Source organism: Gopherus flavomarginatus, chromosome 22 (assembly GCF_025201925.1).
Source record: "Gopherus flavomarginatus isolate rGopFla2 chromosome 22, rGopFla2.mat.asm, whole genome shotgun sequence".
NCBI classification, from domain to species: Eukaryota; Metazoa; Chordata; order Testudines; family Testudinidae; genus Gopherus; species Gopherus flavomarginatus.
In genome coordinates, this window is record NC_066638.1 from 10,848,238 (window position 1) to 10,974,644 (window position 126,407).

At 56.7% G+C, this 126,407-nt stretch overlaps 6 protein-coding genes across 6 annotated transcripts in view; 3 read left to right on the forward strand and 3 right to left on the reverse strand.

The window, feature by feature from the left end:
• Positions 1 to 1,718, forward strand: part of LOC127038979 (trophoblast glycoprotein-like) — a 13,070-nt gene extending 11,352 nt beyond the window's left edge. The window contains exon 2 of the mRNA XM_050932055.1: positions 302 to 1,718. Within this exon, the coding sequence (XP_050788012.1) occupies positions 302 to 1,139 (838 nt within the window). The 3' untranslated portion in view covers positions 1,140 to 1,718. The remainder of the gene's footprint in view (positions 1 to 301) is intronic.
• Positions 1,719 to 7,049: 5,331 nt separating this feature from the next.
• Positions 7,050 to 26,274, forward strand: SYTL1 (synaptotagmin like 1). Its single transcript, XM_050932024.1, has 15 exons — positions 7,050 to 7,203; positions 12,751 to 13,215; positions 15,345 to 15,493; positions 16,138 to 16,243; positions 16,880 to 16,928; positions 18,354 to 18,399; positions 19,140 to 19,225; positions 20,946 to 21,065; positions 21,566 to 21,732; positions 22,884 to 22,986; positions 23,438 to 23,599; positions 23,924 to 24,002; positions 24,586 to 24,685; positions 25,077 to 25,282; positions 25,947 to 26,274. Exons 2-15 carry the CDS (start codon positions 13,088 to 13,090, stop codon positions 26,084 to 26,086), a joined length of 1,641 nt encoding a protein of 546 aa, XP_050787981.1. The 5' UTR covers positions 7,050 to 7,203; positions 12,751 to 13,087; the 3' UTR covers positions 26,087 to 26,274.
• Positions 26,275 to 27,068: 794 nt separating this feature from the next.
• On the reverse strand, positions 27,069 to 53,096 carry MAP3K6 (mitogen-activated protein kinase kinase kinase 6). The gene is made up of 29 exons (XM_050932000.1): positions 52,744 to 53,096; positions 49,266 to 49,405; positions 46,846 to 46,869; positions 45,390 to 45,577; positions 41,402 to 41,570; positions 40,656 to 40,762; positions 40,039 to 40,209; positions 39,421 to 39,533; positions 38,710 to 38,869; positions 38,210 to 38,360; positions 37,453 to 37,560; positions 37,284 to 37,333; positions 36,454 to 36,549; positions 35,900 to 35,984; positions 35,601 to 35,734; positions 34,542 to 34,669; positions 33,990 to 34,126; positions 33,420 to 33,525; positions 33,001 to 33,158; positions 32,431 to 32,635; positions 32,103 to 32,250; positions 30,783 to 30,951; positions 30,235 to 30,420; positions 29,794 to 29,899; positions 28,996 to 29,248; positions 28,542 to 28,651; positions 28,149 to 28,249; positions 27,545 to 27,621; positions 27,069 to 27,153 (listed from the first exon to the last, which is right to left on the reverse strand). Exons 1-29 carry the CDS (start codon positions 53,018 to 53,020, stop codon positions 27,069 to 27,071), a joined length of 3,942 nt encoding a protein of 1,313 aa, XP_050787957.1. The 5' UTR covers positions 53,021 to 53,096.
• A 5,206-nt stretch (positions 53,097 to 58,302) lies between these two features.
• On the reverse strand, positions 58,303 to 68,257 carry FCN3 (ficolin 3). Its single transcript, XM_050932066.1, has 8 exons — positions 68,132 to 68,257; positions 67,067 to 67,189; positions 66,138 to 66,182; positions 65,189 to 65,224; positions 63,997 to 64,124; positions 61,941 to 62,070; positions 61,372 to 61,506; positions 58,303 to 59,179 (listed from the first exon to the last, which is right to left on the reverse strand). The coding sequence occupies exons 1-8, from the start codon at positions 68,205 to 68,207 to the stop codon at positions 58,938 to 58,940; spliced, it is 915 nt and encodes a 304-aa protein (XP_050788023.1). The 5' UTR covers positions 68,208 to 68,257; the 3' UTR covers positions 58,303 to 58,937.
• Positions 68,258 to 72,687: 4,430 nt separating this feature from the next.
• CD164L2 (CD164 molecule like 2) lies at positions 72,688 to 88,720 on the reverse strand. Its single transcript, XM_050932080.1, has 6 exons — positions 88,522 to 88,720; positions 84,345 to 84,449; positions 79,252 to 79,329; positions 78,287 to 78,352; positions 75,883 to 76,045; positions 72,688 to 74,517 (listed from the first exon to the last, which is right to left on the reverse strand). Exons 1-6 carry the CDS (start codon positions 88,709 to 88,711, stop codon positions 74,502 to 74,504), a joined length of 618 nt encoding a protein of 205 aa, XP_050788037.1. The 5' UTR covers positions 88,712 to 88,720; the 3' UTR covers positions 72,688 to 74,501.
• A 24,648-nt stretch (positions 88,721 to 113,368) lies between these two features.
• Positions 113,369 to 116,441, forward strand: GPR3 (G protein-coupled receptor 3). The gene is made up of 2 exons (XM_050932061.1): positions 113,369 to 113,424; positions 114,532 to 116,441. The coding sequence occupies exon 2, from the start codon at positions 114,548 to 114,550 to the stop codon at positions 115,532 to 115,534; it is 987 nt and encodes a 328-aa protein (XP_050788018.1). The 5' UTR covers positions 113,369 to 113,424; positions 114,532 to 114,547; the 3' UTR covers positions 115,535 to 116,441.
• The last annotated feature ends 9,966 nt before the right edge of the window (positions 116,442 to 126,407 follow it).

Genomic DNA, 126,407 nt, shown 5'->3' on the forward strand with positions numbered 1-126,407 from the left:
TGGCAACGTATCTTCAGCTTGATGCAGAGGGGAACACTTAGAGGTGCAGAGGGAGTTCTTTCTCCAGGGCCCATTCACACCTGCCCCCGGGGAAATGGACTGAGACCCAGCAAACTCATTGCATACAGGCATTGACTAGTCATGGGGTGGAAAAAGCTTTAAAGCTGGATGGGAAGGGCGACCAAGAGGTGAAAGGCCCCAGTTCCGAGGTGCTGGGCCGTTGCCAAGGGATGGAATCAGAACCGTTGAGTCGCCTGGGATATTTTGACATGAGCATGACCATTTCTCTCTCCCACCCCAGGATCAGCGCTGTGGAGTCACACGCCTTCTCTGCCCTCCCCAGCCTACGTTTCCTGGACTTGAGCAATAACCGCTTGGTTACCATCCACCCCGACGCTTTCAACTCCAGGAACAACTCCATCCGGGAGCTGAACCTGAGCCGCTCATTCTACAACTCCTCCACCATCCGGCCCGTGGCAGCTGCCATAATCCAGGGCGGCTTCCGGAGCCTCTCCAAGCTGGAGCTGACCAACAATGAGATAGTCTACCTTCCGCTGGCCATGTTCTCCAGCCTCCGGAGCCTCCGGCACCTGGACTTGAGGAACAACTCCCTGGTGGACATCAAGAACTCCACCTTTGCTGGCCTCGACCTCGAGCACCTCGACTTAACCTTGAACGCCCTCAAGACCCTGCGGATTGAGGCACTGGCTGAGCTGGGGAGGCAGCTGCGCCTTCGCCTCTTCCTGAGGGAGAATCCTTTCGTGTGCAACTGTGACATTGAGGACCTGGTGAGCTGGCTGAATCAGAGCCAGCAGGTGGCCGACGTGGAGAAACTGGCCTGCGTCTTCCCCCGGCACCTCCAAAACACATCCCTGATGGACCTGGCCGGGGCAGAGCTGGGCTGTCACTCCAGCCAGCACAGCAAGAACACTCTGCAGACCTCCTACGTCTTCCTGGGCGTTGTTTTGGGCATCATTGGTGTGGTCTTCCTCTTCGTGCTCTACCTGAACCGCAGGGGCATCAAGACGTGGGTGAACAGCACGCGGGACGCCTGCCGCAACTTCATGGAGGAGTATCGCTATCGTTACGAGATCGACTCCGACCCCCACGTCACCCAGGTCTCCACCTTGGACATATGACCACATTCGTCTCGGGAGCCCATGGTGGGGCTCTTTGGATGGCTTTGTGAGCTTTCAGGGGTGGCCTGGTGCTACCCATCTCCAGAACCAATTCATCTGCCTGGTGATGAGCTGTGACGTTCCTTGTGACGGAGTTAGAACTTTTTTCTTCTCCTGTTTGAGGGACCTTGCTGGGGGGGAGGCACATTCTCCCCCTGCATGGTCTGTCTCTTGCATTGTATTCCCGGCCCTCGGGGAACCCCTCTGGCAGTGGGACTCAGCCTTGGGCAGATCTCTTTGTGGGCATTAGAAAGCGGACACGAGACAGGGATTTCTGCCTCCCTTTGGCTTCAAGCTTCCATTCAGGTATTTTTGGGGTGGGAGGCTCTATCCAATGCAGGGAGTTGCTGCAGTGGGAACACAGGAACTGCCCCACGGGACCAACCCACCGGCTCGGTTAGCTCAGCATCCCAACTCTTCTACAGCATCAATGCAAACCTTGGAGCTAACGCAATAATAAACCTCGGGGTTATGTGGGAGATTCCTTCCTAACCCCGGCTGCTGATCAGCCCACCCCCTAGAGCAGGTGGATTGAGAGCCGTGGGGTGGAGCAGGTGGACTGAGAGCTGTGGGGATGGTTCGTTTAGCTTTGAAGCCACTGTTGCCAGTGGAGGGAATGAGCTGTGAAAACCCAGGGCAGTGTCTGTAATGCCCACTAGGGGGCCCCATGCCCACAGTGGCAGGACAGCTGGGATTTCACAAGTATCCTGGAGAGAAAGGGCTTGTGCGGCGCACTATCCTCCTGCTTTCGGAGATGCTGGCTGAATCCTGGGGACACCAGCAAGTCCCTCCTCGCGCAGGCGTCCCACAGGAACTGGGCCGGGAGGGAGGGGAAGTTTTACATGGGGGGGAGGATTCTTTTAGGGGTTTTATTACTGTACATATTGTAAACCAGGGGAATGGGGGAGGGGGGATTTTGTTTTTCTCAATGCACTGAGCACACGGAATAACCATCCCAGCTGCTGGCAAATTCCTGTTATGAACTAAGGCCCAGATTGTTAATGCTATGGCGGCGGTGCTGCACGCAGTGTCACGGCGCCCAACTGACTTAGGAACCCAATTGCACTTTACAAAGGGATTTAGGCACTTAGGAGTCCCCATCGGTCAACCGCCAATGGACTTAGGCTCCAGGGCCTAACTGCCTATGGGGATTAGGCTCCCCAGGCAGCCTGGCATTGGGCATTGAGTGCAGCAACGCAATAGCATCACCTGGCTGGGATCTTCCAGGAAAATCTTCCTCCGGTGTCAGATCGGGGGTTGCTGCACGGGCTGACCGGTGCGCTCCAAGCGGGGCGGCGGCTGCCTTCCCCCCGAGGTGGGGGGAACATGCTCCTATTGGTTTTGTCACCCAATTTGGACCAATAAATCATTTCTCAAACTGTGTCTTGATGTCGGTGTGAAATGAAGTGTCCCCGAGGCCTGGGGGAGCTGGGGACCAGAGAGGGTCCCTTAGCGTGGGCTCTGGGCAAAAATCAGAGCAGGAGCTGTCTGGTTGGACTGTGCCCCTGATTCTGGGGTGGTGCTGACCCTCCTTGTGGCCGCTTGGCATGAGCCTCTACAAGCCAGTCAGGGGCTCTTGGCAGCTGAGCTGGCTGAACTCCTGCAGTAAGAGACACTGATCTGCCTTTTGGGACAGCTTGCCCAGCAGCCACAGGCTGTGAGGGTGGAGGTGGGCTATGGCATACAGTAACACACTGACAACACGACCTCTTAGCTTTTGGGGGGCTGATTCTTTGAGGGGGCACGCAGTGTAGTGCAGTATTCCATCCTGTTGGACGCCTAGGGAAACCGAGGCACTGATAGCCCGATTCACCACTGCCGTGCACTGAGTGCTCACCGCCAGCAGGGCAACGGGGACGTGAAAGGCTGCCATGTTGCTCTGCTATCCTGTGCCCACAACAGGGGGATGATGGACTGGAGCCGGAGCGGTTAAGGCCCATTGAGAGAGAAGGGTAAGGTGCTTCAGCTCCTGGTGGCCAGCTTGAGGCAGCTAGGTGCTGCAGGAACCCTGCCAGGAACCCAGCCCCTCTGAGCACCAGGCCCCAGGTGTCCTGGGATGGAGACATCCCTGGGCCAGGCCCCTCTTGAAAGTGCTGCTCTAAGACTTGTTACAAGGGCTCTTGGCTGCAGAAGGGAACCCAGGAGTCCTGCGTGACATTCCCATGTTCCAAGCTGCCCCTTTGAGTTGGCAGCTGCTCGATGTTAAGGAGCAAGTGGTCAGTACATAGCCACGTCCTTTGGGCAGAATTGCTTCATCCTCTTCCTCAGCCTCTGGCCAAGTGTCTCAGGCTCTCCAGCGCAGCAAGGTCCAGAGGGTGGTGGAGGCAGAAGCCCCAGTGATCCCCAACACACTCAGTCCTACTGTGGCACTCCCTGGTTTCAGAGCCTCCCTCCAGCCCATGGCCAAATGATGCATGTTCTGGTGCCCTTGGAACTCCAGAATCCCAGCTCCGGGGCTCCCTCCTGTCCTCTCATTCACCGCGTCTGCAGTGGAGGGTGGATACACCCCTCTGCGTGTTTGTGGCATCTCTTTCCGCCCTCTGGTTCTTGGGGTGTGTGTAACCTAGGGGGAAGAAGTGTGTTTTCACCACCGGGGAGCTAACACAGGGTGACGTCCTAGTGTGGACAGGGCCTGGTAGTTGCCACACCTGTTGGCTTCCCCCTTGTCATAACAATAACAGGTGTGAAAACGACGTCTATCCTGTCTACACTAGGATGTTCCCATGGCTTCACCTTGCTTCTTAGCTAAGACAGGGCTTTAGATTGTAATTTGCCTGGGCTGTGCTGGACGTTAGGTGGTGTCAGGGGCTGGGAGATGGGGCAGGGGGAGATGTTGCTACAATTTAAAAACTCCCCTTTTCGAGGCCTGACTTAGACGCTGCTGGTATAAAAGATGGGTGTGTGGAGTGGGGGAGAATGGTTCTTAAGGGGCTTCTCGTAGTGCCGCTAGGGGAAAGTTCTGGAGGAAAGCGGCAGCCCTTTCCTGGTGACAGAGAGCGAGCAATGGAGACTGTGTGGGGCACTAGGCTCTAGATGTCGTCCAGGGGGTGGGGAGCACCTGGGCCTCCATGGCCTAGCTCTCTGCCTTGCTGTAGGGCAGCAGTGCCCCCCTGGCACCAGCTTTTGCAGTGACTCCCTCACCCCAAGCCCCGAGGCGTTTTCCAGCTGTGCTGGGTGTCTGGATACCATTAGTCACTAGGAGCAGACTGCCCGGCTCCAAGACGAAGCTGCTGGGAGGGACCGTCAGTTGCTTCCTTCTTCCCCAGTGATCTCCGCGTAAATAGAACGACTCGCCCAGGTCAGGTGAGTGTCTCTGCTTTGGGGGAACCACCTGCTCTCACCTGCATGCCAGCACTGCCTCCACCTCTGCTGCCAGCGCGGAGGGGGCACTGCCAGGAGAATTCTGCACAGCTCCCAGATGGCTCTGACACAGCCGGATCCCCTTGGCCTTTCTTTTAAAGGCCGGGAGCGGGGAGGGATGTGGTTCCCGTGACCCCCCTTGTGGCCTCAGATGACTGGAGCCCAATGCGAGTGGCGAGGCCTTTCCTAGGTGGGGTTGGGTGGGTTTGTGCCCACTGCTTTGTGCCCCCGCAGCCTGGCCTAGTGGCAGAAAGTGACCTGGGGCCGGGGAGAGGCAGGTACCCAGGGGGAGGATGCAGGATCTGAGCAGGCCCTAGTCCACGTCCCGCAGTCCTGTGTGGAGCAGGGAGCTGTCTGGGAGGTGGGTCCTTGTCCCTCACGTCTGGTGGAAGCCAGCAGGAGGTGATTAATGGCTCCCTTAGAGAGGCAGGGCCAGATTAACGCAGGGGCTGTAGGGGCTGCCGCCCAGAGCCTCAGGCTAAGGAGGACCCCACAAGAGGACCACCAACAGGGGGAGCAAAGGGGACAATTGCCCAGGGGCCCTGGCCACTGCCGGCAGCGCAGCAGGGCTAAGGCAGGCTTCCTGCCTGCCCTTGCTCCGCGCCACTCTGGGAAGTGGCCTGAACGTCCTTGGGGGCAGGGGTGTGTGTCTTCACACGCTGTCCCCGCCCTGAGGGCCGACTCCGCAGCTCCCATTGGCCGGGAATTGCCGCCAATGGGTGCTGCGGGGGCAGAGCCTGTGGGCAGCGGCACACCGCAGAGACCTCCTCTGACCCCCCTCCTAGGAGTCGCTGCCAGAGGGTGTGGCAGTCGGTTTTGGGAGCTGCCCAAGGTACCGACTGATCCCCCGACCCCCTTCTGCACCTCATCCCCTTGCCGCAGCCTAGAGTCTCCACCCACTCCCGCACCCAAACTCCCTCCCAGAGCCCGCACCCCTCCCACACCCAAACTCCCTCGCAGCGCCCGCACCCCCTCGCACACCCAAACTCTCTCCCAGCGCCTGCACCCCCTCATGCACCCAAATTCCCTTCCAGGGCTTGCACTCCCTCCCACACCCAAACTTCCTCCCAGATCCTGCACCCCTTCCTGCACCCAAACTCACTCCCAGCGCCCGCACCCCCTCATGCACCCAAATTCCCTTCCAGGGCTTGCACTCTCTCCCACACCCAAACTCTCTCCCAGGGCTTGCAATCCCTCCTGCACCCAAACTTCCTCCCTGCACCCGCACCCCCTCCCGCACCCAAACTCCTTCCCAAAGCCTGCACCCCCTCCTGCACCCAAATTCCTTACCAGCACCTGTAGCCCCTCCCGCACCCAAACTCCCTCCCAGAGCCTGCACCCCTCTTGCACCCAAACTTCCTCCCAGCACCCGCACCCCCTCTCGCACCCAAACTCCCTCCCAAGGCTTGCACTCCCTTCCGCACCCAAACTTCCTCCCAGAGCCTGCACCCCTCCCGCACCCAAACTCACTCCCAGCGCCCCCACCCCCTCACACACTCAAACTTCCTCCCAGAGCCCGCACCCCCTTGGACAGGGGCCCCACAAAATCTAGTAGCCCAGAGCCCACAGGAGAGTTAATCCGGCCCTGGAGAGAGGTGCTGACCGCTGGGGTCAGGGGATTCTGGAGCCTGACCCCTGCCATGGGACCAGGGTACTTGCCTTCCGAACAGTGAGACAGGAGCCACTGTCTTCAGTTTTGCGGCTCTCGAAGGGCCTCGAAGCCACTTGCCGAGGGTGGGCAGAACACCCCTCCTGAACCCCTCGACCACGGTCAGCCCCGGTGCCCTGGGGTGTGCCGAGGGGATGAAGGACCTGGCTGCAGACACCTGTGGGGCTGCATCCCCCTATAGCCGGAGGGGGAGAGAGCGGCGGGCCAGGGGCACCGTGGCCACCTGCGTGTCGAGGGGATTCCTGCGAGCGATGCTTCGGCGGGCACAGCTCATGGAACGAAGCTGAGGCTGGCTCATAGATACCCCCCGCAAACACCCACCCACACCGGGATGGCAAAGGCCTCCCTGGGGGAGTGGTGTGCTGTGCCCTGTCCGGGGGGCAGCAGAGCAGCGAGGATGCAGGCTCAGCTCGGTTTATCCCTGCCAGCCCTGGGGCTGCTGGGTTACTCCCCCCTGGCTTCAGGCCCAGCCAGCTATCGGGTGCGCCCCGAGGGGCCTGGCCTGGAGGGGAACGTGGGCAGCGATTCAGAAGGGAATGGATGGGGTGGGGTCTCTGTATGGTGCTGGCACCCAGGGCCCCCTGTCAGGATCAGGCCTCCTTGTGCTGGCTGCTGTGCAGAGGCAGCCATGACCCTGCTCTGATGAGCTCCTGGTTCAACCTGGTCTCTCTGGGTCGCAGAGACTCCGCCGGGTGCACGGCTTGGCTCTTAGGCTGTGCCACCCCCGTGTCCCCAGTCCGGTCCGGCGGGCGGCTCTCGCTCCAGGCCCTAGTTTCCTCTCGCTCTGTGGGTAGGTGTTTCCTCCCCTCTGCGGTTGACTCAGCCTTAGGTCTCCTGCTGAGGCTGCTGCTGAGTAGCTTTGCAAACACAGCAGAGGTGGGGGTGACGGAAGAGCGCAAACTTCTGCTCTGCTCCTCCACAGGAGGCTCAGGGCCTCTGGAGAGGTGTCTGCAAGGACCTCGCTCACCTGGCCAGCGTAGGCGCCCACCTGGACAGGTACCGCCGCCTCCTGCGCTCTCCACCCGTGGCCAAGCTTGGAGGGGTTTGGGGTGGCGTAAGGAGCCTGATCCTCCAGGGGTACGATGCAGCCACCCCTGCAGGCCTTGTACCTCCCCCCTTCCCTGCAGAGGGGGACCCCCTGGTCCCTGTGGGGTGGCTGGTCGGGATGGGGAGGCAGTGCTTTGAGCTGACCTCCCGGTGCCAGCTGGTTCCTCTCCTGGGTCCTGTTCAGACACGAATGGCTGGCTGGTCTCTTGGCAAATCTGTGGTGTGTGTGTGTACAGGGGAGCTGGCTCCATGGGTGGCCCCGCTGCTCTGCAACATGGCAGGGGTTCCCACCCCATCTTCCTCCTTCCTGCCTGGAGCACTTGCCGTACCACGGCCGGGGAGCCCCAGCCTCTGGTCTCATCAGCAGGAGATGTGACGCTCAGGCGAAGGGGCTGGGGTATAGCTGGGGGCGGGGTGTGGATCCATAGTCACTAGGGGTTGGGAGCGCTCGGCTTACTGGGCCCAAAGGCTCCACTTCTAGGGGGACTGGATTTGTGTGGGAGTCGGTGTAGCTGCCATCTGTTGATGCTGTCCGCTGGCTGGGATCGGAAACCATGGTCCCACTCCTGCTATGGCGAGTGCTCAGGGTGGAGCCCGGCTTGCAGCCCACGGAGGCAGAGAGCAGCGTGGAATTAACACAACACGGGAACCTCCTCCAGAAGGTGCTCCTGGTGCCCTGGGCCTCCCCAACTCTGGCCCCAACTGCTTCGTTCACTGCTGAAATGCAGCCACCTCTGGGGTGGGAGAGCAGGGCTCAGCCAAGCACGCTGGCCCACACCTCCCCATCCTCTTGATATGTGCCATGAAATCCCGGAGAGCCAGAGAGTGCAGGCAAGGCCTTGGTTCATTCAGTCTCTTCCCAGAGACCCCAACTTCTCTGTCTGGGCCGGGCTGAGCCATCCCCGTGGGCATCATGTCCAGCAGTGGGCTGGGCCAGGAGTCAGCCTCTCTTCTCCTCTGCAGTCGCTTGCATTCACCTGTCCCAACATGTCTGACGTGCCAGGATCCTTATGCAGAGGGGACCCACCCTCTCCCCTGACTTCTGTCTCAGCACCAGTGGGGTGGCAGCTCCCTGGGGCACCACATAACCCAGAATCCTTCAGGCCCGGGGCATCCGCCGGCGGGGAGGAGAGGCGGGGCGAGGGGTAGCGGAAGGGGATGGGCAGTCGGTGCTTGTGCGTCTGGGGCTATGGGGTGTGCGAGGGGAGGCCAGGGGCTGCGTGCTGTGAGCAGGGCCTGTGTGTGTCGAGGGGCTGACGGGCCCCTGTTCTGTGCGGGGCTCCATGGACCATTCCCCGGGGGATCAGCCTAGCCCCGAGGCCTGGGGTGGGGGGGACCTGTGTAGAGCTGAGGGAAGACTCCCCACTGGGGGAAGCCCATGGAGCCCGGAGCCCCAGCCCTCCCGGGGGCAGCACGGGCATGAGGCCCCTACGCTGTGTTCGGAGACAGGGCAGTGACAGATTGTGGCTTGAGGTCTCCAAACTCTGGTGCTTCAAAGCTGCGGCTCTGGTGAGAGCAAGGCAGAAATACCCCCCGGCCCCCCGCAGGGCTGGCAGGGACTCCCGAGGGGCAGCTCCTGGCTAGCCCCAGAGGGCAGGGCCGCATAGCAGGGGAATCAAAGCCAGGTCTCGCTGGGGGGACATGACCCTCTGAGAGGGAGGCCTCAGGTCCGGCCATGGGGGACCCCTGGCCTGGCAGCGGGGCTGGAGGGGGTGTTGGGCCTCTCCCCTGCCCCACCGCTGGAGGGATGGTGGAGCTGGCACGCCCGCTTCCAGGTGCCATCCAGCCTGGGCCTGCAGGGGGTGGGGGTGGCAGGCTGGGACCTGCTGCTGGCTTCCTGCTCTCCTTGTCCACCCCCACCCCCACCCCCCAAGTAGTGTGGGGTACATGGGGGCAGGGAGAGCGCTGGCCGTGGGCTGCATGGACCCACTGGCATCACTGGGGCTGCCCAGTGGTCCCTGCTCCCCACCCCCATGTGGGCCACACACAGCTCCTGGGGGAAATGCCAGCTCCCCAGTCCTCCCCCTCCAGGTGAACCAACCTAGGCTGCACCTCCCTGCCTGGCACTGGGCCCTATGCTGCTCTCCCGGGACAGTGGAAGGCAAATCCCGCACTGGATTCCTGGTCTGGACTGGATTCCAGCCCTGCTCCTCCCCAGCTATGGACTCAGTGCCCAGCCCCCATAGGCTAGAGGAGGGGGAGCAGCCCTTGCCCAGAGGAAGTTGTCGGGGACTCGCTGTGGCACTGGCGCATTTCAGTGCCCTGGCGGTGCCACGGGCCACCCATCCCTGGCGCGCTCTGCGTGACAGAAGTTGCTCTTTTGACTCTGCAAATGTTTTCCTTCTGGGAGGGGTGCTGCATTGGTCCCAATCTCCCTCCCCCAGCTGGCTGGCTTGTTAAATCCTGGCCTGCTCGGGACCGGGGATGGCACAGAGCCCAGTCTGACTGGTGCAACCGTCCAGTGTGGGCATTGCCAGCCTGCCATGGGCCTCACGCTGACTGCCCACAACGGGCCTCCCCCTCCACTCTGGGTTCCAGCCTTACACTGCCTGTGCCAGTGCAGCCAGCTGGGGCTCGCTGCCCCCAACCCTAGGCACCAGGGGCGCTGATTGGCAGCTCTGGGCAGCATCTCATCAGCCAGCTGGAGTCCTCGAAGCAAACGAGCCCTCTGATTGGCCCCCGGGCCGGCTCCCCTAAGCTCTGCTTAGCTCTGCCCCACTTGCTGCCAGGGGCCATTCTCTGTGCCTCTTGATTAGCTGGTTTTCTCTGGGGACTGCAGCGCCAAGCTGCTCCCAGCACAGCTAATCCATCCTCATGGCGATCCCCGTGGGCCCAGAGAGGGGAAGGGTCACGCAGCAAGTGGGGAATGGAGCTGGGCAAAGAACCTGGGGGTGTCTGGCTCCTAGCTCCATGCTCAGTCCACTAGGCCATGTGAGGTGAGCAGAGGACAGGCCACTGGCAAGGGCAAACTCGGAGCCTGGTTCTCTTGCAGCCCTTTTCCTGCCCCAGTGTGATGTGCAATCTCGTTTCTTCATCGCTCCGCTCCATGGCACCCAGCACACTAGGCGATGCCCCTTCTCCCCCACAGGCTGCTTCTGTTGCAACCGTCCTCTGTCCTGTCACGTCAGGCTCTTTCTCAATGCAAATTGCGGGGACAGGTCTGTGCCGCTCGCAGGCTGTGTGCCAAGAGCCAAGCACATCTGCAGCCCAGGAGATAGCGTCTCTCTGCCTGCTAGACCAGAATAAGGGCTTGGCTCTTGGCACTGTGTGTCAGATGAGTTTGGAGGGGGTCTCAGTCAGTCCCTGCTGGCTAGTTGGCCACACCCCAGAAACCACCATTGCACCTGGCACTGACTAGCTCCTATGTGGGTGGTCTTGGCAGAGGGCCATGGGCACTGAATGCCCCTCTGGCCCCCCAAGGGGGAAGCCCCAGCCCTATCGTGCGCCCTTGAAAAGTCTCTCTCCCTGGTGTAATGCCGCTGCGCTGCATTGCAACTGGGGAATGTACCAGCCCTTAAAGATACAGCGAGACACTTTAATGCTCCAGGAAAGGTTCCCCTTCCTGCTACCCCCCTGGACAAACCTGAGGATGACTGGCACTCTCTGGGCCATCACCCCACAGGGTGCAGCTCTGACATGGGCAGAGCTGGCTCTGAGCAAACACCCTGGGCAAACACTGTCAGCTGGCTGCGAGGGGGACTGGCTCCTGGCTGGTGAGTCAGCTGGCCTAGAGGCAGGGATGGGGGCTCCTTTGCGGCATCTGGCTTTTGGATTTAGTGGGGACCCAGGAGCTTGGATCTCTCACCTATGTGGCTGGCCAGGGCTCCAGGATGCCACTCTTAGGTGCCCAGCTTGGGCTGATTCTTGGTTTTACTGTTTGGGCCACATAAAAACCAATGGACAAGCTGGAGCGACTCCTACTGACAAGGGTGGGAGTTGCAGCCCCTCCCTCCAGGCCTGAAGCCCACCCAGTGTGTGTCAGTGCCATGTTGAATCCTCTCTATTGCAAATGTCCGGAGAGAGCTGTGTGAGACCAGCGCTGCGGGGACCCAGTGAGTGACCCAGGAGATCTAGGTTCTGTTCTTGGCTCTGCCACTGCTGCTCTGGGGCAAACTGTTGCCCCGTTCTGTGCCTGAGTTTTCCCCCTCTGCAATAAGACCCACCACCGGCGAGGCTCTGCCAACCGATGCTGTGGTGCATTGAGATCTTAGCCTGGAAGGGGGCGGAGAAATTCCAAATGTTTTTTATTATTCCTCCCTTCAGATCTGACTTTGTGGCTACCCTTGTCCTAGTCTGCTTTGCCAGACTCCTGAAATAGCTGGGAGCCAGCCCCTCAATCCCATTCCCAACAGCGCCTCCTGCTGGAAGTGGCAGGGGCTGGAATGGTGGTGCTTTCCGCCTTGCGGCCAATTCACCTGCCCCATTGCCTCCGGCTGGGCGCCAGAGGAGCTGGACGGTTACGCCAATCCCGGATGTCTCACTGGGGCGTTTGCTGCAGGCAGTTGAAGCCAGGCAGTTGAAGTTGCTGGTTTGCTGAAGCAAGCCCTGTGTGGGTGGGTGGGTGGGGTGGAGGCGGGGGAGGCATTGCATCAGGCAGGAAGGACTCTGTTTGCTTCTGTGAGATCTGCCCTGGCGGTGACGGTAAAGAAGTTAACAGAGGCTCTTTCATCCCCCGGAGGGGGTCATCTGCCTGTAGGGGGTCAGAGGCCAGGCCGGAACTGCCCTGCATGTGCAGGGTGAGCCTGGCAAAGGCCAGGGCATGCCTGGCTTCAACTGACCACACCATGCCCGGCAAGCTCTTGCAAGGGGAGTCCCTAACGTCTGTGGGCTGAGCCCAGCTAGGGGGACCAGACAGCAAGTGTGAAAAATCGGGACGGGGCTGGGGGGTAATAGGAGCCTATATAAGAAAAAGTCCCGATTTTTGGGCCTGTCCCTATGAAACTGGGCCATCTGGTCACCCTAATCGCAGCGCTGGTGCTGCCTGGGCACCTCGTGCCTCGCTTTCCCAGCTAGCGGGGAGTTCTGTGGGGGGTACTGATTGGCATAGCCTGGCATGCTGCCACAAGACCATCAAGGGCTGCTATGTTGTTATTGACCTGTCGCCAGCGGTGGGTCCTGGAGACTCATTTAGTGGGCAGGAGATGGGGGCTGTGTGCTGGGGCAGGGGCCAGGGAGAAGCTGCAGTTGAGCAGTGGCTGGGAGCAGGGACACCAGGGTCTGTGCCTGAGCTGCAGGACGCAGCTACACCCTGCAGCTCCGGCCCAGCGAAAGGAGGATGGTGTTAGGTGGCTGTGGGAGTTAGCATGCACACCCCAGCCACGGGTGCATGGGAGACGAGACGCGGACTGAGCGTGTCTGACAGCTGGGTTTGCCTGCTTCTGCCCCCAGGGACCCTCAGAAGCCGAGCCCGGGCCCCAGGCCCTTTCATTCACCGCACGCTCCTGCATCAAGAGGGGATCTGGGCTTGTCCTCAGCTCCTCTGGCTTGTCTCTGCAGGCAGTCGAGATGGAGCGTGACCTGCTGGCGGGCCCACGGAGCGGGTCGGACCGGAGCTGAGGGCTGCTGCCTGCTTTCCCGCCCCTGCACTGGGCGCCCCGTGCTACCTTTGGGCCCTGGCAGAGTGGCAGAATGGCTCTAGTGGACAGCTGCCCGTCATCGCCCTGGTTCTGCGGCGGGCAGTGACGGGGTGAAGGCACCTGGGACAGAGGGACCTCAGGGCTCGTTCCTGGACTCGCTGTGTCGGGAAGAGAGCCCTGCCGCCGGAGAAGCGCTGCCCTGCCCTGCCCTGCCCTGGGCAGTACCAGTCTGCTCCCTGGGCACAGCCGGCCTCACCATGGCCCAGGACATAGACGCAGACGCGCTGCTGGACCTGAGCTTCTTGACGGAGGAAGAGCAGGAGGCAATCGTGGAGGTGCTGAGCAGGGACTCGCGGCTCAGGGTGCTGGAGGAGGGACGCATCAGGTGAGCCCAGGAGATGTTGCTGGGTGCACGCCTGGTCCGCGCATGCAACTGCAGTGGGTTAGTTCAGCTGTGGCAGGCCCCCACTGGGAGGCTTTCATTCTGCTTCGAGCAGCTTATTTTTTTGTAGCTTAAACTGGTCCCCGGTTGACCTAAGCTCGAGCCAAGCCAGCGGGAAGCTGAGCAGCCACCCAGCCGTTGAGCCGGGTGGGTTAGCGCTAGGTCCTCACGGCGGAAAGATGGGTTTGTACAGAGACATAAGCCTGCTTGTGTCCCCGGGGCCCCAACGCACCAGGGGTCTTTACCTTCAAATAATAATACCTGGCGCTGTCAGCAGCAGAGCTGAAAGCCATTTACAAAGGACATCAGCATCGTTATCCCCTTTTGTAGAGATGGGGAAACTGAGGCACAGAGAGGGGCAGTGACTTGCCCACGTCCACCCAGCAGCGGATCCCGGAATAGCACCCGGGTCTGCTAAATCCAGTCTGGTGCTCTATCCATTAGGCAATACTGCCTCCCAAGTCAAGGGCAATGCTGGACCCCCACCTGGGATTAACCTCAGATAGCTCCATGGAGGTCAAATCTACAGCCCCCGGTGCCGCTTGGATTTTGCACTGAGCTGGCGCAGTGGCTGTAAGGACCCACCTCTCTGCAGTGAGGAAGGGCAGCTGTGCCGGTTTCCTCACTGGGAGAAGGAGCCATTTATCACGGTGTGTTCACTAGCATCTTCTCGGCCCCTCCACTTGGCACCTTGGCTGCTTCCTCATGAGGCTTAAAGGTTCATTTTTAGGATTCACCTGGACCAGCAAACACCCGCTGAAACTGCAACTGTCTGATCCACGCTGGGCTCAGGGAACACGTCTTTCAAAAGACACCTTGTTCCCATCGATGGACGCAGCCCTAGTGTAGACAGGATTTGGCTATCTTGAGGTTTTATCCTGCTGCCCATCACCTTCGTGTCTGAGCATGTAAAATCAATGGCATAGAAGTCCCTAGTGGATTTCATGGCGACTCTGGCTCTCCTCTCTCTAGAGGGTAAAAATTCCGCTTGCGGGAGGATTGTTAGTTTGTTTTTTTAAGATTAATTTTCTGGGAGGGCTTTGTTTTGCTGTTTGGTGGTAGGGTTTTAGGGTGCAGGGGGGTGTCAGCCATGGGGTGCAGAGCAACTAGTGTCATGGAGGGTCAGCACTGATGTTTGGGATACAGGGGCATCAGCACTGGGGTGCAGGGGATCTGCATTGGTGTTTGGAGCCCAGGGGTTGCCAGTGTTGGGGTACAGAGAGATCCGCATTGGGGTTTGGGGTACAGGGGGATAAACATTGGAGTATAGGGGGATTAGCTTTGAGTTGGAGGGGGTGTCAGTGTCAGGGTTTAGGACAGAGAGGGGATCAGTGTTTGGGTGTTGGAGGATCTGTGTTGGGGTGCAGGAGATCAGCATTGGGGTTTGGGGTACAAGAGGTGCCAGCATTGGGGTGCAGGGGGATCAGCTTTGGGCTGCAGGGGTGTCAGTGTCAAGGTTTGGGGTACAGGAGGTGCCTGCATTGGGTGCAGGGGGATCAGCTTTGGGCTGCGAGGGTGTCAGTGTCAGGGTTTAGATCAGAGAGGGGGTCAGCATTGAGGTGCAGATGGAGGTGTACAGGGGGATCAGCACTGGGATACAGGGGATCAGCACTGGGGTTTGGGGCACAGAGGTGACTGCAGTGGGGTGCAGGGGATAAGCTTTGGGGTACAGGGTTTAGAAGCGGGTGCCAGTGCTGGGCGTCATTCTTACCTTGGAAAGGCTTTTGCAAAGCAGAAAGTTTTCCTTTGCTGTGTTTCTTAAAGCTGCTCAGACTCTGTTGCCTGATCCCCTGTGGAAGTTTGCTCCATTCACCTACGGGGCATGGCCAGGTTGGACCCTGGGGAAGAGCCGTGGGCAGCTCATGTGTTTGTAGAGGGGTTCAGCCCTCGCTGAGACTGAGCATGTCTCCTGGCCAACGGGTGGGTAGAACAGACAGAGGAGAGGGAAATGGAAGCCCAGCTGTTGATCTGAAGTGGGCGGGACACCAGCAGTGGACTGTGGTTGCTCGTTCCTCCCTGGTGCTGTGATGGTCTGGAAGTGGCTCCAACATTCCCCCTCTCCTCGCCCCCAGCAAATTGCGCGAGTCCGTTTCTGATCCCAACCAGCTGAAGATCCTGACCGGGGACTGGTTCTGCGATGTCCGCTCCAAGCGGCACCGGCACAATCACTTTGGTTCTGATCTCGTCCGGGCCTCCATCCGCAGGAAGAAGAAACCCAAAGGTAAGAGCTGGGACAGGGTCTGGCTTCTGGGACCGATGATCTAGCTGGGATCTCAGGGGCGTTTCTACTGGGTGACCGATGGAGGAGAGGGACCCAGCACTAAACGCTGCCTAAGCTGGTGCATGCTGGACAAATCCTCAGGGAGCCTTGCTGCAGTCTAGGGTGACCAGACAGCAAGTGTGAAAAATCAGGATGGGGGTGGAGGGTAATAGGAGCCTATATAAGAAAAAGACCCCAAAATCAGGACTGTCCCTATAAAGTTGGGACATCTGCAATCCCATCACGTGTTGCGCTGCCTTGCTGCAATTCTGAAAACGGGGGAGGCCCTGCCCTCCCAGATCAAAGAAAGGCTTCTGCATCTGACCTATGGTGAGTTGCCCGGCCCGAAATCCCAGGGTCAGTCGCCCTGATGTGTGTCCTGACTCACAGCTGCATCCTGGTGGGTGCCCGCCTGCTGTAGTGTGGTGCTGTCACCATCTAGTGGCTGCAGCTTGCGGAGGGGCTGGCGTAGGACCCAGCTTTGTCGCATGGGGGCGTCATGCCCTAGACGCCCCGATTTCAGCAGGGAAGCCGATGCCGGGACGGGTCAGGGAGCGGGAGAGTTTGCTTCAGTCCGTTTAGATTTCCATGATCCCGGTGAGCAGGTGAGCGGGATCCGAAGCGCAGTGCCAGCGTGGGGAGCCTGGAGGTGATCAGCGAGCCAGCATTCGAGGAGGAGGCCACGTCTGAGATGCCGGATGGTGAGGGCAGGTGAGAAGCTTTTTGGCTTAGAGGCCCGAAGTGGAAAGGAGGAGCTGTGTGTGTGTGGGGGGGGGGGGCGGTGCGTTCTTGTGGGTGGGTGTGTGCGTGTGCATGCCTCTTTCCAGTCCTGCGAAGGGAAGGAGAGTGCATTTGTGGGTGTCAGTTTCCTGGTGCCACACACCCTTTAGCTGTGCGCGTGATGAGAGCAGCGAGCAGGAACGGCTGCAGGCGGTGACTCAGGCTCCGGGAGAGGCGTGTGGAAGGGGCTCATTAGTGGGACGTAGGGAGGGTTTTGTGGGTGAAGGAGAATCTCCATTGGCCGGCTGGGAGCAGGGTTAAGGGGGGGCCTGCTGCTGCTTGCATTCTCCCTGGCTGTAAAGCTGGCTCTTTCCTTCCATGGGGGACGGGAGAAATGGATGGGGCCGGCAGCTGGGCTGTTGCAGGAAAGAAGCCGAAACGGAGGGGGAGATAAATGAGAGGGAAGCCAGCTAATGGGGGCGGGGAGAGATAGACGGACAGCCCCAGCCAGAGGGGCCCCCCCTTTGGAAGAAGGGTCTGTGAAGAGCAGGGTGGTGCACATGCTCCTTGGGGCAGGAAGCCAGACATCTTCGTAGCCTGGAGGCTAATGGTTTTCTCCTCTCGCAGGCTTCCCGGAGAGGCTGCTCATCAGCTGTCCCAGCCCATAGAGACTCAGGTCAGTTAGGCGACAGGGGATGGGTCACTTGATGACTCCCTGTTCATTCCCTCTGGGGCACCTGGCATTGGCCACTGTCGGAAGATAGGACACTGGGCTAGATGGACCTTTGGTCTGACCCAGTAGGGCCGTTCTTATGGGTCTGGTGACATGGACGAGTTAGAGGCGTCCTCTCAGGAATTCCTGCCCTATCCTGGTTCAGACCCGGCCTTGTCCAATAGGCGCTCGCCAGCAGGGTGGCTGCCCGGGGCCGCGTCTGGGCCTTCGGTCTGTGTTAAATGCCTAAGTGCTGACGTTGGGGCTGCCTGGTTATAGTCACAAGAGGTTGGGAAATGCAGAGGCCGGGCTGCCTGCGTGCCTGGCGGCGAGGAAGTAACATACGAAGCTGCACACTGAACTGGACAAGCAGGCTCAGAAACGGCTACAGGCGTCCAGCCCGCTGGAGTTGGATTTCCTTGGTTCCTCTCCCACCGCCCCCAAAGGCAGTGAGTGGGGAAAGACATTGAGCTGATCCAGTGTAGGCATTCCAGTGGCCTTCGTAGTTCATCAGCTAGACCTCAGTCCCAGGGCGCACCATTAATTCTTCCAGTTGGGGTGACCCCAAAGGGTTAATAGTAGAGGTGGGCTCAGATGCGGATCCAGATCGGAGCTTTCCCATGGTCTGGGAACCCCAGGTTGGGTTCCTCTGTGGCCAGTGCAATGGTTCAGTGTATTTACTGTGATGAAACTCGCAACATTTGGAATAGCACTAAAATTCCAACTAACATCCTTTAAAGCAGCGGTCCCCAAGCTGAGGGGTGTGGAGGAATGTGTGAGGGTGCGTTGGGGGGCCCAGGCCAACCCCCAAGGGGGGTGGGGATGTAGCGCTACCAAACCACACTCCAGACCCTGGCTGGGCCACGGCTGTGTTCCTGGCCCCAGACCCAACCGCAGCTGCGGCCTCAGCCTCAGCCCCCTTACCACTGTCCGTGCCCCCTCCCCACAAGCTACAGCCCCACTCCTGGCCCTGGCTCTCGGATGTGTGTGTATGTGGACAAGGATAAGGAGGGGTAGGCGCAACCGTGAAAAGTTTTGGGACCACTGCTTTGAAGAGTGTAAACTCCACCTCCAGAACAAACCTTCCTCAGTCTGCAGATTTCAATTTACAAAGCAGCTGTTTTAAATATACAGATTATATTGAAAGTGCCGTGTGTGTGTGTGTGTGTGTGTGTGTGTGTGTGTGTGTGTGTGTGTGTGTGTTGCTTTTTTGCTACTGTCGTTGTTACTTGGTGACTTTCCTAGTTCTGCAACATCACAGTCTGAAGATCTCGGATAGTAATGAGTGTGATTTGCATATGCAGATCAGCCCAGTTAGAATGTATTTCCCCAAAAAGCCTGTACAAGGGGAGTTGGCCTGTCTCTTTACCAGCTCTCTTGTCTCTGTAGGAGAACACAAGCCAGGCTAGCAAGCAGGAGCCCAAGGACAAGGCAGGTAAATGTCCCTGCGGCCTGTGTGACTGGGTGGGGAAATGGATGCTGTAGGGTCCCCATGCAGTGTGGACTGTGGGGAGAAGGTCAGAGGACCCTGTACCTGCTTAACTAGGGCTCGGCCTCTCTTCTGGATCCCATCGCCCCCCGCCAACCCCACTCACGCGTCTGTTCCTCTCGCTGACTTCACCATTCTAAGCCCAACATTGGGGTTTGAGTCTCTGGAAGGAAACCTCACATGCAGGCTGTGTGCCCTGGGATATCCTGACCTTGTGCCCCGCCCCCCCGCGTGCGGGCTGTGTGCCTCGGGGTATCCCGGCCCAGCTCCCCTCCCACGTGCAGGCTGCATGCCCCAGAGTATCCTGGCCCAGCTCCCTCCCCCCCACTCCACATGCAGGCTGTGTGCCCCAGGGTATCCCGGCCTGGTGCCCCCACCCCCCCATGTGGGCTGCGTGCCCTGGGGTATCTCAGCTTTCTCCCCCCCCCGGCATACGGGCTGCCTGCCCCGGGGTATCCCGCCCTGGTGTTCCCACCCCCCATGTGGGCTGCATGCCCCTGGGGTATCTCGGCTTTCTCCCCCCCCCAGCATACGGGCTGCCTGCCCCGGGGTATCCCGGCCTGGTGCCCCCACCCCCCATGTGGGCTGCGTGCCCCTGGTTATGCCAGCCCCAGGCTGCGTGCCCTGGGGTATTCTGACCTCGTGTCCCACAGACCAGCCCGAATGCTTCCTCTTTGTTACCGCAGAGACCACCAACCCGTTCTACCCGCTGAACGCAGAGGAAGAAGAGGCGGATACTGCTCCGTCCCCAGACAGCCTGGTCACAGGACAGGTAGGAAGGTGCTCAGGGCTGGCCCTGGGCCTTTTATGTTCTAGACAAAGCCCAGTACATAAGTCCTTACGCCCAATCCCTGCTCCCCACCCCCACCCGCGTCACTGACTAGCTGGGTCCCTCATGGCTGGGGTCCCCTCGCAATATTCTCCCCATCACATAACTGTGGCAGTGAAAAAATCCAGGTGTCCTACAACTACCGTACTTGGGGGCAGGATGCTGCATCAGTCTCTGTGCAGGGGTGTGTGTGCCACTTTTCAGGGCTACCTGAGATGTCGGAGGTGTATCTCCACCAGCTGCTTATAGCCAGAGGGAGCCCTGGCTGTGCCCGCTGGTGCTCCATTCTGGGCTCGCCCCGTGCTGTGCGGGCTGGCAATTTATCCCTCTTGTCTTCTGCACAGCCATGGTGTACCCCGATCCGCAGCCTCCGGGGAATTCGTGCACCCCAGTTCACAGCTTTCACTTCATTCCGCGCTCTCCTTCACACAAGGCATTTAGCCGTGTCTAGAGCCACAGGCTCCAACTTTCGTTGGCACTGGTGGGTGCTCGTGCCCCCCCCCAACTCCGCTCCCTCCCTGCCCCATTGGGTGCCGGTGAGTGCTCGTGTCTCGGCCCCACCCTTGACTGCCCCTATTGGTCCCCTCCCCAAATCCCTGCCCTGGACCTGCCTCCTCCCCCAAGCATGCTGCGTTCCCCCTCCTCCCCACTTGCTCCCAGGTTTGCCGCGTGAATCAGCTGTTTAGCGGTGGCAAGCAATGGGAGGGTGGGGGGAGAAGTAGGACCTGGCCGTGTGCTCAGGGGAGGAGGTGGAGGTGAGCTGGGGCAGGGGGATGGGGCAGGGAGCTGCCGGTGGGTGCTAAGCACCCACCAATTTTTCCCCATGGGTGCTCCAGCCGCGGAGCACCACGGAGTTGGCGCCTGTGTCTGACGTTTCTGAGAGCGTCAGCGACACGCGGTGCTCGGGGTTGAGAAGCACAAGGTTACAGGTAAAAGGAAACCATAACATACGGGCTAGAGCTTGGACTTCATAGCCAGGTCCTGGCGTGGCCGATAAAGTGTTTCCGTGCAGTGCTCGGCGAGGCCTAAATGCTGGGAACCACCTTTCCTGAGTATCGAATGGCTCTTTCTTCGTCTCGTGTCAGTTACAGCCCCTTGTCTCTTACCCTCGGGGTCCCCTAGTCAGAGACTGTTTTTGGGGGGATTCTTTTGTCTCTGTAACGCCAGCACCTGGGCCAGACAGTCCAACACCGGCCGTTGTCAGGGCTGTCCATTGTTCTTGGTGTTGAGTGAGTTACGCTGGAGACCTCCCCCTCACTCAGGTGACAAGTTTCACTTCAGCCACGGGGCCATCTGACCTCCCCCATGTGCCCCATCTCTCAGACCGGTTCCCCTACAAACACTGCGCACTAATCAGACCAGCCCGCTGGGCTTAGTCTGTGGCCGAGCCCCCGCCATGGGCCTCTTGGTAAACCAGGGAGAAGCTGGTGGGATACAGGGGTCATACAGCTGCCTGGGGCTGTGCGCGCCCAGTCGGCCCCTACTCGGCATGCACATGGGCTGCTGAAACGTCCAGCACGGAGCAGCGTGGGCATCGGGAGGCTGGACTGGCTGGGGCATTGCTGTGTCTTGGCCCTGGTCCCACGAGGGTTGGGGCTGGTGGGGGCGAGGGGCGTGTCTGGCTCACGTCTCACTAGGGGCCGGTTTGCTCTGTGTTCCCCAGAGTAATGGGGCCTTTCAGAACGGTCAGGAAGTTGGCGCCGGGTCACCCCCAAAGAGCAACAGGACGGACCCCGTGAAAAAACTGATGAGCTCCTCTGTATCCAGCCTCAGCTCGTCCACGGTATGGGCCAGGGGTGAGGATGAGGGCCGGGGGGTAGGCTGGGGTGGAAGGTTGTTGGCAACTGGGGAAGAGGGTTGGCTGGAGAGCTGTTGTGGACCAGTCATTGGTTGGAGCGGGACGGCTGAGTACTGGGCCACTGTGTACTCTGAAGCCTACTGAGGTGTATGCCAGGGCCTCTGCTGGGCCTTTTGATAGTCCCTTGGCCATGCAAGGGTCACTGCAGCTGGTGGGTCAGGAGTGGGCTCAGCTCTTGGCCCTTTGGGCTCTGTGGCAGGGGGGTTTTAAGGCAGCGTCCCCATCAGGTGATTCAGGATTTTGCCATGTGTTTCAAGGGGCCGTTAACGTAGTCCCAGCTTGGGTGCCCCTCTGCGTCTCTCCTGTCTCCACGCGCATTCCTCCTTCTCTGCCTGTGGGGGGGGTCCTCCTCCTTCTCTGCCTGTGGGGGGGGCCCTCCTCCTTCTCTGCCTGCTCTGACCGCCCGCCCCCGTCCCTGGCTGCAGCTGAGCAGCAGCATGATGAGCCTGTACAGTGACAGCGACGTGGGGAACGTGGAGGTGCGCGGCTGCATCCAGTTCGCCCTGCAGTACGAGGCCAAGAGGAAAGAGCTGCACATCCGGGTCATTCAGTGCCAGGACCTGGCCGAGGCCAAGAAGCAGAGATCAGACCCGTGAGTGCCGTGGTAGGGAAGGGGGGCCCCCCCGGGCTTGACCCGCCTGTCCCAATGTTCCTGGGCTCAGATGGCCCTGCTAATGCCCAAACTGAGAACACGGTCACAGGGGCTTTCCACCCTCCCCCCCACCCCACTGCACCATGGCTCTGGGCAGCCAAACAGGGTGCTCTGTCCAGACAGCCCTGCCCCTGGGGGACCTCCCCCCATGCCCCCAACAGAGGAGCCACAGCTGGGGCCCACCCAGCTGGCCTTAGTCTGTGATCTCCCCACGGGAGCATGACTCCTGCCCCAGCCGCCCCTGCAGGCCTGGGGCCCTTGTCCCTCTTTGTTGCCTGCAGCCCCCCTAGGCACCGATCTGGGCTAGCTGACCACCCTGCCCCCAGAGCCCTTAACCTTCTCCTCATTCTGGCGCTTCCCCAGCCTGCTTCAGGCCTGAGCAGCCCAGCTGTGGGTGGGGCTCCGCCCATCTGCCCCACATGGCTTAGGGGCGTTGAGGCTACGGGAGCCCTGGGATCTGACAAGGTGCTGGCAGGCCAGTGACTCAAGGAGGGGGCAGCGGGCCCTGGGCTGCCTGTGGAGTAAGAGGTAACATACCCCCCACCCCTGCACTTTCAGGTGTTCACAGGGATTCCCCTCCGCCTCCTGGCCTAGCAGCATGCGCTGGGCGCTGTTAAACAGCTGCCTGGCTGCCGCCGAGAGGTGGCTGCATGTCAGTGCTGGGTGAAATGAGACCTGTAGCAAGCCATCAGCCCAGACAGCTGCTAGCCAGCAGCTGACGCCAAGGCACCCCACTTGCTGTGCTGGGCCAGAGAGAGCGGGCCAGGCCCTAGTCTGGACACAGTTACACCGGTGTAGCGACCCCGCAGAGCAGTGCAGCTGGCGCTGGCAAGAGGAGGGGTACGCAGCCCTGCTGTAGGGACCCGTTACACGCCTATACCTGCGTCCACATGAGGGGCTGCCCCAGGGTAGCTGTATTGGGGGCAAGGAGCCAGCCCCTAACTGGCAGAGCTACACTGGGATGGAACCGGCACTCACCGCCCTGGGTCAGCGTCCACCCCACCCCACCCCCCGAGCGCCCTGGGTCACCATCTGCCCCCCCCCAGGTGCCCTGGGTCAGCATCTGCCCCACCTTACCCCCCCCCCGCCAGGTATGTCAAGAGCTACCTCCTGCCGGACAAATCCAACCACAGCAAGCGCAAAACAGCTGTCAAAAAGCGGAGCTTGAATCCCATCTTCAACGAGACCCTCAAGGTACGCGGGGCAGGCGGGTGGGGACTGGGGCAGGGCGTGGGCCCTGCCCCCAGGGGAAACCAGAGCGGCTTGGCCAGAAGCCGCTGGCCTCACCGTTCTTAGTGATGCTGGCTCTCTGGCTAAGGGATGCTGGGGGTGGGGACAGTGTAGGGGGCAGTTGGGGCTCCGGGGAGGCTGGGGAAGGGGGAGGTTGCTCTTAGGAAGGGGTCGGGGTTTGGCGCCCAGTAGCTGTTGGAGGCTTGGTCCTTTGGGCAGTGACGCATCCATGGGCTGCATGGGGCTGAGCGCTGGCCTGGGAAGCAGGGGTGGGGGTACATTTCCCCACCCCCACCCCAGGGAAATCCACTCAGCACTGGGGGGGCAGTGGGTTGCATAGGGCTGGGTTGCAGCTGAGCACTGCCCACTAGGCCCCGCTGTTCCCAGCATCTTCTCTCTTGCCGTCGCTCTGCAGTACAAGATCGAGCAGGCGGAGCTGCAGGGCCGGATCCTGAACCTGTCTGTCTGGCACCATGACGCCCTGGGGCGAAACCTCTTCATGGGGGAGGTCGAGGTCGAGCTCAGCGCCTGGGACTGGAGCAATACGGGCCCAGCGTGGTTCAACCTGCAGCCCAGGGTGAGGGACGGCCGGCAGGCACCGGCTTCTCCTTTATCTCCACTGCCCTCCCACAGCCACGGCCGGCTCCAGCCGCGGGCGGTGCCTTCGCTCAGGCCCAGGAATTCGCCTGTGACCTGCCGAGCGCCCAGCAGCTGCCAGCCGCCTGCAACCGTGCTGGGGCCCAAGCCGGATGAGCTTTAATTAAGACACACACCCGCCCCCGGGACCAGAGAACTGGCACCACCCAATGTCTTTCCCCGTTGCACGTCGTACCGTCCCGCGTCTTGCAGCTCTCAGCCCAGGCCTCTCCTGCTAATGTTGCATCTGCTCCTTCCCCCTCAGATGCGGGTCTTGCCCGACGTTCTCAGCAGCAGGGGGAGGCTGTTCTTCGCGATAAAGTTTATCCCTGCGGGCACTGAAGGTGAGCCCGGGCCTGCCCCAGCTGTAGGGGCTCAGGGGTGGGCGCTGAGAACCCAGGGACGACTGGGGCCCTCGCTCCTATTTACTGGGCCTAGCCCTGTGTGGGAACTGTGCTCACCCCTGCGCGCTGGGGAGTCACAGCTCTGCACTGGTAGGCAGGCAGTGGCCCTGGCTGGAAAGTGACCGGCCCTGGGGCAGGGGAGATGCAACGCCCAGGTGCCCCCCACCTTCCGGGGGCGTGCACAGGAATAAAAATGTGATCACTTTTGGAGGGGCACTTTCTGTGCCACCCCAAGACAGGAGGCACTGACCCACCCTGCAAAGGTTCTGCCCTCCCCCTGCCCCAGCCAGGGAGCTGCCTTCCCCCACCCTGGATGGAGGAGCTGGTTCTCTCCCCACAGCCCCAGGGCCAGAGTAGCTGGCTCTCCCCCCATGACCCCCTCGCTGGAGGAGCTCACTGTACCTGCCCTGACCCCAGAGGAGTGCTGTCCCCCCTGTTATTGGAAGGGGCATGCGCCTGCTTCCCCCCTCCTTTTGCACACATCCTTGCCCCCTCCCTCACTGTGCCATCACCTCTCTTCCAGGGGCTGGGCTCCCTCCCACAGGGGAGCTGCACATCTGGGTGAAGGCAGCTCAGAGCCTCATTCCCGTGCGGAGTGGCACCGTGGACTCCTTCGTTCAGTGGTAAGGGCGGGGGGGGCCTGCAGGCAGCAGCTCTGGACCCAGCGTGAGGGGCAGGGCTGGAGCTGAGGGAGACAGGCTGGAGGGGTGGGGTGCCCGGTAACCATGCTGTGCTGCGGTTGGGCTCAGGGTGGCAGAGCCCAGGCTCCCTGCTGCAGAGACTGTGGGACAGGAGTATGGGTCCTCCCCCCACCCCTTCTCCTCTGGCCTCAGTAGTTCACAGGCCGGAGCGGAGCTGCTACCTTCCCACCAACTCCAAGGCCCCTGGTGCGTTCTTCCTGCACCCCCACACCCTGGGCACTTGTGCAGGGGAACAACCCAGCAGCCCCCTCCTGCCCGGTCCTGGCCCCGTGCACTGGGCTCCCCCCTCAGGCTGCGCTCTCCCCCCCCCCAGCTTTGTCCTGCCCGACGACAGCAAGACGAGCTGCCAGAAGACACGTGTGGTGAAGCGGAGCCTGAGCCCCATCTTCAACCACACCATGGTGTACGACGGCTTCCAGGCCAAGGACCTGAGCGAGGCCTGCGCTGAGTTCACCCTCTGGGAGCACGAGACCTTCTCCAAGCAGCAGCTGGGTGGCATCCGGCTGAGCCTGGGCACAGGTGAGCGGGCACCCAGTGGGTGATGCCACGAGGCACAGTCCTGGGCATGGAGCGCCTGTGGGGCTGGTAGGTTCTGCATGCCCGGGGGGGGTGGTGGTGGCTGGTGGGTCCTGCGTGCCAGGGGAGGGAGGCACCGGGGGGGGGCTGGTGGGTCCTGCGTGCCAGGGGAGGGAGGCACCGGGGGGGGGCTGGTGGGTCCTGAGTGCCAGGGGAGGGAGGCAGCTGCAGGGGGCCCGGGGAGGGGCAGGTTAGGCTGTAGTGGCATAGGCGCCTCTGCCCCATGGTGCATGTGTTACTGCTGGGGCGAGTGGCACCCCTCCACCTGAGGCTATCCCCGAGCGACAGCCACTGCTGCTTCCCTAACCCCCTTGCAGCACTTCCAGCACCTCGGGGATGTGCCTAGGCTGTGCCCACGCTCCCTGTTTGACTTGATTCCTCTGCTGGCAGCTGCTGTGGGCACACAAGGCCAGGCATGGTGCCGGGGTGGATGCTTGGGGCTGTACCTCACCCATGGAAGGGGGGTGGGGGCTGATACAGGGAGGCTGTAGGGAGGCTATGACCTGGTGCCCTAGGGCAGGGACGGCTGTAGGGGGGCTGTGTGGGAGAGACCCCCGCCCCCTCATAGGGGCTCAGCCACTGGGAGTGCCGCTTTGTCATCACGCAGGAAGCAGCTACGGGCTCCCGGTGGCTTGGATGGACTCCACGGAGGAGGAGCGACAGGTCTGGGAGAGCCTGATAGCAGAGCCCCGCCAGTGGGTAGAAGCGCTACTGCCCCTGCGGACAAACCTCACCCCCCGGACTTAGGCGCTCACACCAGTGCTGGCTCTGAACGCCTGGCCCAGCCCCTGCTTCAGGGGGCCTGGGAGCCCAGCTGCCCCACGGCTGGGCCTGGACATACTGGCTGGAGTGGAACTGAGCTGCCAGGGCTTTCCTTGTGTGACTGTACAGAAAATAAACCCCGCTGCAGGCCAACGGGCCTGGGCGAGCCGCCAGGCTGGGGGAGATCTGTGCTCACCTGGCTTGTGTGAGTGTGCCAGGAGGGGCTCACTGCCACCTTCTTCCCTCCCGCCCCCAATACAGGGCAAGAGGGGGGTAGGGGACTGCTGGATGGTGGAGAGCAGGATTCAGACAGCCCGGGGTGGGGGGAGGTGCTGCCTCCTTGGAGATGGAGAGGGATGCCAGCCTAGGCTGAGGTGGGACAGGGCTCCAAGCAGCTGCTGGGCCCCCAGTCTACCCCACCACCACCCAGGGTGGGAGGAACCTGGCTTCATTTTCCCTTTGCAGACAGGTGCTGCCCCCTCCCCCCATTCTGCCCAAATGAGGAGAGAGCTGGAGGCACAGCTGGGAGGCTGTTTATTGTAGGGTTGGGCACTTCCCAGCTTGCTGCAGGTTACAGTCATTGGGGGGGGGGGCTAAGGCCCCCATGGTCCTGTTAGTTTCACCAGCAAAGCCCCACTGTCCTGCTGCAGCAGCAGCCTCCTCTCTCTCCTGCCAAGGCAGCAGCATGGGCACCTCCTTCTCCAGCCAGCGCTAGGGGGGCACGTGGGAGCAATGGGCAAGGCGGCAGCCGTCCCTCAGCACACAGCCCCGCTCGCTATGAGACGCGGGCCCAGGGTCAAGCAAAGCAGTGGGCGTGAGGCTGCTCTGGGCCATGTCACGCAGCAGAGGGACCTGCCAGCTCGAGGGAGTGAAGGCGGCAACGCGGTGATCAGCTCTGGCTGAGTGTGGGTGCTTGTTATGGCACGGCGAGGCCAATGCCGCAGGGAGGCTGTGGCTGGCTCGTCTCTCACTCGGCTTCTCGCTGCACCTGCTTGGCGAGGGATTTCCGGTGCTCCTGGATGGCTCTCCATAGCCTGCACACCAGCCCCCCTCTGGCAGGGAGAGACGGAGACGAGTGAGACGCCCCTGCCCCCCCTTCGCACCGGCTGCAAACAGCCTCAATAATGCCTCGTCCTCTGTCTGGCGCCCAGGGGACGGGACGAGGGCCACGCAGAGGGGATGGTCTCCGTGGGCCTCAGGCCCCACTCAGCGCAGTCTCTTTCTGGGACAGAGCTGCAGTGAAACGCTCCCAGGGCAGAGTCTGCTCAGGCTCCTAGGACGGATTCGTGGTTCACCAAAGCAAATCACGCCATGGACCCCACAGCTATCGTGGCTGGGCTGGGCGGGACAAGCCCTAGGTGTGGCCTCTTGGCCCAGCCAGCAGTGCCCCTCCAGGGAAGAGGGCTGGGGCACCAGCCCTGGCTCCCCCTCCTGCCCCCCTACCTGATGCCGGTGTAGAGCAGGTCGTCGTGGGTGGCGCAGGTCAGCAGGTCGGGCAGGGTGAAGCCGTGCTGCAGGAACTGGGGGAGAAAGCAGGCAGCAGAGCTGGTCAGCGAGGGGCGCAGTAGCCAGAGCTAGGATGGGGCCGCCCCGCTGGAGTGCGGGGGGGGGAGGGGCGTGTGGGAGGGACACCCCAGACCCAGCTGCCTTATGCACCCGGCCCCCACCCCAGCAGGGCCTGGGGGAAAGGGGGAGGTGTTGCCCCGCTGGAGTGCGGGGGGGGGAAGGGGCGTGTGGGAGGGACACCCCAGACCCAGCTGCCTTATGCACCCGGCCCCCACCCCACCAGGGCCTGGGGGAAAGGGGGAGGTGTCGCCCCGCTGGAGTGCGGGGGGGGAGGGGCATGTGGGAGGGACACCCCAGACCCAGCTGCCTTATGCACCCGGCCCCCACCCCACCAGGGCCTGGGGGAAAGGGGGAGGTGTCGTCCCGCTGGAGCCTGCCTCTCCCTCTCCCAACAGGGCTAAGGCCGGGGTCGTGGCGGGGCCCAGGGCTGTCCCCAAGCCGCTTGCCCCTTGGCCTGGCTCGCACAGCGCAGGCCACGTACCGTCTCGGTCGCATGCTCATCTGCTCCGTGGCTCTGTAACCAGTCAACGAGGAGGGCGTCCACCGCCCCCTGCTGGGGCCCCCGGGGGTGCGCGGCCAAGGCTGTGCGGACAGAAGGGTTCGGACCTGGGTCAGCCTCCCGCAGGACTCTGCGACTCAGCCTCCCCCATGTCTTTGGGCTCCAGATGTGTGGCCCGAGGGAGACAAAGCCAGGCCCTTGCTGCCCCAGAGACATGGGCCCCAACGTGGGGCTCAGAGGGAGACCCAGGCCCTGCCCAGATGTGTCAGCTGGAGGGAGACCAAGGTGTGTTCCATCCTCCCAGGCCCATCTCCCCACCCCTGCAGCCCCACAGAGCTCCCCCGCCCTGCTCCGGCGAGTCCTGGCATCGCTCACCTAGGGGCTTGAATCCCTGCAGAGCCCTGGCCTCCTGCTCCGCGGCCTGAAGCGCCCTCCACAGCTGCCTCTGCCACTGCCGCTCCTTCTCCAGCCATGCCTCCAGCAGCCTGCCACGCGCGCCGGGGGGACAAGGCAGAGGGGCTGGGAACCGAGGGCCATGCTGGGTGGGAGGTGGGGGGGTAGGGAGGGTGATTGCTACTGCATACCCTCCCCCCCGCCCAGCCTGGGCATGTCAGAACCACAGCTGGGAGCCCAGCCCAAGTGTGGATCCTAATGCCCTTGGGCTGGGAGAGTGGCAGCGCCCTGGTGTGTGAATCCAGGCCAGGAGGGTGGCTGTGGGGTGCTGCCCCCTCCCGCAGGCAGAGGCTGGCACAGAACACGCCTCCCGGCCCCAACAGCCAGCTAAAGGCCAGGCTCTCCTCCATGCGGGAGAGCAGCCGGGCGCTCTTACCTGCTCGTCTCCGCGCGGAGGCGGCTGAGCTGCACCAGGAGTGGCAGGGAGTCCGCCGGGGCGGTACGGAAGCCCAGCTCGGTGCTGGTGCTGCTGCCAACACCAGAACTTGGGGTCTCCATGCTGCCCCTCCCCACGCTGGGCTGGCTCGGTGGAGGAGGTGCTCCCTGCACCTCTGGATCTTCCTCTACCTCCTCTTCGATGCCACCTTCATGGGCTTTGCCCAGGAGACGCTGCGGCTTCACCCGGAGTTCTGGAAGCGTGGGAGAAACAAAGTGAGCAGGGAGGTGGCTGGCCTGGCGTAGGGATGGTGGGCAGAGGGCAGTGTGCCCTAGGGGTCAGTGCAGCCCCACAGCTCCATGGGCATCAGGCAGGGGTGGGACGAGCGGTAGCATCTGGCTGCCTCTGTTCTCCCAGGGCTCTCTGCCCGGGCAGGCGCCCCGTGCTTCCTGGTGGGAAATCTCCCTGCTGGAGCCGGGGAGGGCCATGCCCTGCGGCCTCGGGCACAGAACTCCGTGGGCAGGGGCCCAGGGTTTCTGCCAGCTGATGGGGTGGAGAGAGCTGGGTCTTATGGCCCTAGGGGGGAGCCTCCTTCTCCTGCTCCCTCGTACAGTCCGAATACGGAGAGTTACCTTAGCAGCACCCCAATGGGACCCCCACCCCAGCCACAAACCCACTGCCGCTCCGCTACGGAGACAGCTGCTGCTCGGCCAGGCCCCGATTCCCCATGGGGCTGGATCCAAACGGAACAGGAGCGAGGGCCACCAAACAGCTCCCCACACCCACCCGCCAATGCACCTGTCATGAGGATGGTGAAAGCTGCCTGCACAGCCTGGCCCATGAGGTTATCCAGGGCGAACATCCAGTGCGGCTTGATCTGGTGCTGCCGTAGGAGCTGCTTCACCTGCAGGGATGGGAGAGGATGGGCCGCGCCGGCACTGGAGCCAGCCAGAGACCTTGCCATGCCGACCCCACCGCTGGCCTCGAGGGGCGACCCCCCCGCTCCCTCTGGGGTCCCCACAGGGCCTGGGATTACAGAAGCCCCGCCCCCTTTGTTCATTGGCCACACCCTCCATGCTCCTGGGACTGCCCAGGAGAGGCCAGCAATGAAGGAGTTAAAGGCAGTGGGTGCTCAGTACTTGGGGCAATTGAGTTTTAAAGGTCCAAGGCTAAGGGGGAGGGAGAAGTGGCCAGGCCTGGCCCAGCCCAGCGGCCTCCTGGGAAGGGCTGAGTACTCACCGTGTCCTGGAAGCAGAAGAGTGGCACCTGCACATGGTGAAGGCTCAGGCCCTCCGCCCGCAGCGGGGCCTGGAGTCCCAGCAGGTCCTGGCTGAGCTGCCGGTGGCTGGGGGTGCGGATGTAGCTCCTGAGGCAGGACACCAGCTGGGCGATGTGCTCCGAGGACAGCCTCCCCCCGTCCCAGCTCTGAACGGGGAAGGGAAAGGCTCAGCCCGGGGGCGCGAGAGCAGATGGGCTCCCACGCCCGGAAAACCTCTAAAGGGCACCCGGGCAAGGCTGGGCTGGCAGAGGGAGGGGTCTCAGACACACCCCAAGCCAGAGCGAGTGAGTGGAGGGAAGTCGAACGTGACGGGCTCTGGGAAAAGGACAAAGACCAGAAAGCTACTGCAGACCCCCCCTCTGGAGTCAGGCTGAATGAACAGCCCCCAGCCCAGTGCAGGGAGTTTAGCCCCTGACCTGCTGCAGAGGGGTCGGAGCCGTGTGCTGTCTGCCCTGTGCAGGGGAGGGGTTGGGCCTGGCTGCCGAGTGTTCGAGGGGCCGGCACTGACCTGGCTCTGGGCCTCCTCCAAGGCGGCCACAATGCTGGGCTGCTCCTCCGTCAGGATCTGGTGCAGGGTGGCCCTGCGCTCGCCGTCTTTCTTCAGCAGGAACATGCCGCCGCTCTCCTCAGGGACAGGGGAGCTGCTGCAATCCACACCAGCTGGCTCCTCAGCAGTCCTGGGGAGACAGGAGTTGTGGTGGGGGGGGGAAGCCTGGCCACTGCAGGGGGGCAGCCCTGTGCTAAACAGCGGATCCAGGACTGCAGCTGACCCACTGTGGAGCCTGGGATGGGAAGGACGCCTGGGGCACCCAGCTCTGCTGCCTGTGCAGCCCTCTGGGATATGCACCTCTGGACACTCAGAGTGCTGTGGCTCGCACCGCAAGGGGAGAGTTGGAAGAGAGGAAACACAAGCAGCCCAATCAGTCCCCACACACCCGTCCCGGGCAGCCAAGCTGTTCTGAGGGGCAGCAGGAATTCATATGCACCAGGGGGAGCCACCCCACAGCACTGCAGGCCCTTCGGGCTGGTGGGACAGGGAGACTCAGGGGCACCCTGAGGGACACCCAGACCAGTGTGGGGGACACTGAATCATGGGGGACAGCTGTGGGGTTTGTCATTCGATCCGAATCTCCCTGGACCAAGAATAACAGGACAAAAAGACCTCCAAACAACCTCTCTCCCCAGGCCCCTGCCATCGGCTACAGCAGCAGCTTCCGGCTGCCAGCTGGTAAACCGGGCTCTGGGAACACCAGGAACAAGGCCTGCTGCGCCCACGGAGCAGCCGCTCATCAGATACCTGCATCACGGGGAGCAGGGTGCTCTGGAGAGCAGAGTCTGCGTTCCCCACTCGCCTGCCCCATCCGCCCAGCGGGTGCTGGAGCTGGAGGTGAAATCCCATAAAACTCAGCTGCAGCGACAGCTGCTGACCACCAGGTGTCGCCCAATCCCTGCCCTACAAACCCAGCCTGCTGCCCCCCCACCGGTCTGGTCTGGCCCTACATGTAGGAGGGGCTGGGGGAGGCCTTGGGGGGCAGCCTGGGCACATCTGGCTGCTTGATCCCCTAAGGCAGGGGGCTCCCCTTCGACAGCCACCGCCCCGAGACCGTGCGCCCTGCGGGAGGGGTCAGGAAACCCTACCAGGGATAAATGGTTGGGCATGGGGTTGTCCCACATCCAGGGTGTGGCTACGGGGCGCTAGTGGGGAATGTACCCACCAGGCTGGAGGCGAGGTGTCCAGATGTGCTGCTGGGTGCAGTGGGTGGCCCTATGCCCCCTCCCCCCACCCCCCGGCTCCTCCCAAGCCTGCCCCCCCGAAGGGAGGCCATACCCCAGGTAGCTGCCTCTCTGGGCCACCTCGCTGGAGACGTGGGCAGGCGAGCTGCTGTCTGACTTGGTAGCTGTTCTGGGGGCCTGGAAGGGCAAGGAGGGGTTCCTGGCCTCGCTGGCCCCGTCTGCTGCAGAGGCAGGAGAGCTGGCTGCAGAGAGACAGGGCTGGTTACTTCAGCTCCCCCCGGGAACGCAGCCCACCTGCAAGATACCATGTCCTGCCCCCCTCCCACCCAGGGCTCCCCTGGGCTCCCCCCATCTCCTGCTCCTGCCCCCTGCACCCAGGGCTCCCCCCGTCCCCAATATCCTTCTCCTGCCTCCTAGCTCACCTGCCCCTGGTGCGCCTCCCTCTGCAGCTGGCACAGCCTGGCTCCTGGCTTTCCTCCTGCTGGGTGCGGTCAGGAAGGGCTCCTGGAGCAGGGCTGCGGCAGGCGCCCGCTTATCCGGATCCACCTCGAAGCACCGGAGAATGAAGGCCTTGGCTGCCCCCGACATGGAGTCGGGCACCTCGGGGTGCATCTTGAACATGCCCACCTGGAGAGGGAGATGAGGGAGGGGCCATCACAGAGCCCTGGCCCCCGTCCCCACCTAGCAGGGAGTGGGCCCAGAGGGGCACTGCCCCTTGGCTCACCCCCCATCCCACAGCACCAGTTTTCCCCACGTCACCCAATGGGCCTTAGCCCATGGCCCAGTCAGGCCTTGGTCTCTCTGCTGAGGCGGCCAATGAGGGGCCGGTCAGTGCTTATGGTGCCTGGACTGGGCCACCGGGAGCCGCAGTGAGACTCACTCCCCCCTTTTGTAGTGGAGGAAGCCATAACCCTCTCCCGCCAGCCCCCACGCTCCGAGAGGAGCCCGGTCAGTCCCCCTCCTCCGACGGTACCAGCGAGCCGCATCCTCACCTTGAACATGGCAGCCTGTGGGCTGCCCAGCTCATAGAACGGGGGGTTGCCTGTGGCCATCTCGATGATGGTGCAGCCCAGGGACCAGATATCGGCCGGCTTCCCGTAGCCTCGGGGGCCCTGGTCGATGATCTCCGGGGCCATGTACTGCAGGGTGCCTGGAAAGAGACCAGAGCAATTGAGGGAAGCCAGCCCCCAACCTCCCCGCGTGCCCCAGATCAGCCAGTGAGCCCCTCCCAAACCCAAATGGGTCGGGGACCCCTTCCCTCCCCTCCTGCCAGGTCCTGAGGATGCCCCTGTGCCTGGCACTGGGCCTCAGTGTCCCCCATTGGGGGGGGGGGGGGAGATGGCGAATGGCCCCTTCCCACAGCCCAGCATGCCGTAACCCAATGCGGGAGGCTTGCAGCAGAGCCCCTCACCTGTGAAGGTCTCGGCGCAGGGACTCATCCCAGCCAGCCTCTTGGAGGTCCCGAAGTCAGAGATCTTCAGCACCCCGCTGTAGGTGTTGATAAGGACGTTGTCTCCCTGTCAACCGTCGCCCCCCAATCAGAACAGGTCACAGCTGTGGGGCGAGTGCTCAGAGACAGGGTGTGCCCCCCCTGAGATCCGCTAATGCCTCTCGCGCCCGCTCTGTCCTGCTCTGGGAGTCAAGGGTGGATCCACCCGATCTGTGCGGCCAGGAGAGGTGGAGGGGGTGGTGAGACCAGATGCCCTAGAACTCCCAGAGCAGGGGGCAGGCCGGGGCCCTGCTTGGGACAGCGGTGGCTTTGCGGAGACCCAGAGCAGCCCGCTGAGGTGTTGGAAACCATCCTGGGACTCAGCACAGAGCCCAGTCCCCGGCTAGCAGCCTTGAGGGTGGCGGAGTCCCTGAATTAGCCCAACATTCCCCTCCAGTCCGGGGAAGGCCCCGAGCCCCGTAAGCTGGGTGGTCCCTAGTCAGCTTCTGTTTCTCCCATCCCGCAATAGCATGGGCCAGCCAATGCCCTCACCTTGATGTCCCGGTGGACGATCTGGTTGTCGTGCAGGTAGCGCAGACCCTCCAGGATCTGCTTGGTGTAGAACACGATGGTGGGCTCATTGTCCTTCAGGGGCCCCCACTTCGAGCGCAGGAGGGACGAGAGGCTCCCTGGGGACGGGGCAGGAGATGGGAACCCCACTGAGCCTGTGTGCCCACCCCAAGCCCCCACGCCCCAGCACAGAGGCCACCCGGCCCCGCCTTGCTGAGCCCCAGTGTCACACCCCAGGCCCAGGGCTGGCCCAGACTGGGGAATCCTGGGCAGGGCAGGAGCCGTAATGGGCTACGGGGAAGCAATGCAAGGCCGTTATGAACCTCCGAGAAGACCCCAGGCCACATTAGAGCCAAGGGCCACCAAGGGAAGGAGGCAACTGGCCTGGGACGTGGGATCTGCGACAGCCCAGACAGGCCAGCTGGATGGCAGCACGTCCCCAGGCTGGGGCACCCTGCTCTGTGCAGGAGGCCCCAGGTTCAGCCACCTCTCTCCTCAGCATCCCCAGCCTGGGGCGGGCGCTTGCTCGCCTACCTCCTGGCACCTCCTCCATGAAGATCTTGATGAAGCCGTCCTGGCTGATGGAGCCCAGGTACCGGACAATGTTCCGGTGCCTCAGGCGCTTGTGCAGGGCGATCTCCTCGTGCAGGGGCTGCGAGTACCTGCATGGCGGGAAACGGGGCAGTGAGGGTCAAGGGCCACGCCTGCCTGCTCCCAGGGTGCTGGACAATGGGGCCACAGTGCCCCACACTCAGCAAGGCCACCCACTCCCAGCGGGGCGGGAACCACGCCAAGGACAAGGCAGGGGCCCATCCACCCCAACTAGTGTGCTCACACTGGGACTCTTGCACACCACGTCACACTCATCTATCTCCCGTGCCCCCACCCCCAGGGCCCCAGATCACCATGCTGCTGGTACCCTGACTCTCCCAGCAGGCGTGGAAGGGGAGGGCAGGACCCACTGCCTGAGGGTCACTGGTATTGGGCAGGGAGTTTCGGCCATACCACAGTTCACTAATGTCAGAACAGTACCTAATGCGGGGCGGGGGGCGGGTCGCGTGAGGGGCCATCAGCAAACTGGTAACACCCTGATCTCTGATATTTTTGCGTGGGGCATGTACGGTAACCCCCCAAAGGCAGGAAACACGGAACTAAAACATGTTCGAAGCGGACACGGCTGGGGAGTGGGGAAGCAGGCTGCTTCTCGATGTCTCCATCCAGCTGCAATCACAGGCAATTGGCCACGCGCTGGCACAGAGAAGGCTGCAGGGGCAGACCCGCGTGCATCGCAGAAAGCACCAGCGGGGGAAGAGACCAGCATGGAGACTCCCTGGCACCTTTCCGCACAATGGGAGCTCCGGTCTCGGAGGAGGCGACACTGCCAAAGTCCTTGGTCTAGAAAAGAACCCCAGGGATCTCGCTCTGGATTCAATACCCTGGTTGGACTTTACACACCGACACACAGGGCATGCTCGTCTGCTGGCTGGGAGCTACGGGGCACTCAGGGCAACCCAGCCTCTGACTAGTCTGAATCCCAAAACATGACAGAGGGGTCCATAGGAAGCACCGCCTCCCACCCCCAGCGGCTCCTACCTGCTATCCCGCTCCGGGATCTCCTTGATGGCGATGCGCACCTGGTTGCTGAGGTCCCGTCCGGCGTAGACGACCCCATAGGTCCCCTTGCCCAGGATCACCCTGTTGCCCGTCTCTGTGTATTCGTAGTCGTACTGCGCAGGCCAGAGCAGGGTCAGAGCACCTGGGGCTAGCTAGCCCTGCCAAGCCCCTCATGCACCCCCAGCTCGGCAAGCTGCACCATGCCCTGGGGCTGCTCCCCAGCATCCACCAGAGACGCCTGCGCCGAGTGCGAGACCACGCCCGCCCCCGGCACTCACCTCCAGGTCCTCATCCAGGCCGTCGCCTGCCTCCTCACCCACCACCGCCAGCTCAGCCACGAAGGAGTGAATCAACTTGCAGAACCTGCCGGCAGAGAAGGGAGAGCGTGCCTAGGTGTGGCCCCACTGCCCGGCCCTTTCAAGGGGCTCCTAAGCTGGGCAATGGGCCTGGAGAACCACCCCATCACCACACACCGGCTCAGCGACCCACTCTGACAGAGCTCCGACCTTGCTGGCTGGCAGATCCACGGGACCCTTGGGCAGACGCAGCTATGCCATGTGTGAGGCAGGGCCTAGGGCAGCCCCACAGATGTCTCTTCCGGCTCCCTCCCCTGCCTGGCCCTCCACCCCTCAAACAGCCCAGAGCAGCTGCTCCCCCAGCCCCAGCAGGGGCTCTGGGTCAGGGAACAAATCCTTTATCCCCTCCCCACAACTCACCAGTGCCATGGTGCTAGGGGGTCCCCGCTGCCTCCCCACCCTGCCCCATCACCAGGACCCCCGACCACCAGCAGTAGCAGCGTGGGGGTCCCTGCCCCTCCCCCCACCCCACTCACCATTGGCAGTGGTGCTGGGTGGGGAAGTACAGCTGGAAGTCCTCGACCGTGTGCAGCACATACAGGAAGCAGCAACGCTCGTCACACTTGGAGATGCTGGACAGAAAGAGAGAGGCCGGCCCCACACCCCACAGTGAGTGTGGCAGGGGGCCTGCTCCCACCCAAGCCTCACCCCAGACACCCCCCCGCCGGCTCCAGTGTGCTCATGGGCTGGTCTGCTCCTGCAGCTTGGCACAGGCCCCCTCACCAGGCCGGCAGCACCAGCAGCAGGAGCCATGGGGCTGCAGGCCCTGGGGGTGGGCTGGGGAGGGGTGCGAGCACATCCAGAGCTCTGGGGCTGGCACTCCAGCTAACAAGGCTCCTCCGCCTACCGGGGAAGCCTCCTCCCTGCCACGCCAGTCCCCTTGTGACAACACACACACAGCGTTCAGGGCCAGCCATGCTCCGTGCCCCCCACTCCACCCCTGCAGGGCTGGGGAGCCTCTCAGAGAAAGCTGGGGGGCTGGTCACTGAACGAACCTGCTATGCCATGGCCCTTGGAATCTGCTCTGCCAGGCAGCACAGGACCTCCCCAGCTGCCCACCTCCTGCCTACAGGCAGGTCCCTCTCTGGCTCCTTGTGCCATATGCAGCTGGGGAAGCCAACACCTACTATGGGACCCCCCACGCTCCCAACTAGCCCCGGGCATGGGAAGCAAGACGGTTACTTCCACAGTGCAAGGAGGGTGCTGGGGGAGGAGAGGATTTCCGGATGGATGCAGGCTAACCAGGGAGCACCTAGGCTGATGGACAGGTTACCCCAAGGGCCAACCAAAGAGTTAAACTCCTCACCTGATTCCACGGATGGAGGAAGCCGGAAAGGTCCAGCTGGAGATCCCTCTCTAGGGGGAAAATAAACCCCCAAAAAAACACGCAGTGTGAACAACAGGAGCCCAGAAAGTCATCTCCTTCGGGGGTGGCAAAGGGGTGTTCTCACTCCCTGGCCTCCAAGCCGCCCTACCTCCTCCGTGGGGCAGATGTGGTACAGCGTCATCGACTTTTCAGCCTCACAATTGCGCACCGTCAGCTGGGCTGGCTGCAGGATTTTGGTCAGCTCCAGAATCAGCACCTGGAAGGGAGGCAGAGAGAGAGGCTGGTGTGGGGGGTCTTTGCCCCCTTCCACTGCATCCCCAGGGGGCTGGAGGAAGGGGACCTTATGACGGGGCTGGGGGTGAGGACCCCAATCAATGCTGATGTTTTTCTCCTTTCACTCAAGGATCCTGCTTCCTCTCCTGGAGCCCCCAGTGTCCCTCTTTGATACACCCTGCAACCCGGGGCACATTTTAACCTGCAAAGGGCCAGCTCCAGGCTCTGCTCTCCCCCTGCTGCCAGGAGCCTGCTCCAGACCCCCACACAGCAGCACTGGTGACTGAAACCCACAAGCCAGCTGGCCACCATCACCCCCCGCTCCTGCACACCTGTCTGATTTGTTACCAGGGCAACGGGGCGAAGATAGCCGCCGGGTCTGTTTTCACCACACATCTGGCCAGGCTTTTCCTTGGGTGTGGTCCCTAGTCCCCTCCCCTACCCACCCACAAACCCCTCCCATCCCATACGCCGACTTGGACACCGATCACCTGGGCTAACTCTGCCCCCACCCTCCCTTATTGTCGGCAGGCGCCAGGCCGGAGGCAGCTCTAGCGGCACGACGGGACTCAACGCACGGAGTCGACTCGCCGCACAGAGCCAGCCGCGCCGAGCACCAGCGGGCTCCTCACCGGGCAGCACTCCGTGGAGACGAAGGGCTGGCAGGACGCCAGCAGGAAGCCCATCCAGAAGTCAGCCTGCTCCTGCTTGGGCGTCTTGATCTCCGGGCAGGTCTTGAAGTGTTTGTACAAGAGGAAGGTCTCCATGACGGAGGCCAGGTACCTGCAGGGACAGCCAGGGCAGAGCGTGAGATGGAAGGGAGGGACACCCCACCGCGGAAACAGCTTCTGGGTGCTGACAGGCCTCCCGTGCCGTCCCCCATGGGCCCAGGATGGACAAGTTCTCCCACGGGTCACTGGGAAAGCCCAAAGGCCCACGTGAAACCTCCCACACATGGGGCCCCTAGAGAAGACTCTTACTCCAGAAGCTGGCCAAGCTGAACCCAGCCTGGAGAGTCAAACGCCGCTCAGCCCTCCCCTTGCAGAGCTCCCCTCCTGAAGGCACAGGCAGGGTGCTGCTGTTTGGGGGGCCCTGATAGGCTCTGAGGGGGGCTGGCATTTCTGCCACCTACCAGACAGGAGCATTGAGCTTGTAGAGTTTCTCTGAGGCCCGGATGACTTTGCTGAGGTCATTGGCCAGTATCCAGGAGCCCAGGTAGAAGCCCACGTCCCAGTAATGCTGCATCTTCTCCACGCTGCCCTTATTGCTCAGCAGGCAGCTCAGCTTGACGCCTGTGGGGGGGGAGCGAGAAGGTTCCTCTTCACCGCTGAGGGCAGGGCGGAGACACACCCAGGCATGGCAGGCCCACCCAGCCACCGCCCTGCCCCATCCCCTTGGCTCACCCCCACGCTTCCCCCGCTCCCACGTCAGCCCCTTCGGCCCAGCCCCGCCCAGTCATAGCCCCACTCCACGCTCTCTCCCCCACCCCCATGGCTCAGCACCCCCACCTGTACCCTCTGCTCTCGCTCCCCCCCCCCCAAACCAAAGAACGTCTCCCCATCTCTAGCAGATAAAGTTTCCCCTTCCCTTGCCACTTGACCTGCACAGGACATGGGAGAGAAGCCAGGACGGACAGGGCCCACCTGAATTCCAAGGGACTCCCTCAGTGACTCATCTGGCCACAGAGTGCAAAAGAGACAAACCCATAAACTCCACACACCTCTCAACCCTTCCTTGGGCCATCGTCCAGGGCGTGCCAGGACTACGGGAGAGACCGTTATAATCCCCGGAGGCCCATGGTGCTTTACCCACGGACAACAGGGGGAGAGGAAGAGCCACTCACCTATTTGCCGGAGCCGCACGGAGGTTTCGAACTGATGCCCGGCTGCTATGAGCAGGACGGCAGAGTTAATCCCAGAGTGGAGGCTCGGCTCCGTGTCAAAGGCTTTGCTGTACCTGGGGAATTCAAACATGCAGAGATGCCAGTGACAAAACAGTCACCTAGTTGGAGCTCAGGCAGCACCACTGAAATGCAGCCACCTCTGGGGTGGTGGGCAGCAAACAATCGATATGTGGCAGTGCAGGGAAGGGGCTTTAATCCCAATGCCAGGGGACCTAGGACTCTCAAGGTGCCAAGAGGGGGGTGTCTCTGATATCCACTTGCTCCAGATAGGTTGCAAAGTCTCATCTGGAAGATTCCATAAACTCAGCTTATCTGCCTCTACATTGTCCCTTCCAGGAACTGAACCTGGGACCCCAGGCTTGCAGAACCCAGCAAAGCCCACAGACCCTTGCACACGCTCAGGAGTGGCTGCACACTCAGTCCTTTGCACACCCAGCCAAGTGCACGTGCTCCACGTCTGTGCTCAAAACCTCGCTGGCCCAAGGAGCCCACCCCAGTCTCCTCGGCACGGACCTCCCACCCTATTCCAGCCGGAAAGCCCCCCACCCCAGCTCTCACCAGTAATAGGCCTGGTCCCTTTTCTCCGTGTCTGTGAAGCTGGAGCCAATGAACATGTCCTTGTAAATGCGGCCGCACATGCAGTACAGGTCAGGCGCCGCCCCTTCTGGCCTCTCCACCACCGGCAGGAGCACAGAGAGGGCCTTCTCCCGGTCCCCGGGCTGGTTCCGCCTGCCCAGATAACATGTGTGCTCAGCTGTGCCGCATGCACTGCCAGGCACAACGAGCAAACGCCCCAAAGAGGCGCATCAGAGAGAGAGCTGGGGGCCAAGCTCCGCTCCCCGGGCCAGTGGCTCTCAGCACAGCAGGATAGAACATCCATTTTGTGCTCTGTCGCTGCCGAGGCCGAGGGCTGAATGGACCCTGGCGACTGACCTCCCCTCCTATCCTGACAGGGCAGGGGCAGCCTGGCGGAAGCTTGCTTGGATGCTGCCCAACGGAGGGAGGATTTCAGGCTTCGATCCTGGCAGCATCCACACATAGGACACCCCGCCCTTCCCCTGCCAAGCACCCGGCCCAGTGCGACAGGTGCCCACCGGCTCCACTGGCACCAGAGGGCGCTCAGCACCCCGGAGGGCTGGGAACGGGCTCTGCACCTGCCCAAGGAAGCATCTCACCTTTCGAGGGCGAAGGTGTAGTGGAAGCGGATGTTGTGCTGCTCGGCCACGTCGCAGGTGGGTAGGGCCTGCAGCATCTCCACCAGCCTGATGATGGCGTCGTAGTCCTGCCGAGGAAGCCGGGGGTCAGGCAGAGCAGGCTGCCATCCGCATTCTGCGGGAAGTTCCGGGGGGGACAGGCTGGGCCTGATGCAGCACAGGGGGCTCGGCAGTGGGGTGGGCAAACCACGCCACTCAGGATCGCAGCTCCTTCTGCGCCATGCATCCGGAGGTCGTGGTGCACTCGAGGAAATGGCCCTTGTGCCAGGGTGGCATAGGAGCCTGCAGAACCCCGGTGTCCTGCAGGAGACCTTTCTTCCAGCATGGCCACCCACCACCTCAGTGACAGCCAGGCCTGCTGGGCAGCCGGCTGCAGCGACACACCTGCCACACGCTCTGATTCTGCTGGCCAAGGATGGAGGCTCTGCATCCAGGGACCCTGGTGATCCCCACCAGCTCCCCCTTGGAGAGCCATGTGCCCGCGCTGCGCATGCTCGTGTCTGTGACCCAGGGCCAGCAGCCTCCTGTGAAAGCCACAAGCCAGGGCCTACCCCATGGCATCCCAGGCACCGACCCCACCTCTGTAGCCATCTCCGGTGAGCTTGGGCTGGTGCTCCCAAGGCCACGCCTCCTTTCGAGGACCCAGCCACCGCCCACCTCCCCCATCGTCCCACCTGCCCTACTGGCGCAGGCCGGGGGCGGCTCACCTGCACATCCCGATAGGACAGGAGAAGGTTCATGACGATGTCCAAGCTGAGGAGCTCCACGCTGTCCAGGCGCTGCTGGATGTTGGCCAGCTCCCGGCTCAGCTGCTCCCCGCTGTACATCTCCCGGGCCTTGCGGATGTCCCGGCGGATTGTCTCCCGGAAATAGCCGCTGGAAAACCACCATGCTTAGAGCTGAGTGCAGCCCACTCCTGGATCATAGGCCTGATGGGGAGGGACAATTGCCCAGTCTCCCCTGGGGGCACTCGGTGGTAGTGGAAGGGGCCGGCTTGACAGCCCTGGGTTCTGAGGACTCTGGATATCTGCAGGACAAGGTCTCACCTATCCCACGTGAGAGGCGAGCTCCCATGGCCCACTCAACCCTCAGCCCCTCCACCAAGATAGAGGACAAAGGAGACCACATATCTGAAGGGCGCTACCTCTCATCAAGAGGAAGGGCACATCTGGGGTGGTCCCAGGGGGCGGAACGAGCAGCAGATGGAGCTGAGCTGGGCTGTGGAGAACATAGACTAGGAAGATCTCCCCCTGGCAGTGAAGTCTCCTGGAAGGTGGAGTTGGAAAAGGGTGGAAGCCCCATTGCCTGGTGCAGTCCTGGGGCAGGGAAGTGGCTCGGCCCTGGGAGTGCCTAAAAGGGGTCAGAAAGGGGACCTCAGACTAGGGTGGGGCCAAGCCGGGAGGGATGACACAAAGTCCTTCCCCTCACCCTCAGTTTCACTTCCTTCAAGTCCCTCTCTAGTGGCAATGGGGACCCATGTGCTCGGACAGCTGCAGACTCCACAGCTCAGCGCTGGGGCTCCCCAGGCCTTCACAGCGAACCGTGACTGCAGGGTTCCCCCCACCTCCTGGTTCCCCAGCCTGGGCCCTCTCCCATAGCCATTATCGTCCCCCAGAGCCCTGCGCTGGCTTCCCTGGGAGTGCCTTCCACACCTCCAGCCTCAGCAGACATCTCAGGGAGCAGACCTCTGGGCTAGCAGAGCCTGCAGGCTCCGGAAGGCAGATTGCACCCACCTGGAAGCACCCCACCCCCCCAGCCCATGACATCTCACAGCCTTCGGCCTTTCCTACTACACCCATCATCCCAGCCCCGTTTCCCACCCCCAGCCTGCATTGCCATGACTGAGAATCCCACAGCAGGAGGCAGAAGGGCCCCTTGTTGCTATCTCCAGAGGCTGACCCATCTCAGAAGGCAGGAAATTGCACTATGCCCGAGTCATTGCATCACAGTTCAGTTCTGCAGCTCCAGCCCCAGAAACAGGTCTTCCTACGCCCCACAAGGGATGCAGGAAGACAGTGTGATGCAAGGCTCACAACTGGGGCAGTCAGCAGAGCTGCCCTAGAGCCCAGATCAATCTCGCTGACCCTTGTCAGAACCAGCCCTTCCTGTTCCTGCAAACTAGATTTACTGGCTTTAAATCTTGACACCCTGCAAAGGGAGTGAGATTTATAGGAGCAAATCTCTGAAATTCAGGCTATTTAACTGGAAACAGGATTGCCACCTGCTTGGGGAATTGCTGGGAGCCTCGGTCTCGAAAGGTTTGCCAACCTCTATTTTTGCAGTGTGGATGGAGGACAGAAAAAGGAGAGAGAAAATGCCTTTAAACAGCTTAAAGTGGCTGCAGCCCATTAGTTTGCCCCTAGCTTGCGCCACTCCCATACGGGCAGGGGGCTGAGGAGTGCAGGGAAAAGCCTAGTTTGCAGAATACATATTTCCTTCGAGTGGTCATGTCTGAAACTTGAACGGTGCCTGCTCCAACCAGCACCTTTCCAAGGCGCAGAGAGCTCAAGGCAACGCCTGAGCATTGAAACACCGTTACGTCTAGTGGCCAGGACATTGCTCTGGAGAGCAACCTTTTACTCTGCCACTACTCCCATTGGAATCAATGGGATCGTTCACCAAGAACGGTGCTGGGGAGCTGAAAGAACCCAGCTCTCATGGAGGGAGAGGAGGGCCTTGGACTTCGCAGGCTGGGGAAGCTCATCATAGAAGATCAGGGTTGGAAGGGACCTCAGGAGGTCATCTAGTCCAACCCCGTGCTCAAAGCAGGATCAATCCCCAACTAAATCATCTCAGCGAGGGCTTTGTCAAGCCTGATCTTAAAAACCTCTAAGGAAGAAGATTCCACCACCTCCCTAGGGAACCCATTCCAGTGCTTCACCACCCTCCTAGTGAAAAAGTTTTTCGTAATATCCAACCTAAACCTCCCACACTGCAACTTGAGACCATTACTCCTTGTTTTGTCATCTGCTACCACTGAGAACAGTCTAGATCCCTCCTCTTTGGAACCCCCTTTCAGATAGTTGAAAGCAACTATCAAATTCCCCCTCATTCTTCTCTTCTGCAGGCTAAACAATCCCAGTTCCCTCAGCCTCTCCTCACAAATCATGTGCCCCAGCCCCCTAATCATTTTTGTTGCCCTCCGCTGGACTCTTTCCAATTTTTCCACATCCTTCTTGTACTGTGGGGCCCAAAACTGGATCCAGTACTCCAGATGAGGCCTTACCAACGTCGAATAGAGGGGAATGATCACGTCCCTTGATCTGCTGGCACTGCTCCTACTTAACAGCCCCAAATGCCATTAGCTTTCTTGGCAACAAGAGCACATTGATGCAGATCCACCCAGCCTAGCTCCCTGTAAAGGCCACCTCTCATAACACCGCGCCCTGGGCTGGTCGTCAGCTGCGAGAATCAAACCTGGGACCGCCGAAGGTGCTTCCCTGGCCAGAACCAACCCGCTCAGTGCAGCGCTCGAGCCCCCCCTAGTGCTGGCTGGGCCACATACAGCGGGCGATAAGGCTGCTACAGCTGGAACTCAGAGCAGACGGAAAAGGCGGCTGCTTGAAGACCCAGCGGTGACAGGCTCAATCAGTTCTGCCAATGACCCACGCAGGGGCACAGTACTGCACTAATCCCCTTGCCCTGCATTCCTGTCACCCCCCGGGCCAGCCGCCGACTCTCCATGGGCTTGGCCATCAATTCCACTCATCCGGGGAGAGTCGCATTCTGTCATTAGTCCCTTGCATGGCGGCGATGTGCTGAGAGTGGCACACAGACGCAGGCGGTGGTCCAGGCGCCCTGGAGGAGGGGCAGGCTGAGCCCAGGCTGGGCAGTTTTCCGGGCTCTTTGTGCAGGGCTGACCTCAGCGCTACCCTGGCAGGTCAAGCCAGAATAAAAGCGAAACCAGCGATGGACGTCGGGGGATCCTCGCCCAGGGGAGCAGGGTCTGAGCCAGGGGTGCAAGGGCCACATCGGGGTTGCAAAGCTGTATGAACGGCGGGGTAGGAAAGGCTGTGCTTCCCCAAACAGCCTGGCCCCACCACCTTCTACCTCCTGCCCTGACTGCCCCCCTCAGAACTCCTGACCCATCCAACCCCCCCTGCTCCTTGTCCCCTAACCGCCCCCCCGGGATCCCCCGCTCTCCGCCACCTTACCATGCTGGAGCCAGCCACACTGCCTGGCAGGAGCAGCGGGCCAGAGCCCTGGGGGTGTGGGGCGCTGAGGCTGCAGGGGAGGGGGGACAGCGGGGGAGGGGTCGGGGGCTAGCCTCCCCGAACAGGAGCTCAGGGGCCAGGCAGGACGGTCCTGTGGGCTGGATGTGGCCAGTGGGCCCACCTCTGGTCTGAGCCAAAGGCTGCAAAAGTTAATAGGAGTCTTTCCCTTGCCTTCCATCAGCTTTGGGTCCCCATGCTCGGAGCTGGGTGGTGCCATCCCACACCCCCTCCGGTTCTAACCCCCCAGCGCTGCATTTATGTCCCTGCCTCTAGGTGCCAGCCCCAGCTGGGCCCAGGGAAGGCTCCCCCCAGTGGTGGTGGGAGGTAAGGGCCTGTCCTCTCAAGCTCACTGATCAGGGGGCACTGCCACTCAATCCCCCAGGCTGCGGCTGGAGCCGGTTTCCAGGGGCCGTGCCCTGCCCTCACTGAAACCCCTGCCCCTTTCCCCTCCCCAAGTGCGCTCGGCCAGGCAGTGCGGTACCAGGAGTTGGTGGGGGAAGCCTCCAGCAGCTTGGTGAGCCGCCCCACCAGGGGGGTGAAGAAGGCCTCCACGTTGAAGCTGGGCTGGAAGAACTCAGTCAGGCACTTCATGGTGCTGGCGTCGCAGCAAAGGACTTTGTTCTGGGCCGTCACCACGTAGGGGATGAAGGTGTAAGTGCCGCTGCAGTCCTGGCAGGAAGAGACGGGGCGCCAGGAATCAGGGGACTGGGCTTCTCCCCTACATCCCCGCTCATCAGCCCATTCATTCCGAGGGCTCTCAGCACAGACGGCCAGTGAGGGAGACCACGGGGTCCCCTGATAGGCGGTGGTGGTGGTGGTGGTGACAGAGATGCTGCTGTGCTGAGACCCACCAACTCGTTTCATGTAACGTCCTCCAGACAGCAGGGAAAGGAAGAGGAGGGGAACTCTCCCCAAGCTCCGGCCAAACCCCGCCCACTCAGGTGGCCAAAATACGTCATGTATCATACAGCCCGCACAGGCCTTTTTAATACAATCTGTCCCCTCCCTTGCTGCATTCTCCAATCAGCAGTGAAAGACTTAAAAAACCTTGCCATTTAAATAGCCATTAGTAAGCTCCAGAGTTAACACCCCATTGAAAAGCAGTAAGGCCGCTCATTAGTTGTTGCCATCTGACAGCAGATGGCTTGAAACCACTTCCCCGAGCAGGCGAGAGACGTGAAAGGCTTCCTACCTCAGGCCCTCGCCGAGCAGGTTCCTTGGGGCCAGGGTATTGCCAGGCCCAGGGGCGGGAGTGGGTAATCCGTAGCTCTCAGGCCAAGGGGAGTTTGGGCATCTGAGCAGAGGCAGGTGGTAGTGAATGAAGGTGTCCACACCCCAGCCAGAGCCTGAGCCCACCTCGCGCAGCCGGAAAGCTGCAGCCTTGCTTTCCCAAGCTAAGCCTGTGTCTTCCGGGGGGTGCAATCATCAGGCTGGGGAGACCGAGGAGCAGCTGAACATGGGCTTTAGGTCACAGGCAGAAACATGTTTGGGGGCTTCAGCTTTCATTAGCCCTCCCCCCCCCGCCCCTGCCATCTCTGCCTGACAGCAAACCAGGTGCAGAGAGCAGGGAACTGCTGTAAGATTCAGCTGGGCATGTCCTATGTGATCAGCTCCCTGCTACTGAGTCTGGGGTGCAGGGGGCTCTCTATCCTTCCCAGCCTGTTTCTGCTCATGTGGAACAGCGGGGGGAGGAGGGGGGAGCGGGGCAGGGCAGCACGTGAACCAGCACTAAGCTGCATTGACAGAGCTGTTTCCAAAATGCCAGGACTGGAACGACAGGGGGTGCGGCAGGCCAGGGCTGAAACCCAGAACTGGAATAACAGGGAGGTGACTAGAGGCGAGGATTGAGGGGGGTATGTGTGAGAGAAGAAATGAGCATAAACAGACAAGGTAAAAAAAATAATAAAATAGATTCACAGAAAGTAAATTACACTTACTGAGTTCTTCTGGCAGATATCCTCCTAGAGAGAGAGAGAGGGTGGATATTTAGCTCTCCATCAACTGACACGGAGCATGTTAGCCACTGAAACGAGCCATTTTGGGAATCTATTTTACATGGTAGGCGGTGAGACACCATGGTGATGGGCAGCAGGAGGACACACCGGGACAGAGAAATTCACTAGGGCCCAGCACTTCCAACACAACTAGATCTTTAGAGGGACAGGCTCGGTTCTCTCGTGCCAATCTCCGAACTGCAACAGAGGTCAGGGGAAATGGAAAAACATATCTGTTTCTGGTGGGATCTGGCTGGGTTTGAACCTTCACCCTGTACGAGTGCAGCTGCAGCTTTGGAAGCACAGGGTGTTTGCAGAATAGGTCATTAGTAGGGATCATTTCATTAGTGGGAAAAACACCTTTAACATTTTGCTGGCTCAGGCTGACGGGGGGGAGGGCCTGGAAAGGAGGCAGTCTGCATTTTACAGCCAAGCAGCAGATCATCCGTTTGCTGTACGCTCCCTCCCCGCCCCCCGGGGCCCAGCACTGGAGTGCCCTTTAATTCCTGCGTGGGTCAGAAGTGCACCCTAAATACAGTGCTTGGGTACTGCCTATGGAGGGAAGGTCATGGGAACATGTGGGACTCAGGAATCATAGGTACAGGGGCATTTTTTCCTAAAAGCACCAAGGCATCTAGAGGTTGAAGAGTCCGAAGCAGTTACTATATTTGGGGTCCGACCCGAAGTTCACTGGAGTTGTGGGGGGGGTCTTTCCATCCACTTCAGTGGGCTTTGGATCCTGGACCAGGGCCAAAAGGCTTTGCTGAGCTGACATTTCAGGTCCAATTTTTCCCAAAAGCAGCAGGGCTAGTTGCCAGCACTGGGCCGAGGTACTGAAAGGTGATAGGGTGAAAGTGACACAGAGACTCTCAGAACATATGCGTCTGATTTGAAGCAGGGACGGCTTGTCCTGTCCCTCCCCAGCTGTTAAGGGTTTATTCCGAGAAGGAAAGAGGATTCATGACTATTTCTGAGAGGTCCCCATACTCTAGAGACTCTAAAAATCACATCATGCAGATTGCTGTCTTGCACTCAGTTCCTATAGTCACACGACTGCTGCAGCAGCTCTCTCCCACTGCCAGGGTTAGAGACGGGGGCTGTATCCCAGGGAAAGCCTTCAGGGCTTGGAGCCGCGGAAAGTGCTCCTGTCTAATGGTTCCTGAGACTGCAGCAGCAGTTTCCATGCTGGAAACAAAGCGAGAGAAAGAAGCATACGGGTAATCGTAAAGATGGGGATTTTAAGATTCCCAACAGCCCACTAGGGCTAGATGCACCGGGATGGCCCAGAACAGATGCATTCAGAGCCAGTAAGATTTCCTAAGCACCTGACCAATGACCAGAAACAAAATGCTTAGCCCCCAATAGCCAACTAATCTTTGTTCAAAATCCCACTCGTTTTGCTGCCATTTAGATTAGCTGTTCAGTTCTGGTTCAGAACTGTGCTTTTGGCACAGGCATCGTTTCAACCCAGGGGAGGAAGGATGGACTTGGGGCTAAGGCACCGAACGGGGCCTCGGGAGATCTGCAATCAGTTCCCAGCTCTACTACTGCCGCCCCAGGTGAACCTTGGGCAAGTCACTTTGTCTCTGTAGGCCTCAGTTCCCCTCCTATACAAAAAAAAAAAAAAAAAGGAAAATACTCTCTCTCCACCACCCTGGGTGTGGTCTGCTTGGACTGTCAGCTCAGTGGGGCAGGGACTGCATCCTGTGCTCCTGCACAATGGGGCTCGATCTCAGTTAGAGCTTCTATGTGTTACCGTAATACAAGCAATAAGCAGCAAGTTCAAAACGTCCAGTGTTTGGAACAGCTGAGCTCGCTCTTGGCAGTTTCCTCGTGCCACATTCCAGGCCCAGGCGTTTCCTTATCACAAGAGACAGACAATGAAGAGGGATCACGCCACGTTGCAAGGTGTTTGCAGCCTCCTCCTGTTCCGCTACCCCGACAGCTCACAGCTGAGCATCCCCGCTGATTCCAAGTTGCTGGCGAGTGCTGAGGGCTCAGCGGAGTGCCCACAGTCAAAGTAGCGCACGCAGCTTTTGCAAAGGACATGGGGAGCTGCATTCATCTGGCACTTCCTATCTCAAGGCCTCGGCCCTCTGAGGGAGGGAAGTATTGCCATTCCGGACTTACAAATGGGGAAACTGAGGCACAGAGCGGGGACGTGATGGGGCCAAGCAGAGGCCAAACCCAGGCATCCTGGCTCCCAGTCCACTGCTCTAACCACCTGATTTTACCTCCCTAACACTTCCATCTCCCACACGTAACCAGAGACATTTCCTGGCCAACGTGGCCATTTCTCGTACGCGCGGCGGCTAAGAGCTCGGACGTGGCTTGCGGGACAGAGGGGCACCGCCCCCGCTCACCTTGAGGGCCTGCAGGTCCGGCAAGTCGGTGTGGCAGCACAAGAGGACGTTGTTGGTCATGCTGAAGCTCTCCCGCACCCCAAGGTGGTAGAAGAGCGAGGGCTGGCACAAGGAGTTGCTCACTTCCACCACGGCCACATCTGCGGGCAAGGAACAAGGGACCATCGGACACCAGCCGACATCGCTCACGGCCTTTTACACACTGACGTGCAGCTGACAGGTCTGGGGCGCTGGGGAATCCCCCTCAATCCCCTCCCCTGAGCCCTAGGGAATAGCAAGGACACTCACTTTGCAGGTTTGGAATGTCCTGGTGAGGAGGATAAAGGGGACATGATCAGGACCAGCCCATGGGGCAGGTGACTAGGCACGTCCCTCACCCCCGATGCTGGGTCTCACCCTCAGCCCAATCGCTACCTCTCCTGGCCAGAGACCGCTCAGTGCAGTCCCACCACTCTCCTCCATCCCCTGCAAATCCTATTGCCTGCCCTGGATGTTGCATATAAACCACCAAGCCCAATTACTCAGCACAGCAAGGAACAGGCCTTCCTTTAAGAGGATGCTTCCCCAGCCAAGGACTGCTGGAGGCAGCAGTGTCACTGCTTCATCTCTCCATCCATCTCACATTCCCTCCAGGGGAGCCGAGCGACAGCTGACAGAGGGGACCGAACCCACCCTAGGCTGTTTAAAGGTCCGGCCCCATCTCCCCCGGGGTAGCCAGGCAGGCCGATCATTGCAACACATACACACAGGCAGCTTTTACACACCATTTTGGTGGACCAGGAAAAGCCAGACACCGCCCCGGACCCACAGCTTGAACAGACCAGGGGCGAATATCACCGATACTGTGAGGCACGCCTCAGTGACCATGCAACAACCCATTTTGCACTTCACCATCAGAGGGGTAACGAAAAACAGCAGCACGTCAACCCTCGCAACCTGCCTGCATGCTGAGGTCCAGCTGTATCATAGCAACACTAGGAGAAACTGAGGCAGAGAGAGGTTAAGGGCCCCATTTCCTGAGGTGCCAAGGACCCACATTTCCCGTTGACTTCAAGCAGAGTCACGAGTGCTCAGCAGTTCTTGAAAAGTCAGGCCTTGGTACGGTTTATCCAAGGTCAGAGCCAGGCACAGAACCCAGGACTCCTGAGTCCCCTGTCCCTGTGCCCGCTCCAGTTAGTGACTCTGGCCAGCAGCATGGCACCAGAGGGCACATGCCAGAACAACCGACTTGTTCAGCTGGCCAGGAGCGTTGCCCATGGGTTAGCCAGACTCTGACCTTGGGATCTCTGTCTCACAAGGCTGCCCGCCAACCTCCTGGCATTATCGATAAAACAGCGTTTCCTCCCCCGAGCCCGGCTGCCTGCGTTGAAGCCAGAATGGAAGCGACAGAGGCTGAAGGTGAGATGGGACCATTCAGACAGAATAAATCACATTAAGCAGAGAACATCCCCTGGCCTAACCTCTCCAAGGGGGAGGGGAGGAATCTTTTCCTTCAGCCCCCCAACCCAATGCCAAAGGCACAAATCCAAGCCACCCTCCCCTCAGCCACGGGATGCGGGTAGCTGTGGTCCCTGCTCTGCTCCAGAGGAATCGGGAGCATCACAGATGTCGTGTGAGGAAACCTCAGACCGACAGAAAGTCAGTGACCACACCACACAAGTTATTTCCACATCGTTTGACATCCTTCTGCTCCAGTAGCTTCTGACCCTGGAGCCCTCCTTAAAGGGCCAGGCTCTCCCGTTTGATTTGTCCTGGAAGGGCATGCACAGAGCTCGCCACCCCTGCGGTGAGGAGTCTAGCAGGCTGGAATAAAACTGCATCCCCCCCAGAGCAGATTTAAAAGACATTCATCGACTATAAAGCCAGAAGGGAACACTGTGATCACCCAATCTGGCCACCCACATAACAGGCCAGAGAACTTCCCTGAACTGGCTCCTCGTCGATCCAGAAAATCTCCTTTAGAAAAACAGCCAGTGAAGGGAGATGTTCCAGCAGCTTCTCCGACATGTGAAAATAAACGCCAGAGCAAAACCCACAGTCCAGAGAAGGTAGCACACCCAGTAGCCACAGCAGAGTGGCCAGAGAATGATCAGGCCCTTGATAGAGCCCTGCATGGATACAAAATCTGGTATCCGCATCTGATCCGCACATGGGGTCTGTGAACCTGTGCAGATCTGAGGGCCTCTCTCCATTGAGACTGGAAGCCCTCTGACATCCCCTGCCTGGTCAGGATAGCGGTAGTTGGCACTGCCAGGGTTTATGTTGCATCTCTCCTGGTAGCTTTCATCACCACTAAATAGGGTGACCAGACAGCAAGTGTGAGAAATTGGGATGGGGGTGGAGGGTAATAGGAGCCTATATAAGAAAAAGACCCAAAATCGGGACTGTCCCTATAAAATCAGAACATCTTGTCACCCTAATACTAAATTCACACACACACTCATGCTCTCCTGGACTGTGAGTTTGGAAGGGATATTTTATTGTCTGCTTCCAGGCAGCACCATCCCACAATGCTAATTGAGCAGAGAGCAACCAGAGCTGCCGGGATCTGTGTAATAAAGCAATGAATGTTGGCCATCCTTTCCCCAAGACGGTAGGGAAACAGTAGACAAGACAATAAGGAGGAGGAAACAGGCAGGATGGTCTGATGCTTAGAGCACAGCACAGGGAACCAGGTGAGCTGGGTTCTAATCCCACCACTCACACACCTTTGCTCAACTGATCTCTCCTTGGGCAAGTCACTCAGGCTCTCTGCAAACATTCAAACACCTGTTAAATGAGGGTAACAGAATAGAGACAAACCTCATTTTAATAACACAAGATCATAGCTGCTGGAAGTAGGGGTGCTCAGGGCACTGCCACAACCCCTGGCTTGAAGTGGTTTCCATCATATATAGTTAGGTTCAATGGCTCTCAGCACCCCCACTATAAAAACTGTCCCAGCGCCCCTGCACAAGGCTGTTCGTGGGTGTTAGAAATGGAAAGTGCTAAATATTACACAGAATCTATCATTGTCTAGGGACTTCCCTTGGGACGGAGCTCTGAGCTCTCTGTTCCAGAAGGCCAGGCTCCTGCTATGTGAGCTCCAGGAGATAACACGGGGCCTATGACACACAGATGAGCAGTTCCCGCTCCACCTGGCAGAGGGCAGTGGTGAACAAACACACACAGCTGATAACAGCCTTACTGCAGCTTGCTCCAGGGGCTGGATGATTTCGAGGAAGGAGAAGGCTCATCTGCCAGCATCTGGCCGCGGCCACGCCCAGAAGCAGCCCTGCTCTCTCCCCTCCCTCACTGACAGCCCTGGGGCTGCTGCAGCTCCCAGGCTAGGGGTGGGGGGGGCTGCAAACAGAAATGGGGAGTGTGACTCCCCCCGCCCCAGATCCGGGGGGCTGATGAATGCTGCAGCCTCCTCCGCCCTCCCCAAATCCCGCCCCGCCGGCTGAGGCCGGGCGCAGCTCAGCTCAGCTCAGCTCACCGGCGTTGTAGAAGCGGTCCAGGGGGCCGGGGTCGCCCAGCGCCAGGGTGCCGAAGGGGACGGTCTGCAGCTCCGCCCGCGCCTCCCGGCAGGCGTCCCGCAGGCAGCGCAGGGGCAGGGACTCGCCCGAGCCCTCGTTGAGGACGCAGACCACGCTCAGCGCCCGGCTCCGGCTGCTGCTGCTGCCCCGGCGGGCCTGGGGCCCGGCCAGCGGCTTGCCGGGGGCGATGGCCATGGCCAGCGGGTCCTGCCAGTAGCTCCCGGCGCGCTCCGCCATGCCCGGGGCTGGTGGGGAGGGGGAGCCCCCCGAGCAGGGCAGAGAGCCGGGCACGGCCGTTTCCGCCCGGAGTGCGGCAGTTCCCGACTTGGGTCAGTTGCAGCCCACGTGGGGCCCCCGAGCCCCACCCACCAAAACTTTCCCAGAGAGTCGGAGCGGGAGCTGGGTGTGCCCGCTGCTTCCTGTGCAAGCGCTGCAGCCGCTGGGCGCGGGCCATTGCACCAGCGTCTTCGCTCCAGGATAGGGAACAGCAAAGGAAACCCACCCTTACCCAGCCCGCCTGAGCCTCCCCCCTCGCCCCCATGGGTTGCGTCTTGCAAAGCGGCCTCCAGGAGGCTGTTGGAGGGATTTATGGCCAGGGTCGAAAGCTGTAAAGGAGCCTTGCTCCCACTGGGGGGATTGACGCCAGCTGTGGAGTTGCTGGCCCCATGTTTGCAAAGAAGGGCCTCGATCCTGCAATCAGGCCCCCAAAGACCTGTCTTTGGACCTGTGCCCAGGGTGCAAAACTGCATGGATCTAATTCATAGAAGATTAAAGTTGGAAGGGACCTCAGAAGGTCATCTAGTCCAACCCCCTGCTCAAAGCAGGACCAATCCCCAGACAGATTTTTACCCTAGTTCCTTAAATGGCCCCCTCAAAGATTGAACTTACAACCCTGGGTTTAATAGGCCAATGCGCAAACCACTGAGCTATCCTTCCCACCCTAAGTGCAATTGTAGCAGTGGGGCCAAGAAATGGTACCTAACCTCTAAGTATCGGGCTAGCAGCGTTAGCGTGTAGCCACAAAAACAACAAGGTGTCCGGCGGCACCTTACCGACTAACAGATTTATTTGGGTATAAGTGATCGTGGGTAAAAAACCCACTTCTTCAGATGCATGGAGTGAAAATTACAGATGTGGGCATTACAATGTTGACACATGAAGAGAAGTGAGTTAGCTTACAAACCTCGACGGTTTCTTCTTGCTCTGGAAGGCAGCGGGCGGCCCAAATGGCAGATGCATCTTTTTGCACAAGCAGCATTTCCGATGTTTGTGCACAAAGGCATGGATGTGCACACACATAGTGCGAGGATGTGAGCAAGCGTGCCCCTGCACTACGGAGCGGAGAGGACAGATGCACCCCTGAATTTGGCAAACGCATGTCTGGAAGCGCTGCCAGCGCTCACGTCGCGTACAATCTCAAATGCGGCTAAAGATATTTAGACTCCAATACGTCTCTTATTAAAACTCGAGATAAAACAAGACAAATGTGCAAAGACTAATGCAGGGAACATTGTGCAGTTGAACCTCCATTATCTGAATATCAGCCATTTGGGTAACTGAAGTTTTGAGCAAATTGCCTGTGCAATTAACATATATCAGGGGAGACAAACCTGTAATGGAAAACGGGTGGTGCAGACAAATGGAGCTTCAGTTAATTGAAGTTCAGTTTTTTCCATCGCGAGAGATGTGGAGGAAAATTAGTCTAGCAAAAAGCCCGGCTTTCAGCATACAGGATGGTACAAACACAGAGTCTTTTATGACCGGGGAAGGCTTTGAAGGCAGTAGGCAGAGAGGAATTCCCTCTACGCTCACCTTGTGGTGTGACACGCTATCGCCTGGGGCGTTCAGTCCCAGATTTACAAAATATATTTCACGCTCTTCAGAGAGGGGCTTAGGTTGTTTCCATCTGCCTGATGTTTGTCCGGCTTTAGGGCTGGCTGCCCTGGACTGCAAAGCTGGCAATAGGCACTTGTGTGTGTGAGCGAGATGGAGAAAGCAGCCCACAGGCCAAGTCTCCAGGAAAAACACAGCTTTCGGCTCCAAAAAGCTGCGTGCACACATCAAACACTTTTGACTAGCATCGCTGCCTTTCACCCCCCCGCCCCATGAGCATGTCCGTCCCTGCTCGCTTCCCCCTTTCCTCAGGACTTCCAAAAAGCAGCGAGCACAGGGCGGTTTGGCTTTAGATGGGCTGACTGTGGTGATGGGAGAAAGGACATGTTCTTTCTGTGGAGCTCAGAGATGTAGCGAGTCTGCTGGGAATGGAGTCCGAGGCTGGGATCTGCAATAGGCCAGAAGTCACTTGGCCCAGAGGGCTGCATTCCTGGCGCCATTGCTGGTTTTCAATTTTAGGATTTATCATCCGTTCACCTCCTCCCACGCTGGGATAAAGGGCAGAGGGGCGGGGAAGGAAAAGAAGCCTCTGTGTGGAGCTTCCAAACTGCACCAACTCGCTTAGCTATAAAGAGACTGGGAGCTCGGAGCGGGACGCTTGGCTGGGGGGGTTGGGATGGCATCACTGAGAGGACGTTTTATAAAGGACCCAACAAATACATTGAAGACAATGGAGGATGCTCCTGCCCCAGCCTGGGACCTGACAGATCCATTTGTGACTAAGAGAGGACTAGCCCGTAGATTCGTTCTCCCACTCTGGACAAAGAAATAACATAATATTTACTGACCTCCTGTGGGTATGGGGATCCTGACTTCACTGTGCAGCTCTTGGAGATCCCTGAGGGAAGGGTGCTGAGCGACATATTCATGTTTGTAATAACGTGATAATTAGTATGACCCAGAGGTGCGAAATGAGCCTGATTCAAAGTGGGCATCTCTGCATTGACTTTAGTGGGCTCTGGATTGGGTCCAACATTAGCCTCGTGATGCATCTTTGCCCTGGCTGGCTATGTCCAGTCAAATCACCCTGCAGCAGTTCCCACGGGGAAGCAGCCTCCCTCCCGAGCCAAGTCAGCTGTTCCTGCTTCCCAGGCCAGGGGGAACGTCCGGAACTGTTCTGCTCATGATGCCATGGGCTGTGGCTTGAAAGCCGGGCCCCCTTCCGGCCCTCCTTTGGCTTCAGGGAGTTTCAGCTGCAAACCTAAGAAACAAAACCAAACTGATCACCCTGAATTGGCCCTTGGTGGTTAGCGTGTTGGAGCCGTTGACCTACAAAACCAGCACCAGGTCTGTAGTGATCTGGGGGCCCATTCTGGGAATAGTGTCATACATGGGCTCACCCCGTACGTCAAAGCATTCATGGCCCTCTGAGCCAAGTTCTAATATAGAAGTAGATACTTTCCCCCAGGGAATCAGGGACCTGTCCCAGGTTTGTGGGCATGTGTACTTGTGTCGGCTGCCTGCCGGGACTGAACCCTGGAGCTCATAGACTTTAAGGTCAGAAGGGACCATTATGATCATCTAGTCTGACCTCCTGCACAATGCAGGCCACAGAATCTCACCGACCCACTCCTGTAACAAACCTCTGACCTATGTCTGAGCTATTTCCTCAAATCATGGTTTAAAGACCTCAAGCTAATGCACAAGCTACTACTGCTTTAGCCACAGCGCTGCAGCACTCAGACAGGAAGGGTGGCCCAGTGGTTAGGGCCTGGATTTAATTCCCTCCTCTGCCACAGGTGTCCTGCCTGGCCTTGGGCAGGCCACTGAGGGTCAGATTTTTCCAGAATTGAAGTGCTTCAAGATGTAGAGAGGCACTTAGTGAGAGTTCCCCTTAAGGATGTGTGTGATGTCGCTCCCATGAACAGCCGACTGGGGTCAATGGGATTACCGGGTGCATAAAAGTGAGCAGGGTCTGGGCCTTAGGGTATGTCTACACTAGAGGCACTGCAGCATAGACACTTACTACAACATCAGTGTATTTAGTCCACCTCCCCGAGAGGCAGGAGCTAGGTCAATGGAAGAATTCCACATTTTTCACAGCCCTAAGTGATGTTGCTAGATTGAGCCAAGTTCTAGGTGTGTAGACCAGGCCTTAATCGCAGGATTGAATCCCGCCCAGGTCAGCTGTGATCATAAACTGCCTGATGTGGGAAAATAGCATGATGGGCCTCAGGCCAAGGGGCCTTCTCAGAGTAATACCTCATTCACAAAAACAAACAGCGAGGGAGAAAACGCAGACATGTGAATTAAACAAAGTCCAGCACATGCTGACTGGAAGTGGGAGAAGATAAACAGATCTTTTCTATGTACACATTATAATTTGGAGAGGCACTGAGCTACCAAAGTGATGAGAATTTGGGAGCCATATAATGCATTAAATCGCTCGATTGATAGATAGATTGATATTCATAAGCTTGTTCTAGGCTGGTTCTTTGCAGACTGACTATTGAAGAAGACCCAGATCACATGCTTCCCTGCAGAGCCCCTTAGCCTGCAGGCAGGACCAGGAAACTGCCTGAAATTTCAAGTGGTAGCTCAAGACATGTTTGTAACACAGTTTTCCATATACCACAGGTCATTCTTGCTGGCAGCTTCTGCAGAGAAGCCAAGAATTGAATGATCCACAAATCCATGTCCCCCCTGAGAATGTTCTGGTCAGATCTAGGTGAGCAATGTATTGCCTGGGCGTGGTGTGCAGGGGCGGGAAGGAAAGGACGTACATCGTCACTGCCTTGTGCCATAAGCCCCCAGGGTGAGCAATCCAGCGTCTTGCTTCAACTCACACAGGCTGGAAAGGGCATTGCTCTGATCAAACAAGGGGCTGAGGCAGTGGTCCCCAACCTTTTTTGTCTGGCAGGCACCAGACGACAAGCCACGGAGGACTGTGGTGGCAGATGAGCATCCGCCGAAATGCCGCCAACAAGTGGCATCATCCAGAGGCATCACTGTCAAAATGCCACCAAATTTCAGTGGATGCTCGTCCGCCGGCCAGTATGCAGGCGCACTTAGATGCCCCTGTGGGTGCCAAGGCACCAGCGGGCACCGCATTGGGGATCCCTGGGCTGAGGCAAAGTGACAAAGAAGAACAAAGACAAAACACAGCACAACCTCATAAACACACACGAGGCAAAACATATAATGTGCAAATATACTATAGGGTCCAGAGAGGATTTTCCCTTGCCCCACAAATAGCAGGTACTGGACACTACAAGTAGCATCGTACCAGACTAGATGGACTAGACTAATTTGCATAAAAACTCCGGACAAGCAATGGCCTCTGACCGGGGATGACAACGCCTATGGGCCTACGGTCTCTTACAGCCTGAGCCAGAGGCTACTGCAGCCAGGGAGAAGGTTCCCAGGCACGTCGCTGGGCTCCGGACCCGGCCGTAGGTGCACAGACGACTTCCCTGGCTGCGGTTGTTTCAAGCCAGTAGACAAGGTCACATGAAACTGACAAGCCAATGTGTTTGAACAAACAAAACAGGACGTGGCAACCTTCAGCCCTCCCGAGAGCTGGGATCAAAGCCACCGCCGCAGCTGGGCAAACTCAGCCGGAGATGCCGAAAAGCAGCTGCAGAGTGCACGGGGAATGTTCAAATGAGCGAGATTTCAAACGAACGGCCGGGAGTGATGCTTTTATTGGGGGCACAGAACACAGCAGCTGCAAGTGCAGCAGTATGGTATGAAATACACGCTAGATCAACCCTCCATATGCGTGTAATTGGGTCTGACACGCATACACAGGCCCAACGACATGTATGTACACACACAAAATCTATATCATTTGGTAGTCCTGATCTGGGCAACTCTATTGGAAAGCAGTTTCTGCAGAGGACCACATGCTACCACGTTGTGTGGGTACATGCATTGAGCTCACTGTGGCCTGTGTATTTGCCTCTGGGCACGTGATGGTGCTAAGCAGCCTCCAGAGAATCTGTACACAACAGGACTCAGTGCAACGTCAGATGGGAGGGCCAGGAAAGCAAGGATCTGCCCCATTGCCCTGGGAGTGAGGGGAGTGATTGCATCAGGAGGGCTGTCCTCACGGGACCATGGGGATGCACTGGGGGGCTTGGATGATCCCAGGAAGGAGTCTGTTATTCCTCCAGAGATGTGGGGGATGTAATCACTGGAGGCTTCTGGAGCTGCTGCGGGGGAGAGGAAGCTGGTTTGCTGCACGAAGATCTATGAGGCAGCTCGGTCCTGCTGTCTCAGGCGTGCTGCAGATGCACAGGTGGGACGGAGGCTCCTCCGTCTAGCGGAGCTTCATTTCCGTGCGTTTGTAGGGGTTGCCAACACCCTGGCCAGAGACCCAATCAATGCCGTATCTCTGCTGCTTCTGCTCCCCCACCGCGTAGCCCCCGTTCAGGTTGGCGCGGTAGCAGTTGGTGTACCACCAGGCGCCATGCACAGAGACGGCGCAGTTCTGCGTCCCGCTGTCGTTGTCACGGTCATAGGTGGAGAAAGGCTTCCCGTTGTGGAGGCCCAGGGAGTCACCTGCGGGACACACGAGATCCCAGTGCCACAACCGCACCAGGGCATGACGTTGAGCAACAGAGAAATGGGAGCATTTCCCTTGCAGGCTCTATATCCCTGGAGGCAGCATGGGCTCGTGGTCTGGTCTGAGCCCAGGACTGGGATCCAGGCTCCTGAGGTTTAATTCTATGGCTGTGTCATGCCAGAGAGCAGATGCAATGTGCGTATCACGGTCCCTTTTGGCTTGACTAGCTGTGAATCTGGGAGTCCTGGGTTTGCCCACGGGGCTGGGGAGCCACATTTTTTCCAAGGCACTAGACTGTTTTCAAGGCCTCAGCACCCACAATCGGGGCCAGATTTTCCACCAAGCTGTCGATGTGCTGAACTCGGTGGCAAATCGGGCCTTTCATGGCTTTGCCTCAGTTTCCTCAGCTGTGAAATGGGGATGATGATAATACACGCCTACGTAGTAATGCTTAGCGTGTCAATAGCACATTAAGTAATGAATCCTCATATATCCCAGGTGGTGCCTTATCCCCATCACATGGTGGGGCACAGCAAAGGCTGTGACCTACCCAAGGTCACGCAGTGAGTGTCAGAACCAGGTTTTGAACCCCAGAGTTCCCTGAATCTGGGCCTGCTGTCAGGCCACGTGGGGGCTAATTAGCTAAAGTCTGTAAAGTGCTTTGAAGATGGGCAAGTTCTAAGTGTTGCTATTAGCAAAGCTGTGCTGTGGTTCAGATCTGTGAGCATGGCGTTCGGGTCGGGTTTTCTCTGCCAGCGGCGCTCTCAGGGGAAACGTGCGGGGCCGGATAGGGTGCATCTGCGTAATTCAGGCCAAGGAAATGGATTGCCGAGGCTCCTAGGAATTAATCACCTTTGTGCCCAGGAACCCTGAGCCAGCAGGAGACCTGGCAGATAAGACAGACCCATTGCAATCTTCAGTGCTGTCACAGGCACATGCTGCATCCCCTCCCACCCCCCCCAGCGAACATGGGTGCCACCCACAGGAGAGTTGCACTCGCCCTTGGCAGCTAATAGGGTTAATGCCTGGAGAAGGAGGGTGGAGGGGGTTGATGCCGGGCACAGGCAGCTGCGGTGGGGCTTCCTGGGGTTTTGGATGCCAAGTGTCCTGAGCATGTGCAATCTGCTCTACCAGGAACCAGGGGCTGCGGCGGGGAGGGGAGGAGGCCACTGCCTGAGCCTCGCCTTTGGCAGAGATCCCAGCAGGGAGACAAACAAGGAATGATCCCTCTTCGCCAGATGTGGGAGCCCCCCACAATCCGTGTGTGTTTTGTGGGGGCAGCCAGGATAGGCATTTGTATTTCTGTGTGTGATCATTTGAGACCTAGATCTGTCTTTTGCATCCCTGGCCACCTCCTCCAATCCTGTTTTGCCTCCTTAAATCCCCGTGTGACAGTTTGAGCCAGATGTGCTGTTCCTCTGCCTACCTTAAATTACTGGCTAGCATTGCTGCGTTCCTTGTTCCCAGAAACAGCTGCATTTCAGTGCTGGGTGCCTGGCTCCCCAGATACCCTCCATCCTTTTCCCCCCTCACAATAGGTTTTTGGGGCGTAATCCATGGACCTACACAAAGTGCTCAGAAAGCCCCCGGAGGGCAGCACCAGAGGCGCGCCAAGGGTTAAGTATTAATGCTGATCAGTCATTATCATGTGATTACAAATGGCTGAGCAACCCTGGAGAAGCTCAGCCCATTTCATGCTTTGCTGCATCCCTTGCTCTGGGAGTTTGGATGCATATTTCTTTGTAGGAGAAGCGAAGAAGAGTGGAACGTGTGGTGTCTCTCCCACACACACACACAATGGGACAGATTCTTCCTCCTGCCTTGGCCTCTTTGTGCTGCTCCCACAGCGTGCAGGGGCCCAGATCCTGCTGCAAGAGGCTGGGGTGCAGTCCCCTGGAGGATGCACTGTGTAGGTCCCATAGGTCCCCATGAAGCCCCTGGCACAGAGACAAAAGGGGGTGTCTCCATAGTATATGGTGCAATGGAGACTCTGAGCTTCTCTGGACTGCAGGGCAGCCCTCGGGAGTTTGCTGGTAAAGCATCCCTGAGGTTGCTCTGATTTGAGCCTCGGAGCAGCCCTGAATCCTGAGGGCCTAAAAGTGGCTTAAAGGTGCCTTTGCCCACATCCCCTCGGGCTGCCTCTTTGGGTGGCGCAGTGCAGAACGCCAGCCAGACACACTCTCCTCACCTGCAGAGCCGCCGAGGAACGTCCCTAGAACAAGCTCGTACTTGTCCTCTTCCCCTTTGAGCTTGAAGGACCGGTAGCTGGCAAAGGAGCTGCTGTCATTAAAATTCACCAGGTCCACACGGAGCTGGAACTCGCCTGAGGGAAAGGGACAGAGCCCAGTGTTAGCCAAGGGCCTGTTTTGGCTCCCTCTCACCTCCAGGAGGGGGATCTGGGCCGGGGCTTCTAGTCACAGAGCAGGGAGGCTTGCCCACCGTGACGCCAGCACACCCAGGGAGTGACCATCCCTGTGAGCAATGCCATGTCTTTGCAGGGCACTAGGGCAGAACAACCAACAATGGGAACTCGCTGAGAGGGAGGGGCGGGGATCCCCGAGGAAAAGGAGGGGATCAGGGGAAAGGGATATTCCCACCTAACCTGGGCATTTCCAGCCTCTCAGAATCTAAGGGCTGGATCTGAAAGGCCTCTGATGGGTAATGGCTGCTCGCTTTCGCCCCCTGGAGAGGCCCTGTGGAATAACAGCCCGCAGGGCAGGCCAGAGCTCCCCCAAGACAGCTGCTGGGCTTCCTTACCATCCTGGGTGAGCAGGTGGAGGTTCTCATTGCCCAACCAGAACTCGGAAAGCTGGTTCCCGAAGCCCTTCTTGTAGGCGCTCCAGGTGCGGTAGAAATCCACCGAGCCATCCATGCGTTTCTGGAACACCTGGAGGAGAAGAGAGAGAATGGTGACCGGGAGCTGACTCGGCTCTCATGCTCCAGCAGCCGAACTTCAGACAATAGCTGGAGCCCTGACTGAACTGGGCCATGGAGGATCCAGATGAGCAGCTATGGGGACACTAGCTGGAAGTAAAGATCAACTGGGCTGTCCAGTCTCAGGCTTCAGGGCATGAGCTTGTCCCTGGCTGGGGTCAGGAAGGAATTCCCCCACTAGGGTAAAATGTTGCACAGTTGGATACATCATGGGGTTTTGATGCCTTTCCTCCCCCCCTCCCCCCGCAAAGCACCCAGCGGTAACTATGGCTGGAGACAGGCTAGAACAGGAGTCAGCAACCTTTCAGAAGTGCTGTGCTGAGTCTTCATTTATACACTCTAATTTAAGGCTTCGTGTGCCGGTCACACATTTTAACGTTTTTTAGAAGGTCTCTCTATATATTATATAACCAAACCACTGTTATATGTGAACAAGGTTTTCAAAATGTTTCAGAAGCTTTATCTAAAATTAAATTAAAATGCGGATCTTATCAGTTTAGTGTGATCCTTGCCCTTGCTTTTCTGTGCTGAGTTTTCCAATGTCTGGTGGCACGTATTTAGATACTTTAAGCTGCACACAAGCTTCTGAGTGATCAGTTGTCGGCAGCTGAGGTGAGTGGAGCTGGCGGCTGGTAGGGCTGAGGGCTGGAGGCCTGGACCCTGTCTGGCAGGGGGCCTGTGCTGGAACTCCAACTGGCAGCAAGGTGAGTGGAGGCTGCGGCGGGTACCCTGGCTGGCAAGAGGCCAGCAGCTGGAACCGCAGAGCAGCAGCTGAACGGCTCAGCCCATCGCCGCTCTGGGGTTCCAGCTGCCGGCTCCTGCCAGCCGGGGTCTCAGCCTGCTGCCAGCCTGGGGTTCCTTCACCCAGGCCAGCAGTGGGCGCTGAGTGGGACCAGTGGGCAGCGGTGGGACCCTGGGTGGCAGGAGCTGGCGGTGGAAACCCCAGAGCCGCTGAGCCCACCGCCATGTGCCATCAAAAATCAGCTTGTGTGCCACCTTTGGTACACGTGCTGTAGGTTGCCGACCCCTGGGATAGAATGATCTGTCTGGAGGTGGATCCGCAAAGCAAAACCAGCTCCAAACCCCACTCCCCACGTGCTCGGGAAGTAGCGAGCTAGAGCGGCTCTGGACTCTGCTGCTTGGCCCCAGCCCTAGCACATTTAGGGCTGGCTGTTAATCTCAGCCAAGCCAGTGTGAGCCTGTGAGTGACACCCCCATGGCCTCCTTCCCCTCCACTCCCCCCACAAGTGCACAGCCAGCCAGGACGTTCTGGCACAGCTATCAGAGACAGAACCATGGTCCGCATCCCTCCCATCATCGTCCTTTCAGGGTGTCAGCCTTGTACGCTGCTAGCCACTGGGGACTCACACCATGCCTGGGTGAGCAAAGGGAAATCTTACAAACCAGAGAAAGCCACATCTGTGGGGCATGCCAGCAGTCAGGGAAAGGTGAGACGGATGCATCTGCCTTTCAGCGATTTCTCTGCTCCACTAACTCGTGGACTGATAACCCCAGCTAACTCCACAGCCTGGGTTAACTTCCTCTACCGGAACCCCTCCTGTTGGTTCAGGGAGATGCAGCGATCTTTCTTGCTTCCTGCCCTGCACTGTAGCTTTACTGCACTGTCAAACAGTTGCCCCATCCCTCCCCAGAGGTGGCTGCATTCCAGCCATGGGTGACGTGATTCCCTGTGCAGACAGGTTGTGAAGCCCTTCAGGGTGAAAGGCACTACATTAGGGTAAGGAATGATTCTCTCCTGACCCCTCCCCAGCCCCATCACGGCCACATTCTGCTACCCGTGCGTAAATCTCTCGCACCGCACTGGGACCAGGCAGCTCTGGATGTGACCATCGCTCCGGCGCTAGGATACTGTGTTTACCAGCCAGCCTCCGCCATCAGTGTCCATGTCGCAGAAGACCCTCAGCGGCTGGCAGTCCGGCAGGTAGATGGTGTGCCAGCCACTCAGGAACTCTCCTTTGCCCAGAAGCTCCTTGCAGCTCTTTGGCCCTGGAATCAAGGCAGAATTTGGTCCCTGGGGAAATGTGTCTGAGGTCTCGTCCTCTCCCAGAGAGAGGCGCACACAAGTGGGGAAGGGACGGGACTGAGTGGCTCCCGATGCTGAGATCACCTCGCAGTGATAGGGGGTTACCTTGCCACCAAGTTAGCAGCCACAGCAGGTGCCAGGAACCTGGTTTAGGCTAAATGTCATTTCAGGAGGGTTTCATCTCCATGTAGTGCTTAAAGCCAGGAGAGCTGGGAAAGGTATGGGGTCTGGTGCTTAAAAGCAAGGGAACTACCTGTCAGGATCCCTGGATCCTAGCGCCAGCTCAGGGACGAAGTGTGGTCTAATGGTTAGAACAGGGGGAAGTGGGAGTCTGTACTCATGGGTTCCTCATTGACTCACTGTGTGCCCCAGGGCAAGTCACAGCCCCTCTGTGTGCCTCGGTTTCCCCATGTGGGGCGATAATACTTTCCCGCCTAAGTGCTTTGAGAGACTTGGAGGAAAGGTGTTATTGGTTATCGTTCCTGCATTACTGGCTCGTGCGCTTTCCCGGCCGAAGGAGAAAGAAACCTTCTAGAGCAAGCGGACAAACACACACAGCCTGCTTAGTCCTCTGATGTGACGGCTACTGCAACTGCACCAGAGTTGAGTACATAGGGGCCGGACCTGAAAGGGGAATGTTCACCGCTCCAGAGCGATGGACTTTTGGTTTCTAGCTCTGCCATAGACTCTCTGTGTGACCTGAGCCAGTCACTTCATCTCTTTAACCAGCTCCGTGGGGTCAGTCTGATGGGAGAGGGGGGTACCCCACGCAGCTCTGCGCTGCAGCATACTGACCTCTTCGTCCAGCAACCCCTCTTGGGCCCTTACCATCTCCCCCTGTAAAATGGGGCCAGGGCTGCTTCCTTGGCCTGTCTTGGCTATTCAGACTGTAAGGTCGCCGGGGCAGGGCCCGTCTCCCGCTCTGTGTCAGCACGTCCCCATGCATGGCGGGTGGATGCCTCCAAGCGCTACCCTAATGTAAACAATGGTAAGTCATTTTTTTTAAGCGCCGAGGAGGCAAACTCACCGTTCTGGCAGAGGAAGGAAGGGTCTGGGTGGTCTCCTGCCAGTCCGAGAAACAAAAAAAAAAAATGCAGTTAGAAAGCAAAGCTTAGCAGGCACCCGTAGAACTTGGTTGGATGAAGAGTGGAAGGTTCCTGGTTAGTTATTTTTCCTGCTGTGTCACAGCTGCTTCTCTTGTTTGGAAGGGTTGTGTATTACTGCCCTCCCGCCTTGCAATGTAGGAGGAACCGCGGCCATGTGCTTATAGGGTCAGTGTGCAACATTCGCGGCCACCTGCTCCCTGGGGACCTGAACCAAACCCCACTGAGCATGGTGGAAAGACTTCTCCCACAGAGACCCCACTCAGCCCCCTGCAGCGTGAGAGGACGTGGAAATAGGGTGACCAGATGTCCTGATTTTATAGGGACAGTCCCGATTTTGGGGTCTTTTTCTTATATAGGCACCTATTACCCCTACCCCCGTCCCGATTTTTCAAGTTTGCTGTCTGGTCACCCTACGTGGAAATGCTCCAGAGAGAGCCATTTCATACCAGCACAGGGGAAGGGGCGGGGAGCCGATCCTGGGAGCTGGCTCATCTCCTTGACACTGGCCACCCGTCCCAAAGCTTCATGCTGCCCTGGCTTCAGAGGGCCTGGTTCCAGTGCCCGTTGCAATTGATGGGAAGGGCTGTGGTGACTTGCGGGGGGGGGGGGATCAGGCCCGGGAGCCATATTAGCAGCCCCGAAGGCCCCTCTTGAAAACCACAGGAGAATTTTGGCAGGACGGACTAAACCGTCTGGAGCCAGAACAGATAGGAGTGGACCCCAGCCCAGGCACCTACGCCTCTTGAAACAGAGGTCAGGGGGCTCCTCATCTGAATGCTAAGGCTCCTGCCTGTCTTGAATAACAACCCCCCATCGGGTGTAATCTACACCTGCAGTGCCCCCCCCCGCAGACCATTGCTACATAGTTACCTCGTTCCCCCTTCGGTCCTGCTTTCCCAGGTGGTCCCACGGTCCCTGAAATCCAGAGCAGACGGAGAGACACAGTGAATGCAGGCAAGTGCTTGAGCGCAGCCAAGGCGCAGAACATGGTCGGAGGGGGGGAGTCCCCAGGGACTCTTTTAAAGGGGGACAAACAGACGGACCCAGAGGAAAAAGAAGGGAAGCGCTCAACGTCCATCGTCCATCGCTACTTGTTCCCATGGCAACCATGAGAAGCGGCTCATGGGGGCTGCCCGGCTAATCGTGGTGGACGATGCCATCGGGCCTGGAGGAGGTGAGGGGTGGGCTGCTGCCCAGCCCTACAGGGGCTGGTCAGTTGAGCTCTGTGTGTGGAAGCGAGAGGCACCGGGGGGCAGAGGGTCAGATTCAGGGGGCGGCCTGGCTATGCCAGACGGAAGGGCGGCTGGCCCATGAAGTCATGCCTTGTTCTCCCACCAGCGGAGGGCATGCAGCTCATCAGGGACTAATCGCTGTGCCAAGAGGGGCAGATCCATCAAACACACGCAGTCTGCTAAGGCCCATGCACCAGCCAGAGTGACCACGGGCAATGGGGTCACACCGGGCACCGCCCAGCGAAGTGCCCAGTTCAATATGGGGTTTGCACCCTTAGCCAGAGATTCCCCGGCTCTGGTGACACCTCTGAGCCGTTGGGCCACAGCCTCTTCCGGTGTAAATGGTGCATTGATGTCAGCGCCGCTGCACCAATTGACTCCAACAGCGGATTTGAGCCATACTGCTCAGTAGCTGCCAGAGTCCAATCCCCTCCTTGTGACCACTGCGTTCTCCACCTGCCCCACAGACTCATTGTGAGCTGGCCCAAGACCATCCCACAGGCCCAGAGGGGCCTGCTCCAGCTTGGGGACAGCGCCTGTTGTGAGAGCCCCTCTCTCATCTCCTACCTCTCAGGCCAGGTTGACCAGGTGCCCCCTTTTCTCCAGGGCTTCCTGCTGTGCCTGGCGTCCCAGGGCATCCCTGTAATATGGTGAGTTTCTCAGCACCAGAGAGACCCACCACCTTCACCTCTGTGGAAACACAAAGAGACATGGGAGGAGGCACGATCCCAGCACCTGCTCTGGCTCGGCCCCAGCGAGTCACCTGGTGAGATGGTTCCCAGCATTGCTTACCCTGGCCCCTCTGATAATTACCGCTGGCCCCTTGGTCTTGGTCTCTGGAGGGGCTCTGTGGAACCGAGGCTGCCAGACGGGACCTGCCCTGGTCTCACAGGTCAGCACAGCCCAGTGAGGGAGAGGGAAAGGGACCCAAAAGGCATCTACCACCATGTTCACGTTGCGCCTCTGCTCTCAGCGCGCACCGGCCCTGTGATAGCCTGCGTCTTTCTACTCCACTGTCCCTGTGCCATGGCCCACCCCATAGCATCCCCCCAGTGCAGGGCTGAGCTAGGTGTGGTGCTCGGAAAGAAATCCTTCCCAGGGGCACCAAGTGGCTGGGCGGGCAGTCAGAGAGCTTTCACTCCATTTTTCCATCCACCCCCGCCCCACACACACACACACACACACACACACACACACACACACACACACACACACACACACACACACACACACACACTCTGGGCTGCCCATCCCATCCCAGCCACGTGGCCTTTACAACCAGCTTTAAGCTGGGAGGCAGGGATTCATTGAGGTGCATCAGCCAGCCAAGCTCTCCCCATGACAGGCACTCCCCTGAGGTCCAGCCTCCATTCCTCCTGGCTCAGCTCCAGCCCATCTCCTGCTTGGAGCCCCCAAACTGATCCCATCAGCCAGCCCAACGGGCTCTGCACCCAGGGCCCAGCCGTCAACGCCATGACTCAGCTACTGCCGTGCTGGAGCCAGCTAAATGGCTAGAGAAACACACACACACACACACACATACACCCGCCATCACTAGGCAACATGGGTGCCTCAGAGCTCAACCTAGCCCCCCCCCCCGCATTTACAGCCCCAAAACAGAGATTCTCCTACCTGGGCAGGTGCCTGGGTCCCCGGTTACCAGCATCCAGGTGCAGAGCCAAAGCAGGGCTGTAATAAAGTTCCACATCTTCACTGTTCTCTCGTGAGCCCGTCGTCCCTCCCCAACTGCCTCTCGGTTTATGGACGTTCCAGGAACAATGCCCTTGTGGGGAGCTTTTCCTGGGAATTAAACCGGGCTTCCCACCATTGTTCCTAGGCACAAAAGCTTGGCACCCCCAGAGAGCCTCTGGAGAGGTGGGGCCAGGCCTCTTCCTCCAGCACAGGCCAGCGTGTCCTAGCCAGCTCTGGTCGTGGAGTTTAGGGTGCTGACTCTCAGCTCTGGCCATGCAGCCCTGGCCTTCAGCCATGGGGCTTCAGATGCCAACTCATGGCTGCAGGCTCTGCTCCCTGGCTCTGGCTGTGTGGCACCAACCCCCAATCCTGCTGGCCCCAAGTGTTGACCCCTATCCGTGCACTCCAACTCTCAGCCCTGGCCGCTGACCCCAGGCACAGATCCCCAGTGGTGGCCTTGGGCTCTGGCAGGTGCTGGCTCTGGCCCTGGCCCTGGCCCTGGCCAGGCAGCAGCAGGCACAGCCTCCAATCCCAGTGGCGGCTGATCCCCAGCCTTGGCCACTGAGCCTGGGGCACTGCTCCTAGATGGCGACCCTGGGTTCCGGCGGGTGCTGGCTATGGGTGGCAATTCCCAGCCCCAGTCACACAGCAGCGGGCGCCAATGCCAGGCTCTGGCCCTGGATGCCAAGCTCCAGTCCTGATCATGCTGCAGCAAACTCTGGCAAGTGCTGGCCAAGGACTCTGACTCCTAGCTCTGGCTGTGCAGCAGCGGGCATGGACCCCAAGCGCCGATCCTGAGCTCTGATCCCTGGCCATGCAGCTGCAGGTGCCAACCCTGGGCTCCACTGAGTGCTGGCCCAGGACACCGACCCCCAGCTCCAGGCACCAACCCACACCCCCAACGAGACGGTGGCAGGTCCCCCTGCATCCATCACCCCTGGCTTCTGCTGCCTCACCCCCCAACCTCTCCATCCATCCTCCCTGGCATCCGCTGCCTCACCCCCCTGCCCATCCAGGTCTTAACTTGCCAGAACTTGCTGTGAAAAGTGATATTAACAAACATACCAATATCACTTTTCACAGTATTATTTTTCTTGTTGAGTATGGAAAAAACCCTACACAAAGAAATGACAATGCTCTGGCTGCGTACATGCGCATATTTATTTGTTTTTCCTAAAGTTAATTAAGTATTTCAGAAAAAAATGTCAGTTCAGCCACCAGCCAGAGTGTTGTGAGACCCCCCTGTCCTAGGCCACATGCCATAACAACTCCCGGCAAAGGGGAGACACATGAGCTAGCAGGGGCAGTCCCGCTCTGTGCTGAGGACCGGGTCGGGCTGACAACTGTAGGCTTCAGTGTTCAAATACAAGGTGCGACCGAGCACAGGGCTGGAAGCCAGGAAGTCGTGAGCTCACTGCCCAGCACTGAAACAAATGCCTTGCTCCAGCCGCCTTTGCGTGCCCCAGTTTGCCCATCTGTGAAAAGGGGATAACACCGTTGCCCTCAGGGTGGGGTCCAAAGCTCACATCCCTAAGTGGTTTGGTTTCTCTTCCCAGGAATAACAGGGAGGAGAGCAGAACCCAGACCACGTCCTTCACTCCCAGCAGGGCTAGGCAGAACATTCCCAGCCCCAGCCATAGCTTCTCCAAGCGCAGCACCTCCCACCCATCGCCCCTGGGGCAGGGGAGCCTCCCCGCTGCACCCCTATGTCTATCTCCACTCGGGCGCTGGTTGATCATTGAGCGTAGTAAGAGGATCCCATTGCAGTGACCAGGGCTTTAGTCAGGGCCACCCAGAGGAATGATTCAGGGGGCCGGGGGCAAAGTGGGGGAACTGCAGCGCTTGTATTCACCCTGCATTTCAGGGGCGGGGGGCCCTTCAGTCATTCCGCGTCTTCGGCAGCACTGACGGGCCCCCTGCTGCCAAAATGCCGCCAAAGACCTGGAGCGCTGCCGGGCCAGGGCTTGGGGGGCCTAGGGCCTGGGGCAAATTGCGCCACTTGCCCCCCCCTCTGGCCGGCCCTGCCCTTACTGCTGCTCAGGATCAGGGCGTAGGGGCAGGCCTATAGACAGCAGTGCAGTTAGGCAGCCTGGCTCCCTGCCGCTGGCCCTGGAGAAGGGCAGCACGGGGGAGAGGCATGCGCCTGCCTCCATCTCCGAACAGCCCCCATTGCCAGCAGGTGGAGGGTGAGAATGAACCACCCACCGCCCCATCCCAGGTGTATGCACCAGCCCCCACCACCAGAGCGGGGGGCTTCCAGGTGCAGCAAACTTGCTAGTAAGGCTACAGGGGCACTGGGTGTAACGTAGCCCCTGTTGCTCCCACACACAACTCAGACACCAAAGATCCAAGAAAAAGAAAGTGCTTTTATTTGCCTCCTCTGCGTGCGATGACTCCCTCCCCCCACCGCGCTGCGTGGCCGGGGCTGGGAGCCCAGCATCCCACCAGCCCCAGGGAAATGGAGCCAGCGTGGGAAATAACACACCCAGCCCCCCTCTGAGAGCAGATCGGGCCCGGGGAGGGGAAAAGTCAGCTGGCACGCACCAGAGAGTTGAACTGGGGAGCATCTGGGGGTGGGGGGTCCTTAGGCCACCTTTAAAGAGGAAACCAGCCATGGGTCCCTTCAGATCTCTGGAAGGAACAGCATGAGGAAGCTCCCCTGCGCCTAGGGGAGATCTCTGCTGCTCCCCTAGCCTGGGAAAGCCCTTGTGTCTGAGGATTGGGCCGCCCGACTGAGCAGGGGTTACAAGGATGAAGGCTAGTGGAAAGTTACAGGCCAGGATGCGGCAGAGGGCTCAGGGCATGTGTATGGGGAGGGGGGGACGTTCCCCTAGCAGACAGAAGGTGAAGGCCAAGTGAATTGCTGACCCCAGGCAAGCGGCTGACCCAGCTTCACCCCCCCACCCACTGGAATTACAGCAGGAAATGAGAGCTCACCAGCCCTCCCACAGGGGGAGAGCAAAAGGAACAGAGCCACAGGGAGGCAGAGCTGCGCTGTGGAGGGTCCGACCAAGGTGGGTTGAGCCTGTCACCCCTGGGGGGGGGTTTGTCCATCCAGAGGGAGCAGGGCCACGAGGGCACCCTGAGCTTCCCAAACAAGGCAGCGACATTAGATCTTGCTGGGGACAAGCCTGAGCCTTGGGTGGCGTGTGTGTGGCCCCGGGGCTCTGGGGCCAGCCCTCCCCATGGCAAGTCTAACGGGCACAACGTGGCTTCAAGCCCAGAAGACCCAGCCTGGCAGCGCTTTGCATAGCTCCGCAGCGCCAGATCCCCTGCCCCAGCGAGGAGGGAGAGGGGCATGTCCGAGAGCAAGCATGGCAGCCGGAGCACTGGCCACCTCGTCTTCCATTCCTCTTCCCACAGGAAACCACTTCACCGCCCCGCCCTGGGTAGCAGCCGTCAGATCCTAATGCAGTGGGACAGAGAAGAGAGCTCACCAGCGGGGGCTGAGCGCTACTGCCCTCGCTGCCCCCTGGCGCAGCCGTTCCACACCCCAGCAGGCTGCTGTGCCAGACAGGACTGGATGCCCCAGGGGCGTGGCAGCACCAGGAACCCTTCACGGCCAGGTTGCGGGTTCAGTCCCAGCCCACGGGGGGCAATGTCCGAGGGCCACTGTGAAGTGACGGTGCCGTGCCCAGCAAGGAGTCTAAAACTAGCGCCTATCTGGGCCGAGATGCCACGCGGTGAACCAGTCACGGCTCCAGAGGACGAGAAGGCCTCTCCCTCCAGGAGACGGATGCGAGATGTGGGCAAAGCGGACCCAGACTGTCGCTGGGGCAATGGCTTGCAACGTACCAAAGCAATCACGCTGCCCTTAGGAAAAAAGACACCCACCCCCCTTCCCATAGCAGCTCCCACACTGCAAGGACACCCCACTTTCCCAAGGGAGCTCTCGGCTGAGGATCCTCCCCTGTCTCTTAGCCAGGGCTGGCAAGGAGCGGAGACTCCTGCTGTCGATCTGGCCCCAAGCGGGTAATGTAGTTAGACAGGCAAATAAATTGTGGGTGGGGGGACAGACAGATGCAGACAGACACAGGGCTGCTTTCAGGGAAACAGGCCAATTATGCGCAGCAGCTGCTCCTACCCCCCTGAAAGCCATTTCTCAGAGGCTGCCTGAAGCACAGGGACATGGCTCCTTGCTTCCTCCAGGCAGGTTGTTCTGCCCCCGCCTTGAAAACCCAGATGTTCTCAGCTGTGCCCCAGCCCCTTAGGATTTAACGCCTGTGGTGGGTGCTGGAGATGGTCTCCCAGAGACCTTTCTCGTGGAGTGTGGGTGCACACCTGGAGAGACATCCATTCCCCCTTGTAGCCCAGTGGGGCAGGGGAACCAGACACCTGCTACTGCAGCACCCACCCACGCCCGGCAGGTCAGCCCAGTTTGCACGGGCCGGTCTAACTCTGCCAAGGGATTTCCACGCCTTGAGCTGTCCTCAACACACACCCTCACCTCTGGCCCATTCAGGGATCCACCCAGCAACAAAGTCACCCCGGAGAAATCAAACCGAGCAGCTTTAATTCCGTGCTCACAAGGCTTCAGCCCACTGCACACAGCATGCCCCCAGCTGCCCCCCCAGGGACCCACACAGCAACACAACGACACAGCAAGAGCACACGGACAGCTGGGGGGGAGCAGGGAGGGGTGGGGTACATGCCCCTTTAACCATCCCACCTGCCCCTCGCCACTGGCAGCCGTGCTGCTGGCCCAGGGTTCAGAGCCATCTGCTGCTAAGCTGCCTGTAGGAGAGACACCACTCTTAGGCAGCGGCTGCCATTCAGACAGAGCGGGCAGCCGCTGGCTGGAGGGGATGCCAGTGGCCAGGAGGGCCCGGTATTTTAGAGATGGTCCCACAGCGAGCCAGCAATGCCTTGCTCATAGCGTCACCTGCCACGAGGGGGGAGGGGGAATGAAGAGAACAGAGCTCCTCCTGGGTATTCAGCAATCAGGTGAGAAATGAAGGGACAGGATTATTTGGAAACTGTTCCTGGGGGCAGGGGGAAGGACACGAGGGGCAGACATCTCGCTGCCTCCCCGACTAGCCCCGGCAGCAGGAATCGCCAGAGGGAGAGTTCACAAGACCTGCTCTGAGCTGGACCCAGTTTTCACCCCAGTTGGGGGTGGCTGTTGGGCTCGGGGATAAACGCACCGGGCTGGGATTCAGGAGACCTAGATTCCATTTCTGGTTGTGCCATTGAGTCCGGGCAGCACACGCTTCAGGCCAGATTTTCAAAAGTGCCCAGTGTGTGAGGGGCTGAGCTCACTGGAAAAGTCTGGCCAACAGACTCGCAGGGGGCCAGTTCCCCCTCTGTAAAACTAGTATAATCCTTCCTCTCCCGCACCCTTTGTCTTCCCTATTGAAGACAGTGAATGTTTTGGGGCAGGGTCTGCATCTCACTGAGCCTCTGTACAGCCCCTGACACCAAGGGGGCCTGATCTTACTCAGATCTTCTAGGTACTACAGTGCTAAGAGAACAGCCCCACCTGTTTCATTGAGCATACGTGGGACTGCAGGGAGAAGGGCCATGCAGAATTTCTCCCAGCGGGAGACAGAGGCTCTTCTCATTGTTATATGACATTCCACTTCGCCCCGTAACGGCATCTCTGGCGTCTTCTAGCCAAGGACCCCATAGCATGTTACAGGTAGCTATTCCTACTGGACAGCCAGGGAAACTGAGGCACAGAGATTCTGCAGTGAGCGCAGTGGCACAGGCAGGCACAGAACCAAGCACTCCCACTCTAATGCCACCACTCCACTCCACTCTCCCTCACCAGGGCCACGTGAGCGCTGGGGAAAGCACACGCTTTCACCACGGCCTGGCTGCACCAAGCCAAGCTCTAGGCAGACTGAGGACACTTTGGGGGCGGGGGGGAGATTTCCTAGTCCACAAAGGAGCTTGTTTGCGAACTGCTATGACAGCAGAGAGCCTTGCTGTAGCGCACAGGCTGGGGTGGGGGGAGAGATGGCCTGACGCCCGCCAAGAAAATGCTTGTGACAGCAGTGGGCCGTGGTGGTGGATAGGAACTGGGTAGCGTCCCATTAAATAGCTAGGGGGCATTACCCTGCTCCACCCCCTGAGTGGAGCACCTCGGCCCTGCCTTCGGACAAGGAGACAGCATTTTAATACAAGCCAATGGGCTAGCCAAGGCCTGCATGCCCCCTCCACACAGCCAGGGAGGGGGCAGGCTGGGCTACCATGTTGACCTGGAGACACCCCCCATTCCCACCCGCAGGCAGCCCCAAGAAATGGCGAGGTTTTCTCTTGTTGCGGTTCCCCTCGCCTTGCACGTGTAAGCAGAGCCACACAGCAACACCTACTGGTTCTCCTCCCTGGTGCCAGGCAGCGTGCAAGGGAAACAGAGAGAGGGGACGGCCCCTGACATTAGACACAGGCCCAGCTCCCCGCCCAGCCCGAGCCTCTGCCCTCCATGCTCTCCTGGGGGGTGGGGGGTGAAGGGAGGCAGGGACCCTGCTCCCACAAGAGAGAAGGCCCCTGAGCCAGGCCTGGGGCTGAGAGAGGCAGGGCCCAGGGGGAAAGGAGGCGAGGGCACGCCCAGAGGCCAGCCCCTACATGGGGCATGGCACCTTGGCAGGGGAGTCAGGCCAAGCATGTTCATTCTGGAAAGTGGAAGCGGCTGTGGATGGGCCAGCAGGTGGAGGAGCAGCACATAGGCTGGAGAGAAGCAGAGAGAGTGGGTGCTGGGGGGCTTGAATGGGCCCAGCCCAGAGCCTCCGGAGACATGCAGGGAGAAGAGTGAGAAAGCCACCACTTCACCCAGCTTAGGTGACTCTGGCCCATCCTCCCCTCTCGCCAACAGTCACTTCCCAGCTCCGTCCCATCCCCGCCTGCCCCGGCCAGGCCCTGGACATGATCAGCATGAGGGGTTTAAACAAGGAGGGCTCAGCAGAACAAGCTTTCCTAGGGGCTGGGTCCCCAGATCCTGTCTCTCCGCTGCGAACGGTGGGAGACGGGAGATGATCCGGGGAGGGGACAAGCCAGCTGGCAGGCACCAGAGAGATGAACCAGCGACAATAGATGGACGAGGAGGCAGAAAAACAACCAGATGAGAAACACACAGATGAGGAGCATCTCCACCAGAGGGAGGGCTGGGGTTTATTGCTCACGGAGCGAGTGCGCTGGGGAGACCTGGCCTCCACGGGGCAGGGAGTGGTGGAGCAGATGCCCCAGTGCGGATGGGACGGGGGAAAAGAGAGAGGGAGAAACGGAAAGGTTCAGAGCGGGATTTGCATGAGAGCGAACCAACAGTGCATGGCCATGAGCAAGACAGAAGAGCCGCCACACGCAGCTACGTGTGTGCAGCTGCCAGAGACAGACACATAAGGATCTCACAGCGTGCTGGGGAGCAAGTGCAGAGACCCCAGAGGCTCACGACTGCCTAGCCATGGAAGGGGAAACATACCCCCAGCGGCTGTAGACGGATTGCAGTCGGCGCTATTCTAAACAGGTGGAAAGATGGGAGCCAGACAGCACTACGGGCTGGATCTAGCAGCTGCCCCACGTACAGCTATGAGTGGGTCAATCCCGAGTCTGTGGCACCAGTGGGTCTCCCTCCACGCCCCATCACACACAGCAGGGCTCGCCCCCAGCCACTCCCGGGATCAGAGCTGTTCTCCAGCCCCAGGGCCAGGTCTGGCCGAGGCAGACAGTGTGTGTGTGGGGCGGGGGAACCTTACAGCGTCTGGTAGGTGCTGTCCTTGGACTTGAGGAACTTGACGATGAAGTAGAAGACGGCCTGGACGCTCAGCACGAGGACGATCCCCCCCACAAAGCTGGCTGAGTCGAAGCCAGGCGGGCGGAACTCGGGGGTGGTTGTCAGCGGGGGGCCGGCAGTCATCCCTGGGGGGGAAAACAGAAACAATGTTACTGGGGCCTGATGCCAAGCACACACCTGTGTGATGCCGCACTTCCTCTCCCAGCATGCCACCTGCTCCCTAGTTACTGGCCACCTGAGCAGGCTTCTGGGCCCTTGGGGCCCCGAGCCCGGATAAAAGGTACGCTGTCCCCCTCCTGCCCCTGGCTAAGCAGGGCTTCCCCAGGCAGTGATGGAGGGAAGGACAGGAGATGCCCCTGGCTCTGGAATAGGCTCACCTGAATCTCTCCAGGCACTTGGAGGGGCATTCCACCTAGAGAGAACACTGCCCTCTCAGCCAACGCCCCAGCATAGTGCCAGGGGGACTGGGCCATCAGAGATGAAGCTGAGGTTCTGGCTGTTTGGGACGAGGGTCACTCCAGATCCCATGTCACTTCCCCCATTTTCTTTGGCCAGCAGCATCTCTCCTTGCCTGTGGTGCAATGTAAGAGTGGGCGGCTGCCCTCCTCCCCAGAGGTGGCTGCATTCCAGTGCAGCCAACACGCTGGGCTTCCTATTGTAATCAGTCTCCCAAGCCCAGGCGGTGTGTCATGCACTGAAGCTGCTGGTGACACAGCAGCCTGTTGACCGGTGAGGAAGAACTAGACCCATGTGTAGGCAGAGGTGAGAGGAAGGGGCAGAGACCACAGAGCAGCAGCAGCAGCGCTCTGCATCCTGACATGTTCTATAACAGAGTGAAATGCAGAGGATGGGGGGGGCACTTCAGGCCCCCCATGCACACTACAGACCCCAAAAGGGTCCCTGTAAGGAGACTGGTTAGTGAATGGAGTTTAACTCTTTCAGTGCTCTCCCTATGCCAGCCCCTTCCTCTGGCCACACCACCTCCCTTAGCAGAGAGTTTACCGCAGAGCACAGACTGTGCGTGCGTGTTTGGGAGCAGAGAGAGAACCAGCTGCATGCAGAATGGGAGGACTGGGAAGAGAAGCCGTCAGCTGCTCCGCTAAAGAGAGCAACTGCCCATCGGAGTCTGGGCTGGATCAATAATTCACAAAGCTCCGGGATACAGTTACTCGTTTTAATTAGCTGAAAGCTCTCGGATTCCTGTTCCTCCTTCCTGGAAAGAGTCCTTCCCATAACATTGCCATCCCGCTCCCCATCCTCCCTCCTGGTTCCCGAGCCCATTTAGGAGCAAGAGAGTGGAAAGAGAAACTGTTCCTGTTACATTCCGCCTGCCTTCATTTCCCCAGGGCAGGTTCAGCCGGAGGCAGTATTCTCTTCCTCTCCCTGTCTCACTGGTGCTGAGGTCCGCTCCACCCAAGGCTTGGCTGCATTTTAATGGGGAGTGAAGCAATGCTGGGAGAGTCTCTATATGAAAGCAGAGGTGTCTCTCTCTCTCACTTGCGCCCAGGCCTGATTTTCCCAAACATTTGGACCCCACATACATGTGCAAATCGAGTGTGCAAGTTGATCAACTTGTGATACTCTGCACGAGCGATGACCTTGTTTGCACGAACAAATCACAGTTAACTGTGCCTATAAGTTAGTACACAGGTCTCCCAGCCCCGTCCCCTCCCCCCACTTTTTTTAAAAAGAGTCAGGCCCATCATTTAGACATAATATGTAGCTCTGGATGCTTCACAAAAAGCGGGCAAGGCACTGCACACAGCACGGGGAGCTCTGGAAGGGAGAGGCGTCAGTCACCCCTGCCTTTGTACATGCTAGGCTTTCACCACCAAAATGTTTGGAGGTCCCCAGCATGGGACTATTCCCTATGTGACAGGGCTTTGATTAATAGAACACTCTGCCCTTGCATAGCACTTGACATTTACCTAGAAGCGCTTCAGCCAATGACTAGTAACCATCCAAAGGCTCCCTGGGATGGAAGTAAAAGTCATTATTCCCCCTTTTAGTACAGATGGGGAAACTGAGGCACAGAGCAGGGGAGGGAGGAGAGGACTTTCCAGAAGTCACACAGCCAGCGCTGTCAGTAGAACCCAGGAGTCCTGAGGGCCAGGCCTGTGTCTGAATTACAGCACACGCTTCCCTCTTCTCTTTCTGCAGGAGAAATTCTGGAATGAAGATAAATTCGACTGCTCGGCCCCAGCCAGCTCCTGGCTGACGTGGGAGGGAAGGGTGTGTGTTCTCAGCACAGCAAACCCCACCAGACTCCTCCCCGCTGACCTGAGCCTGGTGCAAGAACCACACATTAGAACTTGCCTCTTCTCCAGCCTGCCACTCCCGCCCCAGCCCACACGGGTGCCACTTGCCTGGGGTGAGGATCTCAGGCTCCTTGGTGGATGCTCGTGGAGGCTCCTTGGTGGGTGATCTCCGCGCTGAGGGGGCAAGGGTGAAAGAACAAGACGAAATGCTTAGAGGCCAGAGTTCCTCGCTGGCTCTCACCATGGCTGGGACTGGAGCGCCCCCTTCAGCCAGTGCGCCTGCCCCATTCCCTACAGCGCCCCCTGCTGGAGCAGCTGGGACTGGAATAGCTGAGAGCTCCCCCACAGCCAGTGCACCTGCCCCATTCCCTACAGCGCCCCCTGCTGGAGCAGCTGGGACTGGAATAGCTGTGAGCCCCCCCACAGCCACTGGTCCTGCCCCATTCCCTACAACGCCCCCTGCTGGGAGCGCCTGGGACTGGAATAGCTGAGAGCCCCCCCAGAGTCACCGCTCCTACCCCATTCCCTACAACGCCCCCTGCTGGGAGCGGCTGGGTCTCATGTAACTGGGGACATCAACTGGCTGTCAGACATATCAAGTCCCCCAGTGGGCTGAGCCCATGGAACTGCCCCTTCTCCCAGGACAGGCAGCCCTGCTTACTCTCTGTGCATGCAGTTGGCTCCAGCCCACGTTTGGTCAGAGGTGATTACGGGATCCTGGAAGCAGCTGGGACAGGAGTAGCTAGCAGCTGCCTTGACAGCCAGTGCTCCTGCCACGTTCTCCACAGCACCTCCTGCAGAGAGCGGCTGTGACTGGTTTCATGGCTGTCGCTCCTGCAATGGAGCGCGGATTCTCTTCCATGAAAGCAGTTAAATAATAATACTATCCCCTAGCACTTACACTGAGACCATCGGCTCACACGACACCTTGCAAAGAAAGGGGAATATTATCTCCATTTTACAGATGGGAAAATAAATCAGCCTCTGAGCCAGGGGTAGAATGCAGGTCTCCCAAGGCCCGGTGCTGCGCTCCACCCAGAGCTCATGCTGTTGCGTTCACGCCAGGAAGTTACCTGGACACACAGCAGTGACATTGTAGATGGAGCACGTCTCCTTGGTGGCGTCTCCCTTCCCTATGCAGCTCCCGGGCCCTGAAGGAAACAGGAAAAACCAGCAGGAAAAACCTTGCACAAAACTCCCCCAAGCAAACCTGCCCCTAGAAAGCCCTGCCATTCCTCCTGCAAAGGGGGCTCTGAGTGGGCGACAACAAGCAAGACCATGCGGCCAGCCTGGTAAGCCGCACACGAGAGCTGGGGAAGCAGCACCTAAAGACTCGAAGTCCACACCCCGCCCAAATGAGCATCCAGGCTTTAAGTTTGACATGTTCCAACTTTGCATCAGCAGCCTCTGCTCCCCCAGGATCCTGCCCAGCATCACGCCCAGAGCTCGTGCGGACGGCGTCGCACTTGGAACACGATCGCCTGCTGGGACGCGTTCCTGGGCAGCGTTGTGTGGACGACCGGCAAACCCCTCCCCCCCATCGGATCCATGCAGCTTCCACTAGGGCCCACGCTTTGTACTGACAATTCCCCCAGTCCTGGAAGAGCCCCATCGTGGGCTGAGACAGAGACCGGCTCTGACCCTTGGGGATATTTCAGTTCCCGGAGGGTGGAGCAACAGCAAGAAGATCACATCTCCCGTTGTTTTGTCCCTGTAAGTGGTTCTCTCCAGCATTAAACACCTAACCCCAAATTCCAGTCTATCTGGGATCCATTGCATCCCATGGCACTCAAATCACAACCCTTGTTTCAGCTCAGCTGATTAGCTCCATCCCCTTTGGAAAGCCAATTATTTTACTATTTCAGCTACGGAGCCTTACATAGCGTCACTGCAGACCCCAGTAACCTGGCAGGAGCCCACCCCAGCACATGGCGGCTGGATGAGGATAGCTGGACAAACAAGCAGCTGGACCGAGCACGGCACATCAGAAACTCATTCCTGGAGAGTGAGAGGCAGCCTACCGGCTTGTCGACCACGCAGACAAGCCATTCAGATGCCACTTCTGGAGCAAGAGGTCATGGTTGAATTGCAAGCAGAGCAGAATCTGATGCATCTCACCTCAGAGGTGGCTGCATGTTACCAGCAGGTGACGTGATCTCCAAATAGATGGACTCCGGTTACTCTACTTAAAGTCACTGAAGGAGCCGGGGCTTCCCAAAAGAGTTTAAACCAGGTGGCAGGTATTATTAAGCTCCTGGGTTTTCTGCAGGTCCATGTGCTTGGGCCAGAGGGTTGGCTTACCCTTGCCACATGCTCCTCTGTCTCAGTTCTCTGCCCCACCCTTTGGGAAGTGGAGGATTTTCAATTCCATTATCTCTGCTTCCCCCACCCTGATGACATCAGTTGTTATTGAAGGTAGCAGCAGAAGCAGCCAGAGCCCCTCCCAAAGCAACAGGACACGGAAACTCAACACCCACCCAGAAAACAAAGATGCCGGGTGCTGTTCTGTTCAGGATTCGCTGGGCCTTGGGCTTTAAGGCACCAGGGTAAGATGTGAAAGAGAGAGTCTCCCCCAGCAAAGACCTAGTGTCTTCCATGGGTCACAGAGCAGGGACTTCGCAAAGCCTCCAGCTTAGAGAGCTCACGTCACACCGAAGTGAGAGACTGAATTACACGGACGCGCGAGAAAGCCCCTCACGCAGTCACCGCTCGGTCACTTTTCTTCGCTCGGCTCTGAGAGGGACAACCCACCTCCCCTTGTCCAGCTGGGCCTGATCCCCTGGGTGCACCAGTCAGAGCAATAGGACAGCAGGAGCGGAAAGCGACTCTGCTAGCCACAGTGTGTGTAGGGTGGGACGGGATAGACAATAATCAGAAAGCAGAGTTTGTTCTTTGCTCACTCGGGGAACTGGGCTGCCGGCCACCAGAGCTTAATTTGTGCCTGCGGTTGGCAGGGCTCAGGCCCAGCATCTCGTCTGTCGGTGGCAGGCAAGGCCATGCTGTGCAGAGGATGCCAGCATTACCGGCACTTCTGTCTTTACAAATTAAGCATCACCAGCTGCGGCTGACAGAGCTAGCAACCTGCCAGCCCTGCACTGGCCACCACGGGGTGCTGCTGCTGTCAGCCAGTGGTGGGGCTGGAGGTGTGATGCCTAAAGCCAGAGGCCTTTAAGGTGGAGGAGCAGGCTGCACCCACCAATAGAAGCAGCTGGGGGGGGTGGCACTCGGTACCAGGGAGCATGAGTCACAGAGCAGTGGGAGGTGATGGCTCAGGATAGGGTGGGAAGATAAATGGGATTTTTGGCAGGTGAATGTGTGTGAGATGCTGGGTAATTTTTTGGGGGGGGGGGATGATGTAACTGGGGAGGGGCCCCCACTAAGACACTTGTCCCCCATCTTAATCGGAGCGCAGCAGGCCAGCTGTTGCCTCTCCACCGCGTTTAGTGGCTCCCTCTGGGCAGGCTCCTCGCTGCACCATAGAGGTTTTCGCAGCAGGCTGCTGAGCCTGACCTCAGCTTGGCTTTTGAGCAGGGCACTGCATGGGAAGAGGCGGCTGACTAGCAGCTAGGGAAACCAGGCCTCAGCTCACAGAACCAGCCGGGGCCCCTCCATGCCCTCTGTCTATCCCACCAGGAGGAGAGCTCTGCCCACACCGGGGTGTCACCTCCGCTAGAGGGCTGAGCCGGGGTGGGGAAGTTCCCCAGCATCCAGAGACAGGGAGATTTCTCCGAGACGGTCTCTATAGGGAAGCAGGACGTGACTAGGTGGGCAGGGAAGAAACCTTCCGTCACTGAGTCACTTAGAAAGCTTGGAATTCAGCTATCAAAGTGCAACAAACTCCCCACTGACCTGCCAGAGCAAGAGGAAGCAGCCAGGGGTGCCACTCAGCCAACCCCCCCGCCCGGCTAGCAGAGCCCAATACAACCACAGCGCCCTGTCCGGCCCGGAGACAAGCCAGCCCCAGCAGACCCCCGCCGGGAAAGGCAGCCAGGAAATCTGTCCTGAAACCATTGCCAGAGGAATCATAGACTCATAGGTCAGAAGGAACCAATATGAACATCTAGTCTGACCTCCTGCACAAGGCAGGCCACAGAACCCTACCCATCCACTTTTATAACAACCCCTAACCCAGGACTGAGTTATTGAAATCCTCAAAATTGGTTTGAAGACCTCAGGCTGCAGAGAATCCACCAGCAAGCGACCCATGCCCCACGCTGCAGGGGAAGGCGAAAAACCTCCAGGGCCCCTGCCAATCCGCCCTGGAGGAAAATTCCTTCCCGACCCCAAATATGGCAATCAGCTAAACCCTGAGCATGTGGGCAAGACTCACCAGCCAGCACCCAAGAAGGAATTCTCTGCAGTAACTCAGTTCCCATCCCATCCAACATCTCCCCGCAGACCACTGAGCAGACTTATCTGGTGATAATCCAAGATCAATTGCCCCAATTAAACTATCCTATCCTAACATCCCCTCCATATACTTATCAAGCTTAGTCTTAAAGCCAGATAAGTCTTTTGCCCCCACTACTTCCCTCGGAAAGCTGTTCCAGAACTTCACTCCCCTAATGGTTAGAAACCTTCGTCTAATTTCAAGTCTAAACTTCCTAATATCCAGTTTGTACCCATTCGTCCTCGTGCCTACATTAATACTAAACTTAAATAATTCCTCTCCCTCCCTAACGTTAACCCCCCTGATATATTTATATAGAGCAAGCATATCCCCCCGCAGCCTTCTTTTGGCCAGGCTAAACAAGCCAAGCTCTTTGAGTCTCCTTTCATAAGGCAGGTTTTCCATTCCTCGGATCATCCTAGTAGCCCGTCTCTGGACCTGTTCCAGTTTGAATTCATCCTTCTTGAACATGGGACACCAGAACTGCACACAATATTCCAGATGGGGTCTCACCAGCGCCTTATATAACGGTACTAACACCTCCTTATCCTTGCTGGAAATACCTCGCCTGATGCATCCTAAAATCGCATTTGCTTTTTTAACAGCCGTATCGCATTGGCGGCTCATAGTCATCCTGTTATCAACCAATACCCCAAGGTCCTTCTCCTCCTCTGTCGCTTCCAACTGATGCGTCCTCAACGTATATCTAAAATTTTTATTATTAATCCCTAAGTGCATGACCTTGCACTTTTCACTATTGTATTTCATCCTATTACTATTACTCCAGTTTACAAGGTGGTCCAGATCTTCCTGAATAGTATCCCTGTCCTTCTCCGTGTTAGCAATACTCCCCCAGCTTTGTGTCATCCGCAAACTTTATTAGCACATTCCCACTCTTTGTGCCAAGGTCAGTAATAAAAAGGTTAAATAAGATCGGTCCCAAAACCGATCCTTGAGGGACTCCACTCGTGACCTCCATCCAGCCTGACAGTTCACCCTTCAATACAACCCGCTGGAGTCTCCCCTTTAACCAGTTCCTTATCCACCTTACAACTTTCATATTCATCCCCATCTTTTCCAATTTAACTAACAGTTCCCCATGTGGAACCGTGTCAAACACCTTACTGAAATCGAGGTAAATTAGATCTACCGCATTTCCTTTATCTAAGTAATCCGTCACCTTCTCAAAGAAGGGGATCAGATTGGTTTGGCACGATCTACCTTTAGTAAATCCATGTTGCAATTCGTCCCAATTACCATTGACCTCTATGTCCTTAACTACTTTCTCCCTTAAAATTTTTTCATGGTGGTAGGCGCAGCATATGACCCATCACGGGCGTTGGGAGAGAGAGAGCCTGTGGCCTGACCAGCGTAAAAGTGCCCGCAGCCGAGGCTCAGCACCCATTTAGGCTCCTGCAGAGCGGGCCAGGCTTTCCAAGCACAGAGGGGTTTTCACAAGGGCTCAGAAAACCAGCCCCCAGCTGTGGGTGCGTAGACTCTAGCTCAAAAGGAACAGGACCCAAGAACACTTAGGAGACTGGTACTTTCCAGGCCACCAGCAGAACAATCCTAGGGCCCGTTTCCAGCTGTTTCCCAGGTCACGGGGCCCAGGGAGTGGCTGAGAACCATGCCATAGATTCGCTCCACCTGGAGGGCTTGGGATACAGTTTTAAGATGATGTTTGAATACAGCTTGATCCCTCCTGGCAGGCAGGGCCCATGGGGCCAGGCTGCAAAGGGTTAAGGCAGGAGAACTAGAGAGGCTCCCCCAGCGTACCTGGCTCCTCAGTGGCTCCACAGCGCATCCACACGCAGCCAGTGATGTTCTGGGAAGCGTCTCCTTCAATGCACCTCTCACAGGGCTCCAGCTGTTTGCACTCTCCTGCCAAAACCCAGAGGATGCCAGATGTCAGGTCCCAGCAAGCAGCCAGGTAACTAGCCCGCTTGGAGGATGGGGCACGGAGCCATGAGGCTTCAACGTTGAAGGGCACCTCAGAATTGCTAAGTGAAGCCTTCACGGACACAGAACAGTCCCCAGCCCCCACCCCTTCGGTTCTGACCTGAGCGCACTTGAGCAGAGGGCTTCTTGGGAGCCTGGCCAGCATCCCTCAAGGACAACACAGTACCAGGGCCTCTGAGCTGACTCTGCCTCTCAGCCCCAGCATGCCGCGGCTCTGGCAAGCGTTTGGGGAGTCAAGACATTCTCGCCCTTGCTCACTCTTGGAAGTTAGGTGCATCAGAATCTAATGATTAGACCCAGGAAAGGCTGAGTCCCACGGTCTGAGCACGGGACAGAGTCAGAGCTCTCCGACACTGACTGCCTCTCTGGCCTCAGGAAAGTCACTTCAGTACCTAAATGGCTTTGCAAATCTGGGCCTCAGTTTCTCCATCTCGGAAAGCAGGATGTTCATTTTCACATATAGCTCAGGGCCACAGCCACATGAGGTAAGTGTCCTATGCTGTATGCCCTCCGCAGAGAGGCAGAGAACACCCCAGCCACGCCTCGGCCCTTTAATCACAGATCTCAAAGCACTAATACACAGAGCTGGGCTAATGGCTGGGTTTTTTGGTTCCAAGCAATTTTGGAAAAAACTCACTTCAGGTTGAACTGACTCTGAGGGGTTTTTGAATGTTTAGTGAATTGCAGAAGTCTGTTTCAGGCTGTCCCAGAGCAGGGCCTTGGCCCGGGGTTCCCTAAATCTCCGGTGGCTGCCCGGAGCACTGGGCTAAGGGCCATGAGGGCAGGTGGGACAGTGGCTGTATCACTACCACCTCTGGTTGTTTTTGTGAATGGCCCAAACTATTTGGATCAACTTCCCTGTGCTCTGCCTGGGCAGTTCCCTCCGGATGCTGGGGCGCTGAGACAACACTGCAGCACTCTCACCTGCGCCCAGCTCTGGGCGGAGCCATGTTGGCCTTGCAGGATTCCTGTACCCAGCCCCACATTCTGGGGCCGCTGTCCTAAGGCAACAGCCTGCTTCCTCTGGCCTCCTACCTAGTTCCTTGCAAAGCCTGGTCATGGGAGAGCCACCCCCATGTCCCTAGGCCCAGCCACAGATACACAGCAGCTGTGGGTCCCAATCCTGAAATTAGTGACTGAGAATGCTCAGCACATCCCAGGAGGCGATTGGCACTTGTCAGGATTGGACCCATAAAAGCCATTCAATTAGGTATATCTGGGGTGGATCAATTACAGTGAAAGGCTGGTCTCCTGGCTAACACATTGCACTGGGATTCAGGAGAGCTGGATTCTATTGCCAGCTCTGCTACTGGGGGACCCTGGGCAAGCCACTGTAATAGCTCCATGCCTCAGTTTTCCTACCTGTGAAATGGGGGGTCATTAGTTCCTTCCTTTGTCTTGTCTACTTAGATTGTAAGCTCTTTGGGGCAGGGACTGTCCGGATACTGGTCCACACAGCACCCAGACCCAGGGAGCCCTGATCTCAGTTCAGGTCACTATGTGACTATTTCCCCAAACTGGGCCTGTTCGCTTGCTAAAGGCCGGATCCTTGCTAACAGCCGGGGTCCATTCCAGAGACAGCAGCTTGGGGTGGGGGGGAGAGGAGTACAACCAGAACCTGGATTTCAGTGCAAGATAAAAAAAAAAACGTCAGAGCCCATCCTAGTGCCCAGCCTAAAAGTCCCCAGCCTTTGCCTCCCAGAACAGCAGCCAGGCCAGGCTTCTTTACAAGAGGGGTCTGCTCCCTTCCCCTCCCTTGCTGGCTTACGAACACTGCCTTCTCCACCCCCAGCTGGATAGGAATTAGCAAGTCTAACCACTATCCCGCTTGGGATCTCACCGTGCCTGCCCGTCCCCCATATTTATTCATCATGGCCCAACATTTAAAAAAATAGCCCAGGGGGAAATAAAGTGAGTCACCCAGGTATCGAACGGGACGTCTCATCTTTATTCTCGGAGGACTCTCCTGCCCCTGCATTATTTGCTCGAAATGGAAGAAGTGATAGCCAGTAAGGAGGGGGCAGAGGGGAGGCTGTGTGATCTAGTGGTTAGAACAAGCCCTTTGGCGTCACGACAGTAGGATTCCTCGTCAAAGCCCACGTAGGCCTGGGCTGAACTCAAAACACCGGAGTCGAGGGGGCGACTCGTGTGGTGGGAGGTACGTGGGCCGCGTGTTCAGTGTTTGTAGCACTGGGGCATTGGTACTAAGTTTTCAGGAGAGGTTCATGGGCTCTGGGCACCACCGGCTCCGGCTGTCCACCTCGAGGGCCCGTTGTTCGGAGGGACGGAGTGCTCACTGCCCTGATAACAGCTGGCGCTGGAGGCACTCAGCACTGCCAAGAATCAGGCCCCAGATGACAAGTTGAGTGCCCAAAATCAGCAATCACCTTGGAAAAATCTAGGCATCAATCCCACTGGGGTAAAACCCAGCACACCCATGGAGGTCGCTGCAGGTTCAGGGCCCTGGAGGACCTTAACCTCTGTGCCTCAGTTTACCCCCTTGCAAACTGGGAGGAACACCCGCCATTTCATATCCCTTGGAAAAGCTGGACTGAGAGGCATTACAGGAGCGCAAAGGATTGTTTCGGGACAGCTAACGAGCAGCTTAGGGTCTGAGTTGAAACAAAGGGTCCTTCAAACCAACTGGCCATTAACCACCAGGCAGAACCTGACCCACAGGCCACTCCTGCTCTTGCAAACCAGGAAAACGGAAAAGAAAATAATTAGGCAATTACCTTCCTGCAATAAGCGAAAGGCTGAGCGGCACATTACCATGGATACAGGGTTTTGGTACTAACACTGGTCTTTGCTTAGCAGTTAGAAACCTGTAAGTAACCAATGGGGAAGTAGGACTTTGTTCTCCGGGTTTCAGGCAGGTTTAGAATTGAAGTTATTTTTATCCTGCCAGGCCCAGAGACACAGAATCAGACATTTTACTGAATGCCGCCTGTTCTGGTACTTTACAGAGGGGATCGGGCAGCCGAAGGGGGAAAAAAAACAACACACAGATTGTAGCACTCTAGGATCTGAAGCCCCCCTCTCTTCGGCCCTTAGCAGGAAAGTCCCAGCTGCAGGATGGTGAGCAGCTCTGCCAGCGCTCTGCCCAGATTGGCAGGCAATCATCGGAGCTGGAGAACTCCGTCAGGAATTATTTAGGTCTCTTGTGGGCCTCAGAGCTAGAAATCTCTCCCAGGCATTTGTTCGGGGGAATGAAACAAGTGCTGGATTTGCATGGTGAGGACATAGGGATCATGCGAGTCCCCCAGGAGGCAGGAAAACACAAGCTCACAGTTGAAGCTGGAAGTTACAGCAAGGAAAGGGACCTTGCACAAATAGGTACCAACCCCCTGAAGAGAGAATCCCACAAACTGAGGGCCGGATTTTGATCTCAGGTCATACCCACATTTGGGAACATTGTCCATTGTCTGCCCCAGAGCAGGGAGCTTCGGACAAGGGCTCTCTGGGCACCAGCCACAGATCGGCTCTGAGCAGGGCGACAGCCTGGGGCGGGCACCCGTCGTGGGTCACTGCTGGCACTGAACTGGCCAGTGGGGGAATGGGTCACAGAACCAGGCCAGCGCAGCTCCAGCCTTGCAGGCCAGGGGGTGACTGCCTGACAGCCCAGCTGACCACAAGCCCCAGGAGGGGTTTGCTGCCTTGCAAAGGGCTCCCCTGAACCCCGGGACTTGGGAGGAGCCTGAGCCACGAGCCAGCAGCGTCCCCAGCGGTAGAAGAGCCACGAGGGCTCAGCCCCCTCACCTGGGATGGTTTGTAAACGAACTCAGCGCTGCCCTGGCAAGCTGCGCAGGGCGGGGGGCACAGACCCTTCGTGCGCTGGGCGGGGAGATTCCCCTTCCAACAAGCCCAGACCGCGGCTCCAGCCTGGGAGGGGTCCGGGCTGGCGGGGGACCCCGTGAGGGGGCTCCCCGGTCCTGCTGCGTTCCCCAGAGGCGCTGGCCAGGGGGAGAAGCTGCCCCCCCGGGGCCCCACCTACCTGCCCAGCCGAGAGGCAGCCAGGGCGCGCAGAGCAGCGCGCAGCAGAGCGCAGCCCGCCGCGCCCAGGTGCGGGGCTCTCCCATGTCTCCGGTCTGCGGGGCAGGAGCGAGTCCCCGGCTCTGGCGGCTTGTCACTTTCGGGGGAGCGAGCGGGGCTCCCGGGAAGTAGCCGGAGCAGAGCGAGCTCATGCGCGCAGGGGCGGGGAGCGAACAGCCAGCGTCCCGGCCGGGGGCGGGGGCACAGCCAGGTGCGGCCCCGCCCCGCCCCGCCCCGCCCACGAGAGCCAGGTGCGGCCCCGCCCCACGAGAGCCAGGTACGGCCCCGCCCCGCCCCGCCCCGCCCAAACCACGGGCTCCTGCGGGTGCTGCCCCGGCCCACCCCGTGGGGGCGCAGCTGCTTCTCCAGATAAGCCCCCATCTTAGCCAAAGGGCTCCCCCCCCCCCCGAGATGCGACCTCCCCATATCCAGGGCAGAGGCGGCGAGGGGGGCGGGGCAAGCTCCCCCAGGTGCACACAAGCCTTTCCTCCACCTGCTAAATTCCAGGGCTCCTCCCCAAAGAGCCCCCCAGCCCTTTGCCCAGGAACCTACTCCCCCCGCCTCCTTTGGGCAGGGATGTCAAAGGTCTTAGCCAAGGGGCAGCGGTGGGTGACCACTTTGCACTGTGACTAGCGCCCAGTGAACTGTCCCCAGCGAGTTGTGCGGAGCGGCTGCCATAGGAGGAGCAATTAATAAGACTGGGACTTTTCGGCTTGGGAAAGAGGCGACTAAGGGGGGATATAATTGAGGTCTATAAAATCATGACTGGGGTAGAGAAGGTAGATAAGAAGTGTTGTTTACTGCTTCTCATAACACAAGAACTAGGGGTCACCAAATGAAATTAAAAGGCAGCAGGTTTAAAAGTACAAAAGGAAGTATTTCTTCACACAACACACAGTCAACCTGTGGAACTCCTTGCCAGAGGGTGTTGTGAAGGCCATAGCAGGGTTCAAAAAATAACTAGATAAGCTCATGGAGGGTAGGTCCATCAGTGGCTATTAGCCAGGCTGCGCAGGGATGGTGTCCCTAGTCTCTGTTTGCCAGAACCGGGGAATGGACAACAGGGGATGGATCACTTGTTGTTTCTCTGTTCGTTCCCTGTGAAGCACCTGGCGTTGGCTACTGTCAGAAGACAGGACACTGGTCTAGATGGACCTTTGGCCTGACCCAGTGGGGCCATTCTTATGAGCTCCAAAAATTCACGCCCATGTGCTAAATTCCTGGATTTCTCATGTAGACCAGGGGGCTCAGCCCTGGAACCGGGACAGAGAGCTCAGCGCGCCAGGTTCTGGCCGGCAACTGAGCTCCCTTAAGAATCTGGCCTTCAGTGTCACAGTGGGTGCTTTGGGAAAATGTCACCTCTTCTATAAGGGCCTAAGCAGGAGCAGCTGGAAAGCTGGTCCATTGGCCCTTGCTCGTTCGCACGGCTGCAGGCATGGCTGCCCTGCAGCGCACACTCGGCGCAGCCGGGATGGACAGGGCCTAAATCCGGAAGTTCCCAACATTCCTTTAAACGCGTTTGCAACGCCGCCTGCTGTTCACATTTTGCTCCGTGTTTGCTATCTATTGCGCCAACCGTCAGCCACTTCCCGCTCACTAAAATGAGTCTGACAGGGAACTGAGGTGCGCAAAGAAGGGTGAAGGTTTGGGAAAAAAAAATCCAAACGTATTTGCAAATGCTGCCAGCCAGCTGCCCAGAGGGGAGCCTATGTGAAACCTGCAGAGGAGGGTCCTAATTCTCCCCTACCCTGCAAAGCAGTTGTATGCGGGTGTAAAGCTACCAGATCAGAACAGCAGCACATTTGAGCTCACGTACAGGAGTAAATGACACCAACACGCACACAGCCTGTGGGACTCGTTGCCAGGGGATGTTGTGAAGGCCAAAAGTACAACTGGGCTCAAAACAGAATTAGACACATTCAGGGAGGAGATGTCCATCAATGGCTATTAATTAACCAAGATGGTCAGGGATGCAGTCCCCTGCTCTGGGTGTTCCTAAGCCTTTGACTACCAGAAGCTGGGAGTGGGCAACGGGATAAGCACAGCCATACTGGGCCACACCAAGGGTCCATCTAGCCCAGTATCCTGTCTTCAGACAGTGGCCAATGCCAGGTGCCCCAGAGTGAATGAACAGACCAGAGAATCACCAAGTGATCCATCCCCTGTTGCCCATTCCCAGCTTCTGGCAAACAGAGGCTGGGGCACCTTCCCTGCCCATCCTGGCTAATAGCCATTGATGGACCTATTCTCCAGGAATGTATCTAGTTCTTGTTTTTAAACCCTCTTATAGTCTTGGCCTTCATGACATCCTCTGGCAAGGAGTTCCACAGGTTGACTGTGCATTGTGCAAATAAATACTTCCTTTTGTTTCTTTTAAACCTGCTGCCTTTTAATTTAATTAGGTGCCCCCTAGTTCTTGTGTTAGGAGTAAATAACACCTCCTTATTTACTTTCTCCACAGCAGTCATGATTTTATAGACCTCAATCAGATCCCCCCTTAGTCATCTCTTTTCCAAGCTGAAAAGTCCCAGTCTTATTAATCTCTCCCCATACGGAAGCCGTTCCATACCCCTAATCATTTTTGTTGCCCTTTTCTGTACCTTTTTTGAGATGGGTCGACCACATCTGCACACAGTATTCAAGATGTGGGCGTACCAGGGATTTACATAGCGGCAATATGACATTTTCTGTCCTATCTTTCCCTTTCTTAATGCTTCCCAACATTCTGTTCACTTTTTTGACTGTCACTGCACACTGAGTGGCTGTTTTCAGCGAACTATCCACAGTGACTCCAAGATCTCTTTCTTGAGGGATAACAGCAAATTTAGACCCCATCAATGTATACGTATAGTTGGGATTCTGTTTTCCAATGTGCATTACTTTGCATTTATCAACATTGAATTTCAGCTGCCATTTTGTTGCCCAGACATCCAGTCTTGTAAGGTCCCTTTGTAACTCTTTGCAGTCTGCTTTGGATTTAGCAATCTTGAGTAGTTTTGTATCATCTTCATCTGGGATGGCTCACTCGATAATTGCCTGTCCTGTCCGTTCCCTCTGAAGCACCTGGCATTGGCCACTGTCGGAAGACAGACCGGCTATTGTATGCTCAGGTTAGAAAGCAGCATTCCCAACTGAGGTTCCCCATCTCCATGTTGCCAGTCAAGCCCCACCATTCAAAAATCCTGAGTCAGCCCCCCCAAATCACAAGATTTGCTTAAAAATCATAAGATTTGAAATAATAATAAAAGTTAGATTATTTTTATTTGCCTTCTAGTTTTGAGCATTTTGACACTTTTCTCAGCAGCCCATGAGAGCAAGAAACTTAATTTCTTTTCATGAAACCTGAAATTCTCAGCTGACTCTGGGAGCTGGGGCTCTAAGAAAACCCTGGAATATCTCAAGACTTCCAGTAAAAGTGCAAGAACTGGCCACTCTGACCTCACTACTTCTGATGGGCTGTTCTGTTCTAGTCAGTCAGGCATGGTGGATATGAGAGGAAGGATGGCGCACTGGTTAAATCAGTAGCCTGTACCTTTGAGACTGGTCCACTTCCCAGCTCTGACACAGACCTCCTCTGTGACCTTGGTCACCTCACATAGCTTATCTGTGACTCAAGTTTCCCATCTGTCCAATGAGAGTCACAGCACTGCCCTGTCTTCTGTAGTGAGGCTAAATACACCAAAGCCTGTGAGGATCTCAGATGCTACGGTAACAGGGGGCCAGATAAGAACCAGAGACAGATTCATTTAGCTCAGTTGCTCTCTCCGACTCGTGTGTTTGTCATTTCATTCCGGGGAAAATGCCAAAGTCGCTCATAATGTTTCTGTGGGTGGTGCCCGTTCCCCAGGACTACAGGCGTGCTCAGCCCTGCTCTTGCCAACACCTGATCCAGTGGAACATCTGCGGCATCCTTAGTTGTGTTTGCTGTCCCATTAGTTAGAGAGAGAGAGAGTATGTGTGTGTGCGTGTGTGTAGGCCTCAGAGACCTGGCCAAACCCTCCAACATTTAGATCAACCCAGGTCATGGAGGGGCACACACACTTTAATCACTGTCTTGCCAAAACTGCTGCTCCCAGGTTATGACAGACTCTCCCTTTTGTTCAGGTCACTCCAAGCACTGTTTCCACAGGACATGCTTTTTGTATTTTGTAAATATCTACCTGTGATGGCCAGGAGTCCCGGAAGAGCTTGACCCAAGTCCAAGGGAAGCCACTGCATGTTGGCTCAGTCCTTACATGAAAAAGCTCCTCTCTCCCCCATCTTACAATGACTCATGGAAGGAAAGCCCCCCAGCTGTTTCTGTCTTGGGCAGGGCTGAGTGGCATACGTGTTTGCCCACGGTGCTGTTGCCATGACACACCCGTAGGACATGCCCCACTGTTCTGTGGCCCTGGGGGGCTGCTTCGCAGAGTGCCAAGTTTCCCGTTGAATAGCACAGAAAAGTTTAAAACAAGGAAAGGAGGAAAAACTGAGCCCTGAAAATCCTGGGCCTTGTGACTGGCTCTGTGTAACCTTAGCTCTGAACGCCGCCTCCTGGGCCAGCTGGAGATTACAGCCAGTCGTTCAATCCAAACTCCCCCACACCCTGGTTTATGCAGCAGGAGGGGTGAGTTTTTTTTTTTAAATGCCCAATATTTACCTAACGTAACCCTGCCCCCTAAAGCCTGAAAGCCCAGAAGGCATAGAAAAAGGACGCAAAACGCACTGTGTTGTTTTTTTAATCTCATGATTTTTGGAGGCCAGACTCATAATTTTTGCCTGGGTGCGGTTGGCAATACTGGGAATGCCAAATTCCACCTCTGCAGAGTTAAGAGTCTAGGGCAAGGGCCCGTTTAAATAGCAAATAGTAAATCAATTATCCTGCATCCTAAGAAGGACTTCAGCAGCCGCACGGATAAAAGGGGGCAGCTTCTCCATGATACGATGTTGCCTTGACCCCGCTTCCATTTATCACAGCTCCCTGGTTAATCACAAGACTGTGAAGCAATTTATTTGACTTCTGTTTCTGTTCTGAAGCTCTAAGTTTTATGCAGTTCAGATGTCACTCTGTGTACAGACCACACACATAGAGACACACACAGAGATACACCCCTCTTTTATCTTTTCTTGATCAAGGAAGACACAGAAAGGGAGAACATAAAATGAAGCTGGAGATTTGCCAGAGCTGGGTCAGAGATTTAGCCACTAAAATCCAGGGGAGAGGTATTGCTAAATTTCCCTTTGCAAATTCCAATTGAATATGTCAGGATGTACAAAAAACAAAGAAACAAGCAATAGTCACACTTTGTTTTATTGGAATGGCTGATGCTCAACAACAGTCAAATGGATTCCCCCCCCTCCACCCCATCCCTCAAATGTTCCTCTTTGGGGTAAGATCAGGGGAAGGGTCGGTCAAAGGGTAATTGTGTGGGTGATCAAGGATCAGACCTCGTGAGCCATGTGATGCAGCAGGCAGGCAGAGCTGTAGGAAACATCTCTATGAAGGGTGCAGAGTGGCTAGTAGCACATGCTGGGGGCTAGCGTTTGGGAGCGAGCAGCCTGTATTCCTGAGGGCCTCACGTCACAGAGCGAGGTCCCTTCTTTCGAACCCTGGCCTCGTTCTCCAGCGCCCCACCTCACGCTATGTGGCTCCCATTCGCCAAGCCCCCGCTGAGTTCAGCGGAGGCTTTTGACTGAGCTCTCGCCTCAGCCCTGACTGCTAGTGTCTGCGCCTGGGGATAATGACACCTCCCGCGGCGGGCATTGGACTATAAGAAAGCACCCAAGTAAGCGAGTGGTACGTGAAGGGTTAACCTTCCCTGGGACAGAGCCATTCCAGCAAGAAACGGTCCCAGGGGTTCCTAAGGCAAAGCTGAAGAAAACTCTGTGGCAGGGTCTGATCCAAACCCGATGGAGTCCATGGAGCCTCCCAGTCATTTCAATGGGCCTGAGGTCAGACCCAAAGCGTCCTATCTGAGCAAGCGGCTGGTGTGTCGTTGTGGGTCAGTTTTCCCCTTGGCAGTCGCCTGCTTGTGCTACTTTACAGGCCTCGCCCTGCATAGCTTTCCATAGCCACTGCCACATTCAAACCAGCTCAGCTCTGCTCTGCCGGGGCTGCCATCCCAGCTCCACCTAACGTGGCCGCGTGTGAGTTTAATGTCTTTCCACCCGGCCATATGACAAAGCAGTTGAGTCGCGTGGAAATCCTATGAACTCTTGTGCAGATGGCAGGTTGAAAAGTCAGGCCCTGAGCCTACACCTGGATCTGTGCCGGTTGAAATCAATAGGGCAGCAGCATATGCAGACTGGGGTCTGCCCATCTGGATCCAGTTGGGGGCTTGTTACAGGGCAGCTCCCCTTTATGGGGTGTTACTCATTAGGGCCCAGGCTGCCTGTGACTGACTTAAGGTGGCTCCACCTGGGGGTCATTGACTGTCCCAGGTAGCTGATTACAAGCACCTGGACCCAAGCTCAGTCAGAGGGGAACTCCAGAGGGATAGAGGAAGCTCCTGTGGAGAGGAGCTCCCAGGAGAGGTCTGAGCAGGGAGCTTTAGAGGGTGAATTCTCTGGGGAACCCACCAGAATAGAGAGCCTGTCAGAGGTGCTCCTAGACAGGGGTCTGCAGGCAGCCGTCATCCACAAGGGTCTGGTCTCAGCCAGGGGTTCCCCTGACACTGGCTGGAAGTCCGACCCAGCAAGGATCCCTCGCTGTCCCTGGAGAAGAATCCCAGTGGATGGACCTCCCCAGATCCCTGAGAAGGATCTTACTCCAGTAGGGGCAAGATGCCCAGAACCGAGAGAACCCCTGGAGAAGAGCCTGGGCAGAGGCAAGCACTGGACTCAGGTGGGGATAGATGGACTAAGAATGACCTGGCCACCCAGTAGAGATGTTGGGGTGAAAGTTTTGTTTACATTCTGCTCTGACTTTTCTGTTAATCAACGAGACCCTCCACCGGGGATGGGGTGGGGGGAGGAGGTTCTTGAGCACCTAAGGGTCTATCTTGACTTGTTGATACCCTGGGTGAGGGGGAATTCACTTGCGATGCCCTAGGTCAGCCTGGACCGATGCTGGGCCTTCAAGATTATGGCTGGAGAAACAGCGAGTGTTGATTACTGTTCATCCCCTATTAGAGAGTCTGGATCAGGGGTCGGCAACCTTTTGGAACTACTGTGCCGAGTCTTCATTCATTCACTCTGATTTAAGGTTTCGTGTGCCAGTCATACATTTGAACGTTTCTATAAGTCTGTAATATATAACTAAACTATTGTTGTCTGTAAAGTAAATAAGGTTTTTCAAATGTTTAAGAAGCTTCACTTAAAATTACATTAAAATGCAGAGCTCCCCAGACTGGTGGCCAGGACCTGGGCAGTGTGAGTGCCACTGAAAATCAGCCTTTGGCTCATGTGCCATAGGTTGCCTACCCCAGGCCTAGATGGTTACAGAGGAACTGCTGGCCGGGACCAGACCCCAGGTCTGTGTAGCCTGGTGTCCTGTCTCCACCAAAGGCCAGCACCAGCTCCTCCAGGAGAAGGTACGAGAACCTCGCAATGGACACATATGGGATGCTCTGTCGCCCATGAAGGGCGAATCCTAAGCCTCGTGAGGCCTCATTCTGCACGACACCTGCAGGAGCGGCACATGCATCTCTCCTGCCAAATGCTCCTAAGACATCCGGGTCTGAAAGCTCTCCTGGTTGCTAGCACTGCCATGAGCAGAACTGTACAATCAGACACACCATCCCCCTCGGGAGTACTGCGAGCGTCATCCTTCAGCATGGGCCACGAGGTGAAGGCGATTGCATGGTGGCTGCCAGTCGCAGGACCCCAGCCCAGCAAGACACTTAAGTGCTCTGCCGGATTAGAGGCCCAGCCTGGGAGCTCTCTGGGGAGGGACTGTCTTTTTGTTCTGGTCCAGGACTGGTTCTCCTTGGCTCTACCACAAGACAAATAAATAATAGTTTTCAAATATGTTCATCATTTAGCTGTGTTGCAAGGCGAAAAATAGCCGCATCCAGGGCAAAGCCAGGCCCTCATCTGGGCCAAGGCTGATTTTCTGAAAGCAAAGCGAGTTTTCTTGAGTCATCCGAACACTTTGCTTTGAAATGCTTCGGAACACATTACCTCCACCCCCGATTTCCTTGCTCTGCTCATTCAAACAAATAAACAAACAATAAGTCACGGCCTGACACATCTCCAACCATTCTGAAAGAATCCTCAAGTAGGAGGCATTGTAGCCTGATGAGTCGATGCTTTGAGGAAGTGATAAGCAACTGAAAATAGGAGTTTGCACTAGAAATGCCCCGAGACGCAGTGATGGAGCCGTGTGAGAAAGCCCAGCGCTGGAATAAATAACACAGCAGGAGAGACTTGGGGATTTGCAAGGCTGGAACAGCGAAAGGTGCCACAGATCGGGAATGAGCTGCAGAGGGGGGCTGCAGGCTAGCGCTGAGGTGCCTGGGCAGAGGTAGGTGTGGGGAGCCCCAGAAGAGCAGGGTACTGCAGGGCAGGATTGAGGGGCATTGGCCGAGCTGTGATGGGGCAGCCCAGGACTGGAGGCGTAGGGGTTGCTGCAGGTTGGGATTGAGGGGCCTCAGCGGAGCTGGGGGAGGAGAGGCCAGTTTACTCAGTGCAGACCTGGCTAAGTCTGGCGCTGTACAACGCTGGTCCAAAGACAACTAACCCCAGCATTGCCGCAATGCTCACGTGAGGCAGCTTCCTGCCCGTGAGCAGCCCTGATGCCAGGGAGATGGGCCCTGAGTGCCTCCTCCCTCCCCAAGGCTCACACAACAGATTCAGGCCCAGCACCCAGGCTGTGGTTTCAGGGAGCACAGACCTGCCTTCAGGGGGGTAGGGGATTGTGACTGAGCTGCCTGTTCAGGTAACCCAGGCACATTGGAGGCTGCTGGAGAGAAATGCAGCTGGATCAGGTGATAAGGCCCCTGGCAACCCATCTGCAGTGAGTGGAGCCAGACTCAAGGATGGTTGCCATGGAGATGCAGCTTCCAAAAGACTGAGAGCAACTCTGAAAATCGGGGCTAAATGCTCCCCCTCCATTGGCTCCTGCTAGGTTGCCGGGGAAACAGCCTTGTTGTCAGGGTGCAGCCCATCCCAGGCACCCCCCAAATCCAAGCCCCCTTCTGTCCCGCCCAGCAGCACCAGCCACTGCGCCTGCAGCCAATGCAGGGAGATCCCAGCCTCTCGCTCACCAGCCTCCTGCCGCTTTGCTCCCAGCAAAACCAGTTTGGAGGCTGCAGCTGGCACCGAACTGGTGCGTAATGTGGCCGTGAGATGCTCAGAACAGGGATAGCAGGGGGCTGCGGGCCAGGACTGAGGGGCACCGGCAGAGCTATGGGGGGCAGAGGGGAACCCAGGAGTCACAGCTGTCCCTGGTTTCCCCCAAAGCCCCGTACATTTCAATACCTCCATGGATGCCTTGGGGCCTTTCCACTTTATGGCCCAGCGCTGGTCTTGTTCCATAGCCTGGTCATGCACTGGGAGATACAGATGCCCCTCTGCTTATCCTCCAAGGGGAGCTGCTCCTGTGTGGAAGTTAAGGGCCCCCCTCCACCTGGCAAGCACTCAGCCAGCATCCAGATGGCTGGCATATGCTCCACCCCAGCTGGCACCTGATGGCTGGGCTCATTAAGCCCTGGCACAGTGCAGGTGGGAGGGGGACGACGGACCACTCATCTTCCCATGGACAGCAGGTGGAGCCCGCTCAGCCTCGCAGGTTCACCCCTGGGCAGAACCACAGCACTGCATAACAGGCTTGGCCCAGCCACCCCCTCAGCACATGCTGGGCTGGCAGCTGGAGCGAGAACCGTTCCATTAGCTGGCGAGCCCGAGAGTTAAGTGCTGACGGCACAGGGGCTGCTCCACCTGTGTCTGCTGATGCTGGTCCCGGGAAGAAAGGAGCCACTGCTGCAGCGGTACTCGCACAGACGCTGCCTGGCGGCTAGCTCAGCTGCGATAAATCATCAGAGGGGAAGGGAAGGTGCTGACCGGAATCCTAATCAGAGCCGGCCTCAGGCTGGGCCTGCACCAATCCCAGCCCTGCCATGTCCCTCCAAGGGGGCGGCACGCTGGGGAGGCTGAGTAAAGAGACAGGGCAGGGAGGGGAGAGATGCAGACAGATGATTGGAAATTACTGGGGAAGTCAATGCACGGGTGGCCCAGGAGGGTTGGCATTAGGAAGTGCTCAGCTACTGCAGTCCCAGCTTCTCCCGACAGGAGGCGCCGTAGATAATGTTGCCGGAGAGCTCCTAGCTTCACTGGTCCCAGCTTCTCCCAGCAGGAGGCGCTGCACAAGGGGAGTTGCTCCAGTCCAGCACGGGCTTGGAGCACGGCTGCAGTAGCTGTGTGGGAGTCTCCCAGCAGGGAGAGCTTCGGGGACGAGCGTAGGCACACTGGCTATCAGCTTGTGCATTCCCAGCCTGAGTCGCTGTGGGGTACAGGCACTGCTGGGGGAGCGCCAGCCGCAGATGCTGGCTCCCGGCTGCTTCAGTCCCTGCGGGGCTCCTCTCCCAGCAGGAGGCGCTGCACTGTCCAGAGGTGCACAGCTGGGAAGCCCTGGCTGTCAGCTGTGGGTTTGGCTGGTGCCTGGCTCTCCCCTGTCTGCACGGGGATCTCTGCAGACAGCATAAGTGTCTCCTGCCTCCTCCATGGAGGTGACCAGAATCCTAATAAAGCTTCACGTATTGATTTATTTTTATTCTCCTCTTTATGGGCTCTGGAAATTAACAAGCTCAGCACCTCCTGCAGAGGGAGGTGCGCGCGGATGCATCTGCATCTGGGGGTGTAGCGCAGAGGCTGGGCTGTTAACCCTTCAGGGCCTCTCCCCGGGGAATCACAGTAGGGGCCAGTCTGTGGCATCCACTCTGCCAGCGATTGGGAGAATCCTGCGGTCCGTGGATTTGTCCTCCCAACCGGGAGACAGCAAGAAGAGCCAGGCCACAGACGTCGCTTCGCTGCAGCGTCACAGCGTGCGGCGTCTTCACACGGGGTTGCTGCACCGATTAGCACTGGCTCTGAGGGGTGGCAGGGCACAGCGTGACTGCGATGCAATGTCCTGACAGAGAGGCGCAAATGCTGCAAGGCCACGCAACTGTTCAGCTCCCGCACGCAGATGCAATAAGATAAGGCACCCCGAGTAATCCCAGGCAGTGACACTCCTGTCAGGAGAGACAGGGCTGGAGAGCAAAGGCGGTTGCACCCAGGATTGGCTCAGCCAGTTACGGTGTCCTCCATTTTCTGGTGTGATCTGGGAGCCAAATGGGACAGATGTCCTGCTGCTTTGGAACCCAAGTGGCCCCTGGTGGAGTCCGGGCACTGGAGGTGCTGCGCCTTTGTCTGTGCAGTGAAAAGCCACAGAGTATGTGGATTTGGGATGACAAACTCTCAAAGCCTCTCCTCTCGTCTTTCTGAGTGAGGCACGTCCCCCAGCTGTAGGGTGACCAGACAGCAAATGTGAAAAATTGGGACGGGGTGGGGCGTAATAGGAGTCTATATAAGATAAAGACCCAAAAATCGGGACTGTCCCTATAAAATTGGTACATCTGGTCAGCCTACCCAGCTGTGTCTGAGGCAGAGTCAGATGCTGGCTGTGGCACAGGGGAATGGGCTTTGCAGCAGCCTCTCCTAGCCTGATCCTGGCCTCACTTACCTTTCATTGTGCTATCTAACCCAGTTTGTTCAGGGCAGGTTTGAACAGCTGCTGGCACAACAGATTGTGACAATGAGCTTTTTCCTCTCCTCTTCTTCGTCCTGTGTGACACTGTCCCCCCTAAGGAAAGGGGCTGTGCTGTTACACAGTACCACTGTCCTTTAACAGGAGGCATCTATTAAAGAAAGCAGCTACTATTACAGACACATACAAAGAGATTCCCACACAGCTTGAGTCCCTGATTTGTCTTCCTTGTTTACCAGGCTCTCTCCACTGCCTGGAATTTTATTCGGCACATGGGGACACCTAGTGGCTGAATAAGATACAACAAGTAGACATGTCATTACAAGGACCATCCCTCCACTCCTCACACCTCCCTTCACACTTTGTAGGCTACTGCCATGTGGAGCTGGAGATGAAACTCTAGGTTCCCCACATCCCTCCATGTTCATTCGGCCTCCTGAGGGGAGTGAGCTTGGGAGCCTCACTCGGGTCATCCAGTCTGGTTTGACTGGTTCACTGGTTTGACTCTCGCACTGCAGTGGGAGGGGGTTGAGAGCACGGCAGAGCTCCCGGGGGGGAGGACAGACATACACAGCTAGGACAGACAGGAGGAAACAGATGGACCACTGAGACCAGCCTGTCTCTCCTTCTACTCACAGAGCCCGGGCTATCCACTTGACTCCAGTCACATCCATATTCACTAAAGGCCAGAATCTGAGGTCCCCATTCTCAGTGCAGCTGAGCATCTGCAGGTCCTTCCTGGGAGAGACAGGCACTCAGCACCTCTGACAAACAAGCCTTGATCAGTCCCTACTGAGCCCACAATCCTATGGCATCACTGCCCACATGAACACCAAGCAAAGGAGCATGGGCTGATCAGCGTCAGTGCCCTGAAGGCAGAATCGGTGCTGGGGGAGGGATTCGAGTCAGATTTAATTGTGCGTCTGATGGACACGTTTGGAGCTTCGTACCACACTCGATCTCTGTGACCTGGGTTCCTCCCGCTCCACCCATCTGTCTTGGGGATCAGGCTGCATTGGCCATTGGGAATGGCCTTGCCCAGCCAGGCTGTCTGATCATGCCCAGCTCCTTGGGCCCAGAGCCGCACAGGAATTTAGGTGCCTAACTGCCCTTGATTAGGCCTGTCTGCTGTCTGTGTGAAATGAGTTTGCTGGGTCTCAGTCCAGTGCTGTCAAAACCCAACATCACAGCTGACACTAATCCCCCACCCCGTGACGACAGTCTCAGCACGGAGGCCTAAGACTGAATAGGCCCCATGGAGGCTGAACTCCTCCCTACCCTTACAGGTGCTCCCCTAGGACAGGCAGCAGCGGTGCTGTGGAGGGCTGGAGGGGGGGCTCTGGAGACAAAGAGGCCCACGGTCACCAGAGCTGCCAATCTGGCACCTTTCACCAGAGCTGAACTCAGACACCAGGGTGGGAAGCAGCCATTGTGTAAAAGTGAAACTCTAATTATTATTATCATTAAAAGCAAGGCATTGTTGGAGGAGGCTGAATGGCTGTGTAATTAGACTTATTAGGGGGTGGTTACATTTTAATAACTGCCTTAACATCCACTTGGTATTTAACACATAACAGTTCTCCATAGCCATTTGAACTGGCAGCTCAGCCAGGACAGCCTAGTGCAGCTCAGAGCACCTGGATTCGGGCTCAATCACGGGGAGGAAAAGTCCAACATGCAGAGTCCCCAGCAGATGCAGACACAGCCCCTCCTCCTCACACCGCAGCCTCAGCAATCCATTTCCCTGGTTGCTATGAGACCTCACATACGTTTGTCAGCCCATCAGACCTGAGCAAAGAGGCTTTCACCAACCAGGCAGGTTCAGGGCTCTGGGGTGGCTCTGCAGAGGTGATTGATGGCTCCGACCCAGACTGGATGAGCAATGCCCTGCCAAAGCAGAGTGCAAACCTGCTACAAGGAAGCCAGGCAAAGGCGTAAAACTTCAGGCCAAGCAGGGCCAATCCGAGACAGTAGAGATGGATGAGACTGACGTGCATGATGCACCCAACACGGTGTCAGAGCACAGCAGCATGTTCCGTTGTGGAAATTCCCATGTTCCTATTGCATCAAATGAAAACCAGTGCTGGGCATGGCGGCCACTGGATGGCTGAGCCTTTGTTTCTGAGACAGGCTGACAGCAAGTGATATGGGGAGGTCGTGACGTCAGCAAGCAAGTGGAGCGAGCATACAGCAAGCCAAAGGCTTGTGCACAGTGGAGCCGTGTTAATCGGCATATCCTCAGAGGCAGGGATGCAGGGAGGAAGGTCAGTTCTGCGGTTAGCGTGTGCGCCAAGGACTTGAGAACTCCATGGTTCTATGTCCTGCTCTGCCACAGATCTCCTCTGTGATCTTGGTTCAGTCACATAGTCTCTCTGGGCCTCAGTGCTCCAGCCATACAATGGACATGCTGTGAGGAAAAATGTATTAGAGACTGTGAGCTGCTCAGAGACGAAGGTCCCCCTTTTCACAGTTTTTGTCCCTCCTCCTGGAAAACATTTCCAGCTGAGATTTAGGACACAGTGTCTATAGGGAAAGATGTTCCCTGCTGCTTTTCCTCACCTGTTGGAGCATCTTCTTTCCCTTGCTGCATGACGACTCTCCTGCAAGTTAAGCCAAGCGCACATTCCTTTGTTTGAGACAGGCCTGTCTGCCAACCTCAGTTTGGAACATGCGTTAAGAACGCCATACAGTGGAATCCTGTAACTTCACATACAATGTTGCCACGCATATTTTATCAGGACAACACTGACCAGTAAATTAATGAGTTTTAAATGATACCTCACAAGACCTACTTTATTATTACAACAGGGTACAAGGTGTGGACACAGGGTATATGCTGTCACACAGAGAACTGCCCAAGCTGTAGAAAGCTCCAGGGAGGAGGAAAAGGCGGAGGAGAAACAGTGTGAAACTAAGTGGGCTCCTGCTTGTGCAGGGCCAGGCCTCTGCTTACGTCTTTCCTTTTCATTGAGCTCACTTTACAATCTAGACATTCAGGCTGGGAGCGCCAAAGCAGCTGAAGGGAGTTAGGTGCCTAAATGGCATTGAAACTCAACAGGAGCTGGGCACCTAAGGCCTAAAATTATATAACTCCCCGCCCCCCTCCCTGGAAAACTTTGGAACTAACCAAGACATCTGTCGATCATACTACTCTCAGCCACTTACTGTGTCCTTCTGCGTCCCTCTTGGTCTATGCACGTCTAACCCATCCAGCACTGTGGTGATGCCTTGGGGGAGCCGTTTCACCTCTCCAATGGGCAAGAGTACTGCCCCACAGGAGGTCTGTGAAGGCTCATTAACAAAGATAATTGTAAAGTGCTTTGAGATCCTCAGCTGAAAAGTGCTATAGAAAGGCAAAGCAGCAGACTCAGGACAATTCCTGTTTGGGACCTCGGGGCTTATGTTTTCGAAAGTGACAAGTGATTTTGGGGGCCCATCTTGAGCCAGGGTCAGGGATTCCAATTCTCCGCAGGCAGATGCTCAGCACTTCCTGAAAATCCAGGGCCTCTTAAAGGGGCCTCACCCTGGGCACCCCAAAATGGAGGCATCCAAAATTACTGGTTGCCTTGAAAAACGCAGGCCTGGAAGCGGTCTTTAAAACCCCTGCAAACAAGTATCCAGCTTCAAACCAGCCTACCTGATTGCTCTGAAGATAGGGAGATGTAGTAGAATCCAGTTAGACAGCCAGATACTATATAGTGTTTTTAGGCTGAGACCTTTGGTGCCAAATTAATCTCGTAACAAATGTTTATGGCCAAGTTATAGCGCCCTGTGGGAGAAATCAGATAGACTTTGTAATGGTGAGATTGATGCAACTTTAATGGTAGCAGTCCAATACAGTCTCTTATGACTGTAATGCAGTGCATGCCGCTCAGGAGAAAGGCTTAAAGAAATCCTATTCCCCACTTATTTTGCACGGAGGGTGGGGGATAATGCATGGCATCCAATCAGAATAAGGGCAGGGACTTGTCCAAAGCCTCACAACACATTAGCAAAATTTCTTGACCCGCACTCCTTTGTCTTAACAGTGAGATCATGCTCCCAACTTGTTAGTTAGCGACCAATATTGAGGTAGAGCTTTTTAGCCAAAGATCCCACACTGCCGGTACAAATGATACAGGAAGTGCTTCGCACCACACAGCACTGAAATGTAGCCACTTCTGGGGTGGGATGCTGCAGGTGGGAAACAGCACAAAGCAACATTAAATGGTTTAGGGAAGGGAGTGAAAAACTAACATTACTGCATCCAGTGGAAATGCCCGGGGAACCTTTAGGCAGACAGAAGGCAATGACTCTGCTGGAATTTGACCAGAACCTCGGGATCTGTATTCTGGCATTTGGGACTTTTTTTGGATAGCGCAAGCAGCAGGAACATACTGTATTAGGGTGCTTGGTGAATGGCTTGGAAACCCGCGCTCCATCTAACATGCTATCCCGCCTCTGACCACAGCCAGCATTGCTTTAAGACTCCCCAAATGGACAATCTGGCAGTAACAAAGTTCTGACAAATTTCTCCCTAACCCCAGCAGTCCATGGTTGGCTGGAGCATGAGGACCGAAACCAATGTTTATCCCGGCATTACCATCACATTGGGTGGTATTCTTATTTGTTACGTTAACATTTAATCCCTTCTAAAACAATCCTGCTCAGCTGCTTCTGTCAATAATTATCTTGTATCAGCGAATTCTGATGGGTAAACAGGGCCTCCCAGAGGATTCAGGGGACCTGGGGTCTTCGGTGGCAGAGGGCCCCTGCCACCGAATTGCCACCGAAGACCCAGCACTTCGGCGGTGGGTCCCGGAGTGGAAGGACCCCCCGCCGCCGAAGACCCAAAGCGAAAGAAGCTCTGGGGGCCCGGGCCCCATGAGTTTTCCGGGGCCCCCAGAGTGAGTGAAGGACTGCGCTCCAGGGCCCCCAAAAAACTCTTGTGGGGGCAAATTGCCCCATTTGCCCCCCCCCAGGCAGCCCTGCAGCTAAATAGGTGTTAAAAGTTCATTTATGCATACCTTATACTCAGGAGCGCCACCAGCTTTTTTGCTGCCCTAGGTGGTGGAAGGTCCCGCCCCCGAAATGCCGCCCCAGACAGAGGTGGTGGAAGGTCCCGCCCCCAAAATTCCACCCCCCAACAGAGGCGGCGGAAGGTCCCGCCCTCGAAGTGCAGCCACCGACAGAGGCGGCAGAAGGTCTTGCCCCCGAAATACCGCTGAGGACCAGGGCAGCCGAAGATCCAGCCGCCGCGGTCGCCGCCCCCCAAATGTTAGCACCCCAGGCGACCTCCTAGGTGGCCTAATGAGTTACGCCGGCCCTGCTTATACTTTCGATTCAAGTCTACCCAGTCCTGGCTTCCGTGCTTTGTAATGCCTGTAAATTATCTTCTCCCTCCTGACAAATGTCTGACACACATCTATAGAGTTTGTGCTAACTCCACCTTGAAGCCTTTAGGGGCGGAACAAATAGCCACTGGTCATATTGTCCAGAGGGCAGAGGCTTTTCTTGATCTCCCCTCCACCAGCTCCCCCTGGAAGAGGGAACCGTGGTGCATGGGGGTGAGGGGCTGCCATGCAGAAAACACTACGGATTGTGAGGGTAGAAGCTGTTCTGCTCTCAAGCACGTCGGAAGGAGATTGCCTCTGCAGCAAAGTGAGTCACCAGTCCGGTGCATCCTACGCAGGTTGATTCATCACACAGCATTTCTGTGCTGCTGTCATGAGTCACGTGTTTAGCTTCCCATTCTGTGTGTGCAGCTGGGTCCAGGCCTTCCTCGCCACACACACTGCAGGGTCCTCTTCCAATCCATTTGGCCACAAACCTTAGGCCAGGGTTGTTCAAAATTCCCAGCAGAGCCAATCAAGCCAACCGTCTCTGCACCTGGCCCATGTGGGTGGCGAGGCGTTGAGGTAATTGAGTGAGAAACACAATCAGATTGAATCCTGCTTCCCAAGGTCAGTGCGACGCTCCACGTACACCCACACGCAGACAGAGGCTTTTCCAGCCCACTTCCCCACAGTGGGGGAAGCGCATTTTAATTGCCTGGAGAGACTCAAAAGGTAGGATGATAAGACTCTGGTTCTTTGGTTTAAGATCCAATCTGTGCCACAGAGGGCAACAGATCTGTGCCGACAGCTCCGGGGAAGGCGCGCATGGGGGCGATCATAGCGCTGCGGCGGATGGGCATCCCTGGAGATCAAGGTCCTCCTTGTAAGCACAGAGGCAGGGCTGCCTTTGCCCACACAGCTCTCCCCACGCATCTTGGTCCTGCCCTGCCAGGATCCCCTCTAGTGATGACAGGGGAGGTCAATCCCCACCGACTAGGGTTTATTTATTTCACATACACAAAGGACCATTTCCCCTACTCATCAGAGGCAGATAATTCCGAACACTCTGTGATGGGTTGGATCACAGAAACCCCCTTGGGAGCTGCCAACTGACGTGCCAAGACTACTTCTACCCCTGCGCACTCAGATGCCCAACTCCCAATGGGGTCTAAACCCAAATGAATCCATTTTACCCTGTATAAAGCTTATGCAGGATAAATTCATAAATTGTTCACCCTTTATAACACTGATAGAGAGATACGCACGGTTGTTTGCTCCCCCAGGTATTAATACATACTCTGAGTTAATTAAAAAGTAAAACGTGATTTTTTTAAATACCGAAAGTCGGATTTAAGTGGTTCCAAGTAGTAACAGACAGAACAAAGTAAGTCACCAAGTAAAATAAAATAAAATGAGCAAATCTATGTCTAATCAAACTGAGTACAGATAATCTCACCCTCAGAGATGCTTCAGTAAGTTTTTTCCTCAGACTGGATCCCTTCCAGGCCTGGGCACAATTCTTTCTCCGGGTACAGCTCTTGTTCCAGCTTAGGTGGTAGCTAGGGGATTCCTCATGATGGCTTCTCTCCTCTCTCCCCTTTGTTCTGTTCCACCCCTCTATATATCTTTTGCATAGGGCGGAAATCTTTTGTCCCTCTCTGGGTTTCCACCCCCTCCTTCTCAATGGAAAGACACCAGGTTAAAGATGGATTCCAGTTCAGGTGACATGATCACGTCACTGCAAGACTTCATTGCCCACTTGCCAGCACACAGGTGTACAGGAAGACTTACAGATAAAACACCCATCTGCAGACAATTGTCCTGGTTAATGGGAGTTATCAAGATTCCAAACCACCATTAAAGGCCCACACTTTGCATAGTTACAATAGGCCCTCAGAGCTATAGTTCATATTTCTAGTTTCAGATACAAGAGTGGTACATTTATACACATAGGATGATCACACTCAGTAGATAAACTTTGTAATGATACATTACAAGAGACCTTCTGCATGAAGCATATTCCAATTACCTTATATTCACTTATTAAAATTTTATAAAGCCACGTAGACTGCACAACGTCACACACTCCATATGGTAATTAACATATGGGAGCAACCCTTAGTCACAGCAGAAGACCACGAGCCAGGACTCTTGGGTTCCCTTCCTGGTTTACTGCAGGACCTTGGGGCAGTCAGCTAGGCCCAGATTTTCAGAAGTGGCCGCCATTCTCGGGTGCCCAACTTGAGACACCTTGGACCTGATATTCAGAGGTACTGAGCACCCACAAGGCCATGAGCTGTTGGGGTAAGTGCTGCCGCTTACTGTGGGGGGGAGAACCTACTGCTCCAAAGGGAGGGGGCCCCTGCTGGAGTGGTGGGTGCTGGCAAGGGCAGGGGCAGAGGTGAAGTCACAGGGTGGGTAGCTGTGTCATAGCATGTGTCAGAGCACGCCTAGGACACCAGATTGCCTTAAAGTAGCCCAGGTTTGAGGAAGGAGACAGAGGAAAGACGGGGGTCAGCTCCTGAGTCCAAGCCAAGGCTTTTGCCAAAGACCAACCTTCCTGTCCATGTTGATGTTGAGATGTAGATAATTCCCTTTTGGTATAATGCTTTGAAAAATGGGCCGTGCTGCGTAAGTGCTAAGTGCTGTTATTTGACGTCTCCCAGAGAGAGAGACACATATGGCTGCCAACCCTGCCCTTCACATACACATCTGCCATGTCCATTAAATGCTGCTACCTAGGCACATCAAGAGGGCAACATGGCCTGAAATCTCCACTGCAGTCGAGAAGATGGTTTGACGGGGGGGGGGGTCCCCTACCCACTCCAGGGACTCCACTGGGCCCGTATAAAGCAGCAACGGTAACGCAGTCATGGTGGGAACCACACACAGAAGGTACTGAGCACAGTTACGGCTTCAGACAATGGTGTTAAGGATCTGACAGCCTGTCTTTTGGGCGGGTCTCGAGAGTCTCCGCCTGTACAAACCAGATGCATGTGAATCTCTCTGCTGAAATGCAGCCAGCTCTGGGGTGGGAAGGAAGCTGTGGCACCAGCTGAACAGCACTCAGCACAACAGCGCACGTAGAGCAGGGACCATGAAAAACAATCCAGGTTCTTTTCCGAGCGCAGATCGCAGGGACCATGAAAAACAAACCAGGTTCTTTTCCGAGCGCAGATCGCAGGGACCATGAAAAACAAACCAGGTTCTTTTCCGAGCGCAAGATCACAGGGACCATGAAAAACAAACCACATGTTCTTCCAAGTGCAAAGCACACTTCTTCAGCCCAGCCTTCACTAATAAAAGCACAGATGACATCACTGAAACACACACATGCAATTTCCTTGTGGAGAGACAAAAGGAGAAGGAACCATCAATGCTAATCACATTGCTTCGAGCACCATTAGGAGGTGCACAGATACCAGGGCGATGGGCTCAATATAAGAAAAGATACACACACAGGGAGAATGCTGATAGCTTGTTGTTGCCAAAGCAGCCTTCCCAAATAAAACTAGCCAATAAACCCCCTACACCGTGCCTTTGTGTTATGTCAGTGTGGATCACAGGCATCAACAGCTGTGATCTCTATTCTCTGTGTTGTTTATTACAGCCCATGGGAGCTTTTCTCCTCCCAGTTCTCCTCCCAGTTCATTTGTCAGATCCACCACTCGTATGTTTAGATGGTAAGATCTTGGGAGCAGAGATTGCCTAGTATGGTGCAAAGGCGCAGCTCCGAACGCCAGCGGGCCTTGATCGCTAGACAGTGCCACAACACAGAGAGAGGGGACAGATCTCAACCACATGTCATTGCCTTTCTCTGAAAAGCCTCTTTGGAAATTTGCAACTCAACCACACCAACAAGCTGAGGTTTAAAAGCCCTGGTTAATCAGTGTTGCTGGAAGAAAAGCCAGACCCCAACTCCCAGGGGCCTGCAGCTCTCTGGGCAGCCTCTAACTACTGAAGTGCAAGAGTTAGCGAGAGTTTTTCAGCACCATCAACAGCTCCTTGCTCAAACGCCCCTTGGGGTAACACAAGCCTAGCACTGATCAAGAGCAGGTTGTTTCGTTGGGCCCAGAAATGGCCTGGCAGGTGGCACCTATAGCTGGATCAAATTTGCATCCCTTTTGTTATTTCAGGACAAAAGTATCCATTATTCATCCAGTGCAACTTAAGAGTTCGCCCCTAAATACTTCAAAGAGGCTCCTTCCAGGGCCTGCTTGCCGGACTAGGATCTAATTACAGATCTGTGACTTGCACTGGGCTATTATATAACTTGGGCTGCTTGCTATTCCACTGGTGAAAGCTTCAGCCAGGGACAAACATCCTCTGTTTCGTTCATCATAGCGGGCTAGTGGCTGTCGCATTTGGGAAGTGCCTTTTGTGTAAAAATACAACGAATTTCCTTTGGGTTTTGTTGGTTTGTTTGCTGTAAATAAACCCCACAGGTGACATTCTTGTAATTTAACTGCTTTCCACCCACCCACTGCAGCGGGAATAAAATCTTTTGATTTAATTCAAACATCTGTCCTGAGAGTAAAAAGAAATGTACAACAAAAAGGCAGTATGACCTGAGGTGCAGCCTAGTGACCAGTGCTGAGGCCTGGAAGCCAGGATTCCTGGGTTCTATTTCCAGATTTCCACACAATGAGCCACTGGAAAGCCCATCTACGCACACATCCTTCAGACTCCATCACCCTTTGTAAGGTGCTTTCAGATCCTCACATACAAGTATTCTAGAAACGCTATCAACCAGGCTAAAACTATTGGGGCATTTTGTTGGCTTTTGAATCTCGTGCCTCCTTAGACAGTTGGACTCCCCTCCACCTTGGAGTGGCCCCTTCTTCGCTTCCCCAGTAGCCAGAGCTACAAAGCCAAATGAGGGAGCCAGCCAAGGGGGAAAACCTTTAGCAGCAAAATAATGTAACTAAGGAGACCCTGCCCATGCGCACCTTGAAGGCTTTGGGGTCCCTGCTGCTGCTTTGGAGGGAGGCACCTGGAGATGGCTGAAATGTAGACAGTGATTATGGAGCTCAGAGCTAGAGCCATTGTGAGCAGCAAATTACCCAAAGCAACTTCCCAGGACGTATAGTAAAAAAGCAAAATCATTAATGTCCCTTTCAAAAATATAGGCCCTTCAGCCCAGATCCTCCAAGGTATTTAGACGCGAGGCCTATTGATTTCAATCTCACTGATTGATTTCAACAGGGGTTAGGCGCCTAAAGACCGTTGAGAAAGCCCATGGTGTAACAGTCATACCAAACGCTCACTACGGGCTTGTCTACACATACAGCACCACACCAGCGCAGTCAGGGCCGGCTCCAGCTTTTCTGCGGCCCCAAGCAGCGAAGCGAAAAAATAAAAAAGAAAGTTGATCGGCAGCACTTCGGCGGCAGCTCAATCGCACCGCTCCATTCTTCAGTGGCAATTCGGCAGCGGGTCCTTCACTCCCTCTCTTCCTCTTCAGCGGCACTTCGGCAGCAGCTCAAAGAGGAAGAGAGAGACTGAGGGACCCACTGCCAAAGACCCGGACGTGCCGCTCCAAGCACCTGCTTCCTTCACCGTTGCCTGGAGCTGGCCCTGAGTGCAGCTATGCCGCGGCATGCTTCAGTGAAGACGCTACTACGCAGAAGGGAGCGCTCCCACTGGCATAGTTAATCCACCCTGGAGCGATGTAATTTTGTAGTGTAGAGCTGGCCTAAGAGACACGAGGTGGGTGACGCGTTATCTTTTAATGCACCAACTTATGTCGGTGGAAGGATCAAGCTTTTGAGCTGCACAGAGCTCTTCTTCAGGTCCTGAGAGCGTCCAGGCTAAATACAAGGCAAGACAGAAGGGTTCACAGGAGTTGCAGGAGACCACTTAAAATGAAGCAGGCAATTAACATCTCTGAAGTGGGAGGACGATGGAGGGTTAGTAGGCAGCAGGACATGTTACAAATTGTTGTAATGGCCCATAAAATCAGTCTCCCTGATTTTAGTGTCGAGCAGAGTTACGAATTTAAGTTCTCAGACTCATCTTTTGAAGATGTGGCGCTGGTCTCCTTTGAGGAGGAGGACTAAGCAATCAGAGATGGAGGGGTCGCTGGGTGAAAAGTGTTTGCCCACAAGTGACACGGTGTTTTTGTCTTTTATCCTTTTTCTGCCTGAATTCATTTGAGAGTGCAGTGATTGTCCGGTTTCACCCCCTTGGCTGCTGGTGGGACAGCTGGTGCCCCGAATGAGGTACAGCACATGTTGTTATAGGCGTGTGTAGGACCCACGGATATAGAAAGGTGTGAGGCGGCAGGGGGGGATTGATCACCACAGCTCTTACACCATAGCTGGTCAACAAACTCACTGGGTGTTGGACCAGGGCTTTACAGCCAAGTTTTAACAACAGGAGAGGAAGGGATCCTGCCTCAGTTTGTGTGTTGGTACCCCTAGCCCTTTGCCATGGCCACAACCCCGGAACACTGAACAATGACGTGGGGGGAGAGCAAAGCAAAACCAGGATCCCACTCCTTGAAATCAATTCACCTGATTCCTCCTGCCCCGGGTTCCCATGGAGCTGTGGCTCAGCCCGAGAAACCAGCTGACACTGGCATGGGCGGATGCAGCAGCAGCTGCTGCCTGTGAAGGTCTCCTGCAGTGGAGCGATTGGAGGACCCCCCCACCTTTTAGCCTGGGAGTGCGATTCCCACACTGCACACCTCGAGCCTGCTTCCGCTCTGACACGTGCTTTGGGGGGGGGACCTTCCTGTGAAAGACACCTCCCCCTCACTCCACCTAATGGCTTGATGCCTTTTCCCCCTCCCCAAAGACACCCACAACACGGACAGGGTTTCTCTCCCCTCCCCCATAAAAGCCACGTAACGGGGCCCTGCACCAGACGCACTTCCCCGCAGCAGCGTGGCGTTTCTCGGCTCTCCACGCACGGCCCGGCCCCTGGCGGGAAGGGCTGTCTGCCCGGAGCTCCAGTTCCCAGCCCTGCTGGGCTGGCATCACTTATTCTCCAGGCCATGAATTATTCAGCGCTCGCCTGTGAAACCCTAGCCGGGGGGGCTGGCAGAGGGTCACTTCTGCCCCTGGACCACGGGGCCAAGCTGGGGGGCGGGCTGCTTCCCTCCCCCCCCAGTCTCCTTGGATGTGGGGGGGAACATTGCAGGCTTGATTTCGGAGCCCAGCGCTGTGGGAGCCGGAAGCTAGTCAACCACGAGGGGAATGCACCCACGCACCCCGCCCCCCATGGATCACTGCGACACGCGGTCCCGCGTGGGGCTCTGGCCCCCCGCCCTGTTAGGGTTACACCGACCCCGCCCATGCTCACCCCCGAAGGCTTTGGGGTCCGAGCAGCAAGCAGCTCCCCCTCCCTCCGCTTGCCAGGAACCCACCGCTCCGGGGAACAGCCTCTGCTGGGGGCCACCGACCCCATGGGGGGGGACCGCACAGCAACGGCCCCTTCCCCGCACCGCCCCCCGCTTTCACCGCAGCAGCGGGCGCTGCGAACACGGACCTGGCCGGGGGAGAGGTCCCTGCCCGCTCCCGCGAGCCCCAGGGACTGGGAGAGGGCGGGGCGGGGGGCCGCTTTATGAATGGAATTCTCCAGTGGGAACCCAATTACTATGCCGCGCGGCACTCGCCGCTCCTCGCCCCACAGCTGATTGGCTCCTGCGTCTCACTGACGTCACCCAGCAGCGAGTCAGGAGGAGCCGCAGGCACAGGCAGCGGCAAAGAAAAAAAAAAATCGGGGAGTGAGTCACCCCCAAAAGCGGCGAATTCACTATAACTCCGCCGCGTCTCCCCCAGCCCCGTCTCTCTGCAGCCGCACATGGAACGGAGCCTCCGCCGGCGCCGCCGCACCGGAGCCGCACAGGAGCCAGGCGGACTTCCCTGCCCCAGCGCCCCAGGTGAGGAGCACCCCTCTGTGCATGGGGGGAGCCCTTTCTGCGTCCCCCTCCATTGCAGCTCAGAGCCCCTGGACCCCCGGGAGCGTTAGAACGTGCAGAAGAGCAAAATAAGATTTAAAAGCGGGGGGGGGGGCGTTACAGACATTAATTCTTCACACACCCCCTTAAATGTAAAGCAAAGTCTCGCTCCACTAGCTGGCACGTCGGAGCAGACAAGGTTCGCATGTTAACCTACAGCCTAGGTTTATAACTGACCTGAGGGTGCCGCTTTCCAGGGAGAGAACTGCATTAAAAACGCAAAGGCCACCGGGGGGGGGGGGGGAAACAACCCCCAACCCAGCAGACACCAAGGAGCAGTAAAATAAGTGTTGTCGGCAATCCTAATGCAAATTCAGATGCATGGCAGGATTGAGAAAGCAGCGGTTTGGCGGCTGCCAGCTCTCAGGTATGGATCTGCCAGAGCCCAAGTAAGGGATGTAGCATTAAAAGAAAAAAATATGTAATTAGGCTAATGGTCAGGGAGGTGATGCTACCCCTGCGCTTTCCATTACTGAGGATTTAGCTCTCTAAACTTTACAGCGTCAGCAGTTAGGGCTAAATTAGTAAAAGGCCCTGTGAGATAAAAAAATTGAGTTCTAGCTCTGGGGTACTTATCCACTGCAATTGTGCGCTGCATGCAGCTCAGTGGAAGCAAACACAGGCAAGGAAACAACTGGATGAGGGAGTTTCCTGCCCCCTCACCCTCTCCACCCCCTCCCTCCTTTTTCTGCCTGGTCAAAAAAGAAGGAAAAAATGCAAGAAGAATGTAAAACTGACCAGAAATATCCCCATCATAGGTGCAAATGGTGAGCATGCTAGACACCGGGGTAGCTTAAATCAATCGAACCTGCACTGTAGCCGACTGTGTAAGCCTTGATCAGAGCCAGCTTTTGGGAAAGCCATTGGGAAGCAAGGGGGGTAGCCTGCCTCCCAAAATCTGCCACCAAGAGAGAGTGGACACTGATCAGTGCTCAGAGATGCTCCTGAGTAAAACAAGTCAGTTTGCATGCCCGAGCCTTTGTATGCACAGAATGACACTAAATGGAAGTTGGTGCTATGCCTTTGCAGGTCACAGCTGGACATCATGAACAAGGACATGTCCCATAACTCCCCTGAAGGCCAGCAGGGCTGGTTTGCAGCCAGTAATGGCAGCAGCAGCTCCTTGAAGCTGGACTCTGTGGTGCAACCTCTTGCCCTGAATCCCTGGGATGTGGTACTTTGCATATCTGGGACCATCATCTCCTGCGAGAATGCGATTGTGGTAGCCGTCATATTTTACACCCCTGCCTTCCGGACTCCAATGTTCCTGCTCATCGGGAGTCTTGCCATTGCTGACTTCCTGGCCGGCCTGGGGCTGATATTCCACTTTGCCTTTGTCTATTGCATCCAGTCGCAGATGGTGAACCTCATCACTGTGGGGCTACTGGTGACCTCATTCACTGCCAGCGTGGGCAGCCTGCTGGCCATCACTGTAGACCGCTACCTTTCCCTCTACAACGCACTGACTTACTATTCAGAAAGGACGGTCACCAGGACTTACATCATGCTGATCTTGACCTGGGGGTTTTCCATCTGCTTTGGGCTGCTGCCTGTCATGGGCTGGAACTGCTTGAAAGATGTCTCCACCTGCAGCATCGTGAAGCCCCTGACCAAGAACCACCTCATCATCCTCTCCATCTCCTTCTTCATGGTCTTTGCGGTGATGTTGCAGCTCTACGTACAGATCTGCAAGATCGTTTGCAGGCACGCCCACCAGATCGCCGTGCAGAGGCACTTCCTGGCCACCTCACACTACGTCACCACCAGGAAAGGCATCTCCACCTTAGCTGTCATCTTGGGGACTTTTGCATCGTGCTGGCTCCCCTTTGCCATTTACTGCCTCCTGGGAGATTACACCTACCCAGCCCTCTATACCTACATGACCGTCCTCCCTGCTACCTACAACTCCATGATTAACCCCGTTATCTATGCCTTCAGGAACCAAGAGATCCAGAAAGTGCTGTGGACTGTGTGCTGTGGGTGCTTCTCCTCCACAATGCCTTTCAGGTCGAGATCTCCAAGCGACGTCTGACTCATCAGCCCTCAGTCCAAAGACGCATTTGCACACGATGTTCCCCTTTTTGCACAACCACAGAGATTTTGTGAGAGCTCTTAAAGATTCTGTCTCTCCTATGATTCCCCTTCCCTTGTGTGCATGAGCTGCTCTCTTCCTTTATTTTTCCACTTTTAGAATTTACGGAAGAAAAAAATATTTATTTTTTATCCATAACAAACAAATATGTATATTTGAGTGTGCAAGAGATCCTCCATAAATATTTTCTTTGACAATATTTATGGTACATTTTTTTTTTTTTTTTAAAGAGAGAATATCTTTTTGTTCTTTTGGCTTTTATACAGCCTGGTTAATTACCTCACTTCTTCAGATATTATTTTCTACATCAAAGATCTATTGTTTCCCCTGTACCAATGGACCAGAACCAAACCACCTTTTTAAAAAAAATATTTATGTATTATTTATTAATTTATTGTTATTTATGACCAGCTTTTTCAAGACAATAGATTTTTCTGAACGCTGTAGTTTGCTGCCCTCTAGTGTTCACTATGTTTTAATACAAATACTAACGGTGGCTCCTTTTGCATGTTGAGTACCCTGGGTGGTATTAGGTAATGGAATGTTTTAGCTGTATCAGATATAGACAACTGGAGCGAAAAAGGGAATGCTGCAATACTAGACTGTGCCTATAAAAACCCAAGGGCTCAAATGATCCGAGTTGCTTTCTAAACCATTGCACTAGAGACTATTCAATTAACTAAAATTTCTATCCCAGTAGAGACAGATTGCACGTGTTCAACTGGCCAAATTCAGATTCAGAGGACAGCTATTCAGTGTACTGTACGTTCTTCAGGTTTGCATGAATCTGGAAAGGAAGTGAATGTAAGAGGCAACTTTGGACATTTGAAATCTGACTGCATTGTTGCACAGACTCTTGTTCCATGTGATTTGGAAAGTACTGTATTCTTGTTTACAATCGTAAGAGAAAAATAAAGATAATTTGTGATACAACATGTGGCTGCTGCTTGATGTGTGTGGTAGGGAGATATTAGAAGCTCACTGTGGGTGAGGGGAGTAACCGGAAAGAGGCCACTTCATCCTCAATAAATTACAAAGTGTTGGGTCCAATTAATTTCACCTTCATCATAGACTCTCTAGAGACTGAAAAGATGTGTCAGAGCCGCCAGCCCACCTCCCTGGAGCCAGTGCAGGATTCTTCACTATGGCACATTTTCTGGAGTTTTGGCCAACCTTGTACAAAATCCCAAGTAATAGTGCTTCCCTCCACCCTCCTGGGAGACACATCCGTTGTTGCCCAGCACATCTAGTTAGTTGGAAAAAGAACAGGAGTACTTGTGGCACCTTAGAGACTAACATTTATTTCAGCATGAGCTTTTGTGAGCTACAGCTCACTTCTTCGGATGCATAGAATGGAACACACAGACAGGAGATATTTATACATACAGAGAACATGAAAAGGTGGAAGTATGCATACCAACAGGAAGAGAGTCTAATCAATGGAGATGAGCTATAATCAGCAGGAGAAAAAAAAACTTTTGAAGTGATAATTGAGATGACCCATAGAAGGTGTGAGGAGAACTTAGGTGGAAGTTCTTCCTAGCATAGGTGGCTTTTATTCAGTTAGGGAGGAGGCTATTCAGGGGTGTCTGGGTCCAAATTCAGAGTCCTTGTTCTAATCTCCAAAGCTCTCATCATCTGGGGACCAGGCTACCCCTGCGTCTGTGACACATGGAGATGGCTGCCCTCCGGAGGACCCAGGATGAAATTCCTGGGAGCCAGAGTGGCAAAGCAAACACCGTGTTGTATCTCAGAAGATGAAACATGCTGCTGGAGAGCCGAATGATCCCACGTCTGAGCAGTTATGATGAGGGGAGAGGGGAAAAGGAAGGCAAAAGCATTTGAGCTACGTCACTGGGCAAAAGCAGTCTGCACACCGATTTACTGCACGCTCTCTGTGATTGGTGCGTGGTCCCTAGGATGGTGATAGAGACAGGGTGGTCATTTCCATTTCTGTGACCCCTGAATAACACGGGGTTAAACAGAACCAGATTGGCGTGTGAGATTTTCTCCTAGTGCAAACAGCAATCTGATCGCCAAGGCATCCTGAAACTGCATGACAGTGAAGAGCTCTGGGCACCCTCATTTCAATCGCAGGACAGTTTGCGGCTTTGCACGCACAAGGGATGGCTTAGCAGTTTGAGCATCAGGTTTGAAATGCTGCAGTCACAGGTTCAAATCCCAATAAAGCTGACTCAGACCTTTGTCCTTCTCTGACTGAGTTCTGTGTAGTTTACTGCTTTGAGGGGTTCTTTTGAATGAGGCTATAAAAACATAGGGCCTGCCTGCTCCATAGGGCCATGACACCTTCACAGGAGTGAGGATTTAGCACTTCCTCCATAGGCCTATCATGCAGCATGCTGGGCACAGGTTGGGTGCCACCCTCCAGCCCAGAGGGAGGTGCATTGCAGACGGGCTGCTGCATGGACACCAGCCCAAATGCCGCAGTCATTTATTTTTCCTTTTCATTCAGTCAGAAGCGCCCGAGTGACTTCCTCAGGAGCTCTGCTCAAGTTAGGAGGGAGTAAAGCAGAACTCAACACGTCACCACTTGGGCCTGTAGTTTGCAACGGGCTTTAGAATCCTGGGGGAGGATTGCCACCCCCAAAGGAAGGGGATGCTGCTCCTAGAATGGCTGATCTGCTCGGCCCGACGCACTGGCCCAAGACTTGGGAAACCCAGGTTCGGTTCCTCATTTTACCACAGGCCGTTTGTGTGGCCCATGGCAAGGGAGTCTCCCTGTGTCTCAAATCTCCTGCTGTAAGTTGGCGACACAATAGCCCTGCCCTGCCTCCAAGAGAGGCTGTGAGAATAAACATATTAAAGAGAACGAGGTGTTCAACTACGGCACCGTGTCAGTACCTACACGTACAATAACGTTCCAGCGGGGGTGGGGGGGTTGGTTGTAGTACAGAGGGCCCGTGAGTTTTAGATGTGCTCTAGGCTCAGCAGATCAGTGCTCCAGCTGCCCATCTCCTCTGTAATTTAGGCTCCTATATTCTAATATAAAGGGACTCTTCTGTTTCAAATCGCTTCAGGGAAACCGATTGCGGTGGCTGAAGCCTGGGAAAGAAAAGCGGTTCCCAAACTGTGGGTTTGGGTTTATTTCCTTTACAGGAATGGCTCCGGCAATCTAAATGCAGCTAGTGCTGGAAATGACTCCAGGCTGAAAGCACAATGGGTGGGAATGGTGGCACAGAGGGAGGAAAAGGAACATTGTTCTCTCTGGGCACCTAATCTTTGTCCTCATCACAGCCACAACAAATAAATCATTGGTCTTTACATGCATTATGCCTGGCACTTCAATGCTGTGAGCCTCAGCAACTGTCATGAGAGCGCGAAGAGTCAGGAGAAAGTCACAGGCCTGACACCCCCTTGGATTGAGGGAAAACAGCAGCTGCCTTCATACTACAGCTCCCACAATGCACTGTGCTGGAGCTGTTCAATGGGAAGGAAGGAGGGAAGGGAAAAGGGACTGCAAACTAAAAGGCTGCTCTTGAGCGGCAACTGGTGCTGAGAACAGTGACCCTAACATGGTTTCCTTCCTCTTGCTGGCCTTGGTGTGAGTGCAGGTTCCAGAGAGAATCAGAAGCATCCTATGCTGGAAGCCTGAGAACAGCAGATGCTAAGTCAATACAGAGTTGATGAAAGAGCCGGAGGGGCAGCCCTGAAGACCAAAGCCTTCTTGATAGCTAGAGGACAGGTATAGTGCACTTATTCCCCTTAGTAGGAAGGCCAGTTTTGGGAATGAGAAGGTATTTATTCCCGGCCCAGGCAGAAACTAATCAGGAGGAATGCAGATCACATAACACCACATCTCTTCTGAATGGAATCAGAACTGCTGCATGGCATGTCATAGGCCCTTCACTGCTAACATCGGAGGGAGAGATTCTCTTTTACATTAAATATGTGGGAGGGGTGGCACTGTGGTGTTGAGAGTTCACAGCATGGGGTCCTTTGTGGCTACGGCGTGCAGCACAGTAACTAGCGTCAAGTTCTTAGATGGCTACAAACGTCTTACAATACATTTAATAAAAACTAGTGTGCAGCAATTTGGATTTTGATCCAGTTTGGGTTAAAGGATGAATCAGGATGGATTCAATAACACACAAACCTTGCAGGCTGTTCTCATGAGATTTCAGCCCTAAATGGCTTACGTTTCCATCCAAGTAGCTCTTCTTGTGACATTTCTGCCAACTTGGAATGACCTGGAACGGGGACCCATTTGTCCCCATGTGATTTTGGATCCAATGTGCAACCCAATCCATTGGGAGGAATTAGACTTGAAGATGTGGATCTGGATCCCACTCCTGAAATTCAAAGAGGTTCTGATCTAGGGTTCCAGGTTTGGCCCCTCCCAAATAAAAACCATTAGACTGATTAAGAAAAGATGCAACAGCAGGTCTCCCTAAATCCCTACTTTCCCTCTCAGTGTGGAAATGCTGGTCAGTTTCTCTTTGTTTGGATCAGTTTCACACTCCAGAGCTTCAGAAAAAGTTTCACTGAAATTTAAAGAGAAATATTCCGGAATACATTTCCCCTGGGCACACATCATCCTGCCTTCAGCACCTCCTCCCCCTCCACAAAGAGGGCTGTGCCCTACCATGCCTGAATGCAAAGTGTTCTTGCAGAAACAGAATGTTATCAGCTGTATTACAGTCATGCCTGGAGGTCCCAAGCAAGATCCGGGCCCCATTGTGCTGGATGCTGCACAGACACACAGGGAGAGAGTCCTTTCTCCGAAGAGCTGACAACCTAAACAGACAGCCTAAACCGAAACAGACCTAAACAGACTGAGGGAGGGAGGGGAAACAGGGCCAGATAGGGAAAGTGACTTGCCCAAGGTCACGCAGCAGGGTCAGTGGCAGAGCCAGGAACAGACCTTGGGTCTCCTGAGTTCCATGACCATGATAAGGTCAGAAGTGACCACTTTGATGACCCAGCCTGACCAGCTAGGGCTGCTAGTTCTCATGCATTCATTATCAGTTTGGTGTGTTGCTGCTTTCAGACATCCAGAAAAGGAAACTCATCCCAAACCCAATACACCCACATTTGTGAGTCTCAAACCAGAGCCATGTTTAGCTCCCTCTCCTTCTCTCCCCCCTCCTTCCCATTTTATACTCAATTGTCCCAATTTTCCAGAAGGGCAGAGACAATCCCAAATTCCCATCAAGATCAAAGGAGACGGTCAGCCTCCTTAACTGTGTACATACCATCAGGTGCCCAACCACCGAGCCTATGACCTAACCCCTGGCAAAGACACAATTGCTGCCTGAAACTTGCTTAGCAATTCCACCTCTGACTGAGCACCCCAGGAATCCCTGTCCACTCTCCCTCACCTCCTCTCCGTGGATTTCCAATATGCTCCCAGGTTGATTCCCGTCTAATTTCCTGTTCCGTCAGTCCCACGGCAGGTGGCTGCTGCCTCACATCAGCGTTAATAGCTTTTCATCCTTAGAGAGCACGGTGAACTAAGTATACTCCAAACTTCCACTGGGGCTAGAATACAGGACAACAAATCACACGGCAAAACTCCCAAATACTTAGCCACCTATTTTGTTCCAGGAACGCTAATTGTTGAAGCTGTTAGGAATGGCAGGTGCTCAGCACTTGTGAAAAATCAGGCTAGAATAGGCAACACTTGGCCATCTTAATGTCTGGCAAAGTCCTATGGGCATTAATGGTGCTATAATAAATATCCGTGTCCTCCATACCATTAGGTCACTAGTAAACTAGTCAGAAATGCCCTCCGGTCACCCTGGTTTTGCACTAGTTTTGCAACTGCTCCCGCTTAGAAGCTGAGAGACCTACAGGGTCAGATGATTCTTACCTGAAGCTGCATTCCTTTCCCTCCTAAACTGAAAATCAGGCCAAGCTCGGTGCAGGGAAGTAGCAGATGCCCAGACCCCACACACAGCCTTGATGTTTGCTTTCACAGGACACAAACCAGAAGGAATTCCACAGTAGTTCCAGGCACTGTTCCAGCCCATCGGCTCACAGAGAATGCAGTACAGGGCTGGATTAGACAAACACCTTCACGTCAGAGGCAAGCTTGTACCCTTTCAAGGAAAAGGGATCAGAATTTGTAGGTGAAAATAAAAATGCACTAAGTAAACAACATCGCGAGTGCAACTGTTTTGGGTTAAACCACCAGTGTTGGAGCTTGTATGAATTCTAGACGTTGCTTAGGGGAAGCTCCCTTGAAAGGTCTCCATGGCGGATTGGACTGGTGGGCCAGACTGGCAGCACCCTGGGGTCGGCGAACAAGAAGAAACAAGCAGCCATGAAGAAAGCGGATCCACAACTGCTGGTTTCATTGTGTGTATCCCCTAGTCATTTTGCTACAACTTGGACACACATTTTACTACAGCTCCCTGACTGCTCTCCAATTGCTTGGGCAGGGCCCAGTGCACCCTTGGAGTTCTGCCTGCCTGCCCCAATCAGTGCCAATACTCTAGACAGCCTTGAAGGCCTGGGTGGGGGGGGGGGGGATAAAGACAGCTTGTTTTCCATATTCTGTCCTTACGTGAAGCAGGCAGAGGACAATACTCAGTCTCCACCCAGGCCCATGGAAATGGTTAGTCCAATGTTGCACGCCCCACTGTTAGGGACAAGGTTCACAGCCAAACAAGAAAGAATCGTCGTAGGCAGCAGAAAACACTGCAGAGTTCCTGGCTTTTGTATGAACAAAACAGCAGCTGCAGGGTTCTGAACTGGTTACCCAGGGGAGAGGCCACGTTGGCAAGGTTCACTCACTTTCCTCCGGAGCAGGATTATCTGCTCAGAGCAGGTGGGCTGAGCCCTTGTGAAAATTCAGGAACTGGCAGACCATGATCTTTCCTCTGCTTCTTTGTTAGCTGTACATGGCTTTTTCCTTCACCAGCTTCCCATGGGATGGAAGCAGAACTGGATCTAAAGCGAGGGAAACTTCCAAGATGGAGTCCCAGTTCTCCCCTGACCCTAAGGGCTCTGCAAAAGCCATTCCTGAAGGGAATGGGAGGAGAGAGGGGGCTATCCTGGTTCTTTTAGCAGCTGAGCCATTATCTTTGCTGCATCAGTGGAGTGTCTCTGCCCAACTTCATGTTTGCCCCCACCCCTGACTTCCTGAGTCCAATACCACACCTTGAATGGGTGGGTAACCCACTCTAATTTAGCTACAGCTAATCAGGAAAGAGATCTTGGAGTCATCATGGATAGTTCTCTGAAGATGTCCACGATGTGTGCAGCGGCAGTCAAAAAAAGCAAACAGGATGTTAGGAATCATTAAAAAAGGAATAGAGAATAAGATGGAGAAAATCTTATTGCCCTTATAGAAATCCATGGTACGCCCACATCTTGAATACTGTGTATAGATGTGGTCTCATCTCAAAAAAAAATATACTGGCATTAGAAAAGGTTCAAAGAAGGGCAATTAAAACGATTAGGGGTTTGGAATGGGTCCCAGATGAGGAGAGATTAAAAAGGCTAGGACGTTTCAGCTTGGAAAAGAGGAGACTAAGGGGGGATATGATAGAGGTATATAAAATCATGTGTGATGTGGAGAAAGTGAGTAAGGAAAAGTTATTTACTTGTTCCCGTAATATAAGAACTAGGGGCCACCAAATGAAATTAATGGGCAGCAGGTTTAAAACAAATAAAAGGAAGTTCTTCTTCACACAGTCAACCTGTGGAACTCCTTGCCTGAGGAGGCTGTGAAGGCTAGGACTATAACAAGGTTTAAAAGAAAACTACATAGATTCATGGAGGTTAAGTCCATTAATGGTTATTAGCCAGGATGGGTAAGGAACGGTGTCCCTAGCCTCTGTTTGTCAGAGGGTGGAAATGGATGACAGGAGAGAGAGATCACTTGATCATTACCTGTTAGGTTCACTCCCTGGCATTGGTCACTGGCAGTAGACAGGATACTGGGCTGGATGGACCTTTGGTCTGATCCAGTATGGCCATTCTTATGTTCTTACGTTAGCTAACTCGGGTTAAAAAAACAGTGAAGACACATCAACTCAGCTTTAACTTGGGTAAGCAGCTGGAATTCAACTCCCGATTTCCCTAGGGTATGTGCTGGAACTTGGGCTTTCGAGCCTAAGGGGTTGGCCTAGTTCCCACCCAAGGCAGAACGTTCACATTGCTAGTTTTGGCATGCTACCTTAAGCCCTGCTAATGCGAGATGTCTACCTAGGCTGGGAGACTTGCTCCCAGCTGCAATGTAGACACATCCCTATAGGCTTGAACTAAAATGGCTAACCAGAGCTAATAACACCCCTTTCTCTGCAGTGTAGACGCACCCAGAGGTACAGAGCTAGAATTTACTGCTCTCCACTCACTGTGTTTTTAGGGAGCGAACACCAGAGGCAGGGCTGCAGATTAAATCGTTTGAAAGTAACCATGGAGAAACGATGGCTGTTCTTTTCTCGGCAAGAGCCTTCCCCTAGCAACCCAATGACTAGCCTCACCATCTGCAGGAAAACGGGCAAAGGTTTTCCGTGCTTCTGCTCCTTTATGGAGGAGGTTGTCAGCCACGCTTACACCTCTCCATCCTGTCTGCTGCAGATTCATTCATTGCTCCGAACCAGCCAGCAAAGCTGCTCCTGACATGAAACAGGCAAAGAGAAGGAGCGCTCCAATATGAACCGTGAGGAAGTGAGTTTTGTGTCCACACATGCACACAAACCCTCCCCCCTTCTCTGCATTTAATTACCTCCACCCCAAGTGCCCTAAACTCTGGTGAAGAGTGCCTGAATGCCAGGCATGCTGGCCACCCAAATCAATATACTTCTACCCACTCCTGGAGGGGCAGCTTTCGTGGCTGAGAGCAATGGGCATTCTCCACGTCCCTGTTCAATTCTTGGTTCTTCCACAGCTGCCGACAGCGCTACTCGTATGAGACATGAACTCACACACTACAAGCTCATATCACATAGGACACTTGAATGGCTCTCATTACTAGTCTGAGTGAGATCTGAATTAGCAACCTAGAGCTGAAAGACTAGGCATGGTCTGCTGTGTCCAGCTTCCTCAGAAGGCAGAACTGGGTGTGCAGATGAGCAAAAGGCATCCCCCAGCTGCCAGCATATTACCGACAGCTGAAGGGGATGGGGTCAGCAGGATGGTTTGAGTGACACTGCTGCGGGTTGTACGTGTTGTGAAGAAAGCCTTCCACATGAGAACAAAGATTAAACTGACACAAAGCAAATTCGCACTCGTCATTAGGAGCTCTCAGCCAGAGCCAGCAGCTCAGAAATGTGAAATACTTCTATTCATCTCAATGGGATGTTGACTCTCAAGCCTAATGATAGTGCTTTAAGCACACTGGATTGTCAAACATAGGTTACAATGATGCACTCCACCTGAACACTTACCACAATTGTGCCCACAAATCAGGTGACTGCATCCACACAGCTAGATAAACAAAGGGCAGACACAGTGGTGTGGTCCTTTAACAGAGATTGCCTTTTGGAGGGCGGGGGGGCGTGATGCTGAATGAGATGCTAACTACAAATCTGGGGCCTGGTTTCAGAGGGGCAGAGAACCCACATCAGCACTGCTGAAAGAACAGCTCTCTAGTACCAACCGTGGGTCTTGTTCTACACTCCAGCTCAAATACCAACCTCCTGTCAGCTGCAGTGGGAGAGCTGCTGCCGTTATAGGATTGTGGGTTTGCTGAATTTGCATGGCCCTGGCCCACAGTCGGCAATTAAAAGTGTGACTTGGCCCTCTCCACAAAACAAGCTTGACAACTGCTGCCTTGAGCCCTCCCCATGCAGGAGCTGGCCTTTGTTAAAGCATCTGAGCCCTGCGCAGAGCTGCTGTGCTGCCAGACTGCAGAAGCGCTAGCTCCAAATACCTAATTCCTCAGGCACCCTGTAGTTATTTGTGCACTGCTGCGAGCAGATGGAAGAGTTACAGATAAAGCCATACACAGCTCAGGAGCTCATTTCTTTTCCCCACCCGCCTGCATAGGCAACAGCAAAAAGAAGCCAGCCATTGCTAAGGGCTGATCCCGCATTCCTGGCACACCCAGACCACAGGGAGAAGGAAATGGGTGCTTTGGACGGACTACGCATGCAGAAGATGATAATCCTCCCCTCCACTTCTCTCCCACTGCCCCTGGATGCTTAAATAATGAATCTGGCCTTGGAATGGGGGCAACATTGGCAGCACTCTGCTCTGCCACACATTGGGAGAGCAGGCTGTTAACACTGATGGGAGCTGGCAGTGCCTGCTCTCGCCTTGGTCCCAGAGAGGGAATTAAGGGAAAGAACATGACGTCAGCTGTGGAGAGGACTGACCTCCCACTTGTCCAAGGCAGCCGGAAACAGCTTCCTGGTGCTGCTAACACCACCTTGAAGGAGAAAATTAAATGGGTCTTTGGAGACCAGGGCTCCTGTGAAGCAGCATCCCAGCCAGCTGCGCTTTAGCACTGAACTCCATGGAAAGAGAGACGTACACACATCAAATGCTTTGGACAAGGCCAGGGTTGCAAGGCACAGGCAGACTCAAGAGACCCTCACAGCTGCCTCAGCGAGCAGTTCCTCCTCAGGAAGTCACTGCTAATGGAAAGGAAAACTTTGAAATGCAAAGCACCAGTACACAGTTAACCTTGTGGTTATATCCTTTACTGCTTAGATACTGGTTGCAGGGAGGTTGAACTGAACCCGCAACATGGGGGGCAACTGGTCAGAGATCATTTTGATTGCACTGGTTGGCAAAAATAAAAAAAATTGGTGGCAGTTTTCCTGGAAGGCAGGTGCACTTCCTTCCAATTTCAATCGCATCTGTGTAGCCTCTGCTGCAGCACTGCATGACGCAACCAGGA

Coding starts and splice junctions, on each gene's coding strand:
- SYTL1 (XM_050932024.1), top strand. CDS start 13,088: ATGGCCCAGGACATAGACGCAGACGCGCTGCTGGACCTGAGCTTCTTG. Junction 18,400..19,139: donor GGAGCCCAAGGACAAGGCAG/GTAAATGTCCCT, acceptor TTGTTACCGCAG/AGACCACCAACCCGTTCTAC. Junction 25,283..25,946: donor CCGGCTGAGCCTGGGCACAG/GTGAGCGGGCAC, acceptor GTCATCACGCAG/GAAGCAGCTACGGGCTCCCG.
- MAP3K6 (XM_050932000.1), bottom strand. CDS start 53,020: ATGGCGGAGCGCGCCGGGAGCTACTGGCAGGACCCGCTGGCCATGGCC. Junction 46,870..49,265: donor CGGACCTGCAGGCCCTCAAG/GTGAGCGGGGGC, acceptor CTCTCTCTCTAG/GAGGATATCTGCCAGAAGAA. Junction 41,571..45,389: donor GCTTCCCCCACCAACTCCTG/GTACCGCACTGC, acceptor GTGGTTTTCCAG/CGGCTATTTCCGGGAGACAA.
- FCN3 (XM_050932066.1), bottom strand. CDS start 68,207: ATGTGGAACTTTATTACAGCCCTGCTTTGGCTCTGCACCTGGATGCTG. Junction 65,225..66,137: donor AGGACCGAAGGGGGAACGAG/GTAACTATGTAG, acceptor TCGGACTGGCAG/GAGACCACCCAGACCCTTCC. Junction 61,507..61,940: donor CCACCTGCTCACCCAGGATG/GTAAGGAAGCCC, acceptor CCTTTCCCTCAG/GCGAGTTCCAGCTCCGTGTG.
- CD164L2 (XM_050932080.1), bottom strand. CDS start 88,711: ATGAGCTCGCTCTGCTCCGGCTACTTCCCGGGAGCCCCGCTCGCTCCC. Junction 78,353..79,251: donor TGTCACTGCTGTGTGTCCAG/GTAACTTCCTGG, acceptor TTGCCCCCTCAG/CGCGGAGATCACCCACCAAG. Junction 76,046..78,286: donor GCCTGAGATCCTCACCCCAG/GCAAGTGGCACC, acceptor TTTCCCCCCCAG/GGATGACTGCCGGCCCCCCG.
- GPR3 (XM_050932061.1), top strand. CDS start 114,548: ATGAACAAGGACATGTCCCATAACTCCCCTGAAGGCCAGCAGGGCTGG.